Source organism: Prionailurus viverrinus, chromosome C1 (assembly GCF_022837055.1).
Source record: "Prionailurus viverrinus isolate Anna chromosome C1, UM_Priviv_1.0, whole genome shotgun sequence".
NCBI lineage: Eukaryota > Metazoa > Chordata > Mammalia > Carnivora > Felidae > Prionailurus > Prionailurus viverrinus.
This window is the reverse complement of record NC_062568.1, coordinates 23,908,073-24,052,251: the sequence shown is the minus strand read 5'-3', so window position 1 is coordinate 24,052,251 and position 144,179 is coordinate 23,908,073. Positions and strand designations below refer to the sequence as shown.

General features: G+C 43.8%; 1 protein-coding gene across 1 annotated transcript; it reads right to left on the bottom strand.

Annotated features, from left to right (window-relative positions):
• Positions 1 to 37,593: 37,593 nt before the first annotated feature.
• KLF7 (KLF transcription factor 7) lies at positions 37,594 to 129,043 on the bottom strand. The gene is made up of 4 exons (XM_047870729.1): positions 128,490 to 129,043; positions 84,734 to 85,364; positions 50,756 to 50,879; positions 37,594 to 43,606 (listed from the first exon to the last, which is right to left on the bottom strand). The coding sequence occupies exons 1-4, from the start codon at positions 128,589 to 128,591 to the stop codon at positions 43,555 to 43,557; spliced, it is 909 nt and encodes a 302-aa protein (XP_047726685.1). The 5' UTR covers positions 128,592 to 129,043; the 3' UTR covers positions 37,594 to 43,554.
• Positions 129,044 to 144,179: the final 15,136 nt, after the last annotated feature.

Below are 144,179 nucleotides of genomic sequence, written 5' to 3'. Positions count from 1 at the left end.
AAAGTTGAATGCGATCTAACTATCCACTTGAGAATCTACGTATCCGTGAAATGTCCACTAGGGAAATGAATAAGTGAAATATGCTGCATGCAAGAGTCAGAAATGGTATATGCATGTATTGGCATAATCTGCAAGACTGAGAAGAAACACCCTGGATTCATATAGAGAAAAATAGATGTCAGAAACACCAAGTTACAAGACAAGTAAGAAAGAGAATGAGATTCATAGCACACTACATCCACATAACTAAAAAGCATACACAAGTGACACAACACAATCTTCTAAATAAACACCAATAACCTAAATAAACATATGGAAGGTGGATTGGAAGAATCCATGTGAAACACTTGAGAAGGTGCTTATGGGAGTGCAGGGTGGATGGGGAGAGAGACCAAGGCAGAAACAAAATAAAATAAGATGAAATAAAATAATAAAATAAAATAGGAGTCTTGCAAGGTTATTTCGTGAATTGTCTCGATTCTGCAGACCTAAGATAATAAACAGAAAATGGAGTCCCTCTAACAATTCTCTCTACTTCTTAAAAAAGGGCTATGATTAGAAAATATATTTTCAAGTTCTTGAAGAAGTCCAGCAACAGACAGCAAACTAGAATTAAAGCAAGCAATGTCATTTATAGATTCTCTTGGCTAATCATTCATTTATATGCAGCAGTGGGATAGTGCTGATCTAGAGAGATATTCTATTGGTTTTGAACAAGTGTGCTGCAGATGAGTGATTGAACAATGACATTTGTGTACGTTAAATTGTTTTCTCTTTGCTTGCATGCAGTGACCAGCATTTGAGGGCTAAACACTATCGAATAACTACATGTCTGACCAAAGAGCTGATATCCAGGAAATGTGCAGGCTGGAAACATTCCTGCACAAGTCAGACAGCTCCAAATCTATATTTAAAAAAAAAAACAACAAACAGAGACACTGAGAGGGGCATGAACCCTAAGCACCCAAAGGTGACACTTCAAATAATTTTAATTAAATCTTATTACTCACAGGGAATGGTTAGTGTAATAGGATTACATTGTCTTCTTTATTTGGAACCTATGAACAGGCTGGTTATTAATAAAGATAAATGGGGCCCAGGCTGCAGAATACTGCTATGATGCCATTCTCTTCCAAGCAGGTTTTCAAGGCAAGAGTCTTTACAGCTCTGGATCTCTAATACAAGTGAAATGAGACCCTTTTACATCTGGCTCCACTCTATTCTGGGCTGCTTAATGTACCAGTGCCAGCTCTTTGCCACTAGACGTATATTTAGCATATTGGAAGGAAAACCAAAAGCAAGGATTTTACATAGGAGCTAATCTGATAATTACATGGGTATCCAAAAACCAGACAGTAAGGGATAGTGAAAACAATATAATTAAATAATTTGAGTGAGTCAGGAAGACTAGAGGAGAGGAGCTTGCCTCTGAGGCTGAATGCCGAATACATTTTATCTAAGGAGGAAATCGAAGGAAGAATTTGATGCAGAAACACATTCACTCTCAGAAGATGGATGGTAGTTAATAATCCCAAACCTCCCCTTTGACCCAGTGTTCAATTTTCAGCAAGAACTCAAAGTATGATTCTAACTGAAAACAGAATGGCAAGGAAGGATTGGGGAGGAGTTAATTTTAACAACATTCCAGGTTAATTCTTCCAATTCCTGAGGCTTGAGGATGGGGATCGGCCATGAGAAATGTAGGATCCTTAAGAATGGCATTCTATCAATATCAATTATTTTCAGCTAACATTTTTGCTGTCAATATAGCATTTCCATTTGCCAAAGTCTTCCAGGCTTTTCTGAAGCTGCTCAAGTGATGCCTCCGAGGAGCTGGCCATCATTACCTCCAGGTCCCAGGTGGTGAGGCTGAGAGGTTAAGTGAGTTGCCCCAGGCCACACACTTTATTTCAAGGCATCAGGTGCCAATATGGGATTATGTCTCCAGGTTTCTGACTCTTTGTACAGCAAATAAATCTTTCCAGGGTAAAACATATCATATAACATTTGCTGTTCAGGCAGTGTGAAGAACTCTCCTGAGCAGTGCAGACCTTTTGGGATGAAACATCTACCTTTAGAGGCACTCAGCACATGTTTTTCTGTTAATCCCCTTGATAACATAGGGTGTACATCATGTGTATTCGGCAGCAAGAAGAGGAGGCTTAGTCAAAGAGCCAGCATTGAGTAGGCACCAGAACTTCCAGGTCACTAGCAACATTGAGCCATGTCATAAACAAACACTTTGGTTCTTAAAAAGTATCTAAACGGTATCTTGTGTCACTTAGGGAGCCAAACAAGCGACTTGCCGTCTTCCTATAGGGAGGAAGAGTGTAGACCTTGGATTCAGATTGGGTGTGCTACTTGTTCTCCACCAATTGGTAGCTGAGTGACCTTGATCTTCATTTTCCTCATCTGCAATAAGGAAAAAGGGGGTGCTAGCTGATTAGGGTTGTTGTATGCATCCCTCACCACGACCACACACCTAACCCCCAGAATCTCAGAATGTGGTTTTATTTGGAAATAGGGTCTTTGCAGTTGTAGTCAAGTTATGATGAGGTCATTAGGATGGGCTCTGACTTAATATGACTGGTGTCCTTATTAAAGGCGGGAAATTTGGACACAGACAACATACACAGAGGGAAGACAGTAGGAAGAGACAGAGAGAATGCCATGTGAAGACAGACAGATTGGAGTGACGAATCCACGCACCAAGGAGGGCGAAGGATTGTTGACAAATCACCAGAAGGTACAAAGAAGTAAGGAGGGATCATTTCCCTACAGGTGTCAGAGGGAGCACAGCCCTGCTGTCATCTAGATTTAGATCTCCAGACTCCAGCGCCAGAGGAGACTCTGACTCTGGAGATTTCTACTGTTCTAAGCCACCCACTTTGTTGTTATGGCAGCCTTGGGAAATGAATTAATTGCCAATATTAAAAGTAATCATTTATGTAAAGCACATAGTAGGCCCAGGTCTCTTCTTTAAAGTAAAGAATTTATACATTGAAAATGCAACTACTGCTCACTTTCTCTCTTGAATTTCACCATGGGCTGACCCCAGGGAGGATGGATCTTTGCATCTGCTAGAACGGCCTTAAATTCTACAGGTCAGTGTCAGAAATTATCCAGTTTCCTAGGGGAATCTCTGGGTTAGGAAGAACTGAGGACTGAGCCAAAATCTCTAGGTCTAAACTGGAAAAGAGAAAATTCCTGACTGGAACATGCACTGCCACTTATTGAGAAGAGCTGGGATGTTTTTCTCCAAGGAACGCTAGGACATAGCGACAGGCCAAGCCTACTTCTTACACCCTGTTTGCAACCCACCCCATAGCTAGTGCTTCTCAGTACTCACCTACAGGCTCAACCCCGGCCAAGGTTCTCAAACACGAGGGCTTTTCAAAGGAGCCACTGGATGCAGTGATTGAGTCTGCACCCTGGAGCCAGAAAACCTTGGTTTAATCTCAACTCTGGTATTTGCTGTGTGGCCTTGGGCAAGTCATGCTTTATGCCCGACTTTCCTACTTTGAAAAATGGGCACGATGGTAATAAATACCCAACCCAGAGGCATAGAGGATTGTGAGGATTAGCTAACACAACTAAAGCGTATGGATGGGTGGCGGGTACTTAGTTCTACATGAGTGTGTGCTATTATTGCTGCTACTGCTGTCATTAAGAAGACCTAGTCCCTGCCTGCTCCCCAATCCTGGCAGCTGATTCCTAACCTCGGGCCTGAAGCTCTTGTCCTCATATCTTGCCTACTATTTGGTTTCTCTAGAACTAGGACCCGGACCAGACCCTCTCTAGAATCTCAACCCATTGTTGTTAAAAGAAACGCAGCGTCTATGGCCCCTCCGTCTCTCCAAAGACATCCCCCATATCTCCACCTGCCAGGATGCCCAAATGCTTTGAACTCTCTGACTCTGGGCTCCACTAGCTCACCTAACCATCCCCTAACGTGTTAACCCCGCCAGTGACGGCGAATGACTGGGCTACACCTGCCACCTGCCAGCCAGAATGGACTTGCTCCCTATCTCAGTACCTGCACTGTCCGCGAGAAATCTGCCCAGATACCAACAAGCAGGCTGGATGACTCCTGTTTGCTCTAATTTCCTGCAGAAAATGGAGTCATATCCAAACATGAGACTGAATGATTCCACATCCCACCAAAATGGAGTCTGTTCCTTTGACTACAAAGCTGCTAAAACATTAAAACTATGTGGGGGCTCTATGGACACTTGACAATGTCTATTTAATAATGACAAACCCATCAGTCACAAGGCATTCCATGTGAATGCACCAAATCATAAGATTAAGCAGAATGGGAAAGTCGACATTTGTAAGACTTGAAAGAATTTCTCCTATTCTGCAACATTCTCTGTAACTGCTTCAATGGGAGGTATTTAGAAAAAACATCCACAACAACAAAATACAAAATACAAAATACAAAAGTCAAAAGTTAAATCCTTTTCTGCTTGTCATCGTCTTCTCTTCAACATGACTACCTTCCTATAAGGTATTAGTTAAGTTCTACATGAGGAGCTGAAGGGCAGACAGCTGAGACCCAGGGGCCACGTAGGGAGGAAGGCCTGTTTGTCAACTGCTGATCGTGTTCCTGACCTGGTGCTAACTGCTTCACACAAATAATATAACTGAATCCTCATAATAAACTTGTAAATTAGGCACTAATCTTGTGTTTGGTTCGTTTTGGTATACAGATCGGGAAACTGAAGCACAAAAGAGGTGAAATAATTTGACCCAGAATCAAAGTCTGCTTTACCTGAGGTTTGAATGGACGTCCTAGTCCAGACCCTGGGCACTAACGCTGAAGAAATAACACCCTTCTGCCCTTTTTCCTCCTTGTCTCACTGGTTTTGGTTCCTACAGCACGACAGTGTCCAAGTAGCATGCTCCTTCCAAATGGATTCAGTGACATTTGCTCGTGAGAGTCACAGCCAGCAAACACTACCTTCATTGTCCCCAGCATAATGCAAAGTCACCATGGCCAGGGCAGCAGAGGCAGCCACCTCCCTGTCGGTTTCATTAACCAACCTTGGTGGAGGCTGGGCTGGGAAAGCACTAGAACTACCCTTCCAGCCGGCAGCCGGCCTGGCCCGAGGACAGAGGTGGGATGTGATTGGGACCTGTCTCGGACGACGGTCCACCTCTGGATGAAGTGGCCCCTGAAAGCCCATCTTGGGTGATTTGGAGTGTGTTGACGGGAAAGGGAGTGGAGGTGGGAGCTTGGTGAAAAGTTTTTAGGAACAAAGGTCGAAACTGGTGGCAAAGCTTCCCCGTCAAATCAAAGAAAATGGCTTGAGGAAGTTGAATCGCTAGCCCTGTTCCTGCTTCCTCCTTATAAATCTACCCCTAAGTAATCTTGAGGGAACTGAAGTGGTTGCTTTCTCCCTGGCAATAATGGGAATTCCAACTATAGTCCAATTAGAATACACCCAGAACTGCCAGTAAAATGTTTCACTGACTTGATTTTATTGGTTTCATAAAACAAGTGAAAAAAAGGATCAGACAGTCTAGAACCTTGCCAAGGCACAAGTCTCTGTATGAAGCAGATCGAAGCCTACCTCGTGGGCTCCTGATCTCTGGTCCTTCCTCCAACACGATGCTCTCAGCCACTGCCACCTGCTCAGGGTGTCGCGAACCCCAGCTCAGCACACACACCTGAGGTGTAGTTGTCACGTCCCTGAATATTTGATCCGTGCCCTCAGAGGGCTCACTTTGCTTTTCTGAGCCTCAGTTTCCCCATTGGTCAGTTTCAGGTGATACCCCTCGTGTACCTATCTCAGGCACAGGTATAATTGCAAAGCCTAGAGAATGGCAGGACACTTAGAAATGCTAGAGATTGTCTTTATTCTTTCTCCCCTCCCCACATTACACTTCTGCCTTGGCTTCCTCTCAGTGTTTCCAGCCTAGACATAAATTATCTTTGCTCCTATTAACTCCCTGTTGCAAGTGCTGCGTGTGTGCGTGTGTGCGTGTGTGTGCGTGTGTATGTTTGTGAGTGCGCGTGCCCTGCATGCCTGTATCCTTGTCAGTCTTTCTTTGTTCTTTCCCAAGGCTTCCCTGAAAGTAGCGAAGGGAATGGAATGTCCTTGATCAGCCTCCTCCCCCGAGCAGGACGAGGATGGACCACCTACTATCACCCCCTCTCCATCCCTCCCCCTCCCCCATCTTCATCTGTGCAGTCGATGAACTGAAAGCCGAGGAAGAGTAATTTGATTATTTGCCTGACCTTTGCCGGTGCCGGAAAATGTGTAGATCCACATGCTTTCCTCCAATACCCCTTTGGGGCTTTTCTGACCGAGTCCCCAAAGGAGCCCTTCTGCGGCTCCGCCTAAATCAGCCTCGGAGGGCTGGCTGTGGTTCAAAGCCTAGCGGACCCTCCCCCCAGCACCCCCACCCATCCCGCCTTTATCCGGCATCTTGTTCATCACAAACAACAATTACTGACAGTAATTAGCTGCCCAGAATAACAAGGACGTTATCTTTGCTCTGCCCTACTCAGAAGGCGCATGAGCAAACCTTACTGTGCTTAAGCACAGTAAAATACATTTAACAATACCCTTTTAGAATCCTGGGAAACACGACCCTTGCCACTCCCTTATAACCTGTGGAACCAATTCCCCTCTTCATTAAGTTGGATTTTCCTTTTTGGGTAGAGTACAAAGAGGGGGAGAGAAAATTGTGGCTAAGAAAACTGTCACTTTGTCCATAATTTTGATAATCCCATTGCTTGGTGAAATTTATTTCACCGTACACCCACTCTTTAATATGCATTTCTTGGGTTATAGGGCTTTAGGTCGCCTTTAAGGTGTCAATATTAAAGCAGAAGCCACAATCCAACGTGAAGTTACAGAAGAGAAAGGGGAGAAGTTAAGACTCTATTTAAACTACTGGAGAGGTCGGGAAGCCAACTTACCAAAATAGCAGAATCAAAAAAAAAAAAAAAATCTGAAAAACAAATTCACCACCAAACAGTTTCTCCTGCTCCATTTATTTCAACTAGTGTGGTATTAATAGAACGCCTAACAGCAGGGAGTTGGAAAATAAATGTATTCTCACTCACAAGGGAATGTCTAAATGACTCACAAATGCAAAAATAAATAAATGGTTCCCTATGAAAATCTGAAACTATATTACCCTGACTGAAACAACTAAGCTTCTTCACTGTAACCTAACATGTTAAATTCAATCAGTTTTATTTGAGGCCATAGATAGATCGAGCGATCAATCTCCATTATCCCGGGCTTTTTTTCATCTTCATAGTGCTATTTTTCTTCCTATGAGACATTTCAGTTCATTTCCTTGAGCCTTCCTCAGTTTAATGGCTGATTTTCAGACCAAAAAAAAAAAAAAAAAAAAAAAATTCCCCCTTTCTCTAGAGGGAATGGGAAAAATAGAGCAAGGAAAAAATATTTAAGAAGGGCATGTCTTAATTCTATGTAGTAAAGAGAAGGAAAGAGGACACAGTGTGAGAAAAAGAGAACAGGTAGATAAATAATGTGTGTTATAGCTTGTTTCAAATGTTAAATGTTAACAGGTGCTGCCTCCTGACACTATAAAAAGATCAACTTTTTGTCTCCTTTGTAATTTGTGAACAGGTAGGCCCTGAGGACTTGAATGAGGTCATGCCAATTAACTCACGATTCCTGCAATCAGAGTGATAATGACATCCTTAGCAACCATCCTATCACTATGGCACCAGCTTGCTGCTATAAAAACCCTTTTTATCGACACTAGTTTTAGGTTAGGTGGCCAAAGCTGTGATCCTGAAATCCACAGACTGAGAATGTATGTTAACACTACCCCCCACCCTGCTCCGCCCCCCCGGGCGCCACCTCACCCAGGAGCATGAATCTTTCTCTTTCCAAAGAGGAACATTGAGAACAACATTTTCACTGGCTCCAAAAGCTAAGGATTGGGGCTTTTCCCAAACATCATATAAATCATCGGTCGGATCTTTGGAAGCATCTCCTGTTAAAGGAAGCTAATGAACTTTATCTTTCAACTTCGTCCAGCCTGATTGCCCTATACATACGTCGTATATACCTGCTACCTAAAAACTGCTCATTACTGTATTACCTTTATCAATAAAGACTTCATCAGTTACTTTACAGGATGAGAATTGATAATTCCAAACACAGCTAAATGAAAACCATCAGCAACCTCTTAAGGGTTTCTTTCCCAGATTATGTTGAAAATTTTTCGCTTTCTGGAGATCAACTGAATACATATAACAAACAGAAGGGAGGAGATCAGGGAGACAGAGTCAAAAAAAATGTATTGGGTGGCCAAATTTATCTCCATAACCTTCTCCAGCTAGAAGCCTTTTAGTTTAGGCTAGCATTCATTATACTGGGCCTCTCCTATATGCCCCTTGTTAAATTGGGTACTTTGGGAAATCCACAAAACTCTAAGACACTTGAGTGTGTCCTTATTTCAAATAACTTGAAGTCTATTTGAAAAGAGAGAGAGAGGCATCTGAAAAACAACAAGTTTCTGTGTGGGAAAGAAGTCTTTATGATATAAGACTTTCATAGTCATAAGACTCCTTTAAAAGACCTCTGGGAGTGTAAGTAATAGATAAATAATAAAATGAAAGAAGGAAGGAAGGAAGGTAGGGACAAAGAAAAGAGAGAAGGAAGAAGCAACCAGTCTGATAAATAATCAGAAACTAAAGAACAACTAAACATACCGGGAGAATAAAGAGAAGGCAGATGAATACACCCAGGGCCTTTGCGTCGTTGTCCCCTAGGTGGAACACTCTTACTATTTTCTCAAATTTTCATGTGACCCGTCCATTTTCACTTTTATGTGAAAATGTCTCACTTTGTACTTTTCCATTGTTTCCATCTGCCCCTCTCCCCAAACTCCTGGAACCAGGGACTCTGTCCAATCTAAAATAGTGCTAGCACAAGGTGGGTTCTCAACAAACCCGTTAAATGAATGAGTGAATGCATAGGAAGAGTTAGGTGCAGGGGATGGAAATTGCACCTCAGGGAAGACCGTGTCTAATACGAGCAGTGGGCAACATAACTGAAGTAACAGCTATGTTCTCAGACAGATTCCTTCCGCATCAATGACAGTGTCGGGTAGGCCTGTGACTTCAGAGATGATTTGCAGAGCCAACGTTATCTGCAATGTCAGCAGTTACCATACATTTCTCATTGGAGGATATCAATTCTCCGTTTTCCTAATTGATTCCCGTAACATAGATACCCCGAGTGCTGTGTACAGCTCACTGATTGCTGGGCAAACATTATTGAAGTGTCAATATTTGCTCTTTTTCCTAGAGCATCATTTTCAAAAAGACTGCAATTCATTTGGGGACACTTCTCTTATATTTAATGCAAGGAAGTGCCGATACAAACTAAATCTTCCTTTTATTATTCTTTACCCTTGCTCTGTCACAGGGATGGTTTGACTTACCAGCCGCCATGACTGTCCTTAGGCGGCTCTAGACATGTTCCCATTGGATGCTGCTATTGGCAACTGCTACACAATGCTATTTCCATCTCTTCCGATGAGCTTTGCAGTTTAGAAAAAGACAATCTGGAGTGGCGTGGGCCACTGATGGTCAGGGATCTTGATCCTCTCTTCCACATATGGCAGCTGACTTTCCCGTGTGACTTCTTGGTTCTCAGCCTTTTGGGTTGACCTGAACCACACTTTGGCCCAAAGCTCAGACTTGGATCAGTAAGGAATCATTCTGCTGTTTGCAAGGCCAAACACATGCAACGTACTTTGGAACATTCTCTCCATGGTGGCAAACAAATGTGTAGTCCCTTTTCAGTTTGTTTGTTTTGCCTCAGGAGAGACTTGGCCTTGGCAGAGTCAGTGACCTTAGGCTAGGTGCCTGTAACTCATAGGGAGGTGATTTTTTCCTACACTTATTTCCAGATGCGAATAGAGCCATATTCCAGCACTTTCTGTCTCCTGGGAAATTCCTGTAGCACGTCTCTTCTGGAGCACGTGCCCTGCTATCTCATTGGGTGTGCTCTCTAGCCTTGAGCAGTCCAATTTTTCAGGGTGACTTTCTTCCCACTCTTCCTGGGGGAGACTTCCAGACTTGGAGACTTGGAACCACACCTGACAAAATCATCACTATGTACCTGGGAGTTTAGACAATGTTTTGACCAAGGCCTTTGATCCTGATGTCCCTGGACCTTTGTGAGCTTCAATCCCTAGATACCTAAGTCGACGATATTAATAACTGCTCTATTCCTTCCAGCCACATTGGTGGTAATTGAGGTGCTTCTGAGAATGAACACAACCTGTGATCATCCTGAGATATGATCTGATGTGATGTGCCAGCCAGTAATATTTCTGATTAGTCATCACTGGGCCACCTAGACTTTCGGTTTACTTCTAATTGTGTTTCAGAGGCTGCTATTCCCAGTTAGGCAGATGATCATTGTCATTTCTGGTAATGAAATGGCTAGGGAGCCCGTCCGGTGCTGGGAAGTGAGCCAGAGGCTGGCACTTTGTAAGAAACAAGTGTTATGGTCTAGGATGGAGAGATGAAGCCAGGGTACTAGTGGAACATTACAGCACGTATGAGATCGAATCTTTTATCTAGTGCCCTCTTTCATACTTAAGACTAATATGTTTTCAAAGGGACATCCCTCAGATAGAAAGCAACTCTGCAGAAAGCAAAGACACTGACAATTTTTCTTTCCCCTTTGCACCCTTTAATACGCCAAATAATCATCATTGGCCTTCCATGATGGCAAAGTCATTTTCTCACCACGGTCAATAGTGGTTTGACCAATAACATCTACAGACGGCATCGATAAATAATAATGGGAATTTTTATTTTATTTTTTTGGTGAAAGTTATCGAAAGGACTGTGGTTAAGAGCTCTCCTGATGAAAAAGTAAAATGAAGCGTCTCGAAAGGTGTGGGGCTGTCACTCCCCTCTTTTTCTGTGTGTCTAACGTCTTACGCCTCAGGTATGCTCATAACAAAATAATCACCTGGCTTCAAGCTTCGGAGTCTTTAGGCATGCCAACTGAAGGCTGACATCCAGAATCTAAATGGCTTCTTTTCAATCTATCAAGCGGTTCCTCAAGCAATACCTCATCGGCACGAAGATTTCCTTCTCCTTCCAGGTTGGAATTCGTCTCTGTTGAGTCTGTAACTGTGGACGCGTCTGCAAACCACGTTTCCCACACTGTCTCCTCAACAGGCTTCTGGCCGAGTTCAGTCAGTGGGAGGGTGCAGGAGGGCAGGAGGAAGGGAAGACTCAGGGCGGTTCTTTCAGCTCCAGGTGATGGTTGACAACAGGCTTGAACCCTGCGGTTCAAGCCGTCCTTCTGATAACCCCTCTCTCTGGAGTCCCAGCTTCTACCAAACAGTCCCCGGCTTCTGGCCTAACATCACCTTTTCCCTGTATTTCTCCGGTCATAGGGGCGGCAGCCTCTTCCTGCTGCTGTTGATTTCTGGGCGGCTTCATCGTCTCCTGTTTGGTTTCTTGTCCCTTCCGCCACCTTCATAATCATTCTTGTATTAAATTCCCTCCATTGAAAATACTTAGAAACGGGTTCTGTTTTCCTGACTTGACTCTGCCTATGGCAACCCATTCTATCCTTTTCTGAGACTCTTCACTGGATACAGATTGCACCCCTATGCAGACTTCAGATTATCTCGTCAATGCTGAAAATGGATAATACAGTCACAACAATAATCGTAGCAGCTCCTACTACTCAAGCGGAGTTTGCGGTGTCCCCGCAGTCAATCAGTCCTATGTGCTAAGCTCGTTATTCACAGAGGCTCATCTAATTATCTCAAAGCATCCTGAGTGAGTAGTATGATTATCATCCCCATTTCCTAGAGGAGAAGACTGAGGCTGAGAGACTACAAAGTAACTCGATCAAAGTCACACGGATAGCAAGTATCAAACACTGATTCGAGAGTAAGTTCATTTCAAGCCCCTAATTTTACGCCCCATGATGATTTTGATAACCACCAACACCGCACTGCGAAGTCACCGTGACTCCAGAGCATGGTCATTAAGCCTTGCGAGCAGCGTGTCTTTGAATAACGCTGTTCGCTCCCTACTTTAAACTTTCAGGGCTATTCCTTCTGCTTAGAGGCATTAAAATGGATATTTTCTACATGTCAAGGACACAGGGGAAAGAACAAATGCCCAACGCTGAGCACAGCTATTAAAGTCCCTCAGGGTGCTTGTGGGGGATGAGAAGACTGTCTTCTTCTCAGGGAGGGCAGCCCGGGCACCTGCTGGATGCCTGCTGCTCTCCGCTCTCTGAGCTCCCTGCAGGCTTGGCCGCCCAGAGCTCTCAGGCTCTGATCTTTCCCTACCTAAAGGCTAAGAGATATGCTACAGAGAAAAATTAATAAGAGCGAAGGAAGAAATAGTCCTAAGAGGAGAAGGGGAGACTTGGAAAACAAAGGGGGATCGTCCAGACACATGTTACATCCTTTCCGCTGGCTTTTTTCCTCCCTGTCTCCATTTTCTCCTCCTAAGCTTTGTTTCCAGACTGATTTGCCTAAGCATTCCTTCCCCTTCAATGTCTAAATATGGGGGCTGAGGGTTAGGCATAAGAGCCAAATTAGCCAAACATTTTACCTTTGGGACTGAGTGATAAAAATAACAGCTCCGTTTCAGCTCTGAATCATTTCAATAGCACTGGAAGCATGTGGAGGAGTGCCGCAGGAGGGGGGCTGGGAGGATAGGGGTTAAGGCTCTCACCCTGTATTAGAACTTGATTTATTGCAGGGATCAAGTTCATGTTCCTCTCAGGGTCTGGTTTTGAGTAAAAGCAATGACAACCTGCCAAGTCTGAAGTCCAAGATGGTCACGCAGCTTGTGGACATACTACCTTGGCCTCTGGGAAATAGGCATCGGTGAGACCCTGCAAGCCCACAGCTTCCTGTGGAGTGTTTAAACGTCTCTGGGCCTTCAGTCCAGGGGTGTGACAAGCAATGAGGACAGTCGGGGCCCCTGGGGGGGGGTGGTCAGTCAGTTAAACGTCTGATTCTTGATTTTGGCTCAGATCATGATCTTGTCGTTTGTGAGTTCGGGCCCACCATGGGGCTCTGTGTTGACAGTGTGGAGCCTGCTTCGGATGCTTTCTCTCCCTCTCTCTCTCTGCCCCTCTTCCCCCCAACAAATAAATAAACTTTAAAGAAAAAGAAATAAGAACAGTCAATTTTCTATTATTTGGGGTCACTTACCCAATTTGTGGTTGGTGAAAATCTCATTTTCCTGTTCTTTCCCTCCAGCTACTTGCCTTCAACGCTCCTTCCAAAGAGGTGGGTAATGGCAGAGAATTGAGACTACGAGCAGATCGGTCAACTCTCACTGTGTGCTTCTAAGCAACACTGGTATTGCTTGTTAAGCTGTCCCCTTCCTTCCTTCCATCCTTTCTTCTATTTTTTTTTGAATGCAAAAAACGTTTTTTGACTATCAAAAAGTCAGAGATACAGGTGACCCTTCTGACCCTTCTAAAATCCTGTTTAGATCACACTAACAGACACCATATTTTTTTTTTAATTTTTTTTTTCAACGTTTATTTATTTTTGGGACAGAGAGAGACAGAGCATGAACGGGGGTGGAGCAGAGAGAGAGGGAGACACAGAATCGGAAACAGGCTCCAGGCTCTGAGCCATCAGCCCAGAGCCCGACGCGGGGCTCGAACTCACGGACCGCGAGATCGTGACCTGGCTGAAGTCGGACGCTTAACTGACTGCGCCACCCAGGCGCCCCCAGACACCATATTTTTAATTTGACTGTGTGAAGGGGGTGGGGGGAGATATCCTTGTTCACCTCCTTGCCCCAATTGGTGAATGGTACCTGGCTGCATATACACAACATCTTTTTACACCCAAAGCCAACAGCTGCCACGATGATTTAATACTGCAGTCATAAGAGCTATTGAAAATGCAATTTTTATGAAAAGGGGACATTTTTATATAAATACAAGGATGATAGAAAATGAAAAAAGCAAAACAAATCTGAAGATGCACCCTATGCATAAGTGTCTGCTATTTTAATTATTATTAAAAAGAAGCAAAAAAATAGCAGATGGAGAAAGCTGAAGGAACGTACGTGCGGACTGAAAGACAAAGGAAAGGGGAATAAATGATATCTTAACACTGAGATGTGCGCCTCAGCAGCAATGATCACTGGCATATTCTGCCCTGACAGGGGGAGGCAGGAGCTGTATAAAAGGACTTTTTCATTTCTATGTCTTACAGTTTGTGGATTCCCGGGTGACAATTACTCTGCCTCCTCCGAAGGCTTCCCTACTCGCTTCGACCACTCACAGCCCAAGCCCTTCAGAAATAAAACCCCACTGGCTCCTCCCACGGTCTTCTTTCTCTGAATTGCAAGCCTGACCTTGATGGACCTAGAGTTTGGGGGATAAAAATAGGAAAAGAAAGGCTACCTTAGGACAAAAACCACCTTTCCAGGATTGATTCCCCTGCTCTGTGAGCCTGTCAACAAAGACCCAGACAAAGGGCCATGTGCTATCTTGAGCCACTTCAGACCTGCTGGGGAGTCTGATGGTCAGCGTCTGAATGTTCCTGAGGCAAGAAGGAACCTAGGAGAGTGCTGGCGTACTGGCTTCAGGCTCCCCTTGGAGGTACTGTCTGTAAAGTGGCTTCACCTAAACGTATCTCCCCAAGAGTGCCAGAAATTCCATGAAGATTGATTTGTAGCGCTGGGGTAAATCAATGGGCCGCATTTGCAATTTGGAACACCCTAGGAAGATGTGATTTCAGAAAGACTGGGCTAAATATTTCTCCTTCCCCAAAGAACTCTTTTTTCCCTTTTAGGATTCCAGTATCATAGGGGTAGTTGTCATTAGTCACAAACACCCTAGTGAGGATTAGTTTGTCCAAATTACATTCCTATAAGCACATTTTTTATGAAATAGTGGACAAAGCTCACTTGTCAAAGATGCTAGCAATCTCTTGGGGAAAAATTGGAGATGAATATAAGGCTTAGAAAAAGTATGGAGGAGCGCATTCATGCCGACTGAATTACACAAATAGGAAATGTTACAACTCAGGGCAGGGGTACATCGAAAGCTTCAGGGAGGAGGTAGGACTCGAGTTGGAAGGAAGATAAAACAGAAGTGGAAAAATGTAGTAATCATCCCACTTTTTGCAATGTTCACCAGTTGGAGACTTCTTTGAGAGAATGACATTTACTGAACTCAGACTTTCGAAAAATTAACATGAAATGCACTGGTACTCTTTTGGCTTATGCCACCAAGGTCTCTCCCTTAGGTTCTCATGTGCCATCCTGCCTTCTGTCCTGCCCTCCTGCTGTCCATCCTACAAAGAGCAGCAGCGGGATATAAAACTCTAATTGGACCTTAATGTGGCTATGCTAGTGAAAAATCTTCATGGCTCCCCGTTGGTTTCAGGAGAAAATCCACACCCACACACACAGTTTACAAGACCAAGCTCACACCTCCATCCCTAGCTGTCCCCTTTCCCAGCATTGAATTTCAACCATGCTCTCTCTCTCCTCTTGGTTCAGAACCATAACTCCTACTCCAACTTCCTCCCTACCCACAGGAAACCTGGTTAACTCCCGCACACCCTTGAGGCCTCAACCTAGAGATCATCTCTCCCCAAACTAGATCCCTTCCCTTCTACATGTACTACGTGGCAGCACTCTTCCGGATCCTGTCGCCACATGGATGACAAATGGTCCCTGTTCTTGGTGGAGCACCTATTCTGGTGGGAGAAGGCACAAGAGCAAAAAATAAGCACGCAAATATACACGATCATTTGAGATGGTGTTTAGGCCTGTGATGAAAAGCAAACAAGACGGTGGGCCAGAGATCAATAAGAACAATGATGGAGTCAGTGATTAGGGTATACTTATATCCTACTTCAGTGGAGTGGTCACAAGAGTTGGGGCCCCTCCAACTGTTTGCCTTGCACCTCGCACTTCCCCATAGCAGGTGCTAACCACCCAGTGTGGCAAGAGTCATTTATTTGTCTGTATTCCCCACGAGTTTATAAATGCAGGGGCAAGTCTTATCTATTTCCTCACCTTCCCCTAGTCACTTAATGGGGCCCATAATACGGGGCCTAAGAAATATTTGTTGAACGAATGAGAGATTAGTAGGGGAAAGACTTTGAGTTAGATCATTATAACCTCCCACTTAGTTTATGAAGGCCCGAGGTCAGATGACAGCAAGAATAAAAAAGAGAAACTGGATATGCTCAGTGATGTTGTGGAGGAAATATGAACAGGACCTGGGGGTTAACTGGTAAAAGGAAGGCAGTCTGAAAAAGACCTAAGGGATACTACCTTCAGGCTTTGGACTCAGGGAGAATAACAGACAGCTGACTGCTCACTAAAACCCATTTCCACGTGGGCACAGGGCTAGATAATATTACCCAGTGTCCTTTGCAAGTAGGTCACGTGACCAAGTTCTAGCCAATGGAATGTGAACAAAATGCCGCCTGCTACTTCCCGACTTGGACTATGTAAACCTCCTCCGCCGATGCTCAAGGGCCTTTCTCCTCTTGACCTCTGGGTGTCAGCCCCTGAGACTTCCTTGGAAGCCATGCATTGAAGGCGGCAGAATCCCTATCTGCCTGAGTCGTGAATGACCAAGCAGAGCCCACTCTTTTTCCACCTCTGCCCATCTTGGGATGGGAGGGATGTTTCTGCCTTGACCTCTTGCTAGATCAAGAAATGGCTTCAGATCAAGAAATGAACCGAAATAAGTAAGTTAGGGGAAAATGATGGTATGGGTTTGGTGTGGAGAACACGGATGAATTTGACTTTAGGAAGTGGAGTGTAGGGGTGCCTAGGTGGCTTACTGGGTTACACATCAAACTCTTGGTTTCAGCCGAGGTCATGACCAGGTCATGATCTCAGGTTTGGTGAGTTCAGTCCCCACATTGGGCTCTGTGCTGACAGTGTGGAGCCTGCTTGGGATCTTCCCTCTCCCTCTCTCTCGGTTCCACCCCTGCTCTCTCTCTTTCTCTCTCAAAATAAATGGACTTTAAAAAAATTATGAATAAATAAATAAATAAGGGGGAGTATAAAGTTTCAGAAAAGTATTCAGTTGAAAATGTCCCAAAGGATGTTGGAAAGAGATGTGACTCCATGAGGACCAGATTGACCCTGTGGGCTGCATACCTGTGAGGCCTCTGCCATCACTCTCTTATTCTCATTTCATTTGGAGGCTCCTGTTCACGTATCTAGTCTTGCCTCATCAGCTCAATGTATTGCTTAATCGCTAAATCACAGGATTGCGTCCAATGTCAACGACTTGGACCCAGAATGGTACTCGAGCCTCCGAAACAGAGATGATAATTATGTGAAAGCCAATACACTGGCTGAAAGAGTAGAAAAGAACCATATCTCACACTTGTAACGGTAATACGATTAAGGAGCCTGTTCTGGAAAACAGTCTGCTTCTCTTGAATTGTATAAACTCTCAGGGACCTAGATTCCTGGGATAGAAAAGAAAATCTATTTTCTGCCCCTAGCATAGAGCCCGAAACATAGTAAGAGCTCAGCAGATGTTAGCTGCTCTTATTAATATCATCATTAACCACTCTCCCCTGGGGGGTAAAGTAGTCAGCCTAGAGCGTTATGACCAACATTAGACCAAGGGGTCGTTGATCATTATAGCTGAAGCCTAGGGTTTTCATGGCAGGACTTTCATTGGTGGGGGAGGGAGGAAGTGGAGGCAAGACAACTGTGGGCCTGGGCTTCCCACTAATGAAGAGGGTCAAATTTATACTTTAATCATTTCACCAAATGAGGTGGTGTCTTCAGTCTCAGAGTTACTCTGACAGGACTGAAAGAAGCTATTCATCATCCAACCTTAAACTTGTGTTCCATTTTTGGATCAGACTGCCTATGGTTCCCTAAGAATAACTATTTTTCATAAATCTTTAATTATCTTGCAAGATTAAATTGCATTGCAGTCTTATATTAAATGATATTAGTTTAAATGTAAACATAAATTATGCGTTCAAAACATGCTATTCAAATATTTTTTAAGCTTCATTTTGATTTTTTGATTACATAGAAACGCCCAAAAGTCAGATATGAGTTCGGATAATTCCTGGCTAGAGATGACCTAACTTAGTGATTTTTAACCAGAGGAGCACATCTGAGTCCCGGATGGTACTTCTTGAAAGACAATGCCCCACCCAGCCCAAGAGTCTGCTTCAGGTGGGTCCGGATGTGTCCAGACTCGCATCTATTCTGAAACAGTCTTGGGTATTCTGTCCTACGGTTCTGATTAAGATCCACTGATGGGGCCCAGTTGCCTCTCCCGACTCCCCATCCGGGGCTCCTCCCACCAGTTCACAGCCTGCATGTCATTTATAAACATATGTCCTGACCTGGAGGGCCTGGGGCAGGTGCATTTTGCCCTCTTTTGAATATTAGCAAGTGAGTCCGTTTGAGTCGTTTGTTTCTTGCCATTCTTGTTAAATCAGCGCCCCGAAGCAGGACACGATGTGGTGCCTCTTAAAAGTCATGTGTATCTGGCTTCAGAAACAATGAAAGAAGAGAGCCCTCCTCCCCCTTTTACCCTCATGAAATTTGGTTTGGGAGGCATATGTCCCTCAACTGGAATTACTGATTAACTAAGAAGCTTGCTTTATGAATGGGACTTTAGTCCCTGTGCCCCTGGGCATGGAAATGCGATTGGTGCATTTTCCCTTTCTAGCATAGCAGCCTGAGTCTTACGCTCTTAGGATCCTGGAACTCTGTGTCTTGCCCTTGGGGCACTCCTCCTGAAGAGGGGCTGAAGTCAAAAGGTTCAGCTCCTCCCCTCCAGGACACACAGGACACTGGGACAGCTGGCCTCTGGTGCTCCAGGAAAAGACTGAGCATTTGTTGATGTGCCTTAGACTCCTGGGGGACGGTACAGGACACAGATGCTGCCTAGAAAAGGATCGACCATGTGTCATCTCTGTGCTTCCAGAGGGTCACGGCACATTAGCATTGGTCTTGGCGCCTCGCAGAGGGACAGAGCATTGTCTCCCGATTTCATTCAAATTCTGGACTTAACGTCTGCACATTTGACGCGAAATCGTAGCCTGGCTCATAAAATGGATGATCTTGTCTTCTGTTGTTCTATAACTTTATGTGAGTGTGTCCTATGTCCCCCATTAGACGGTAGGTTCTTTGGGCAGGAACTGTAAGCTGTTCATCTTTGTGTCGCCACTGCCTAGGGCACAGTGTGGGTTCACGGATTTCAGATCAAATGAACAAAAGAATTCAGGAAAGTAGCCCCAGTATAATTCCTAGTTACTGGTGCTATTAATACAAAGTCATATCCAAAGCTAGGAGCCTTAGGCCTTGTCCCTAACTGGCAGAAAGATGAAAAGCAATCAAATTGATCATTGAATACACTCCTGTTGTTACGGGTGGCTCTTCGCAGCGAAGTAGATCCGGGCTTTGTCCCTTATTGGGGAATCATCGACGGACATCGCCATTTCAAGTTCCTGAAGTTTTTAAAATACTGGAAACACCAAGAAGAAAGATCAGAGTGACAGCGGATGGCAAATGAAGTGTATAGTTTGGATTTTTTTTACCTGAAGTCCAGGCTAGGTTTTAGTAGATGATATATCAATTACAGAAGTGAGCATTCTGGGAGACACAATTGCGAAGAGTACGGATCCATATCACGTGGTGTAAACAGGTTCAGCACTCTTTTTTTTTTTTTTAACACTCTTATTTAATCCACCAATCCTACTTCTAAGAATTCACCTTGACTTAAGCAATACGACGAGTGTGCAGAGATATACATTAAGGAAGTTCACAGAAATTTGAAAATATTGGTAACCACACACGTCTACTCATGAAGGATTTGTTAAGTAATTTATGATATGGCTGCACAGTGCAATACTCTGCAGCCGTCAAAAAGTTAAGGTGATTTTTAAATCTCTGTTTCATCATTTATAAGATGCCTTTTAAATATTTTAACGTGTCTGAAATTACAATATGTCTTAGCATCTGCGGGACCTGACGGTTATAATCTGCAGCATTTTTTTTTTCTTACAGATACTAACCTTACAATCAGAAGTGCCTTTCACTCATTGAAGCATGGCATATTGACATGGAAATATGGCCATCATACGTGAAGCTAAAAAAAGCTCCTACAGAACACTGCATAGAGAAGATTCCGAGATGCTATATATGTGTTGATTTCTGGAAACATGCATCAAATTCTTGACGGTGATTATCTGGGTAGGGTTATAAGATTATCTGGATAGGCTTTAACTTTTTTTTTTTTTTTTTAATAATTTACACTTCTTTATTATTAAGAAAAAATAGGGGCGCCTGGGTGGCTCAGTCGGTTAAGCGTCCGACTTCGGCTCAGGTCCTGATCTTGCAGTCCATGAGTTCGAGCCCCGTGTCAGGCTCTGTGCTGACAGCTCAGAGCCTGGAGCCTGTTTCAGATTCTGTGTCTCCCTCTCTCTCTGACCCTCCCCCGTTCATGCTGTCTCTCCCTGTCTCAAAAATAAATAAACGTTAAAAAAAAAATTAAAGAAAAAAAGAAAAAAAGAAAAAAGAAAGATTATTTTCAAATGAATCAGTTGCTTTGATTTCTCCTTTCTACCCACTATGAGGCTATTACTCGGAGTGAGAAGTTCTGGACTCGTTCCCCTAAAGGAGCCAGGTAAGTCAATGTGGTCTTTCCCTCCTCCAGCCTCGGTCAACCACATGGTCATGGCCACGAGTCTACAGTTCTCGGCCCCAATTATGCGATCCAGACAGTGGTTTTTTTTCTTTTGTGGAGTGAACTTGTGTGACAGAACTCCTACTGGGCCGGGATTACATTGATCCCAACGGCACTGATGCCATATTTTCTTCTGATGAAGGCAGGGAGGTGTTGTCAGGGAACCTGCCTAGCAAGGGGAGGGAGGAGAAAGAAAAAGTAGTTGTTTCAGGAGAGAAGCTATGTTGATAATGGAAAAAGTAAGGGACAGAGGAGGAAAAAAATAATAAGGCATTTAGAACCTATTTGCCATCTGTCTTCTTCTGCCCCAACAACTACCTACATTTGGCAGAAGTGTGGCCATCAGGATAATATTCCCTCCACCAGGACTGCAGGGTGGAACAGAAACTGCCTAAATGGAGGACTCAGAATACAAGCATGCTCACTTAAAATTATTAGGGCTTTTTAATTTTTTTAACAGTTAATTGTATTACATTATTTAAACAACCATAATTAGATGATAACCAGAATCATTTAAATTTATTTGATGTGTGATTTGTAAATTCTTAAGCACTGTGCTAAGTGTGTTATTATCAACTAAATTAGCATCGTCCCCACTTTTGCTCTCAATAACTTTCAGCTGCTATTATCTGGAATTTTAGTAGCATCTCATCAGTAAAGGCTCAGTGTGGTTGTCCCGTCTGTTCCATTAATAATTTCTTAATTAAATGAGATGACAGCTGTCCCTCCTTGTCCTCACTACCTTGTCACTCTCTTTCTTTCCAAAGTAATTTTTTTTTTTTGGTCTTCCTCATTTTTGCTCCTTATTTTTCTCCCCCCACAGACAGCTCCTGGTGTCGTTCACAAATGGATCTGGAATTTCTTCTCTGATCCTCACCCCGCCTACCCCCATCTGTTCCCTCTCTGTCTTCTTGATTTCAGTTCCATATTCATTTCTCTGCTTCAAAAGCTTTTCTCACTTCTTGCCATCCCCTGTCTCTAGTCCTTTCTCTTGTCTTGGGTTTCTTTTCTGCTGAGCTCTCACTTTTGCCTGAAACACCTCAGTCACGTCACCTACCTGTCCTGTCCATTTCTCCCGATATTTCACCTCATGTTCTAAATATTCAGTATTGGAAACACAGTCCTTGTGTGTAGAGACAGAATTAGTGCCAGCTTCATCATGGAAACCCCTGATGACCTCACAACTGTCAGCTTCACATAAACAATCTCGACTGCAGCCATCCGTTTATTTATTCAATTCCAAATATATTTTTTTTTCCTAGTGACTTTTCTTAATGAGAAATGGGGAACGCTAACTTTGGAACAAGTAGTCTACTTCATACCAAAATACAACTCCCGGGAGAACGTGTTTCTAAAGTAGTTCATCTTCCAGGATTGCGTTTCACTCGGCAATCAATTGACGGCACTGGCTTAGAACTATACAAGGCAGAGGTTGAAGAATCCGGGACTCGGTCTTGTTCTAAGCTGAAGACCCCAGTGCCCTATAATAAAATTTATTTTGTAATGCTGCCTTACAATATAGGAACCCGAGAGGTCGCATACAAAGGGAAACTAAATTAAATATAATTTCATATAGTTGATCGCTCATGAAGAGAGGCGCTTCAGCTTACAAAGCGCGTTCACATCCGTCATCACGTTTGAAGCTCACAGCAGTCCTGTGTGACGGAAAAGACAGGTGTTTACACCTTCACTTCCGAGAAGGGGAAACAGCAGTTCAGAGACATGAGACCTTGTCCAGAGCCACACTCCTGGAAAACCAGGATGTAAACCCAAGCCCCCTGCTCCAAATCCCTTGAACTTTTCGTCATGTTGAAAAGCACAAGGAGGATAGATGCTACTACAAAAAAAAAAAAAAATCATGTGTATTAAGAACATTCAAGAAGCCAGGTGCTCTGTCAAGTGTTTATGTGCATTATCTCATGTAACCCCAGCCTGACCTTTAGTCTTAAAGGTCCAACCACCTACTTGACGTCTCCCCTTGAAAATCCACTAAGTTCTCTGACAGTGTCTAAAATGGCGTTGCAATAGCCTAGACAAGACAAGAGAACTAAGCCCGAGGTAGTTTTAGTGGAAGTGGAGAGACACTGAGATGCTTGGGATATATTTCAGGGAGCAAGTTCACTGAATTCGTTGATGGAGCAGGAGAGGGAAACTGAGCAACCAAGGACCTAGGTTCTTCACATGAGCGATTAGATAAATGCTGGTGCTCTTTACTGAGGCAGACTGCTCGTTAAAAAATGTAAATCAGGTAAGGACACCCCTCTGTTTAAATTCCTCAGTTGAATCCCCACTGCTTTTATTTTTTTTTTTTAATTTTTTTTTTCAACGTTTATTTATTTTTGGGACAGAGAGAGACAGAGCATGAACGGGGGAGGGGCAGAGAGAGAGGGAGACACAGAATCGGAAACAGGCTCCAGGCTCCGAGCCAGCAGCCCAGAGCCCGACGCGGGGCTCGAACTCCCGGACCGCGAGATCGTGACCTGGCTGAAGTCGGACGCTTAACCGACTGCGCCACCCAGGCGCCCCAAATCCCCACTGCTTTTAGAGCAAAGCCCCAGTTCCTGACCTTGCCCCACAGAGCACTTCATGACTTTGCCAATGTCCAGTCTCTCTCCTGCCTCGTACTTAGTTTGCTTCCTAAGCTCTGGCCCCAGGGCCTTTTTTCTGTTCTTTCAGCCCTGCAATCCTGGCCTCTCCCTGGGCTTTGGCCTTGCTTCCTCTGCCCAGAAAGCTCTTCCTTAGCTCTACACAAGGATGCTCACACTCTCCCCTTCCAAGCTCTTAGCTCAAATGTCGCCTCCTTAGAGAAGCCTCTTCCTTTCTTTTTTTAAACGTTTTTTTAAGTTTATTTATTTATGTTCAGAGAGACAGAGATAGTGTGAGAGAGGGTGGGGCAGAGGGAGGGAGGGGGAGAGAGAGAGAGAGAGAGAGAGTGTCCCAAGCAGGCTCTGCACTGCCAGCACAGAGCCCGATGTGGGGCTTGAACTCATGAACCATGAGATCATGACCTGAGCTGAAATCAAGAGTCGGATGCTTAGCCAACTGAGCCACCCAGGCACCCCATAGAGAAGCCTCTTCTTACCACATTGTCTAAAGTCACCCGCATGGTCATGATTGAGTCCACATTACTCTGTTTACTTCCTTCGTAGCGCTGCATCACGTTTTTAATTAATTCATTTACTTATTTATTTTCGTGTTTATTGCCTAGGGACCCTGTCACCTGTGTTTTCTGAAATACCTTCCTGAACCTCGAGCAGTGCCTGGCTCCTAGTGGATCCTCAATAAATTTTTATGCAGTAAATAAACAACCTTGGGAGTAAGTTCCATTATTATTTTCATTTTACAACTAAGGAGGTGAAGGCTTAGATAATAATTCACTGATTGTTTCACATTTAGTAGGCGGTTCAGCCCACAACTGATCCCAAAGACATCTGACACCAAGGCTCTTAATCAAAGGTCGGTGTTGTGCCTTTATTTTTGAAGTTCCCTGTGTTGGTTGATTCATTCATCATTCATCAAACATTTATTGAGCATTTACAAAGTATCACAGCAGGATACTCTGAGCAAATTCTGGCTCTTCAAAAATGTGTCTTCATGTAGCTTAAAATCTAGCAGGCAATTCTTTTGTGAGGTGAAAAGTAATCACCAGTTTATTTTACATATTTACCTGATGTGCTTAAATCTGCATGTATTGATTATAACAAAAGAATCGTAGAAATAAGCCAGTTCCTGAGAGGTTATTTCTTTGTCCCTCTCACCTCCCCTTCCAGGTGGGAAGAATCTTTTCTTTCAGGTAATTTTCTGGAATGAAGATTTTGCAAGATAGGTTTTTTAATTAAAAAATTTTAAATATTTATTTATTTATTGAGAGAGAGAGAGACAGAGACAGAGACAGAGCATGAGCAGGGGAGGGGCAGAGAGAGAGGGAGACACAGAATCTGAAGCAGGCTCCAGGCTCTGAGTTGTCAGCACAGAGCCTGATGCGGGGCTCGAACTCACAAGCTGTGAGATCATGACCTGAGTTGAAGTCAGACACTTAACCGACTGAGCCACCCAGGCAGCCCTACAAGATATTTCTTTTTTAAGTGTATTTATTTATTGTGAGAGAGAGAGAGGGGGGACAGGAGAATCCCAAGCAGCCACCATGCTGCCAGCACAGAGCCCGATGTGGGGCTTGAACTCATGAACCGTGAGATCATGACCTGAGCTGAAATCAAGAGTTGGATGCTTCACCAACTGAGCCACCCAGGCACCCCACAAGATATTTTAATAACTGACCGAAACAAAATATACAGAGCTCATTTGGCACCATCCAAGTGGCTTGTCACAATAGACTGAATTATTAGTGACACAGATGTGATCCCTTATGTTGACATTAAAGTAAAACCCAAGGAGGGGCAGAAAGAACACTCCGTTGGGAACTGAAAACCCAAGTTCTATTCGCACTTCTTCCCCTAAACTAACCTTAGCCAAATCACAGTCCACTAAATATTTCTCTCTTCATCAATAAAATGGGGAGGCGGGGGATAGGCCTGTCCTGTTTATATCACGCCAAAATTGTGTGAATCCAATGAAAGAGTTTATGTAAAAGTGCCCTGAGGGGCCGCCTGAGTGGCTCAGTCGGCTGAGCGTCTGATTCTTGATTTTGGCTCGGGTCATGATCTCACGGTTTGTGAGATGGAGCCTCTCTGAGCTGACAGTCTGAATGGAGCCTCCTTGGGATTCTCTCTCCCTCTCTCTCTGCCCCGCCCGCACTCGTGCTCGCTCTCTCCCTCTCTCTCTCAAAATAAATTAATGAGCTTACAAAAAAAGTTCTCAGAGAAGCCAGTAGTGCTATACGATGTGCTTCCTATCATTTCAGGACCTTATCTGCTCCTCAGAGGATGGGGAAGGTGGATGGGTCATACATCTACGCACAAAGGGACATAGAGTGCCACTCCCCTCTCCAGCCTCATTTTTCACTCCTATACGTTATGGTTCTATGCTGCTTCCCTCTGCCTGGAACGTCCTTTCCTCACTGATCATTCTTTTGTGTCATATTTCGAAACCCATCTGGAGTCTTACTTTCTTTGTTCCTGATTTCCTCTTTGGCAGAGTCATTCCTCCTTGTGTGTTTTTAGAGTGATCTGATAGATTTCTTTTCTTGAGTTCATGTAATTATAGTGCCATTATTTGTTTATATGTCATGACATTGGGAGTTTCATGAGAGTTGGGATTGTCCATTCTTCAGAGGATTGTCTTCTTCACACCCCTCCTCTAGTGGCAGCTCATTTTCACCTTCACCCACGTGGTTATCATATGACCCATCCTGCTGGTCCAGTGTAATATCATCCCTACCCCCAACCAATTGGTTAGGAGTGAGTACCTGACCAAAGCAGAGTATCCTACTCTAAGGGGCAAAGTCATATGACCTAGGGTGAGCTTCTGGTCCAATTTGGGGATTGGAACTAAGGAAAGGAGCCCAGTCTCTTGGTTTGAAAGCAATAAACTCCAGAGTTATCAGCAGCCATGTTATCTGACATGAGGGCAAAAGAAGGAGAATGTTTAGAAAGACAAGAATGAAATAAATGGGCCGAGAGGAATAGAGCTGAGACAGAGGGTCCTGAGTGTTGGAATTACCATTTCTAGTTGTTTTAGAAGCCATATTCTACACCTAGGGTTTCCACAAATATACTCTAAGATCCCTATAGTGAATTATACCCCAATCCTTATAATGTATTCCCTTTTGGGCATAGACCATTTCAGGTTGAATTTCTGTCACTACCTAACATAAATAAGTAAACATAAAAACACAATTCTAAAATATTTGCCTGGGCACGGTGGAATCTTCAGTGTTGAACACAGTCTTTAGCTTATTGTACCCATCAGATGAGCTAGTCAATAATTAATCCTTGTTTGAATTCCTGTGTCATACCATTTTCACAATCCTAAGTAAAAATGCCCAATCTTATAAATAACCAAATGTAATAATGCAGCTGTGTTTTTAATCTTTAAATATGGACCAGTTACTTAATAAAAATATAGCAAAACTCATTTTTGAATAAACTTCCAAAATATTAGGATAACTTAATTATAAGCATAAGTATCTATTAAATGAACCAAATCTTTGGGTAACATTTGCTTCATGAAGTGCTGATGGGCCCATGGTAGATGAGAGAGAGAATTAAGAGAAGAGAGATGTTATCATGTCAGCTCTAGAGCTTAGCACTTTTGTGACTTCGGACAAGCCACCCAACCCCCCCGGGCTTTACATTCCTCATTCGAAAGCGAAGAAGGGGCAGGGAGTTAGGCTTACATAATATCTACCCTCTTGACTGCACAACTGGTGTTGTGAATATTAAGTGATTAGTATATTCAAGCTATGGGCAAGCTATTTAAATAATAGCTGCAGTGGAAGATAACTTTTGCTCTTATCCTAGTATGTCACTAGCGAATACTTGGATAAGTCGTTTTCCTTCTTTCTGTGCTTATGGAGAGCTGACATCAAAAATCTAAATAATCAAGTCAAATCAATCAATCCCACAATCCTCTGACTGCTGTAGTATAAGCACTGTGACCTGTGATTAGCTGGTGAGAACCTCTACAAAGTTATTTTTAAAGAGAGGCGGTGGGGGGCGGGGCATGTAGAGAATATCTCAACGTATTTTTCTGTAACTCTCTTTGGTGCCTTTCCCTTTTGAAGATGTCCTTTCTTCACCTCTCACTGAGGGCTACCTCCCAAGACAGAAGCCTTTTACAACAATAATATTAAGCTAGACTTGCCTGCCATCTTATCTGGAGGGAAATCCAAATCATTTATCAAGCACATATTGTCTCTGTTTAGGGGCTGAAGAAACTGGCCCAATGAGACACGGCTCTTGGAAAGCCACTGCTGGTGAGTGACAAAACTGAAGGGAAAATGCTGAATCTTCTGCTCATATCATCTGGGGTCCGTTAAACAAAGGCCCTGTTCTTTCTGTACAAAAATAACCAATACAAGAACATCTCAAAACCCTTTCCTGCCGTCGTGAAGGAAAAGGATGGAAATGAGTGGGCACTTAATCACTGCTCCCCTCTGTGCTGAGTTTCCTGACCCCTCTTCCTCCTGGTACTCTCCAAGAATTGCAGGAAATCGGACCTCTAATATGGAAAAAATAACACTTAGCGAAGAAAATGGCAAACATTTCCACCGGGGTAGTGTTTTGTGAGAACACACCGATTGGCTTTTCGGGGCTGAAGTCTCTGGAGAAACAGAAGGATTGAACTTGGAAAACACTCAACCTTCCCCACCACCCCCCCGCCCCACCCCCCGCCTGCCATTCCCCCTAGCTTCTTCTCTGGCGATTTCAAAGTCAAGGAGAATCTGAGACGGGTGAGGAGAGGTGGGGGCCGGGGGGTGGGCACAGCAGTTGGGGTGGCTGCAGGAGAGGAGGGAAAAGAGAGGCTGTGTGCTATGAATGGAGATCCTCTTGTGGTCTCTCCTTCTCTGAGCCCAAAGCAGAGGTTGCCAGTCTAAGACTTGGGGTGCATGTGAGCAGCACGTCCAATTTCTCAAGGACAAAGATTCAGATCCAGGAAACTCTTCTCTGAAATGTTTAAGCTTGCTATTAGTAATAATAATGACAGCCAGAACTTACTGAGCATGTGACATACGCCAGTCCCATCATTTCCATGTATTAATGTGTAACATGTAGCACGCAACACGTAAGTACTTGGCTGAGCATGTGACATGCGCCAGTCTCATCATTTCCATGTAGTAACTCATGATTCTTTTTTTAGTTAAAAAAAAATTCTTTTTTACAATTGTTTACCTCTGAGAGACAGAGTGGGACAAAGTGAAAGTGGGGGAGGGGCAGAGAGAGAGGGGGGACACAGAATCCGAAGCTGGCTCCAGGCTCTAAGCTGTCAGCCCAGAGCCGGGTGTGGGGCTCGAATCCATGAACCATGAGATCATGACCTGAGCTGAAGCCAAACCCTCAACCGACCCAGCCACCCCAGTGCCCCTTAACTCATAATTCTTAAGGCCACCTTCAAGTTGCTAACAGAGGCTCAGCCAGTCAACGAGGGGGGGCAATTCATAATCAACGTGTGATCGTGTTTCACAGTCCTTTTACATTTGTCTTTGGATATAAAGGCTTCTGGTGTTTTCAGAACTTATTCCAAACCTGAAAATGAAGCTTCGTTAGGAAGACAGAGATGGGACAGAGATGAGCTAGCACTCAAACGCTCTCGATAAAGTTTTGTTTAAGGAATGAAAAGAGTGGATGAAAAGAGAAACCATTCTTGGCGACCACTCTACACCTGCTGTCCTATAAATTTTGTATCGTACATTTCTCGAAATTGTATTATCACAGAACTTAAGAATAAGGAAGGACTTGCTGATACATCTAATCTGTTCTCTACTGAGGAAGAGAAAACGAGGCCCAGAAAGGCTCAGTGCTTTGCCTCAGGTCCCACAGCTCACCAGAGGCATCGTTAGAGCTAGGAAAGTAGTTCCCAACTCCTTACCCACTGTTTTGGGGTTTTTGGTTTTTGTTTTTTTTTTTCCCTGCCTTCACTGACTCACACGTGAAGTGATAGGGAAACTCGTCTTTGTCCTTAATAGAATTCTATGTTTTTCCCCATTGTTGCAGTGTCTCTCTTGGTTCTCCTGATGCTCTGATTTTTTTTTTTCCCTCCTCACTCAATCTCTTGAAAGGAGATGTAGCAGAAATGTGAATGGGGAGGAGCTGGAGGTTCTGGCAGAGTGAGTGTATCAGTGCAAGTGTTGGAGTAGACGATAAATGAGGAACCGGAAAGAAAACCAAAACTATTTGCAAGGCCGTGTTGGATATTCTAAGACGCCTGACAGAGGACAAGGCCTTTTACATTGTCCCAAGGAAGATCATCAGAGCTGCTGGTGTTTTGACATCTGGGGCCCAGAGACTGTGTCCGTTCTGAGGGTAACCAGGCGACAGGCCCTGCAGAGGCTGGAACTAGAGGAGTTATTTGGGGGCCGCTGAAGGGAAGGTATCCGGACTGCGAGTAGTGAGAACGCGAAGAAGCTTATTTGTGGGAGGAAGGGCAGAGCAACAGGTCAGGGAAAATGGAAATCAATATGGCGGTGGGAGTGGGGGACCCGATGACTCTCAAATTCCCTCAGGGACAGCTGACCCAAATTCCCTTGAAATTCATCTTGAGACAGAAGTTGTGTCCTTTGCAAAGAGAGGGTGACTTCTGAGAAGAGCCAGGAGAGGAGAGGGGCAGGTGAGCCGGTGCTGGAAGGGGAATAGCACTCAGAGAATGAGGCCGAAGGGCAGAGAGCAGACGGACACAGGGACGGGGACGGGCAAGACCAAGGCCTGGCGGAGCCGAGGGGAGAGGGGTGACGATGGCTGCCTTCCAGATCCCCCACGGACTCGGTGCCCAGCCAGACTCACTTTGCATCCCCAAGAGCCAATCAGCTGCTCCTCGCCGCTGCGCAGGGAGAGCATCAAAGGGATTTAATAATGGTTGGCAAATGTCAAATTACATTGAATCGAAACCAAATTCCAGACATTTCGGGCTGCCTAGTCATTAGCCACCAATTAGTGAACTCGCTTTTCAGTCAAAGCGTTTTTTTATGCCCTCTCCTTTCCATGACAAGGAAGCACGTGCTGGGGCGGACCGGGGCCCGCGCATCACTCCTCAAAGCTTAGCCAAGGAACAATCTAGTCCCTGTTCTCTCGCGGCTCTGTTTCCTTGCTTGCTCTCCCAACAGCACTTTCAGGAGTGGAAGGGAACATGGAGTGGCGTGTGTACCTCCGGTCCCGCAAACGTGAGGAACTCAGAGAAAGGGAGAAATGGGTCATTTTCCCCTTTTCCTGGGAATCGTGAAGTCATAAAACGTAGAGAGGACGTGGAGAATCATCTAAAACCTTTTCTCTAGGTGGAAGCAAGGGACTTTGGCTCCTGTACATGGAAGAGCGATGCGTACCAATTACACAGGGGGGCATTAGGTGAACTCATTTCACCTCTAATGGCCCATGTTCTGATGCAGCGGCATTACATTCCAGCAACAGAGCCGTAAACATTTACCACAAAACAAGACGACGCTCTATTGATTGCTGAGTATCTGCTTCATCCTTCCCTTTCCAAATTAGCTCAGATTTATGGCGATTCCCTTCCTGTTCCCTGAGCCAATCACCTCATCTCTGGGGCAGTACGGGTCAGAGGAAGGAGATAAGCAGGAAGCTGTGTCCACATTTTCAAGGAGAGCTTTTGCAATCATTTTGAAAATTCCCCTTTCCTCCTAGTTTTCCCTGTTCGGTCTTCCACGGGCCTATTTTGGGAATGGCTTTCGCAGAATATAGAAAAACCCACATTCTCCAACTGTGGCATGGATTTCGTCCTCTAGTTTAGTTGGTAAAACCTGGAGGTAAAACCAGGCTTAGCTCAAGGGCTGCTTGACAGACAGCGGACTCCTCTGGGGTCCTCAAGCTCTTAGGGCCGGGGGACTTCTGCTTAAAAGATGAACTTCAGGGGAATCAGGGGGCAGTGATGAAGGAGGCAAAGGTATAAAAAACAAATAGGACTTGACACAGAGACGTTGTTGTTGGCATCTCAGAAGCCAAGGACAGGGTCCAGACTTTGGTCTTATGCCCAGAGGGGATGGGTCATTAAGGCCGGGTAATAGGCTGGCATTTCTATGCCCAGGTTAGGGCTCTGCCAGAGATCATCTCTGCACAGGGCATGAGCCATATAAGAAGATTGAATCAAAACCAACAAAGATGAACCTTACTATCCCCAAGGAGTTACCACCAGAGTTCTTTTCTAAGAAAAGACCCAGAGGCCATCTGTTTCAGCATACATTCAGGGGAAGGTCCCCGGGACTTCACCTGATCAACTGCCCTGTTGGAGGTCCCCCAGTAGTCACTGGTGGAAAGGCAACTCTCATAGTGCCAGATCCTAAACAATACGGTCTGATGAACAGACACACTGTCCTCTCAGCAAATCACAGGTGCACGTGAAAATCCATATTTCCACCGAATAAAAACTAGAAAACACTTACATGAAATTTTAAAATGTTGCTTTGCTTTACATGTGAGTGTTTCTCAGGCTCTGAGATGCTCTGAAAATGACCCCGAGAGAACATGCTTGGTCCTAGGACCTAGGTGGGTCTAGGTCCCACCCCCAAAGAATCTGATTCAGATTTGGGATGAGACTCAGGAAACTGCATTTTTGAAAAGAACCTTTGATGATTCTGATGTACGTGGTCATTGGTCTGCCCTCTGTAAAACACTGCACACACCTGGCCTTTGTATGCGTTGAAACCGAAATCAATTGCTATGTGGGGGTCAAATATGTCACACAAATCAAAACCCACCTATGTTGTAATGGACAGGACGGTGAGCTAAGAGAGAAAATTGCCATTGGGCATTTTACAATCCTGACTCTCTAAGATTCATTTTATTGTTATTACTTTATGACTGCTTATGTGTCTTGAGAAACGTTCAAACAGGTATGCGTGTAGCTGACAAATCTTCTACAACACACATATCCAGACGGCCCTCCTGCCTGGAGATCGGTGTTTAGCAAACAAAGATGCGTTCGAATCCTCTGTGTCGTCCCGCAGATTTCTAACTGTGCCTAGGGAAACCAGGAGAACAACTCAAAGCATTGTCTTAGTGGCATCTTTTTAAGTTATGCTGAAAAGCGCACACACCCTCCCACAGGGAAATAGGGATGCTATAACGAGACAGAAGAGGAAGAAAAGGCACCTGGGAAGATGAGGCCAGCTCACTGGGACAATACCAGAGAAGGGAGCCCAATGTGGGCTTTGGGGCGAATTCCTCACAGTGATTTTCTGAAGACACCAGGAGGCAGAGAGCAGGGAGGGAGAAAAGAGGAAAAGAGAATAAATGGGACCACAAGTGGGAAAAAAAAAAATCAAGATTGGGAACAGAAAGGTGTTAAGAGTCCCCAGGGCCAAAGAGAAGATTCAAATTATAGTCGTTCATTAATATTGTCATTGCACACTATATACATTAGGGTGGGATTAGCCATTTCCAAGCAGGGATGGAAAATGATTTTGTGACAAATTCGACACTGAATCCATTCAGGTAAGGTTTCAAGTGACAAGTCTTTCTGTTTTCGTTTCCGTGAGTCCTCCAGAGCATGTAAATAAGATCAGGGTGTTTATTTCTTACAGCCTGGGTTCTTTGACTGGCAATCCCATGATCCTGGGTCATGTGCTTCTGAGAACAGTCTGCAAACTTAACCCCCCAGTGATGCTGCAGGAAATATATCCTCTTGCTTTGGTTTTGATATTATTTAGAGTCTTTCGGTGATGACCCTTTAAATATTCCCCCAAACACTCAAGCACATTCCCATTTTTACCGAGGGAACCTGACCTTCCTCCCATAAGACCAGGACCCAGGAAGTTGTTGCTTCAAGGAACAGAACCCAGCCTGGCAACTGAGGGTCTGTCATTGCCATTATTATCTAACTAGAAGCCACCCATTTGCTGGTAGCTGTTTCCTGTGATAAGCTCCGCGGGCCAGCTTCCTGGAAACTCTTATTTTGATCATGTAGCAGACTTTGCCAGCAACAAAATATTGTTTAAGTCCCTTTATGAACTCGTTTGACTCTCCCGTGGTTCTGTAGTGATGGGCAAAGAAGTGCCTGCCTGAGTGCTAACCTCTCTCTATCTCCCGAGTCCCAAAGTTAGTCACCTGTATCTGTGATTTTTTTTTTCTATCCATGATCCCCATATCTCCCATCCACCTTGCACTTGAAGCCTTTCCTTTGAAAGGATAGAATAAACTTGGGCACATTAAGGTACACATGATGGATAAGGCATAAAGAGTCACCTCTTTCTGCCTAGCTGTAGTTTAAATACAGGAAAGCCACTAGGCAAAAAATAAATATTTAGGAGTAGACTATCAAGTGCCTGGAAACTGGTTGGAAAAATATTTGGAGGGTCACATTGTGTATATGTGTACACGTACAGATGGTGGTCTGAGAATTTCAGAAAACATGCCGCGGAGGTGAGCACATTTTTTTGCAGTTGTATCTTACAGCATACACATTTATTTCTAGGCATTGACTATTGACGGGGGACACAAGGAAAAGGTGATTTCCTGGATTCAGTCAATGCCTAATGTCCAGGGCACCATTTCCAAGATAATGGTATGACCTGGCCATGAGCCCATCCACTGAGAGCGCTTCTCCCTGAGGGAAGATGGGTGTTCCAAGGATGGGAAAACAAGGCAGAGAATGCATGCACACTTCACTCACGGTCACATTATCTGCTTCCTCCTAAGAGACCTCTGGGTCCTTAAGTAACTTCCCAGTCATCAAATCAGTCTTTATTAAATTTTCACATGCACTTAGTTTTAGATTCAATTTGAAATGTGCTCCAAGGAGCATCATATGGACTAAATAATTAGCTAAAGAGAAATGGAACAGAATAGATCTCAGACTATGGCACAGAACAGTGTCTCTAAAAAAATACATATTAAGGAAATAATAGCGCAAGGATATCGCAAGAATCTTGAAGTTCGTACGCAAGTGACTAAATCTGGAGAAACACTGCCGATCTTAGTTGAGCATTACTGCATGTCAACAACCCTGGGTTGACTCCTGTTCTGCAAAAGGATGTGCCGTATCGCCGTGGGCAAGCTGCAACCTCTCTGAGCCACAGTTTACTCAAGTACAACGGTGGCCTTGAAAGAGATCTCCAACTTCCGTTTCAATTCTAGCATGTGATGACTTACTCATATTCAAAAGTACCTTTTGTAACGAATCGGGGAGGAAATGGAAATAAAGTCAGCGTTGTCAGCGGTGATGCCGTGGCTAAGCCACACACACAAGCATCAAGTTAGCTCCTGGATTATCCAGAAGCAGTACATTCTAGAGTTACCTCTTTCTGGCTAATTGTCCACTGGATTGAGAATCAGGGGACGTAGGAGCCAGCTCTGTCACTTACTCTGCCCCCTGGGCCTTCACAATTCACTTGCCCTCTTTGAGCCCCGGGTTCTCTATTTGTGAGGGCAAAGGGTCATGGCAATGAATGATACCTATTCCATTACCATGCAGTCTTGCTGGACGGCTTAAATGCAGCGCTTGTTGAGGAGAAAATTCTATACAGACATACGTCTTGTTCTACCACCCTTTTGTACCTGTCTGTTTCTTTCTGTCACTTTTAAACAGTATGGTGGTATGTATAACTATATTATAAGACAGAATTTCTTAAAAAGAACTAGGTCAAGTTCAAGCAGGCAAAATATTGATTGTCTTTGATAGCGCAGATAAAACGTTTAATGTTGGAGAAGGAATCACGAATTGGCTCCTCGTGGATAACCCCGCAAACCGTCATGTAGCCGTCACCTCGAAATCTTGTTTCAGTTAAAAGTTTTAACCATCTCCTCTTTTAAGCCTCTACTCGTAAGCGGAAGACGAGCTACATTATTTGATAATTGACTAAATTATTTATCAATTGCCCTGAGCTCTGCTTTTTATGAGGCTCCTTTCCATTAGCACAGAGTACCCCACTGGGTAGGCAACCTCAGATTACAACTGTCCCGAGGCTTATGCACTTCTCTCCCCTAGGAGAGCCAGGTTACGCTAGTTACCTTTTGCACTCGCTAGTTACCAAGCTTGCTTCTCCAGTCTGCTAGTGGACGAGGAGAGAAATATTGCTGGAAGCTGACACAAAGATGGCGTAATAGGGAGGACACAGCAGAGAAGGGAGAGTCACCCAGTATAAAGTCAGGAGTCATTTAGGGTGAGCTCGGGAATCCCAAAGTCTGGAGTCCTCCCTGAACTTGTATTATATTGCAAAAATGGATGCTCAAAAAGGTTGTAAAGTGGGTAATGTATTTTTAGCCATGTTTTAAGCAGAAGTTAAGTCTCTAAATGTGGAAGCTTCAGTTGTCTAGAATATCCCCTTATGTAAACCATCTCGTCTCCTTATGTGAAACGATCAGACTTACTACCCGCTCCTCCTCTCAGCACAATGCTGGTCGTCCCCCACCTAAAAGATCCAATTCGATCTCTTTTTTATCAGTCAGCTTCTTGGTACAGAAAAATACCCTTTGTTCTCAGTCATACTGCAAAGCTATCTTATCCTTCCTCCTGCAAATGACTTTGGTTATGAGAATTAAATCACTCATCTGGTTACAGAGCTACTGAAGGACCGGGAACCAGGAGACAGGTCCGTGGCCTCTGGGCCAGTGATTCCCCGCCCCCCCCCCCCCCCCCCCCCGCCAGATCTCGAGGTTTCTCCCCAGTCAACATTGGGTTGCCCTGTTGCCCAGCTCATTTGTCTGCTCCGGAGATGTGGCAGCTGAGACAATTTTCAAGACCCTTTTCTGGCCCCCGCAGCTCCTCCTTTTCCTGGTAGCCTAAATTTTATCAGGGTGAGGACACAATCACTCAGCTTCCCTTCCCAACCCACCGCCATCATCCTTTCTCCTGCTCTCCTCTTCAGAGACTGGAACATGTCTGTGCCAATGGACTAAGTTCGGTCACCGCACCACAGTTTTTCTCTTTTTCCTCTGTGCAAATTTGAAGAGTTTCTTGCTGGATTCATTTGATGAGGAACTGAGGTTACTCACCGCTCTAGCCGGTTCCAAATCCAAAGCGTGAAAAGAAAGCTTGAGTAGTGACACGTCCCCCGTAAGTGAGAAAGGTGCTTACTGTCGGTTCCAGTTAACGATACCACTTCTCTGGGGGAAACGCCCTGCAGGGGATGCTGGGATAACAACACGGGTTCGATTCCCTACCTTCCTCCTCACTCGGTTGTTCTTTCCTGGAGGTCGGGCGTGGGAGACAAGATTTTAGTGAGTGTTCTTTTCAGCTCTGAAGAATTTCCCGAGGCCTTTCACCCCCACCCCCCACCCCCCCTCTCCTCCATGTTTGAGGCTGCTTATATTTGCATCTCCCTCCCCGCCCTATGTCTGGCCACCTGAAGGTCTCCACCTCTGGCTAGCCACCTGTTCCCCACTTTGTTCCCAACTCTCTCCTGGGCGTCGACTCCCCCCAACCCTCACCTCAGTTATTCCCTCCGACCTCTGCCTCTTTTCCCTCCTCCACAAACTGCTTCCGGGTAGCCTTTCCAAATAGGCTCCTATTTCACGCTGTCCCGGAATAAACTCTCGCCTTCTCTCACCAAACAAACTGCTTTCAATAAGCCTCTCCCACCCGCCCCCCCCCCAAACAAATAACATCCCGTAACCCACCTCGTTCTGAGATATTGTTTTTCATAACCTCCAACCGTGTGTTCCCCTCCTCTCAGAGAAACAGTTTTCAGAGTTCCTTCTTATTGGGCACTGAGCTACCTCGGTGAAACCATAAAACACACACACACACGCGCGCACACACACACACACACACACACACGACCAACAGCCTCCCAAACAAAGACAAATGACCTAATATAATCTCGCCTTCCCTTTCTCTCTCTGAGAAAGAAAACTCTCGTGAGGTGTATAAGGGCCCATTTGGGTCCCTTTGAGGATTTCCTTCTTCCCGACGAAATGAGCTAAGGAGAACTACAGTAAGGCATTCCAAGGCCAAACACATTCTACTGTTTATTACACATATTACATTCTTAAATAAAAATGCGTCACATAACATTTTTTGCATAGATATCTTACAATATACCAATTTAAAAAAGAATTATGAAACAGACCAGTAACAAAAATAAATTTTTTCTTCATTAATAATTTTGTAACATTAACATACCACCATCATATAATACAAATAATAGTTTTAAATCTTAAGACTTTTGTACAGCAAAAAAACTTGACAAAGTAATATATTTATATATATATATAAAAAGCTTAAAAAAAATAAAATGTCAAAAAAAGGCATAACCGAGGGCTATAAGACTGGGTACTTCTGTGATATATTATAAATACCAGAGAAGGCCTGAGAGAATGTGACCTGGGGGGAGGCGGGGGAGGGGAGGGGGCTGGGAGTAGGTCTCTCCTAACACACTTGTTAGACACATCTGGCAAAAAGAAAATGTATAGTGCAAAAATAAATTTCTTCAAGCAACTGTTAAGAGGATAATAGAGATTTGAAAGAAAAGTGGTGGTGGTCGGGAAGTTGTGTGCTGGGTCTGGGGACAGGGTGATGAGAGAGAAGGAGTTTGGGGCGATTCATGGAAAGGAAGGGCAGGCTGCAAAAACATTCAACATTTATTTTTGCCTCTGTGTTAGCAAGGAGATCTTGGCCATAATAGGTGTATTTTTCCTCCCTGGAATGAAGCAGAAGTGAAAGATAAGGAAATTAAATCAGGTCTGGGTTTAGATAGGAAATGCATGCTGGAAAAAAAAGAAAGCAAGAAAGCAAGAAAGCAAGAAAGAAAGAAAGAAAGAAAAAAGAAAAGGAAAGGAAAGAAAACGGTTGAGAACCAGCCAATGAGCCCCAAAGCCTTTCGGAACCTGGATTTGCAGAAATCATTCTGCCTCCGGTCCCAAGGCCTAGGATTAAAATGTCCCCTCTCCCCACCCGCCGCCCCTCCCCTCCACGTGGAGCTCCCAGTGTGGTTTCAATATACTGGCATTATAAGCATCCGTCCCCCCCAAAAGATATTAGGCACTGGTGGCTACTCCTCTTAAACGTCAGTAGCCTGTTTTCCTTCTGCGAAGGTACAATAGGTACATCTGCACGCCTGTCTAGGCGTGGGCACACATACCACCCTCATTATTCTGACGTGGGGTCCGTTTTATGGCAGTAGACAGAAGCTGGAGTCAAAGCAGTTTACGATTCCAAAGCTTACAGTTGAAAAAAATTGTATAAACAGTCCCCAACAAAGAACGTATCACCCTTCCCTCATGACCGCTGAGAGGGGGAGCCCTGTTTGAAAAGAGTATCTGGTTGGGGATATTAGTGAAGTGACCGCCTAGGATTTCGCTCTCCATTTTTGATACCTGTTTCCCGAGGACTTAAAAACGTAAATGCAAAACACCTGAAGAATACAGTACTATATTGGAAGGGCGCACAGAAGAAAAGTGAATTGCAGCTTTATTCTTCCCCCCTTTTCCGGGATCTATTTATCAGGAACCAACAGAGGGGGGGTTAAGAGTGTTAAAAGCAAGAGAAAACCCTGAAGCCTCAGGCCATTAGTCAGGGGATCTCATGGTTACAAGCAGTTTTTGTTTCCTTGGACGCATTTTTGTTATTCCGTCTCAAGTATTCCCGAAGATCCTCACTGAGGAAAGGAGGCCGTCAAAGAGGCATTGGTGTATGCTCAGGCCAGCCCCTCTAGTTTCCAAACTGAGAGATCACCATGTTTACCGAAATTTAACCCAAACTCAGAATTCGAATTCTCTCCTCCAGCCCCTACCCTCCCACGACCACCCCCCGCCCCCAACACTTGGCAGGTGGCCACTTCCGGAAGATGCCAGGGAAAGCTTCCACATGTACATTTCAAACAGGCTCTGCTTGACGAATTTTCACTTTGGCAAAGATCTGGGTGCAAAATTATGGCCAGAAACGCTGGCCCTCATGAGATCTTTTAAAAAGAAAGAAACGACAAACCTGATTTTTGCAGTTAAATACGTCGCATCTCTCTGCCTTTCCCTACCTTCTTCCTTCTCCTAAAACCAACTTGTGCAAAAGAGAAGACAAAAGTACTCTGCACTGTAGTTTATATTTTATGAAGCGACTTCCATGGCGGAAATCATTTTGAACCAATGAAACTGATCACTAGAGGTGGTTGTTCTTGCCATTTGAGTTCATTCCTTTTGACTTTGCCATACAATTCAGGCATGGGGGCTATGGGCGGAATGTTCTGAATGCACTAGGTGAGCTGCCCTGAAAGTCCCATTTATTTCCCCTTTTGATGCAAATAGACATGGCTAATCTGGAAGCTTATCCCAAAGGAAAGTCCTTAAAAAAATCTTCTCGGGCTTCTGGATTCAAAGAAGATTTTTTTTTTTTTTTTTTTAAGATAGGAATCAGTTCTGCTAATCATGCGTGAGGTTGGCTGTCTTTTTACCCTGTTATAATCAGGCAATCGAAGATGTAAAAAGGGCACAAGAGGTGCAGGAAGGGAGGAGATGGGGTGTCTGAAGGGCTTTGCAAGGGAAAGCACACAGAGAGGAGGAGGAAATGGCCAGCATGAGTTCATTTTGGGGCTTCCGATATTTTTATAAAATGCAGCTTTGTCATGGAATCTGAACATTTCTTTTTCTGGACATAGGACTCATCACCACCAGGCTTTAGGCTGGGCCAATTAACTGTTAGTGGGGCAGGAGGCCAGTAGCTAGGAGAAGCATGGTAATTTCACGTTTCCACATCTTTGACTCACAGCCATGCGGCAGGAGGATTCAGAAGCACAACTTGAAAGAAAGGAAATGGTCAATGGCTTAGAAACACTCTTCCTCTGAACATCAAGCTCTGAACCCTGGATAAAATGTGCTCGAGAGGACAACCGCAGGAAACACCATGCCAGGTTTTTCCTTCCAAATTTGGGATCCCCGGGAATGTCAGGAGGTAACGATTTAAATGAGAAAGCGGTGTAATGTGTTTTAAATGTCCATTAAAGCACGGTTTTAAATAACCTGTCCTCTTGGGGGGCAAAGCATCTTCAGATGGTTATTTCCTGGAAAGCCTGCTCCCGCTCACAGGCTCTTACCAACCATCTCTGCCATTTCAGAGACGATGGACATTTTATCACGAAGCCGTTTCCAAAATGATGGGGTGTTACCCTCGCTTTTGTGGCTAGGTCACCGATCACAGGTGTCAACCAGGCTAGAGAAGAACAGTGTCAAAGCCATACACTTAGCACCCACCGAATTTCAGGCCAATTCTCACAGCCCACAAAGGACTCTGAAGCAAGTAAGCCTCACCATCGTGGTTCAGCGCGCCCTGCTCCGACCAAGGTCAGGAGCAGATTACAAAGGACCTCACTGATACAAAAGAGAGAGGAATTACTGAACATTTCAGACACTGATGAGGACCAAAAGGGCCTTTGTTCCGCCACATTCAAATGAGAACTTTTCAAGACCACAGATGACACCAGGGAGCAAACAAGCAATGATTACTCTTTTGCGTTCTTTTTTTTTTAAACTTTCTTTTTAATAGAGCCTTGCATTGGTCAGTTCAAAAATTAAATTCAGTATTATAAACCCTTAATAATAGCATTTCGAGAGGCAAGAGCAGCTCCAGCAGGGGAGAGAACATTTGTAAATCGTGGCAGCCACGGCTAATGCCATCACTGGTCTGTGCGTGCATTCATGCTGGAGGCTGCTATAGAAAGGGAAATCAACGAACCAACAAAATCTGGGGTGTCTAAAGTTTCATCTAGTGCACTGACTGGAGGCGCTACAGTTTAATACAGCTGAGGTTTAAGGGTCCCTCACACATCCTTCATCCAGAAAGGATGCACCACACATTCAAATAGAATCCCATGATACGCCCTGATGGACTGGCCACAAAATGCACTCAAATGCAGTAGAGAACTAGAAGATTGTCAGCAAGCAGTGCTCCAGAAAATGTTTCTAAGTCATGTCTAGTTTTAAATCTTTGGAATAAAACTGATTTTTTTTTTTTAAATACCCTCCAACTAACATATACAGAATTGCCTCCGGCAAATGGGCAGATTTTATTTTATGTGTGTGTGTGTGTGTGTGTTTTAGGGTGGTTTTTCTTTTTCTTTTCTTTGTTGTTGTTGTTGTTGTTGCTGTTGTTGGTTTTTGTTGTTGTTGCTGTTGTTGCTGTTGTTTTGTTTTTGGTCTACATCGGAAAAAAATGAAAAAGAGAAAGAAAACTTTAAGGGCCAGACCTCAGAACGCCCAAGTGTCCAACTGGCAGTTATAGCATTTGTGATAAGGAGGCTCCTTTACCCTTAGACGAATAGTTTCAACATCTCAGTGAAATCAAAGGTTGCAGAAAGCTGAGAAACCAAATGCCAAGGATCTTGAAGGTTGCTGTCAGAAATGTATTTGTGTTGCTTAGATTATTATTTCCTTTTAAAGACTTCAGTGTTGCATCCCAAATAGATATGGGGCGGCATTTTAACAGTCAATGAGTCAAACAGTCAAAGGAGGGCAGAAGGGGAGCCAGCTGGTATGAGGGAGCAGCAACCATGTGCGGACCAAACGCCATTTTTGTTTTTTTTTTTTTAGACGTGTCTTGAAGGGATGGTCCCAGAATATACAAAATATACAATCTGTCCTAATAACCACCCCGCTTGCTTGCATAGGCCATTTAATGGTCCTAAAGGCAGTCTTTGGAGTTGAGGCCAGGGCCAGCTAGCTAAGAATGCGGGTAGATAGAGACCGATATTGGATGTGTGTGGGCTGAAAATGAGGAATGTATGCCCCCTTGGAGTCAGCTTGCAGAGTACGTGTGAGGCCTCTGTTGATCCTGGGTGCTCTAGGTCACGAGTCATGGGGGGGTCTAGCCAAAAAGAATTAGAAATATGTCTCTCCTTTCAGACAGACCATGAGAGAAACTTCTCAACCCTTTCCTTAAATGTCCACCCTTCGTTCCCACAATGGCATTTCGAATTGTGTGTTTTAACAAGTGGGGGAATATGAGCTCAGTGGGTATGAGAGAGGAAGATAGGATGATGTTTTCTGAAGCCACTAGACTCGGGAGGCATCCTCAGTTCTCCCCACTCCTGGAAAGAGTGATATTTTTGGCTTTTTGTCAGGTCAGAACCCAGAGTTAGGTTAAATATGCAGCTGCCCTTTGAGACTAGCGACATCTATGCTGAAAGTGGTTCTAAGGTGGCAATGACACACAGCACGGGCTTGGTCACTATGAGCTGAGGTCATGATGCCTCAAGGGGGATGAGAGAACTGTGATGTCCCATCTGATTGGCTGCTTCGAGAGCTGGACATCCAGGTGCCGAGAGAGTCCTGGAGAGGTTTAGTCCATGGAGAAAAGATAAAACATTTAAGCTTCCAAATAAGCTTTTTCAAGTTTTCGTTAGCAAAAACAGAGAGATTAAAAAGAAAAAATCTAGCACTGGCAATAAGGTGAGGCTCAAGGGATATACTGTGATTTATCATCAAGGACTTTATTCTCTTGGCCACTTTGCAGTCATGCTAGAAGTTTCCAGAATCCCTAGTGCATATGGTGTGCAAGAGTCAAAAAGTAAGAAAAGAAAACTCCTCCCTTGAGAGTGAAGTCTAGAGAAATGCAGGCCAGAAAGGTGTAAGGTGTTATTCCAGAGTCTGCCGCCGCTAAGGCCGTTGGTATTGACTCGAAAGATCTCAATAGTACTAAGAAGAACCAAAACCGATCAACAGTTCTGTGAGGAAGTCGGACGCACGGAATAGTAGGACTTTTCACACACAAAGGACAAATAAACCAAGAGTTAATTTTGGCTACCAAACTGCAATTTGGTTTTCTAGGTCATTTTCCCCCAACTATTTAAAAAGAAACATCAGTGCTACACATATGCAACTTTAAGACGTTGTGTTCTCCTATCAAGTTGCACTGAGAAGCAAGTTAAATAAGCCCCTCTTACTGCCGTCCACCTGCAGAGACGTCACATCCATTTTCTTTGATTTCCATTGGCAACAGCGGGAAGTAATTCCAATAGTGCTGAAGTAAGCAGCCAGTCTGCCTTGCTGAGTTCACCTGGTTTCCTTCTTCTTCGTCTTCCACCATCTGGCAAGGGCAAGGCATAAAGAATAGACGTATATATTTTAAATATAGCTGAGTGCATGACAGTGCGTGTGTGTGGGTCTATGTGAGTGCGTGTCTGTGTGTGTGTGTGTGTGTGTGTGTGTGTGCGTGTGTACACAGAGGTTTATACGTGAGAACTTTCTTCTGCGAGGCAATGGCTCCCCGCCTGAAGTCCAGCCCCCTGCCTCACGGCATTTCCTTTAGACGACGGCCGACGCCATGGCAACTCTGGCCTTTAGGGTTTTTAGATATGTCTCTTCATATGGAGGGCAAGATGGTCAGACCTGGAAAAACACCTAGGAAATACAAACAACAACAAGGATATAAGAGGGGTCCAGGTAACAAACCCAACTTCCAGCACCCCTTAGAAAACGATTAGCCCTACCTTAAAGGGACGCGGTACATACGTATCGAGAAATAAGGCAGTGTGTAGGGAAGGTGAGCTCGAGGTCAGACTGCGTGGGTTCAAATCCCAGCTCTTCTACTCTTTGTGTGAGTGACTCTGAGCATGTTAACCTCTCTGGGCCTTAATTCTTCCTCAGTAAAATGGCGATAATTATAGTACTTACCTCACAGGTTGGTTTGGGGGATTAAATGAGATGATCTATGTAAAGTGCTTAGAATATTAACTGGCACATAGGAAGATGTCAATGAATGTTAACTATTATCATAGTTGTCATTATTAAAGAAGAAACTAACGAGAAAGTGCTTCGGAAACATGGGACATGCCCGTATGCTGCCCGTAGTACAGCAGAAAGTGATTAGCTTGTGTCATTGAATGGTGGAACTCTAACAGTTCGACGCCCAGATTTTAGTCTTGAGCTTTACAGCGAAAGCACAGAAATGCTGCCTGTGATACCTACGGGTCTGTACAGACACTCTATTACATAGTAAGTCAAGAACAAGAACGGAGAAGTGAGCTCACATTTATTGAGAATGAGAAAACACGCAGGCATGTGCTTGGTATTTCCCCAGTATTATCCAGTAACATTCTCAGCAACCTTCCATGGTAAGTGTTCACACCTCTTGTGTGTGTGTGTGTGTGGTAAGGAAACTGAGGCAAGGGTCCTGTAGCTAGCGAGCGGCAGACTTGGGATTAGAACCTAGGTAGATCGGCAAGCCCACTCTTTCAAATGCCCACTCTTTCGAATGCCCGGTTTCTTGTTGCCTGAGGTCCACCACTGAGTGCCCTCCTCAGGCTCAGATCCGGCACCGTGGTCATCTTCACTCCTCCCCCTTTCCTCTGGTCCCAGCAACTTTATCTTCTCTTGGCTAGCCACGCTTCTGCACTCCCAGGAGTACGGGGCTGACCCTCCTCCTAAGGCTAAAGCTACAGCCACAGTGGGCCGACAGTCACGTGACCCACGAAGAGTCATGAGAGCCAGTCCTGGAACGCTTGCTGAAACAATTGGAAGACAGAAGCTCTTTTCCCACTCGGGCTGCTGAGCTACTAAGATTGAAGCTGGAGCTGCTGGTGTCCATTTGGCCACGTGGGAAACAGCCTGCTTAAGAATGAAGTCAACGGGGAAAAATGGGCAGGAGAAGAGAAAGAGAGAGAAAGAGTCCTGATGACCACATCTGAGACCCTGGATCCAGCCAAACCTAAAGACCAATCTAACTTTTGTCTTCTTAGTCAGTTGAGCTACAAAATCCCCTTAGAAGCTAACACCAGTCTGAGTCAGGTTTCTGTATCATCTACCTAACAGAGTGGGCATTTCCATATGCCTGCAGCCTACGATCAATCTAAGGTTCTGGCTAGAATCTCAGTACAGTCAGCACCCAAGACAGCAATCATTCTGAGTTCTGAGTGTGTGCTCTCCCTCTGGATTCTTCTCTTGAAACTGGCCACTCTCTTACCTGTGAGAATATTCCCAGGCTCTCCTGAGGCCCAAAACATGCTCACAGTCCAACATTCTTGTTAGGATGTTAGCAAGCTGCCCTGATCAGGTTAGCAAGATTTCCTGTTTGGGGCAGGATTTCCCAGTGTTTGTTCATTCTTCGAACAAACAAACAAACAAACAAACAAACAAACAAAAAACCCACCCTACCTCCTGTGTTGAGTGAACCCACTCTACCCACTCTGTGTTGATTTCTTAAATAGGTACACATGCAGGATATAACCCCAAGGAAATGAAGCAAAACAGAACAAAGGCTAAAATGGAAAACATGTAAAAATGGGAAAAGTGCAGTAGAAAATAATCGAATCCGATAATGTATTGAATAATAATAATTCTAATTCTAATCCTAATCACACCCACATATGTCAAGCCCTAATTTAATATGAGCGAGATATTTGGATAATCCCTTAGAGTGCCATCTAAAGGGGATTTAACTTACTATAAAATAGGGATAAATATTCTTTAAAAGTAAGTGCTTGATGTTACTGGTATACAGATTAGCAATACAGCCTACAGGGAATTCAGCAGTTAACTTCCATGACTTTGTCTTATCCTGAGGGCATACTCAGTGTTGACCACTGCCTGCCTGTTCTCTTTCTTCCCTCCCTCCCTCCCTCCCTCCCTCCCTCCCGTCCTCCCTTCTTCCCTCCCTCCTTCCTTCCTTCTTTCATCCCAACAGCCTAGGGAAAGAGGATCTAAGTTGGGAAGTTCTTTTTGTAGGCATTTTTTAAAAAGTTAACATCCTCAATAAGGACTCTATAAAGAAGACGCCATTCTTATCTCCTCCACCAGCTGAGACAGTCATCAGAAGGAGGCAAAGCCAAAATTTGAACCCAAGTAGTGTGACTCCAGAGCCCGTGCTCTAGCCACACCTGCTGTTTAGACTGAGAAGAAGGAAAAGCTGAGCTGTCAATTTGAGGAGTTTGTAGCAAGAAGAGGAATGGGTTTGCCCCCCACCAAATGTCTACACTGAATCCCTAGAAACTGTAAACATGGTAGGTTATGTGGCAAAGGGGAATTGAGATTGTGGATGGAATTAATTTGCTGATCAGCTGATTCTAAAATAGGGAGATTATTCCGGATTATCTGGGTAGGGCCAATGCCATCCCGGATATCTTCAAAAATGCAAGAGGGAATTGAAAGAGAAGACAGAGAGATGGCAGCGGACAAGAACTCAACAGCTTGGATGAGGAGGGGACGAGTGAGTAGGGAAGAAATATGGGCCACCCCCAGAAGCTGGAAAAGATGAGGAGATGAAGTCTCCCCAGAGCTTCTAGCAAAAAAATGCAGCCCTGCTGACAGCTTGGTTGTAGCCCAGTGTCACCTTCTAACCCACGGAAGGTTACCCATAAGAGGGTGCCTATAAGAAAATGCACTTATAAAGTTAAATAAAGATGATACTAAATTTGTGGCAATTGGCAATGGCAGCAACTAGAAAATGAATCCAGAAGCGCATGCGGTCAGGCCTGAGTGGTGAGCACCTGTGAGAAAGCAGTAAAGCAGGCACCAGGAAAACGCTGGCTGTCTGAAAGAGGAACACGGGGATTGGAGATGGTGGCGGTAAAAGACAGGTCTTGGCCTGTGGACGGAACCTCTTTCCTTTCTATATCCTGAGAACCTAAGGGAAAATGGTAATCTTGATACAGAGCTTCATCTGAAGAAACCCCTTGGTGATGCACACGTTCAGATTTTTATTCTGCCTTTACCAACTGCCTACCACTATGTGCTGGGCATCCAGCGATATATGCGCAAGCATCTATCTTTACGCTTCGAGATCTTTCAGGGAAAAAGAAAAGTGAAAAAACAAACCAAGTCTTTCACATGATATGAAATGTAACTGCACTCTTCCTGAATCGAACCAGCCTCATTATTTGTGCAAATTCTTGTAAGTGTATGGTGCTTAGAATTCAGACGAGGTCCCTCACCATTGGGGTTGTATTTAAATTCAATATACCAGCAAGATACTTAGTCGTGATTAATTTATATTTATTAATTTATACTTACGGAGAGCCACATAGGAATAGAAAAAGGTAATGCATAAACTCACCATCTAGAAATGCAGAATCAAATGATTCTAAGGGTAATATACCCCCAGAGGGTATTTATGACTATACAGCAGTCAGATGACCTTAAATAAGAAGGTCCTTAATGATTGAAATTTGTTCATTACAGAGGATTAGTCAAACCACTATTGTCATTTTGCCTGCTTATGAAAAAGGCACAGTAAAGTCATGAGGGCATGAAGTCAACGGCAACCCTCTAAGGCACCAAAGGGGCTAGAGATGGGTTGGTATTTGTTACCACCTATAAGTGGGCTGACGCAAAGATCACAATGTTTCCTCTCCACTGCCCAGGATCTCGAAGGTACTGTCCTGATAGCAGTCTCCCCGAGTTATAACTATGCTGACTTGGCAGAACAATGGCCTATATATCACGGCTCATGGAAACAGAGCCCTGTTTACCAGCACCAGCGGCCTCATGCCGCATGGACTGAGACACAAGACTCATCCCTCTAGCAAGTGGTCACTCCACGGGCTATCCTGTTCAGTCTGATGGCAAGGAAGTGGCAGAGGCTCACGGCTTTCTCCCCCAACCCACACCTAAAGCCAGAGGTCACAAAACCCAAAGTCTTCAGGGGCCTGGCAGATAAAGTGAACAGGTGCAATGGAACAAGGACTGACTATCTGATTGTACTTGTGATAAGGCATGGCTATGAAGCAATCCCGCTCTCCTCTAAGAGGAGACAACGGAGCAAGCGAGAATGCATGGCAACTGGTGGTCTGGCTTCACACTGGGAGACACGGGGTGTGGTGGGAACGGTGAGAGAGTAGTGAGCACGTGGCCACCAAGAATGCGTAGTGACGACTGTTTAGCTCCAGAGAATTCTGGCCACACGGGAATGCGAGCCCAGCGTGACCGGATCTTCTGATTTTTCCGGACAAAGCCAGAGATGCAGACATTTTTGTGGCATCTGGTAATTTTAAATGTAAGCAAAGCAAATACACAAAGAAAAACTCATTTATTTTTTCAACTTCCCCAATCGGCAAAATAAAAGTCTAAATTAGACTTGGTACACGCTTTGCAGACAGGAAGCCCCATTCCAAGCTTAGCCTATGGAGTGGTCTGCTTTCTCAAATTACAAGAAGCAAGAGGGAGGTTTCTTACATTTATCCACGCTGTGGTACCAGCGGGACTCACAGTCCTGCTAAGGGCTACAGATGCCCTCTTTTCTGAAGGTAAAAGTCCTTTAGGAATGCCTGCTCCCCAGTCATACCAGGCTTGCCTTTCATCTGCTTTGGGACCACTCCAATCCCCCAATGCCACCTCCCAGACCTGCTCTATTCTTAGCACAATCGCCACCATTGACACATAAGGTGCTGCCTGTCGTGAGACACTAAATGAGAATCCAACCCCTTATTCCGGACATTGTTGAGAATGCACTATTGGCCAATGCCACGGGACTTTGACCCAGACCTCTCCCAAATCGCAATCTCCCCCAAATACTGTGTCACAGAACTTGTACCATCTGCCCAGTGAATTTCTAGCTCCAGAAAGCATATATTTTGGAGAAGAAAATAAAGCAAAAGACTAACCAAATTACCCATCTCTGACATCTCCTTCACTGAAATACCCAGTGGGCTTGAAGTTATCTCTCCACAGAAATCATACAAACGGTCAGAGTTAGTCCTAGCATGTCGACTGCTGGACAGTTGTAAATTTCTTAAGAAGTCAGTTGATCTGAAGAGAGGAATACTAACTCTGGCCATTTCCCAATAAGAATTGTTCATCCATTTCTAAGGATGAATGCAGTCCACAGTGCACAATCTGAGCCACGGCCACACCACTCTTCAGGGATGGGCGTCTTTTGTGTATGCCTGCTACCACCACACTTGGACAGCTCACAGAGGATTCATCTTCATCCCAGTTGATATAATCCTCTCCCTCAGAGAACTGTGGGCAAAGAGCCACACGCTATGCAGCTTCTTTATTAGCAGCCAGGACTAGAGAGAAATGAACTCGAGATGGCAGTTGAGGGAAGATGTCAAGTGAGAAACATTACTGAAGTATAATCTGTAGAAAAGCAGCCGATGCACATAAATTCAGGAGGCCTTGGCGGTAAGGGATAGAAATTAAAAATCAGGTTCTGTTCTTGGGGAGCAGAAAAGAACTCCAAGGGAATGAAGGACAATAGCTTCGTAAAGTGGACTTCCTCGGCCGGCCGTGGGGTGGGAGGTTATCTCTGGGCTCCAGGAGGCATGGGGGCTTTAGTTAGTGCTTAAAGAATGAAGATAAGAGGAAAATAGCCTCTTCAGGAAGAAGGAAAAAAAGGAGGAAAAACATGAATGCTCCTTTACAAGCATCTTAAAGGAGCACCAAGCCAACCGGCCACCCATGAGACCTGGCTGCTACTGCTCTGCTCTCCAAAAACACGCGCGCGCGCGCACACACACAAACACACACATACACACACACACACACACACACACACACACACGACTCCAGAGGAAGGCCTGGTGCGGGGAGGTGCCAGCACAGGCGCGGGGAGGCAGGATGTGAAAGCGATCGCATTTCCTCCCACGGAGAGCCAGGCCTCTACGGACATCCTGCGGGCTGGGGAACCCTGAGGCTTTCAGGGCTTTTATCGTATTAGGAGCATTTTTCTCATCATAACTGAGACCTTTAGTATTGCATTAAAAAGATGGTTAATTTTCTTAAGCTTCCTTTTAAACACAGAAATAGGATTAGAAGGATAACATGCTCAGATGCAAGCCCATTATTTGATTATGTCTAAACCTAATCCTGCCTTCACCTTGGCCTGCAGAGTCTCCATTTTGGGGTTTATTGGTTGATAATGCCAAGGCTGTCAGATACTATTACTTGTGAAGTATCTGTTGCTACGTGCTCTTTCTTCCACTATCAAATGCTGAAGGTTTGAAACTGAATTATAGGATAAGTTCTCAAAGCCTCGCCATCTTTTAGACTTTAGTCCCTATTTTCAAAGGAGAATGAGTGATTCAGGCCCCCAAAGAATGGGGACTCTCTCCGGTAAATTCATGTCTACTAACGCTTCAGAGGAGAGCCTTATGAGTAGCCTTCCTTCCGTTCAGCAGGCTTTCTATTCTTTCATGTTATTAAGCATGAGGAAAACTGGTATTGATGCTAATAAAAAGATCAGAAGGAGCAGCTACAGGTGACCATTCTCTAGCTTATTACTTTTCATATTACAGTAAAATCATCTGCCACATCATCTCCTTGAGGGTAGGAACTGTGTCTTATTGCCATTCAGTGACGAACATGATTCCTGGCCCAAAGCTGGCATTCGCTAATTACCCATGTTACCGGACCACGAGTCCATATCATCGCTTGATTTTACCCTGAAAGGCACCCTTATCTCCTCGGTTTTCTCAGTGGCCAAGTAAAAGGCATTCCCAGGCCTGAGTCTCTGGGACAGAGGCTTGGGATAACCCCAGAAGCATATGGGCAGTCCACCCCGAACCCGCCTCACCTTCTCCCCTCCCCATCCCGGAAGCTTCCTCGTTTCTTTACCTGTCGCAGTGGTTGCATTTAAAGGGCTTTGCACCTGTGTGTTTCCTGTAGTGCCTCGTGAGCTCATCGCTTCGTGCAAAACGCCATTCACACCCTTCCCATGAGCACTTATAAGGCTTCTCACCTGCAAGAAGAGACGGAACGACCATGGTCAACAACGGGAACAAAATGGCCACATACCTGATCAGGTTCTGCTCTCTAGCCACCATCTTGAGGAAGGACCGTAGAAATCATTCTCGAAAGACTACATTGCCTAATGCGCTGTGTCACGTTTTCTTTAGTCTCCTGGTGTGGTGTTGTTGCTGTTGCTGTTGTTGTTTTTAACCTTCAAAAGTGGTCTCACAGGATCCTCTAATCTGGAGCTGTCATTTCAGTTCACAGAGTCAGAGCATTTCCTTCAACTGGTGAGGGATCAATTTTTATTTATTTTCTATTCCCTGGAGCACTTTGACCCCCACTGTCCAAGCAGAAAGGAAATGCGCTATTTTCGTCCGAACCGCAAATGCTTCTAATTCTATTTTTCTCCAGTACCTACAGTAATTTACCATTTCAGCCTTTTTAGCTTTCTCCCTCCTCTTCCCTCCTACCACAAACTGGAGCCAGGGACCTGACTGACAAGGCAAACAGCTCAGGTCTCCCAGAACCACTGTGCCTTCCAGTAAATGGGAGTGGATGGACAGTCAGGAGAAAGGGCTACAGTTTGAGAGTAAAACAGAAATCCCTTGACGATTCCTGCCATTTATGTAAAATACAGTCACAAAGTCCTATTTAAGAAGGCCATAACTTAATGGTTCCAGAGCTTTCATAGTAGAGAGAGATACAGAGTATTACAAAATATTTTTAAAGCCAATTTGTAGAGCAAGGTTTTAGCCACAGTGAAGCTGCTTATAAGTACGAAATTCGAGCTCTTGTGCTCAAGTGACCTTTCCGCACAGTAAATACAGATGGAGGGATATGCAAGAGAAAGACACGATTTTTCCCTAGACCTTTTCTTTTAACCCATCAACGTCTGTCACCAAACATGGCAAATATTTACCCTTCCAACTGTATGGTGGGCTGGTTCTGATTACGAAGAAAAATAATCTTGGGGACCTGGGTGGCTCAGTCGGTGAAGCGTCTGACTTCGGCTCAGGTCATGATCTCACGGTCCGTGGGTTCGAGCCCTGCATCGGGCTCTGTGCTGACAGCTCAGAGCCTGGAGCCTGCTTTGGATTCTGTGTCTCCCTCTCCCTCTCCCTCTCCCTCTCCCTCTCCCTCTCCCTCTCCCTCTCTCTTTCTCTCTCTGCCCCTCCCCTGCTCATGCTCTCTCTCTCTCTCTCTCTCTCAAAAATAAATAAAACATTAAAAAAGAAGAAGAAGAAGAAGAAGAAGAAGAAGAAGAAGAAGAAGAAATAATCTTTACCACACGATGAAATCATGAGAGTTACCGAGCCCTCATAACTGACAGGTAGGTTAGCACAGTGGTCATGAGCTCTGAGGTCAACCTTCCAGGGTTCAGCTTTCAATGCTGCCCCTAACTGTCTAACTTGGGGCAAGTTAAGAAACTTGCCTGCGCCTCTGTCTTTCTAGAGATAATAACAGCACGGACCTCAAAGTGTTTGAAGAGCATAACTTAATACACATATGTATTATATGTTAATTAGAACAGCGCCCAGCACACTCGATGTTGACGTCACTGGTAAATATTACAAATTGCCAAACCCACAACTTCAGGATACACACACGGGTGCCCAAGTAGTCCTATGGCTGCTCCATTATATCTCTATTTTTAACAGCTAGACCTTCACTAGGCAGCGCTTAAGGAGACATTGCCCAGGTACTATACTTGACCCACTTTTCTTCTTTCACCTTTCTCCTTCCCTTTATACCGGACTACAAAGTGTTCACGATTCTTTATTTGTATCACCTAGAATTGAACCAAACATGATTGAAAATTTTATTTCATTAAATCGATGCCCCAGTGAGCCACTGCTCTATAAGACCCATAGAGAAGAGGAATGAGAAACACAGGCATTTCTTTTAAAGGGAACCAAGAGGACATGAAGGAGGGCTAGAAGCACAGGAGGAAACCCATTCGGTTTTGGAAACCAGAAAAAAAAAAAAAAAGAATCACTGAGCAGTGTTAAAAGTTCACCTTCTGAATCCTTAAAGCCGAAATTTTAGAAAATTGCACCTGCTGAAGAGAAGGTAGCAGAATGGGGCTATCAAGTCAACTTTGGGGTTAACACACCTGGAAGCTGAGTTAATTACAGACCCTATGCCTCAGTGTCCTTCTCTGTCAAATGGGGCTGAGCTTCCCATGTTTGTTGTGAGGTTTAAATATGTTGTCAAATATAAGACACATATCCTGAAGCCTGACACGAGGTAAGTATTCAATCAATTTCAACTTCTCTTCCTCCCACGTTTACCTGTGTTCTCAGAAGCTGTCTAACGGCTGTCACCCAAAACTTTCAGAGCTCAGGCTCCAGACAGCTGAGCCTGGAATCACTCTGGGCAACCTAAATATTGGAAAGAAATATTGGAAAGTGTGTATTTCAGTTCTAAATATTTTCTCTGTATATCGATGGAAAATTCACCAGAAAAGTGGCGTGTTCTCTAGATCTACCCTGAACGAGTGAAATGCTGAAGGGGAAATTGGAGACCTTAGTTGGGGAGAGGTGTGCCCTCTTTGAGAGGTGTGTTGGCATCATTCACTTAATGTGATTGATTACCAACCAGGCTCTGTTACTTCAAGGAAATCTGGCAGAAACAAACAAACAGAACGAGGCACCAAAGGTGTTAGAGATTCACAATGCCCTCCACCCCCAAGACCCTCAAATGCAAGTAAAATTGGGGTTTCCTGGCACCCAGGGGAAACAAACACACCCCAAATGCAACAAGGCATCTGGAAATCCCATGACATTCTACAGCACCAAGCAGAGACTTCCAGTCCCCAAAATCAATCCCACAATCGAACTGACCCATCCATCATAAGCAACCACATTTTGAAGGACACAGGAAGGACAGAGAGAAAAGGAGGTTCAAATGGATGTCTTTGGGTATTTTTTTTTTTAAAAATTATTATTTCAAACTGTTTGGTTTTCCTCTTGGTGAATTTTTAAAAATAGTTTGGTTTCCTTTTATTTTGACAAATGATATGAAGGATCTATTCACTTCCTAGAAAATAATGTCGACTTTTAATTAATTCTGGCACAAACCAACTATCCTATCCAGTAGCTTTTCAGTGTCCCTTTTGCCCGTGTTCAGACAGAAACTGCAGATAGTTTGACTTGGCTTTGAATTGTATCACCTAACACAGTTTCCTGCTTGCACCCAGAACAAGTCCCTTTGTGCCCTGATAGTTTACCCAAGTTATTTTATTGTGTCTCATCAAGCTATTTTTCCAGCGTCTGATTCATTTACCTACAAGCTGCCATTTCTGCAAATGCTCAATAATGCGAAATTTAAAAATAACCAAGAAAGAACTCAACCAAGTGAAGGAGCAGTGCCTGATACAGGGCAGAGTTCAGAAATCAGAGGAGCAAAAAAACGTTTCAAGAATCGGGAATAAGACTTCTTTATTTAGGGCTCAGAAATAGCGGGGTTAGGCTGGCCTCATTTCTGGGTTCCATATCGGCTTCTGTAAACCAATGTCTACTTGAAAGACAGCCGTGAAAACCCTCTGTCAGTACTTGGCATGGTCAAGATTACACCTCCCTGCACACCAGCACCCACTGCTTGATCTCGGGGTTGGGGCGGCGGGGCAGGGAGCAAACCATCTATATAATCCACGATGCATTAGTTTTCATCCGAACAGCCTACCTAAAGATTTCTGTGCATTTCATAAAAAGCTTGGCTTTCTTTCTTTGTAAAAGAATAGCTTTCTTTCTAAAAGACAGGCAGAAAGGAAGAGAAAGGGGCCAGAGGGAAGGAGGAAAGGAGAAAGAAAGTAAGGAGGGAAGGAAAAAAGAAAAAAGGGTCGTTCAGTTGTAACTGGAGCAGACCTCATGCAAAATCAGCTTATCTCCTTCATCCTGCCCTCTCTTTCACTCTCTTTCTCCCCCTGCTCCACTCCAGGTACTAGTTCGGGGCAGAAAGCAGAAAATGGCACGCCCTTGCCAACGCTATCTGGTATGGCACCTGCACTAATGCCCACCACTCAGCTCACTGCAACTCAATAGCGATCACAAATGTTCGGGAGGGGTCTCTATGAGACAGGAAGATGGAGAGAGGCTTAAAACACGAGGACCCAGGTCTGAAGGAGTATGTGGATGAAGGCGGCCTACAAACCGGATGGACGAGGGAGCGTGCCAGGGCCTGCACAGCTCACGGGGCCACAAGTGAGGACTCGGTCAGAACCCCCTGAATTGCAGGGGGAATATCAAGATCTACTTTTCCTATCTGGAAATTAGCCCCAGGAGACGTGCTTCCCTCAGAGGTGATAGTAGGTCTAATCAGGTGTAAATGGATTTATAGCCATCCAAGGGCTCTTAAGGAGAGCTAAGGATGCTTGAGAAACAGGACTTGACATTTAGCAAGGTTGAATCATGGCAAGAATTCATGCTCTCCCACAGAATGGCCTCTGAGATGGAATGTGGGCTAAACCAGTATGGCTTTTTTTTTTTTTCTTTTAGTTTCTTACAGAGTAACTCTCTCTACATCACGATCATCAAATGTGATTGGTCCAATGCACGTAAATACTTTTGAACATGCATCTCCGATATAAGTAGGTTTATTCATGAATTATATAAGTTTACTGATGTCCTAATACATTAGGATATTATAAAATATGCATTCACTATAGAAACTAAAAAGAATGAGAGGAGATTAAATATAAATGGGAGGTACGCATTTTTCTTCCCGTGCTCAAAAAGACTATGTTGCACACCCTACTTTAGAGACCAGTGCCCCATAGAATAAATGGAAGCAGCTTGGCTCCCAGCCCATTGGTCCTGGTGCTTCCATACTCGGTCTCTGCAGTCCACTCTCCCTACAACATTCAGACAAACCCTTTGAAAATATAAATCAGAGCAGGTGGGTTGTTTATAGGGGATTTTGGTCTTTATATTGCCATAAATTGGTTTCTCTGACATCCCCTGGATTTTCCTTTGTGCATTTGAAAACATTCTATGAAACCTTCTACAGATTTCACCAGACTGCCAAAGAAGTTCCTGACCCAAACAAGGTTAAGAAGAAATTAAAGTATAAATGCTGCACTGGCTTCCTGTCATTCTCAGAATCCAAGTCAAAAGCCTGTGCAGCCCGGCCGTATAGACGCCACGTGATCTGGCCCCTTTTTAATCTCATCTCCTACTCCCATCTCAGGGCCTTTGCACTTACTAAACCCTCTGCCTGGAATACATGCTCCCTCATGCCATTCAGGTCCCTGCTCCAATGTCTCCTCCTCAGAGAGACCTACCCTCATTGTCCTCCATAAAACAACAGGTTCTGTCACCTTCTCCACTCAATCGCTTTGAAATTAGATTGCATATTGTTTGTGTGTTTTACTGCCTGCTTCCCCTCCTGGAACGTAAGTTTGGGGCGGGCACCTATTTCGTTCACTGTGACACCGACAGCACTAAGGCAGGGCCTGGCTCAATCCTGTAGAATACAGTGAATATTCGAATACGACATCCTGATCTACAACAAAGAACCGAGTGCACCCAGAGGAGCAGGGCAGCCCGTGTGATTTCAGTCCCTGTCTTTCTATACATTGAGCTGGCCTAAGAGTAGAAGATGTTTGTTTGCTGGCTAATCCTCTACCCCAGGGACTAAAGTATGGAGCTACAATAGAATAAGTATTCCTTCACCATCAAAGGTCACTCTTCTTCTCTATCTGCCTGAGCCTAAAGAAAGGCCTATCCTGAAAATCTCCCTGTAATATTCAGCTCACACCTGGGACCACAGTCTCCTGGGCAACATCCCCTCTGGGAAGCCAAGTGCGTCATTTTATGGAACTCATTTGTAAAGGTTCTCACTGAATATGTGTTTGGGAGAGCATAAGTGATATGTCAAATGTATTGCGCCATAAATTTGCCTTTAAGATATAGATTGTAGAATAAAATATGAACATGTCAGAATCTTGCATACCAGGTTAAAAGTCCCTTGAAAATAAACATCGTTAATGCAAATTTTCTGCATTCATTTCCCGATCGGCAAATTTTCAAGTCCCTAATCCAATTCCTAGAGGGACTAAGACCTTGACACGCCCAGATTTCTGTTAAAACTAATTTTATCTACCGCTTTTTACTTTTTAAAAAGTGTTACTAGATTTCTGTTATCTGGGCATGTCAAGGTCCTAGGCTCCTTAGAATTTGGATTAGGAACTTGAAATTTTGCAGATCGGGAAATGAAAAAGTAAAATGGAAAGGAGGAAGAATACTTCGTAATGGGTTTGTATTGCCACTGAGTACATGAAGAGGAAATCAGCAAAGACCCATCGATTGCTTTCACATCACACTCGGCGGCACCAGAGAATTTAAGCCACCTGGGGAATAAAGACACCGAGAGAGAAAATGTCACTAAGCTTTCTTAACACTGGAAAAAGAGTAAGCAGTAAACATCACTCCCCAGCTTGGCAATCCCTTCTCAGGGTATATGAGCAGCAAGTAGAAAAACCCCGTTATTAACTCGGCTTTGGAGAACGGGCTCAGAGTTCCTCTTAGATTCCAGCTGAATCTTCAATATTTTCTTTTTCCAAGGAATTTTAGTCAGGTGATTGTTGGAAAATGAGACCAAGGCTTTCTTTTGCAGAACTTGAAAAGCATTTGTAACCACACCATAAAAGAAAATGTGTACTCATTGTTCATGTTCCATGTTGGTTTTTTCATTCATCCATTACTTGCTCACCCAGGAGCTACAAGGCGCTAGGACCTGAGTGGTTCAATTTGCATAAAGCAGCGGTCACTGCACGGAGCACACGTTTCCTCTTTTTTTCTTTTGTTCATGAAACAACTAATAAAACAACAACTGGCTGAGGTCTGGATAAGTCCTTACAGCCTGGATCGCCACCTTAAAATGGCTGTTTAAAATGTATAACCTAAAATTTAAACCATACCCTCTGTAAGGCAGGGTTCCTACTTCAGCATGTGGAGAGGAGCAAGAAAGAATTCTGACATAACCCCACAAATACTGACGTCTTGGTGTCCAGCCACTAGCCCCATGTGGCTACGAGCCATTGAAATGTGGCTAAGGTGACTTAAAGAATCGGACTTCTAATTTAATTTTAATTAAAAGTTAAAGACTGAACCATGATAAAGCATAATTTATATACTCTTGTTTTGGTAGGGCTAACTACATTTAGCTTTAACCGTGGAAAATTTAGCATATGGATTTAAATATGCTGTAAGTATATATAATACACACTGGATTTCAAAGGCTTAGTTTTAGAAAAGAATGCAAAATATGTCTTATTAATTTTTCCCATATTGACTTTATGTTGAAATGATCATATTTTGGATCTATTGGCTTAGAGTAAAATATTATTATTAAAATTAATTTTACCTATTCCTTTTCACTTTTTAAAAAAGGTGGCTACTGGAAAAGTTTAAATTATATATATATGGCTTGCTTTCTATTTTAGACAGCACTGGTTTAAAATATATTTTCTATGTGGAAACTCCACCATCACCTCAAGCATAAGGATTCAGCCTTCCTAAACTTTTCCCCACGCTCAGTCCAAAAAAGCTTGTTACCACCTTGCCTTCCAGATCCGTGAACCCTAGCATGCGTTATCTCCAAAACACCTCATCTCTGTCCACAGCTGAGCAGGCAAGGTCAAATACCTAGACCAAAGCCTCATTCATGGATGATGAAAATACAGCCTCTTCCGTGTGACAAGTTGGATTCAAGCTACATTAATTGTTGGCTCAAATCTGTACTGAGCAATGACACTGCTGGAGATTAAAGAAAAGCACAGGGTCTCTGTAGTAGGTGACTCCCACGTGGGGAAGTCCCACGCATGCATACAAACAACACAAGGCCCATGTGTTTGATAAATGCGTGTGAATGACATGTGGAGGAGGGGATCCCTAAGGCTCTGTAGAAACATTAGGGTAGCCATGCCTTGATGCCTTGATGAGACTTGAATCATTGCTCTATTGGAGAAAAATGGACTTGTTATCAGAAACAAGGACTAGCCATCAAAACCACCTTTGCTGCCTAATAGCAGTGTGGCCTTGTAGAGTCAGTAAACTTCTTTGGGACTTGTTTTTAACTGTATAGGGAAGGAACAGAAAAAAAAAAAATCTGTCCTACTTCCCTTCTAGTTATCAAGATGCGATGGCATTTACCATATAAAAGTGACTGGTCGATTACAAAGTCCCAAACGCGTGAAAGATGTTCTCACGATGATGGGGATATCAGAAGGGAGTGTGCAGGTGCGTGGAGGCCAGAGAAGGCGATGGGCGCAAGGGCTTCTCCATGAGATTTAAACTAGAGCCCAAGCATCACTTCTCAGACCCACTTTACCTTGCGAAGCACAGCCAGGAAATACACAGTATTAAACAAATCTTTGGGGGCCAGCTTCCATTTTTAATGACTCAACTTTGACCAGAAAGTTTCTTTGGGAGGGATGTGTTAGGTTCTTGGTGAATTGGTTTGAAATGTTGGAGGAATGTTTGAGGAATGTTTGAAATGTTGGTCATGAAAACTGGCAACTATCCCAGAGGCTGGAATAACTATAGCTGTTGGCAATTGGAGTTTTTTCAATGTGCAACCCATGATTCCAATACGCGTGTTTCAGAAACCATAGTGTGTTTCTCCTAGGCCAAGGGGTATCATAATATTCTCAAAGTCAAACTGAATCTTTATTTAATTAGAAATGTATGCAGTGTTCTAATATTTTTAGTGGGCTAATACTCTTCCCCCCCAAAACAAAACAAAATCCCACAAGGCTTAAGATAGGAATTATTGTAATTCTCAAAAGACTGTAAACTCACTTAAAAATTTAGATTTCAACACTCATACCTAAAGTTATATGTTCTCAAGTCATGACACAGATAAGCATGACGATGTAGGTAAACTCCATGCTTTTCTGGCGTTGAGGTTAATTTCTTTTTTTTTTTTTTGCATTTTTTCTTATTTGGCTTTATTCTTTTTTGTCTTTGTTGCTTTAATTTTTTAAAATTATTTGTATCAGCTTTTTTAGAGATAAAGCCAAAGAAAGTTTAATGTCAATTTGGAAACTTAAGTATATTTTGGTGATTGCCAAAGTTACAAAAAGTTAAAAGCTAGACAGAAACTGAATTTGAAGACGAAAGTTAAAACATTTATCTTTTTTCCTGTGAAGATGATGACACTATGTAAATTTACTGAAAATGAATTTATAGGAGACTTCTTCCACTTAGTAGTAAAGGTACTATTCTGTAAGCCAATTTCCCACAATTCGATTTGATGTATTTAGATAGGAACATGATTGCCTAAAAATATGAATTTTAAGCTCATGGCCAATCTTTCGTTTTTGCATTCAAATGTGAAGATTGTGCATATCAAATGTCATATTGCAGAGGATGTATGCAGGCACAGCCTAAGACCACCACGTGACCAAACTACTAGTTTCTGAATCACTTCTAAAAAGGTAATTTTAAGAATGAAGAGAAAGAAATGTTACTTTAGCTCCACACATGTTCCAAGTTTAGTTAATATCCAAAGTTATCAACAAGCCACTCAGAAAGTGACATCTCCAAATGCAGACGGGCGCCCTCAGAAGCAAGCCAGTCCCAGGTGGGAACGCTTCCCCCAAAGGTACAGTTCATTGCAGAGGTGGGCAACTCAGGTGTACAACTCCCAGCGAGCACTGCAAGAAACTGATTCTTCTGCGCGGAGGGTAGTAGTAAGGAAAAGAACAAATGTGGCGCGCACAGCTTTGAGGAAAGGTAGGCTTACTGGACACTTCCTGGGGAGGATTTGAGGGGGCCTGAGGTCATTGTGAGAGGACTATACCTGGGAGTGATGGAAACAGGGGGTGCGTGGAGGTCCAGTATAGGTGGGGGGGGGGGGGGAAGGCTGAAACAAGTCTCATCAGACCCAGGACCCATGGTAGCCATCAATGGCACATACACAGTAGTTGAAGATACCTCATCTATTATCCCTGAGCACACTGAATTTTTTACTAAATAAAAATTGGAAAATACAAGCCCAAAGCGTTTACTATCAGGATGAAAGTTAACTTTCTGCTACATATTTGATAAATATGAAAAGAAATACATCGGGGTGCCTGGGTGGCTCAGTCAGTTAAGCGTCCGACTTCGGCTCAGGTCATGATCCCACAGTCCGTGAGTCCGAGCCCCGCGTCAGGCTCTGTGCTGACTGCTCAGAGCCTGGAGCCTGCTTCGGATTCTGTGTCTCCCTCTCTCTCTGCCCCTCCCCCGTTCATGCTCTCTCTCTGTCTCAAAAATAAATAAAAACATTAAAAAAAAAAGAAATACATTGATGGTCTAGAAAACCCATGGGAGTAGACAATCCAAAACCCACCTCAGATATGATTTGAGAAGCTAGCAAATGATTGGTTTCAGCATCCTGAATTTGTTCTGATTAAGATAAAGTTAATATTAATTGTTATCCCCTAATTATATAAATGCAGATGGTGGAGAAGTGACCCAAGCATATGATTATTTTATATGGCAATTTGCCCTAAAATTAAAAAGAAAAAAAAAAAAAACCAGGTAAGTTTATCAGTCCTCAAGAAGCACAAATCGGATAATTTACATAGAAATGATAAAGAGATGGGCCCTCCCCTGGACCAGCTACTATTCAAGCATGGATCTAATTCTCCAGAGATTTTTAGAAGTAAATATTAAAGCAGCCAAGCTTTAAAACATCCATTTGTCTGCGTAACTCTTTTCCAAGATGATCAAACACTGTTTTTCAGAGCCTGAATTTCCTCATTAGCTAAGGCAACCCAAATATGTACCTTACCTGAATATGAAATATAAGGAAAGGGTAACTCAAAAGGGAAAGCTCAGCGTCTTGTTTTGACAAATAACAACCTAAGACAGAGATGCTCTTCACATACCACTGCCTATGTACTCAAAAGAGACGTCCACAAAACCGTCTCACTTATTTTTCTACCCTAATCTACCCGTTGCTCCTTATATAAACCCCTCCCTCTCCATCATCCTTGAGTAGCCCTCCCCAGCCTGTCCCACTTACCAGAATGTCCTGTACTCAGAATTTAATCTGTCTTCCACATGTCACCGCAGCCTAATGGATTTCTCCCGCTTAGAGAGCTGAAATCTTGTCAGAGTTTTCACTCTTTGGCCACTTATTTATTTACTATGTCCTGTGAGATATTTAATTTCTTACGTCTTGATTCCTTGCCCTGCTTTCCCTCCCCACATTACATAGACAGTGTTTTTAACATTGGAATGCCTTACACCTCCAATTCAATACATGGGATTAAGAATCCAATGTGTGTCCAGGAAAGGGGCAAGGTGATTCTCACTTGCTTCTGTGTCATCATCCGCAGCGTCTAGCACAGGCTCAGGCACGTCATACGGAATCAATACAAGGCTTGCGAATTAACAGATTGGTGATCCGTCAAAAATTAACAGCCCCAAAAGTTGTTACCACCTTGCCTTCCAGATTCAAAACCCCTAACACACATTATCTCTGAAATACCTCATCTCTGTCCACGGGTGAGCAGGCAAAGTCAAATGTCTAGACTTCTGGTCTCATTCACTGAGGGTGAAAATACAGCCTCTTTAATGTGACAAGGTGGATTCAATCTGCATTAATTATTGGTCTCTTATGTACTGAGCCATGACAGTGCTGGAGATTAAAGGTAAAAGCAAAGGGTCCCTGCATTAGAGGAGTTCCCGGGTGGGGAGGCTCCGTGGATGCATACAACAACACGAGGCCTGATATATCTGGTAAGTGTGTGTGCATGGACATGTGGAGGGAAGCCCTAACACTCTGTAAGAACATTATGGCAGGCATCTCAGGGGGAAGGAACAGCATGTGCAAAGGCTAGAAATGAGAGACAGTGGTTTGTCATAGCTGAGGCCAAAGACGAGTTTATAAGGAGGAATTTCAAGAATGGCTGAAGAGATGGCAAGACCCTTGTGGGGTCTTGATGACATGCTATCCCCCCAGGAGACTGACTGCCTTGAGGTCAGAACCCATGCCTCTGCCTATCTGATGCCTCAGAGCCTCCCCCAACACGTGGCATTAGTACTTTAAAGAACATATCCTGTGCGAAGTGGTTCTAGACCAACTCTGATAGAGTTGGGTGCTCCTTCCTCTTTGGTCCCATAACTTCCTTTCAAAGAGCCTTATCATGTTGCTTGAATAATTTTTTACATGCTGTGGCCTCACAAAACCAAATGGTTCCGTCATGGACAGAGACCAGGTTTATTCACTTTAGCTAGTTTCCAACACTCAGAACGCTGAAGACAGGTCAAAGACCCTCGACTAACTTGACTGAATGAACATGCTCATAGATTATTAGTCCTTCTTCAAAACTACTTGAAACACCGCAACCTAGATTCTCCTACAACCTCTTTCTGCTGCTCTGTAATATGAATAATTAGGAAGAAAACACAATGATTGAAGCCACCCATGGAATCTATATTCACACATACACATACACACACACACACACACACGCACACACACACGACATTCCCCCCCCCCAAATCTGCAAACAATTCAGCACAAACATATTGACACCCACATATATAGAAACACCCCCACACAATCTGTCAGCCTACATACCTCTAACCTGAAACAGCCTTGATTTTGTCTGTGCTAAACTCACAGCCACAAAATACTTTCTCTTTATTCTTCTACTTAATTTTCATCCTGGGAAAATGTCAAGGCGATGTGACTTTCCCCTTTACCTTTTGGGGGGGGGGGATGCAAGAAATATTAAGACGTGGTTATTCTGACACTTTAAGCTTGCTCTCCCAAGTTATTAATTTCCCATTCACTTCATATTATTCCAGTAATGGACTATCCTCATAAAATGCAAAATGTAAATTAAGTTTCCATTCAAAACTTTTGGCATTCCACAGACACCTAGTTCTCATGAAGTTATTTTGATTTTGCAATGTGCCGTGAACTAGAATATACTAAAATTTTTCCCTTACTGTATTATACATTTAGACTTTCAGAACTCAAGTGTTTCATGTTCAAATGCCTGCATTACAAGCTAAAATGGAACTATTCTTAAGACAAAGAGCATAGCACAATGGCCAGGTGACTTTCCACATTCATTTTCCCTTTCTCTATAAGAGAACCCCCAAATTTTAGTTGGGCTCACTGCTACCCAGAATAAAGACTATTTCTCAGCTCCTTTGCAGTGACTTGTTGACATATGACTAAGTTCTGGCTGATGAGATGTGAGTGCAAGTGACAAGTGCAATTTCAAGCTGTACTTTCAAAGGTTGGGACATCCTCTCCCCTTCCCATTTTCAAAATAGCTGTATGAAAACTAGGTTCCTGGAAAGCAAGCCTGGTGGCAGCCATCTTGAATTGTGTGGACACAGGCAATTCCTGAAGGGCAGAAACCCTAGGGATGGGGGACAAACAGGACAGAAGGAGTTTGGGCTGCTGACAACTTCTCAGAGTACAGCCGTCTGAGATTCTGGATTTTTATGTGAAAGAGCAAAAAAATCTGATATCTTTTTAAGCCCCTGCTAGCCTGTGTCCCTATTACAAATAGCTTCATTTATGTTCTTAATAATTCAAAGGGTAACGGAAACTGATGAATGAAAACAATACATGCCTAAATGGCCCATACTTGCAGTGTAAACATTATTTCATATCTCAATCACTTCTTTTACTCAGAAAGGTTGCCTGAGCTCCTGTAAATGGTGTCTCATGTGTGCAAGTACAATTTAGTAGAACACACACACGTACACACGCACACACATGGCTCACAATCAGGGGACCTGGGTTCTAGTCCCCATTCTCACTACTTAGTATATGATCTTAGGAAAGTGACAAACTCTGAGTCTCACTTTCTTCCTCTGCAAAGTGGGGCTGACCGCTTCTTTGATGTTGGCCTTACAGGACCATTGTGAAGTATGACGAGAGATAATATCTGTGTTAATGCTTTGCATATTGTAAAGCAGTTATAGGCATGGTGATTATTAAAATATTCCAAACAAAAATCCTTCTTTATGCAAGGTGGCTCATAAAAACACCTAGTGCCTGAACATACTTTCCTAGTGAATAAAGGGCCTGCCGTCACTGTTTTCAGTCAGGATGAGTAGAGATCTGTGTGCCAGTCTTAGGAGCAGACGCCTCCTGGGGCTGGCCTTTTATTGAATTCAATGCTCCAGGCCTCAGTGCCTCAACCGGCAACATGTCATTGATTAGAAAGCCAAAGAATTTAGACCCAACTGCACAAACCCAACACCACATATAGAAAGGGAGCCCAAAGCCTGTGTACCAATAAAATATGGTATATATCTCACCATGCCTTATGTATCATGCACTAAAATATATTTGGCTTTTTCTAGTGGAGATATAGATGACAGAATCAAACCATGATGAGATGTCTATATTTTCCTTCCTCACAGATATATACATAGTGTAGAAAACTAAATGTGAGAGAAAGACACAAAATGTTATACACAAACTAGACAATGAATGTATCTGTTCAGAGAAAGCACCTTGAATGACCATCCTGAGCCAAGACTGTGGCCCAATCCAGCCATCCTCAAATAATGATAGTGTTTTACAAGTCCTGAGGCAATGGACTATTAGGCAATATTTAGCGAGCTCTCCTTATATGCTGGGCACTACAGGAAACTAAGGGCTTTATGTATATTCTCTCTTTTAATCCTCTCAATAGCCCTATGAGACACATCATTCCCATTCCACAGACGAGAAAACTGAGGGTCAGAGGATAAAACCACTCACCAAGTTCTCCAGCTTATAAGCGGTCCAGTCAAGATTTAAATTCAGGCAGCTGCGCCTTCAGTCCACAGGCTTAATTAACCACTACGTCACTCTGACTCTTACCGAAATGCCAGCAATTAAAATAGAATAAATGTTTACATTCCCCTTGAAAATATTTTCTGATAAAGTGAATCTTTCAACTGGAAAGAATGTCAAAAATATTTAGATGCACCCATATAAGAGCTGTTGTACCTTTTTAAAACCGAGTAAGTGAAGGAATGTAATCTGATATTCTGAAGCCAAGGGTGTGGACTACAATTCACTCCTCCTCCCCCTAGGTCCACCTTGAGCTCCCAGAACAGTGCTACCCACCAAAGGACCTCTGTGTGGGACAGGCAGTTGATTTTCCTCAGAAAGGAATACCACATATCAACTTTACCAGTGTTTTTCCATTTAATTCCCTTCACTTTCTCAAAAAACATCTGTTTAGCCTGACACCGCCTTAGATAAACCAAAAATGGAAACCCCCCCAAGGCCAAAAGCAAAGCCAAGGCTTCATCCTTAACCCACACCTCCAGCTGCCTGACAGCCCCGCAGAGTAGAACTGTAAAGTGAAGATGGCCCAGTACTGGGCTATGTCTTCTACTCCTTAGCAGGGGTGAGTTTCTCCGGTCCTCTGCCACATCCTGTCCCACACCGACCCCAGATGCCCAGATGTCCCACAGGGATAGAGAGTCTCAATGTGGCTGGAGAATCAGGCAGGGCTAGACCACAGGGCTTAAAGATGAGCTCTGTCTGATCTGGTGGCCACCAGCCACATGGGGTTCCTGAGCACTTGAAATGTGGGCGGTCTGCATTGACATGTGTTTTGAATGTAAAATATACACTGAATTTCAAAGACTTAGTATGGAAAAAAAAAAAAGGACGTAAAACTGCTCATTAACAATTGTTTATATTGATTACATGTTGAAATAAAGCTTGGCGATACTGAGTTAAAGTCTAGTATTAAAGTCATTAATTAGTACAACTAATTAATAAATGAATAATTAATAAAGTAAACAAACCAATGAAAATAAACAAAGCTGCCAGAAGATGTATATGTAAGTGTACACATGGCTCACATAATTTATTTATTTCTATGGGACAGTGATCTTAGCGGCCACATTTAAGAATCTGGACCTTAACACAATGGTGGCCATTGTGAACTTTTAAGCAGAGCCATAACATGATCAGATGTGAATTCTCACAGTATCATTCTGGCTATAAAATGGAGAACGGGCTGCTGAGGGAAATGAGCTGATGTGAGAGGACCTCCGAGAGACAGAAGATAGTGGCTGAAACACAGATGTCATCGCCCCTAGCAGCAGAGATGGAGAGAAGTGGACAAATACAAAACATGCTTAGAAAGTAGTGCCAGCCCGATGCGGATGTTGACTGAACAAGGGGAAAAGGCAAGGATGTGTATCCGGGATGCCCCCCGGGGGGGTTTGCTATGAAGACTGGGTGGCCATTCAGCTTCCACACCCTAGCAAGCATGCATCCGGGTAAAAATGGCCCATCAGGTTATCCCGGGATTGCAGCAGGCTGTCTACCTGAAGTTCCCCTGCAAGGGGTATGAATCATGGGTGTTCCCGGACTCTGGAACCAGCACATGCTGCCCCAAAGTGCTTTCCTTCTGAAGAGCTCCAGAACAAGTAACCCAAGATCCTGCTCAGACAAAAACACCCTGGAAAGCTGTCGGAAACGATGAGGGTGATTGCCGCTGAGACCAGGAAATGAGCCGAAAGCACAACACATGGGATGGGCTGTAGTGGAAGCGGGGTGGGGTCTTTGCTCCCAGGCCTCTTCCTGGCTTCTTTCCTAGGAAATTCCAGGAGAATGCTGCCGGAGAACGGGCTTTGGAGTCAGACCGGACTCATAAGTCAGGTCCGCCCCTTACTCTCTGGGTACCTCTGGGCCGCTTGCAGGGTTACATCTCCTCCTGCCTCCGTGGGCAAAGCCCCACCTGCAGGACTCAGGACAAGGACGCAAGCACAGCACCAGCGCGCTTCCTGCTAAGTGAGGGACTGCCCGGAACCCCGGGCTGGGACCACTAGGCCTTTCTCCTTCGCTGCAGTGCGCTCAGCACCCACCCCCCAGAAAGGGGCGGCAGGCGTGCCCGAACCCCCCAACCTTTAGCCGGCTCACCTGTCGCGGGCGACAGCACAACACAGCTCCCCGAAAAGCCGGGCACGCTGGTTGGGTGTTCACCGCACCGAGGACCGGACCGGACCGGACCGGACCGGACGCGGTGCCGAGGGAGGCACGCTCCTTGCAGGGCAGGCATTATCATGAATAATTAAAGCGAAGCTCTGCTTATCTAACTGAATGAACAAAGGGTGCCTCTGACACAGCAGCCACTTTTTGTTGTTGCTGTGGTTTTAGGAGATCTTCCCCCCCCCCCCCTCCTCAGTTACTGCTTCTTCAATTCTGATCATTTCAGAGGTCTCCCTATCAATTTGGGTAAATTAGCACGCTTCTCCTCCGTAGGGAGCTGCGGCCATAAATCACGGATATGAGCGTGTGTAAAATTATATAGCATGGGCCAGTGTAATAATAAACACATTTATATTTTATAACCGCTGTTTTCTCCGCATTCGAGCCGTCTCACTGCCTGGGCCCCAGGGGCTCGCAAGCGCTCCCCACCCGCCCGGTGCGCGCCCGCAGTCCTGCTTTGTGCGCAGATTGCCTGCCCCCTCGGCTCGGCCCGCTATCTGCCGAATGCCAGCCGGCTCCTCTTTGTGCTGCGGCGGCGGGCAAGGGAGCCCACCCGCTCACGGCACTCGGTGCAGCGCGGCAGAGACACAAATGAGCAGGTGACCTTTCCAACCGTGTCAAAACGGGCCCTTGACCCAGAGACCTCAAAACTTCGGCGGTTTCGCTGTCTGAATCAGCCCGCTGAAAGGACCTATGTTTGCACAATGTGATTGTGTTTACACAAAGATTTAACGCCTCAATAGAGCAAAAGCTGTTCAGTTAATTTTAATTATTGCTTTATTCTTCCCACAACAGAGTTAAAAAAAAAAAAAAAAAAGGTTAACAGGGAGCTCGTGGTAATTGATCCCATAAGCTTTGTGCCCAGGGTCCTTCTAGCTCCGGGAAGGGCAGTAGAGGGAAGGAGGTATGAAAGGATTGTTTCCAGTCTCTGCCTTTGCTTATTAAACATGCTTTGTGGAGAAGACGGATACCAAAGAAAACCACAGGAAAACTTCAAGACCTGACTGTGGTGAGGGGAAGACTCACAGGTGGGTGGGAAGCGTTCTACACGCTTGGCAGTGAACTCAGTCGCAAGCAAAAGGCGAGCATCAAAGCGGACGGGGGCCCTGCCGAATACAACGATTCATGAAGGTTATTTCTCTAGCAGGTAGAATAAATAAAAGGGGAAAGTAGATTTGAAAATACAAAAATAGACAGGAACGTAGGATCAGATAAAAAAATATATATATGTAGGCAAACAATCCTCAGGAACCCACACGGGTCATGCGCGCTGTTCCTAGCACCTTCCAGGGATTTGTCTCTTGGCGTGAAAACCTTTCCTTTATGCAGATCTCTGGAAGACAATGCAAGTGCCTGTCGCTTGGCGGTTCCCGTAGATCCTTTGGGCAGAATGTTAGACACCAGCTATTCTTCCTCACCGTGTGCTTTTGTGAATACGGAGGAGAGACTGCTGCACACAGCAGCAGAATCTTAACCTGAGCTTGGGATCGCTGCCCATTAGGGGATCGAGAATCCCTGTATCGCACGAGGATTCTTCTCCATAAGACATTGAATACATCCACAAATATCCTCCAAAAAGTGGGGGGAAAGGGGGCTAACGCAGGATTATCCTGAGTCGACATTTATCGTACAAATAAAAATAAAAGCGCAAATTGTTTGTTCGCACTCCCCTAGCAAAGCTCCGGTGTACCTAAGACAGCAATGTGCAACTTGGGCAGCAAGATCCATGCACCCCTAGCTTCTTCCGACTTCCCGAAGGCACCTCCGTTTGGATTTGCCCATTTAGTAATAAATGAGGGCTGTTAAGGTGCATTCTTGTAAGGGGTCAGGGAGAAGTGTCTCTGTTCACGATTTTCTCTCCACAAATTCTCTACAACGTGCAAATGCACCAGTACTGAGATAACGTTTTGAGAATCGATCCCTTGCATGTGTTTGCATCTTCGAAACCAGCTTTCTTAAAATGGAAAAAAAAAAAACAACCCCTAAGATCAAGGACTTTTAAATTCAATCAAACTAGACAGGATATAGGAACATACAATATTCCTATCCATTATATCATCCTGTCCTCTGAGCTCTTCTGAATTTGCTGTCCTGTTGGACAAGTACGATAATAACTCGTGTTACTTAGCGTACGTGTGAAAGAAGTAGAATGGCAAACAGTAGGCCGTTTATGTTGCTCAACTATAACAATATACCCTGCATTCATTTATATCCTGTTTTAGTTCAGGCACTCTTGCAAAACAAAAACAAAACAAACAAACAAACAGAAAAACCACGCCTGATTTCTACAGGAAAAACAGCATAAGGCAGGCTCTACAGCCCAGCAGGGAAACCTGTGACAAATCACCCTCTGAGCCTCAGTTTCCTCATCTATTAAGTGGGAACAATGAGAATATCTGCCCCGTCGGTAAGCGAAGGTGAAATGAAATGAGGTGTGTGAAAGCACTTGGTAAACTCCTCTAACGGCTAAGGCAAGTTATATTATTGCCTGTTTACTCGGAAAAAGCAATAATGTGGAGGCAGCCGTTCCCAGGCTCGGGACCCAATTGCCTTCTCCTGCCCAAAGCCAATCTGAGTAGGAATGCCTCAGCCTACCCTTTCTTTAGCCCATCTGCGCTGGGGAGCTGTCTAAATAACCACTGCCTCTTCAGGTCACGGAGCTAAATATTACTAATTCCCTATTGTGCCTAAAACTAAGGTCCGATAACAACTGTGATCCAAAACATGGCACTTGCCGTGACCCCAGGAGGCCGGCCCACTAATCGCAATCCCTCCAAGAGGCAAGGGATAAGCTAATCTGTGTGAAAGACACAGATGTCACGTATTCCCTACAGCCACATTCACATGTATGAGGGGAATAATGTCAGCGGTATTATCTCCAAACAGCAAGGACAATGCCATACAATTCTAATAGCATATTGTCCATTGTATCGGGGGACGACACTTCTGACAATGTTATTTTCTATGCGTGCGAGCGTAGCTGAAAGGGCCGATGCATGACTCACATCTCCCGACAAAAATGCAAGCATAAAGTGTGTGTCCGTTAGATACTGCCACTTAAATCTTTTTACCTTCGATGGCACCTTTCTCCCTGAGAACGCAAACTGCTTCACAGTACTTTCCACGCGGTGTTGGTGCAAAATGGAATCGTGAGGGACGGGAAAGGCGCTGCAGTGGCACATAGAAATGCAATACGGTTTTCCTAACAGAGGTTTCTATTTTCTGACTCAGACACCTCTTTCTGCACCAACAGTCGAACTTCTTTTTAAAATGTTTTTTTTTAAACGTTTATTTATTTTTGAGACAGAGAGAGACAGAGCATGAACAGGGGAGGGGCAGAGAGAGAGGGAGACACAGAATCGGAAGCAGGCTCCAGGCTCCGAGCCGTCAACCCAGAGCCCGACGCGGGGCTCGAACTCACGGACCGCGAGATCGTAACCTGAGCTGAAGTCGGACGCTTAACCGACTGAGCCACCCAGGGGCCCCTCGAACTTCTTTTTAATAACAAGAAAACAATTGTTATTATCCAGTGAGGCTGCCGGATACCAGAGGACAGGTAGAATATGATCGTCAGTGCCCAGTCGGCGAGGCCCACTTGGCTAAAAGCCTCCCTCCCACACACCAGCCTGGCAGCTCATGTGATTCAAATCCCTGCCTCAGCAAAACCTCAAATTATTACAGGTCAGGAGCCGTCAGCAAGCGGGGAGGGGATGTCACTTGCGAAGAGTCCCAATCACAAACGTTAAATCTAGAAAGCTGAGCGTCTCGCGGAGGTGGAGAGAGTTCTCTCATGTTATAAGGAAGGGCGGGGGGGGGGGGGGGACCAGCACATCTAAGTCCTGACAGAAATAATAAATCATACAATATTTATACTTAGTCGATTTTTTAAAGATCATAAAAGGGAACCAAGACCTGGGGCGTAGTCTTAAGAGGATGAGGAAATACTTTGCAAGTGGTGAAGAGTAACACAAAGAGAAGAAAAGGATAGCTGAGGTTGCACTGGGCCAGGGTTTCTCAACCTTGGCACCACGGACCTTCAGGGGGCGATGATTCTTTGTTGCAGGCCGTCCTACACACTACAGGATGCTTAGCAGCATCCCTGACCTCCCTTTACCAGATGCCAGGAGCAACACCCCCCCCTTCCAAGATGGACAACCAAAAATGTCTCCAGACATGGTCAAACGTCCCCTGAGGGGCAAAATCAGTCCAAGTTGAGAATCACCGCATTAGTCAACTAATGACCTCACATTTGGGAGAACGGCTGGGCTAAAAGGTTTGCTCTCATGTATAATGGCCTCTTTAGCCATTGAGAGCAGGCCCCAGAACCACCACCACCACCCCCCCCCCTCCGTCCCCACCCGCCTTCAACAGTCACGACTTTCCCGTTCCTGCTGGAACCTCATTAGCCTCACAAGTTCTTGAAGGGTCAGGGAAGGCCCACTGGAGTGGATCAGCACCTGTGGTGAGCAGGCGGCCATGTGACGTGAGCACAGAGCATGCAGCTGAAGGGCTGAGGACTGCCTCCAGCTCTTCTCCAGCACGGGGCTGCTATCTGCCCCCTAAAAGGGGCACTTTTTTTCTGATTCCCACACAGGCAGAATATGGGTTAGCAGCAGCCCTGCTGGGCAGCCCCGCCCCCTCAGATTCCTCTTTGCTAGGTTTGTCAACTGATTTACCTCATATAAGGAGCGGTAGTACTGCATGCAGATGAGAATGAGCAAAGCAGGTGACTGAGGAGAATGGAAAGGTTGAAGCAGTGAGGTTGAGGACTGCCTCCTTTCCTCAACCCCCCAAGCGTGCCTGCATGCCCCCGACTGCTTTCATCCAAAGAATAAAGATTGCCCACCCACAAGAGCATGAAGATAGGAAGCTCAGAATTGGGAACTGGTGTTCACTCGGGGCTGAGGCTACCCATGACTATGCCAGTTTTCGAAACCCCCTGTTTCACAGATCTTACCAGAGCCCGAGTGTAGACATGTAACTGCACCCAATGGACGGGTGAAGGAACGGTGGAAAAGACAGACACCAGGCCATCTTTGGGCGGTTCACTCCAGATCCTGCTTCGGTTGACTAGGGGCGATCCGTCATACACATGGAAAGTTGTTATTCTGACGATCTCCCTCAACAAAGACTAAACACTCAAGCAGTCAAAACCGCTCCCTCCCAAAGTCAGAATATAAAACCTGTCGAGCGATGAAGGAATGTTCCGACACCTGATGACTCCCCATAACCAAACGGCCAAGTCCTTCCATGGGGAAATACTCCTGAGTGATTAACAACCGGTCCTTTGAACAGAAAGGGCAGGAATAATATTTTGCCCGCTCTGTAGTTATCCTCTGATGATGAGGTTTTCTTTTGCAGTTTGAATGCTACTAATGGTTAGCGGGTTTAAGGCCTATGGAACATTATAATATTCTCTCCGTCATCCTAGACTAGTTTGAGGTCTCCCACCTATTTTAAGGATACTTTAAGCAGAAAAGATTCCACAGAGCCTGATCTGGTCTTATAAGTGGCTTGTTGCTTTGAATAGAACTTCTCCTTTTTCACTTTCGAGAGGGAGTGGTACATCTCATTAGTATGGAGAACCAGTGTCCGCTATTCACGTCAAATAAGAGTTGCCTTTGCTAACTATTTCTGAGCACGGTCACACAACGGTGGGCCGAGTCTTCTCACTAAAACAGCTCCTTTCTAGAGCAATGAAGCTGCCTCTTCAAGGGGCCTCAATTTGCATACACCTTCTCAACCATTTACAGTGGAACCCCCTTGAAACATCACTTCACTTCTGAAGAACCTTCGTCCCCATACTTCCAAGGAGGATTTCGATAATGAGGAAATGGAAACCTCTACTTCAATAGGAGATGCAACTATATGGAAAGCGATTAGACTTTTTTGTACATCACAGAACCAATTTTAGGTTTCTCTCGCACCCCATTTGTTCATTTGCTATAAGGAACGAAAATAAGGTGTGTGAAACATGCATTCCTTCTGTGGAAAGCAATGTCCCACCAAAAAGCATTTGAGACCTTCGCTATGCTTATCAGAGGAATGAAATCCATAACGTGAAGTCGTGTGTCTAGAAGTCTTCTTTTACTCCTTAATGAATAAAACAGTTGGGAAAATCCGATGATTGCCTTTAGTCCGTTTTATTTCTTACTTTATACTCTGTAGGATACCCAGAAGAACGGCTACAAAAGACTCTGGTCCATTTAAGGGATAAAGAGCCACTACCTTTAAGATGTTAAAGATCCTGCTTTGTTATTAAGTTAGTGATTTGAACGTTCGTGCAAATGCTCTTAGTGCCCATATCAAGTGTAAATGTGTAATAATCTGCCAGTTCTTTCTAAAGAAGACCAAATCCCCCATTTAAGTAGTCGTCGTCAAATGTCTTATTTCTTTCAAGTTCTAATCAAAAGGTATGCAGAGAAAAGAAAGACTCCAAGATTCGAATCTATTTTCACAGCTAAAGGATCTAGTTGAGAAAGCAGGATGAGGGGACGCAGGTGCCAGACATTGTGTAGAATTTGCACTTATGCTCCATTAATTGCCAGCATATCTTCCTTTTCCTTTTTCCTCCCCTCCCCCCCCCCCTTAAATCCCTTTGGAGAACAGCAGAGCAGCAGGCCCAGACTGGTACCCAGCAGCAACACCAGGAGCAGAAGTAGCCAATTAGCCTCCAGAATACAAAGAGGGGGGAAAAAAAAATGATGCAGTTACCTAGCAACCAGAAAGAGCAGAAACAGCTGTGTAGCAGGCCCAGGCTGGTACCCAGGCAGAAACAGGATAGCCAATTAGCACACTGTATTTAATGCTGATGTGGTTTCCTAGTAACAGGCTGTACAAGTCTGTCTGTTGCGTTTTCTCCCTCCCTTCCTCACATTTTCCTCAATCATGCACAGTATTACTATTTGCCCTAATTACTGTTTCTCCACTGCTTCGAGCGGCCATTATTTTGTCCCCAGAGAAATTGGAAGAACTCAGGAAAAAATCTTCTGTAATGACAGTATTTAGTTTCAAATTTAGATTAGCTGTAAGCCTTGAGACACCAAACAACAACAACAACAAAGAATGAAAAAAAAAAAAAAAGCCAGCAAATCGCCTTCTGCCTAAATTTGTAAGTAGCCTATGGTACCTTTTCTATATGCTAATATTTACATGTGGGTGAAGCAAAAAATATTTAATAATGCATAATGTCATTTTGCCATACGCTACACTTCCGAACAGGCTGAATCCTCTGTGTACTTGAATTTATTCATATTGATTTTCTGACACCCTCTCCTGAACACCAGGAACGTAAGATGTCTTATTACCTATATCAGAGAAGGGAGATGTATCTTTTGTTTTCTTCTTAAAATACCAATACTAGTTTCAACAAGCTCGTGACCAATGGAGAATTCAGTATGAACAGTCATTACTTCCTTTCTACAAGAGAACTCGAGTGTGGGTAAAGAGTGTGCGTTCCCCACGGCAAGGAGATACAGACACCGTAAGTTCCTAATCCCTGTAATGAATTCCAGTAAGGTGACATTCACCACGTGAACACGCAAAATGAAGACCGAAAACGTTTAAAAATGACAGCCGCACAGCTATCTGCTACTCCTACTGCATCGTGCTGCCCTCGGATACTAGAATATGTACCAGTCAAGCTTTTTCTTGGGTTCTATTCATCAGGGCATAGATTATATAATTTTACATTTTTTTAGGGCATCCATTAGATGCCTAGGACCTTCCTCACTTAACAGTGCCTTCGCTTTTGGAACAATTTATAGTCCCTTTTACAAAATTTCCCTGATATGAAAATAGCAAGGGCTCCAAAGGAAGACATTATATACCATAACACACTGAACTGGGCGATAATAATCTACCATGAAGGGAAAGTTTTTTCTCAACTGCAGATGGTTTCTGGCTTCCTTCCCTAAAGCAAAAGGATTGATTGCTTTTATCAACTTTAGCTTAACCTAGTGAAACAGCTGAGACTGTTCTGTCCCACCAAAGTTGGGATTTTGAACAATTGTGTTGTTTGCCTGAAAACAGTATGTGTAATACTGTTTTACTTTACTGAACTCCCTAAGTTAAGTGTCAATTATGGTAATGAATAGAGAAAGGATACATTCCAAAGGCAGAAACAACAAAAGAAGCCTAACTCTACGTTTTATGATACTGGATGAGTGGTTTGCAATATAAAATGGGTTTTAAATTATAAATGCATTTTATTTTGCAAACAAAATAAAAGGGGTCTAACCTGAATGCAGGTAACCTTTGAAGGGAAGAAGGCAAAAGACTCAGGGTCTAAAAAAAAGGGGCGGGGGCAGTCTGCCAACTAGGCCTAGTTCAGGGGGTCCAATCCCAGGTCAGTCCCTAACTCTCCACCTCAATAAGCACGGATGGTGAAGGAGAAAGAAAGGTGAACAGAAATATGGGACAAACCATGAAAAGCTTATTCTCACTGCAGACACTCTTAAATAATTTAAGTGGGTTGACCTCCATTATGTAAGCTAGTCAGATTCCAACATTGGCTACCAAACATAGAGACACTGCAGGAATGAGGAATAACTCTTGTCATTGGTTGGCCAAATAGCTAGCACATTAAAAAGTCACTAACTTTTGATTACCTTGAACAATCTTGCTTCTACTAACATTTAGCTCGATAACTGTCATGTCAGTAGGACTTTTAAAAACGGTTGAAAAGAAGTTACTTTTAGAAAATGTAGAACATCCAGGAGCAGAAGACGGAAGGTGGAAAATGCCGTCCCAGCTTCCAAAACGCCCCCATCTTGTCTCCCTGCTTGCTTGAAGATTCCTGAAATTCCACTAACTGCCTCCCGTAATCGAAGATTAGAAAAATAATAACAAGAAGAAATGTCATTCTGACGTAAAGAAAGGTAATAAAGGAAGGCTTCAAAGGCAGGAAGTGACTCAGTGCAAGAAAGCGTCAGGTGTAAGGTTCTTAGGTGGGGCCTGAAGAAGGAACTGAGATTTTAGGAAACAGGTTTGCCCACGGCCATCCAGTTCACCTCCATTAGGGTGGGGACAGACAGAAATCACCTGGCTGGAAAGAGCCAGACTCTCACCTTTACTACCTGAGTCACCTGGCAGAGCTCTCAGTCCCACTGCACGTATGCCCAGCATAGGCTCGGTCCCCAGAGACTTCCATTTGCTTACCAGAACTAACTTCCTTACACGAGAAGTTTGTTTTCTCTTGATCCATTTTCAAGGCTTCCACCATAATTTCTACTAAATTCAAGCCAGGTATCTTTCAAAGAAAGACAATCATTTTACAAATACATTTTCATCTATCCTTATATTCTAACTTTTTAAAAAAAGATATTCCAAAGTTTAAAAAAAAACAGTTTTGTTTTGCTTTTTTTATTACACACTACCTTCTTCAACTCGTTTTTTTTTTTGTCTGATTCAAACAGAATCACTCCATTTTTGTTTTAATTTCAGAAGACATAAGACATTAAGTATTGTCTACCCCCAGCTAATTCTTCAACGTTTATTTATTTTTGGGACAGAGAGAGACAGAGCATGAACGGGGGAGGGGCAGAGAGAGAGGGAGACACAGAATCGGAAACAGGCTCCAGGCTCTGAGCCATCAGCCCAGAGCCCGACGCGGGGCTCGAACTCACGGACCGCGAGATCGTGACCTTGCCGAAGTCGGACGCTTAACCGACTGCGCCACCCAGGTGCCCCAGCTAATTCTTATACTATCACTTAGCCTGTACTCTTTACAAAGCTTCATTTAATCTCCTCAAACCTCCCGATGTAATACGTATAGGACAACCACACTCCTCACAGTCATTAACATTCTTATTATAATACAAACAGCTCTGTACATTATCTATTTATTAAACAGAACAGTTACTTTTTTTTTGAAGTTCACATTTGGCCTTCCCAGTGTCATTCCTTCATTTGCACAGACTTCTCATGACCTTCTTTTCCTCTTCTCTATCAAACAGAGCTGGCCCAACCTTTAAGTCTGAGAATTTATAAAATTCTATTACTTCAACTGCCTTTTCTGAAATGAGATTCCTCTTTTCTCTTCCCTCATTCCTACCTCCCACCCCCAATCCATGCCATCTTCTCTTTTGAGATCAGGTTCCAAATATAGTGACTTTGTAAAACCACATTTCAGGCTTTTGCATCAAAAAGCAAAGTCCCCAGGGCTGGGGGAAGGAACAGAGTCTAGTATAATGGGTGTTCAAGAAATATCGTTTATGATGAAATACTTACTAATTTCATACTTTTTTCTTTTCCTTCCATTCTTGTTTTAACATGCTTATTTACTTTGCGACTACCAATTATCCATTAAAAGGACATCTGGAATAGGCATCCCGTGAAGCCTACATTTATCACCATATTAAAATAATAAAATAAACGTGCTTGCTGTGTATATGCCGAGGTTTATGCCATTTCAGCCAGTATATGTTTACCTAAATTTATCTTCATAAATGTTAACAGCCAGCATATTGCTAAATTACCATGTGGTGAAGCTCCAAGAATTTCTTGAATCATAAAATTCTCCCATCAATTGTTTTCCATCATCTCATTCACACCCGTTCTTTTCAAACACTTTCTCTCAAGCTCTTGAATATGCTAAACCCAAACTATCACACCCTCCTATTAAACTCTCTCCACCTTGTGAACTGAACAGTTAACCCTTATTCCAGTTTCCATCCCATAATAGGGGTTTAATGAGTTTCTGCCTCAACACATGGATAAACTTCATTAGCAGCCATGTGTCTCAGCATATTAAAGGCCCTTTAATGTCTTAAAATTGCCCCATTTCAGTTGCTATTGTATAAATTCAAAGAATTCTTATCTATGGGGCTGAGGAGGTTGAAAGTGGTCGATGGGCCCCCTACAGTTCCAGACTGAGGTATTTAATTTTATCCTGCTGATACGCCTGACCTTGAATTAGGGCTTCTATTTATACAAATGGGTGTATTATCACATTGGCATCATTTGAAACGATGAACAGCATTAATAAACACCCTGTTCAGAAAGAGCAAGGCGACTTTTTCTGAATCATGCTCGCTACTTCTGACCTCTGATAGGCACCCCTACTCTCATGCCATGCTATGTCTCCCTTTGCACTCTTTCTTGGAAGGGCTGCCCCCAACACTGCTTACTCAGTGGCACAGAGCCCGACATCTCTGGGCACTTACTACCCCATTCGAGGAATGACTGGTAGAACAAACAAAGTGACTAAGAGGATGATCCATTAAATAGCACGTAAGCCCAAGGGACAGGAGGCCTGGGTCAAGTTTTTTTTTGTTTTTTTTTTTTTAATTTTTTTTTTTTTCAACGTTTATTTATTTTTAGGACAGAGAGAGACAGAGCATGAACGGGGGAGGGGCAGAGAGAGAGGGAGACACAGAATCGGAAACAGGCTCCAGGCTCTGAGCCATCAGTCCAGAGCCCGACGCGGGACTCGAACTCCCGGACCGCGAGATCGTGACCTGGCTGAAGTCGGACGCTTAACCGACTGCGCCACCCAGGCGCCCCCTGGGTCAAGTTTTAATTCTGCCAATGACAGGTCATAGAACCCCGGGCTGGGGCATTTTTACACTGTCGGTGCTCAGTTTCCCCCAACATGTGATAATGCTTGCCTGATTTCATAGGGATAGAGTATTAACATTTGTCATTTTAATGAGTGCATTGGGACTGTTAGAAGAAGTCTCTCTTTAATCCTAAGGTAAAAAAAAAATGGTTTAATAGTAATGACCATAATAATAGTAACTATAACAGTAACAATAATGGGCCTAGAAACAGAAGACCATTCTTTTGTAATTTCCTTGTTCTGGTACTTAGTCACTTGATGAGGCAATATGTTTAAGGACCCTCCCAACTTTATTCTATTTAGAAGACACTGAAAGTAGTTTTCATTGTCAATTTGTATTTAAACTATGTCTCTCATTTCCTCTTAATAATGAGTTATTAAGAAAAAATATCTACTTGATTCCTTTTCCTCTTGTTAGTTAGCATAGAAGTTAAGAGCTCAGATTTGAGCAATACTGTTTGGTTTGAATCCTGGCCCAACCACCTAGGAGCTGTGTGACATTGGGCAAGTTACCTGACCTCTCTGGGCCTCATTCCCTCTGTATTATAAGAATAGCACCTATGTCATTAGATTAATACGAGGACTAAACGGATTAAATGTGTAAAACACTTAGAACAATGCCTAGGATGTAACAGCCGCTTTATCTTTGTTGAATAAACAAAATAAATCATATTTCAAACTTTGAAGAACTTTCATTATATAAATTAAGCACTTTTATTCGCCTGTTAAACACAACGCTCGTCTTTTCGCTTATAATATTTTTAGCTACCTTTTCATTTGAAAACAAACTATTTCCCCAGATCCAAGTTCAGCTTAGAAATGGTGCCACCCCGTGATCCAGTGAGACCTGTCCCAAAGCAGACATAAACAGTTAAGTAAATTGCACACTTGTGTTATCTTTCCACCTTTTAAAAAGCACCCCTTTACGTTCTTTGGCACAAAATCCAGAATGTCCTTATCAACACCCGTTGATTAGTCTAAAGCAACCCCCTGTCCATAGAAAGAATCCTCCAAGTAGAACATGTGAGAACATGGCCTTCTTTTTTACCCTCCTCTGTGACCAGCAATCAAAGATTTCATTCCTGGCCTTTGTCCTGACTTTGTCAACATGACTCACTCTGCATAGTGTACGTGAATCTCCATATTAGAAAATTTTATTTGAATTTCCATATTAGGCAAGTCTGATCAATTACCACAAAGTGCCATTTCAATCCCAGGCTTTTTTTTTTTTTCCTTCTTCTCAGAAGTGACCAAGAAGAAATGTGGAAAACAATTCTTTCTCTTTTTGCATAGAAACTACTAACATTTTAACAAACTGACTTGTGCGGAACATGCGCATAATAAAGTGATTTTTTTCAACTGAAAGTGAAGATTTCCTTTGCATCAAAATATAAGGACAATTTAGCTGACTCCAAGAAAATGAATAAAACTATGATCATAATTGAATTATTGAGCAAGAAAAATCCGTTACACAAAGACCAGAAGACAGAGTGGGAGAGAAAGGTCTGTAATGGTTGGCTGCTAAAGGACATTTTTACGCACATGCCAGCACTAAGTGCTCTTCGTGATGAATAAACCATATGTCCATTTTTATATGCTTCCTTTCACTAAGATCCTGAGACTTCACAATATTCCCTTTGTCCCAGTCCCTGCCTTGTCTTCCCCCTCCCTCGGTTCCCCCATCCCTAACTTCACCTCCTTGGGCAAACAATATTTGTGCCCTAGCTACCAACTTGAACATCTGCTACCTTAAAAAAAAAAAAAAAAAAAAAATCACCTCATTGCCTAACATGCTCCAGGGCAAAAAGTTTGAAGGATTCAGCATCCTCAAAAGAACAGCCACAGAAGGGGGGGCTGGGGGGGGAGGGGGGCGGGGAGGCATATCTTTTCCAGCTCAGTACATTCTATCTATATAAAGATTAAATGAATAACATTTTAAAAATTCTTCAGTGCAAGCAAATCCATGTTACCAACAATGTATTGTCTTTCTTATGCATACAGGGAGACCCACACACTTTATTTTATTTCATTTTTCCAACTGTGTCTCCTTTTCAACATATTACCGTATAGAAGAGATACAGCATATACAGAACTCTAGAGAAAAGGAGGCCAATGGTTTCCCTCTCTTTACCAATTGTTTTCTCATCTTCTTTTTTTTTTTTTTTCTGTCCCCAAACACTTACCCATCTGAAAGATAAAGAAATGTTTCCACTGGATTAAAGTGAGCCCTGTGTTAAAAGAGCTTGCCCGAATCCAACCAGAGCCCGTTTCTTTTAAACTCCATTTCAACATTGGGTCGGCAATTCTGCCCTTTCACTCGCTTATATTGGCGACTCCTCCAACCAGAATTCCCATCGCCATATACCTTTGCCCTCAAGCTTGTACTAGTCCATTGCTTTTATATGTTTGCACTTAATTTGATTCCATCCTTCATGCTTTTTTCATTATTCTTAGTTCATCCACACCACATAAATTATCACCTCTGTGTTCAGTTCCCCATGTGCCCCATTCACACCAATTCCAAATAAATACTTCTGATTCTCATCCATTTGATCCAAATTAATTCACACTCTCTCTCCCCATCCTCCACCTCCACCTCCCCTCCTATTTCTCTTGTGGCACCTACTTTTCCTTCCACGCTTATCTAGGAGGGAGGTTTTACAGGCAAAAGGCTTCCGGAGGATGCAAGGTGATTTGCTTTCTGCATTGTCTTAGGAAAGCCGAGCTCTACGGTGCTTCCACCTTCAATGAGCCGACGGCTGCACATCCAGATGCACTTTCCTCAACTGGTGTCCACGAGCATCGTCACCCCCTACACAGGGTGACGAAAAAGGCTTCTTGCTTTTCGATGGTATTTAACTTTGGCAACGGCCTTATTTCCAGTATACATAGAGCTGTTTTTTCACACGATCATCACTAATCAATGGCAACAGCAATCCTACTAACTACAACCAACTCCACTACCATCTTTCATGAGCTCTCACGGCCTGCCAAGTCTTTTACATACGTTTATTCATTGAGCCTTCAAAACAATCCAGAATGTAGACAAAATCATCCCTGTACTTTACAGACGGCGACACTGAGACTTAGGGAAGACAAAGCACTTAACCAGGTCACAGATCTAAGAAGCGCAGAGGAGCTAGAATTCAGACCGAAGTGCACCAAACCACAAAGCCCGGCTCTTCACCACTCTGCAGTGCTGCCTTTCAGTAATGCATGGTGCCTCCTTGGATAAATCCCCCGCGGAGAGGAGTCTTTCCACTAAAGTCCACCCTACGGCAAGTGGTTGGTTGCAGGTGCTGGGGAACATAATGAGCTCCACCTTAGTAATCGTTCCGAGTAGACGATGCCCAAAAAACAAAGCACCGAATAAGGGATCACTCCTAAGAGGTCTCCTTCTGACACGTCCGTTGGGCAAAGGGGATAGGAAAAAGGAGGAAATGCTCTGGACTCCCCCTTGGAAAAAAGAATCCTGCTTCCCCAGAGCCTTCCGGCCTCTATACTAGGCAGGATGTAGCCCATCTCAAAGTCAATAATTCAACAATGTGTCCATACTCATGAATTCCACGCCCCCAACGAAGCTCAGCATTCTTGCCTCATCCTGCTTTCTTGGGTTTCCTGAGGAGAACAGGAAGTGAGTCACCAATGAAAGCCCGGGAGCACTGCAAGGTCTTGCCATTACTTTCCTCGTTGACTTGAGAAGAAAGAAATATAAATAATGATGACCTTCAGGACACTCTCAGGGAGGGAAAGAAAGCTGACTCTCGCAGGGGATGTTAGCCTTGGTGTCTGTGGAATGGACAACTCAGACCCAAACCCTCACGGGGAACCCTAAGTGGGCCTGAGCTGTGGGGTTCAAGAGTCACGTTGGGAGTCACGTCCCATGAACCGAGCAGGAGCTACATAGGCAGTTAAGTGCAGAACTGGAGGAGTACGTGCCTCAGTCCTGTATAGCAAGGAAGCAATGTATTCTCATGCTCCCATGGGAATGGTTTTGAGGTTCAAAATGGTGATTTCTTCTGGACATGTATGCTGCATCTTACTTCAGGGAAGTACTCCTGTCCTGCACAAAAGCATTTCACGCCCCCCCCACCCCAGCGCACCGGAGCCGCAAGGGGCCTTAGACCAGTCTGCGTGACAGACGTGGCAAACGGGTCCCGGTGAGGTAAAGGGACACTCTCAAGGTCACAGAGCTAGTTAGTGGCAGGGTTAGAACCAAAACTAGCTAGTTCGTTTTTCTGATTTTCCAGCCAATGAACTCTTCACTGCACACGTCCTTGGTGGCACAGACCAAAACCCACCGCAGAGCACCAGGAAGACGAGCTACAAGACCAAAAAGAACTCCCGCCAGCCACTTCTCCTGGCTCAAATCCAATCACGCATTTCTCTCTGGCTACACTCTCACTCTGCTGCTTCTGCTTCTGGAGCTCTTCCCTACTCAGTTGCAATGTACAAGCAGTATGCACAACCACACAGGCGATACAGCCGGGACTCATTTAAAAGCCACCAATGACAGTAATTGCTCCTAGGATGCTAACGCCAAGAAGAAACACCATCCCTAAGCGTGCGTCTCAAAGCACACGACGAAGACCAGGTGTCAAGGAAAATGCCAATCTCACTCTTTTCGCTATAAACCCCACTCTTCCAAATTATCCCATTGCTCCAAAGATCACTACGATTGCTGGGAATCACGCAGATAGTCCTGAGAAAAATATACAGTCCCCGCCAGTCCCCGCCCTCCCCTACCACACACATAGCGATGTAATCACTTTAGCAACTTCTCGGTAACAAGCTCATTAAAAAGCAATTCTGCCATCTCCCCATAAAGCACGCGCCAGAGAACAATGCAAAAGAGGAGATGCCAATTAATTATAGAATGATCACATCTAATGAACTCTGAAACCCTCCTGCTGTTGGTGACTTTGACGAAAAATCAGGGACGCCCCGACTACCTTGCGTAACTGTGAATTCTTTCAAATGGGCCTCCTCAGATTCCACGGATGATCAAGGCTGCAGAACTACACTCCTGAAACACCGACGAGTGTCGGGAGGTGCCAAGTGCCCGGACGGCCGGAGCCCCCCCCATTGGGGCATCCTTGGAACCGCCTGGTTCCATGCCGGGGTTGGCACGGCCAGCCCGGGGCCTGCACCCGGGGCCTCTGCGGGGGCTCAAGGTCACGCGTGTGTCCCTCAGCTGCCCCGCCCCCCGGCCCTCAGGCCTGGCTCCCACCCCCTGAGGCAGCACGAGGCCGCTCCTCGGAGCCCCGACGCCCTTCCCCCCGCGAGGCTAGAGGAGGAGGAAGAAGAAACCACGTGCGGCCAACTTGTACCACTACCTGTGTGAGTCCTCTGGTGGGCCTTTAGGTGGGAGCTTTTTGTATAAACTTTCCGGCACCCGTTAAACTGACAGCGGTGAACCCTCTTCTTGTTTTCGGGGCACGCCTCGGCCCCCACCCCTCCTTGCTCGCTGTCGCTCTGTCCGCTCTTAACTGTCCCCGCTGCCGCCACGGCCGCCGCCGCCGTCGCCACCCCTCCCACCTTTACTGAGCCGAGCGCAGCCTTCTTGGCCACCAGTTTCAACGTCACCGTGCCATCCACGGCTGAGAGAGTCTGTGAGGTTTTGACCAGATGGCGGCTGAGCTCAGGGGACGAGGGGGGCGTTAATGAGGTCACTGCGTTGAGCTGGGCCTGGTTGACGGCCGTGTAGCTGTCGAGAGAAGAGCTGGTTGGCTGGAGGCTGAGGCAGGTCTCAGAGAGCAACTTGTCCCGAGAGAGCAGAATGTCCACGGCCGAGCTCTTCTCGCAGATGGTGGCTTCCACGGGGAGCAGCAGCGGGTCCAAGCGCCGGAAGCTCTCCTCAATGCACGGGGGAGGAGAAGCATGGAGGAAACAGTCCAAGTCCTCACCGAAGGTCTCCGAGATCCTCCTGGGCTCCGTCTGTAGGTAGCGTTCCAATTCAAGGCATGTCTGCAGGGGGGGAAGGCGGGAGGGAGAGAAACAGCCATCAGAGGCAAAGAACACCATGAGGCCACATGTTGACAGGCAGAGCAGGGAGACACAGAGAATGGTTTTGCGGCCGGAGTCTGAAATTCTCTTGGTGGAAGGTCTGACCCTGTTATTTACTCCCTGAAGGCTTCTGAAGGGTTCCTAAGGGCCACATCATGCGAGTTTAATGAAGGGGAGCTAGAGGCCCAGAAGGGCTGTCTCACCCGGTCGGGATCCCAGAGAATATTCGGGGTTAAAGTCATCTCCTGCCCTACCACCCAAGTCGGCAGGTGAGATGCTCCAAGCAGCCCCAGGAGTTCCCGCGTAAGCAAGAGGCAAATAGAATCACACAAAGTTTTTCATACCAAAACAAGACTTCCCGTACTCCACGTTCGTTTTTCAAATAGACGGGGGCAAGCCACAAAAATAAGTCAATTTTCCAACCTGCCCTGAAGAACAAACCATACCCACCCAAACTAACAGGTGACCTCGGCCACGATGCGCCAACAGCAAGCTCTGTCCCGGATTCCCTAGCTGGCAGGAACAGACACTGTTCTCAAGAATGCCTCTCACAGAATCTTTGATATATAAGACAAAACTCCCATTGTGTACAGCAAGTTATTCAAAATACGATTGCTACCTATTTTGTGGCAAGAAGCATGAGTCCCATTACAATGGTTTAGTACCTCTGACTATGTGATAAGAATAGGTTCAAACACAGCTATTTGACTTGCTAAAAGATAGGACCCAATAGATTTCAACGTAAAGCTTTCACCTGGTAAAGAAATAGAGCAAACTGAAGAGTTCAGAGTTGCAACAAATCTTCACCCATGGTGCTCCTCAGACTTTGTAAGGTGGTGGAAATGCTGTTGTGGCAACAGTGTGGATATTTAAGTTTGTACTAGAAAGCTCTCCTCACTTTCAAATCCCACTAACTTGCACCATCAGCTCAATTTGCTCTGGTTTCTGGGCTCCGACAAAGAAACACTGATGACCAATTTAAAATGAGACTAGCTCCTAATTTACTGCCTCCGTAGAGCATCTTCGATTTCAACCAGTGTTCAGAATCTAGGCTTTTATTCTGTTAAGAATAGATTTTAATGATATGCCTCATGGTGCTGTGTATGTTAAGGATTTTATTTTGGTGACACTTCAAAAGGTTGTTTTTGTTTTTGTCTTTGTTTTTCTCTTATCCCATTTATTCTCCCATATATTTGTAACAGAGATGCACTATCAGTGGCGTTTACCTTTCCCCGGATATAGAATCATAGAACCATGCAGTTTCAGAGCTCTTTGTCTGGATTTTATATAGACTGTGCTTCTTTACCATGTGCATATGTCAGCATTTTACCTGTTTTTTCTTAGACTGCATGCAATAGCCATTGCCATTGCTTCCCTATTTTGACAAGGTTCTAGCTGCATTTGCACTAGGCTTAGTACTTAACCTCTAAATCAGAATCCATTGATGGTCACTGCCTTTGGTATATTCTCTGCCAGCCTGCCCTTCAGGGCTTCCAGTCCCCATCTGTATCCTCATGACATCTCATGCCCGACTTCTCCTCCTTGCTCGTCTCACTCCACTCCTCCTCTCTGAATAACCCAAGCTCTACCTGTGAAGTTTTCTTTCCTATTTGCCAAAGTATCTAATACCACTGTATAAACTTTAAACTTCAAAATCTTTGAATCACTACTTATGGTCTCTCACTGGTTATACACTTATTTGTCTTGTGTCTTCTGTTTATTTTTTGTTAGTGTTTTTTATTGCGGTATAGTTGACCTATAACATTGTATCATTTTCAGGTGTATAACATAATGATTCCATACTTGTATACACTGCAAAATGATCACCACAGTAAGTCTGGTTACCAAAAAGATTGGTTTTTAATCAGCCTTATGGTAAAACTCTGCATTAGCGAATAAGACAAAATAAGATTGTTAACTATGAATTAACTTTGGCTTTCACTGTTGACTTTTAATAGTATAAACTAATGAACGAGTCTAATCTTCATTCAACACTCATGTCACAAGTTTTCACTCAACTACTGTGTTCACAGCAAGGTACAAGGCTTTCTGTGTGTTGGAAGCAGATATTATTAGAGCCACGTGAGGTAGGTGCGGAATAAGAAATTACAAGCTAGGGGCGCCTGGGTGGCGCAGTCAGTTAAACGTCTGACTTCAGTCAGGTCACGATTTCGCGGTCCGTGAGTTCCAGCCCCGCGTCAGGCTCTGGGCTGATGGCTCAGAGCCTGGAGCCTGTTTCCGATTCTGTGTCTCCCTCTCTCTCTGCCCCTCCCCCGTTCATGCTCTGTCTCTCTCTGTCCCAAAAATAAATAAACGTTGAAAAAAAAATTAAAAAAAAAAAGAAATTACAAGCTAAAAATGACATGAATTTACAAAGCAAAGTGATACCAAATAACATAACATAAAGTATATTGATGAGTTCTTAGGGGATGAGTGGACAATGAATTCTACATTCTATAATATAATGGTATTAATCAAGAAAAGCTTGTGGGAAAAGTAAGTTTTGATTCTGTTTTACTTATTGATTAAATAATAGCTCTGGTTGAGTAGCTAGCTTCCCATCACTTCATATTTGAAACCAACACTGCCACCTTCTCAGGTCTAGAAATCTGCATATCTTCAGTTGCCCCTTTTCTGAATTCCAGGTCTCGAAAATTTCTTTTCCCTTTTTCCATCTCATTGCTAGAAATTGCCATTTATCTCTCTCCAATAATGAAACCCTCAGGCTTAGATGCAATGAATTCACTTCTGAATCTTACTCCTAAAACCTCCCTTTAAGCTCCTTTTCTCTTTTAAAACCCTCACCTACCAAGCACAGTGCCTGGCACCCAGAAGGTATATAATATCTATCAAACAAGGACAAAATCAACTTTATACTCTTACTTTGATTATTCTATCTCCTCCACTCCACAGAAGTCATCTCCTGACACCCTATCCTGGACCATGCTGAGGCCAGCAATCTTAGAAATGAACACTGATACATGTCTTCTGGAACGTAACTGTAATGCTTCTTCAGCTTTGCCCAAAACTGATGAACCAGATCTTTGAGACACAGATATGTTCTGGGTAAAAATCAGCTGAATCATGGATGATAAGTTGTCTGTCCTTGAGGCAGTTTTTTGCTTCACACACAAAGATTATTTCACAACATAGTCACCTCTGTCTTTTGATAGAGTTTCTGTATGTCATGTCTTCTTACATACTTTCTAGCTCGAAGATTTGAAAGCCACTAAGAAATTGTTGTGATCGTTAGGAAGCTCAGATGTCTTCATATTCAGAGTTGTGGGCAACTGAGAGATTCTAAACACATTTACATACTTTTCTGGGAAGTTAAAAAAAAAAATCTACCCAGTATGCCCTAGTTTAAATCCCAGGGGCACACAGGTCACACTAATGATCTAAAGATAGAGATACATCTACTAAAATGTGGGAAATGCTGGACCACTTAAGAGCAGCTATCTTCTGCAACTCTAATGCAGGGCATTCTTATTCCATCTGAGAATCAGAAAAGCAGGAGTACCCATCAGGATGTGCTGGATAACCCTATGAAATCATTTTGTAATGGTTTTTGTCTTGAGAAATCCACTTCTTATAATATTCTACTTTGAGAGAAGAGAAGATTTTGTTAATCAGAAACTCATCAGAAGTGCTGGGAAATAAAATGTCAAGAACGAGAATTTTAATGTTAGATTATTTATAAGCCAAAGAGAAAGTTTATCTCCAATGTTTTTCTTTAATGATTACAAGGACTCCCTTAAGAAATGACTCTGATGTTTAATTGGAATTTACTCATAGATGTTAATACATATATACAGAGAGATACATATATACAGAGAGAGAGGTTTATATAGAAATAAACATGTATATGTGTGTGGGGGTTTACATACATATTTCCTAGCTCTGTCTATAGGAAGAGTCTACAAGCAAAGACACCTTGGTAGCAGTGAGCACACCTACTATACAGATCTTGGTTTCTAAATATCATCATCCAATAAAGGGAACCAGGGCATATTGGAGAAACAGTTGATTCAAAGTGTGGGGCAAAGTAAATACAAGATGAGCCTAGACTATCTTGTGGTACTGGAAGGTAAGGAAGTGTTCATAAAGTGGTAGAGATATGTCAGAAAGACTCAGGAGCCAATTTGAAGGAGCTCTCAGCGGCCAAATCTGGACAATATGAGCAATAGCAATGAATCGTGATAATGTATTTTTAACACATGGAATAAAATTAATATCTATGAATCCATAGTGATAGAAATAAATAGTTGAATCAATAAACAAATGGAAAGGGTTAGCTTCTCCTTTTAATAAAACTATAATTAATAAACATAGAAGTGATGATGGAAATAGAAAATCACCATTAAGCAAACAAAAAAGTAACAATGACTACAGGCAAGAATCACCAAAGGATGAAAAAATTAGTACATGAAACTATAATGAGAAGCAAGATATTTGCCTATCTCAAAGTATCCCCCCCCCACAACAAGGTGGATATATTTTAACTACATAAACAAAAATAATAATTTAACAGTAAGGAAGCCTGGCATGCACCACTTTAAATATACGATCAAAGTCAGCAGCACCAGTAATAAAACATAATCATATTTTGTACCCTGGTATGACAGGCTGCAAAGGGCACAAAATTATTCTATTCCATTCCTGCCAAAAACATATAACCTCGGTGTAATCATGAGAAAACATCAGAACAACCCAAACAGAGGGCCATGCTACAAAATAACTGGCTAGTATTCTTTAAACCATATCAAGATCAGGGGTGCCTGGGTGGCTTAGTCAGTTAAGCATCTGACTCTTGGTTTCTGCTCTGATCATGGTCTCATGGTTTTGTGAGTTTGAGCCCCCATCTGACAATGGAGAGCCTGCCTGGGATTCTCTCTCTCCCTCTCTCTCGGCCCCTCCCCCACTTGCACTGTCTTTGTCTCTCTCAAAATAAATAAATAAAAACTTTAAAAAATATATCAAGATCATGAAGAACAAAGGAGACTGAGAAGCTGTCCCTGATGAGGGGACTAAGAAGATATGATAACTAAATGCAATGGACTTTGGATAGGAAAAAGACATGGATGGGAAAAATCATTTAATTCAAATAAAGTAAACAGATTAGTTAATGGCATTGTATCAATGTTAATTTCCTGGTTCTGATCATTGTACTACGGTCATGAAACATTAGGGGAAGCTGGGCAAATGTATACAGGAACTCATGCACAATTTTTGCAACTTTTCTGTACGTTCAAATAATTTCAAAAGAGAAAGAGAAAAAAAAAGAAATGACCATTAGCAAACTAGGAGTGTCTCCAGATTGCAAATTTGGATGTAAAGTTCAAATATTTGTTTATCTACCAGAACCAGAGATTTACTCTGTCCCAATGACACTGTAGCTAGCAAACCCCAACTCTGAGACAGCAGATGTCAATTGAATTACATAAATTACGCCTTTCCAATACTTCATGTGGGAGATATGAGACTTCCCTCAACCTGACCTAACAATACAACTTAAGACTTGAGCCGCTGGATCAACTTCCACTCCTTCAAAAATCCATTACAGTCAGCAACGGGAAGGAAATGTACCCAAGTACCAAGTGATTTTCTTATTATTTATGAGGTCCAAATGAGCTTTGTGAAGACACTCCAACATCTCAACTTCAAAATGTGTGGTTTCTTCTCCTAGTTTCATAAGATCAACTGAAATTGGTTTTGAAGTCATCTTAAAATTTGATCATCCTGAAATCTTTTTTAATACTCTCTCCATTTTGTTCATAGTACTTACTGAAACATGCTTATTAAAAGTGATAACCCAAGCCTTAGTTTAAAAAGAAAAAAATTCAAACCTATTACTGCCATGCCTACAACTTCTGTGACAGGTTCTGGAGGCAGAAATTGACAGAGAACAGAATAACCCAAGTCTTGTAGCACAAATTAAGTTCCCCCAAATCTCCCAATGTTGGCAAGAGGTAGTTACTTTAATGGGATCAAGAAATATGTAAGAAACTTGGCCATATATGGGCATGATGATGCCAAGGTTACCAAATGGTTTTCATTAAACCTGTCCTTCTCTCATCATCAATTGTATGAAATTTGTCATTCAGGACTGCAAACATCTCCAGTCACTTTTGCCATTTCCCCTACGACCCTCCCCTAAAGATTCTCTTTACCTATTTTTCCACTCTTTACTTTCCCTCGTATTCATATGCTTGACATAATCTTTCAACTTCCCTCCCACTAATCATTCTTTCATTCAAAGTTCAACATAGTCTATCTTCTTCAGGAACCTTGGTCTAGAAAAAAAAAATAGAGTTAAGAAAATATGCTGACTGCCAAGTGTTGAAATACACACCTCCTCAATCCTGGACAAATAAACAGTATCTCCAAAATGAATCTATGAGTCCATAGACTGATGGTATGCCTGGTTTATTAAGATCATAATCTCCTTGTGATTTTAGTTTGCATTTTCCTAATGACTAGTGATGTTGAGCATCTTTTCATGTACCTGTTCACCTATTTGTTTTCACACTATTGAGTTGTACGAGTTCTTCATATATTTTGGGTATTAACTCCTTGAGTACAAGGTTTGCGAGTATTTTTCCCCCACTCCACAGGTTTTATTTTTACTTTATGGATGATTTCTTTTGCTGTGCAGGAGGCTTTTAGTTTGAGGTAGTCCCACTTCTTCATTTTTCATTTTGTTGCTTCTGCTTTAGGTGTCATATCCAAAAAATCATTACCAAAGCCCACGTCAAAGAGCTTTATTCCTATGCTTCCTTCTTGAATGTTTTCTTTACACCCATGCCAGCATGACATGGGTGCAAAGGAAAGGGAACCCTTGTACACTGTCGGTGGATCATAAATTGGTGCAGCCACTATAAAAAACCAGTATGGAGGAGCCTCAAAAGAATTAAAAATAGAACTACCATATGATCCAGCAATTCCACTTCTGGGACTATATCCAAAGGAAACAAAAGCACTAAGTCAAAAAGATATCTGCACCCCCGTGTTGATAGCAGCATTATTTTTAATAGCTGAGATAAGGAAACAACCTAAGTGTCCATTACTGGATGAATGGATAAAGGAGTTGTAGAGTATATATACAACGGAATATTATTCAGCTGTTAAAAAACAAGGAAATACGGGGTGCCTGGGTGGCTCAGTTGGTCAGGTGTCTGACTCTTAGTTTGGTTCAGGATATGATCTCACGGTATGTGCTAATGAGTCGTGTGTTGGACTCTGGGCTTACAGCGCAGAGCCTGCTTGGGATTCTCTCTCTCTCTCTCTCTCTCTCTCTCTCTCTCTCTCTCTCTCTCTCAAAATAAATAGGTAAACATTAACTAAAAACAAGGAAATCCTACCATTTGTGGCAAATGGGTGGCCCTTGCAAAAATTATGCTAAGTGAAATAAGTCAGACAGAGAAAGAAATATGCTGTATGATCTCATATATGGAATCTGAAAACAAACAAAACAACAACAAAACTCATAGAAAAAGAGATCAGACTTGTGGTTACTGAAGGCAGAGGGTCGGGGGAGAGGATACTAGAAAAGGTGGTCAAAAGGTATATGAGATATATAAGAACTAGAGATGTAATGTAAAACATGATGACTACAGCTAACGCTGGTGTGTGATATACAGAAAAGTTTTTAAGAGAGTAAATCCTAAGTGTTCTCATCACAAGTGTTCTCCTTCTCATTTCTTTCTTTTTATTGTATCTATATGAGAAGATGGATAATGGGTGAACCTACTGTGGTAATAATATATGTAGGTCAAACCATCATGCTGTGCACCTTGAACTTCCACAGTAATGCATGTCGATCATTTCTCAATAAGAAAGAAAATTTAATAAATTAATTTTTAAAAATTACAACCTTCTTAAAAGCAATGATCATACTCCTTAAGTTACATGAGTACTCAAACAATAACAGTAATATTTCAGAAATAAACTTCTCCCTTATTATCTCAGGTGGCAAAGATATCTAAGTGTTCGAAGTGGTGTAAAGTTGTAAGAGTTAGAACTTTCTAAAAGAATGAGCTAAGATCTCCTTACAACCCCCATCCATAACCACCACCATAACTACATCCATAGTCAGTTGGGCACACTCTAGTCCAGTCTCCTCAATGTCATCCCTTTACAAACCAAGTGTTTAGAACATAAAAAGTTCTTGTTTTCATTTCTGTGTCTTTTAATGTGAACATAAGATAAAGCCATTGGTCCAATATTTTTGCCATCACTCATTACTGTGTCCTTATGATTAATTATTTGGAGTCTTTGTATCCATGAATACTCAAGTTGGTGAATCAAACACAAGATAGAAAAGAAAAGAAATCGCATTTTGTGAATTATTTTTTTCTGGAATAGTATAGAGTCAATTAAATAAAATGCCACCTACGACTACCTATGTTTATAATTAATTGTCAGTCATTTGTGGTCCCTTTAGCCAGCTACCCTTAATCCCAATCATTCTACCTATTTCATTCACCTAAAAGATCCAAGAGTTAAAAGGGCAAAGAGATAAGCAAACTGGGGAAAGAATATAGATGCAAAAATATAAGGATATATCGTTTTCTATTTCATGGAAACTTGCAAAGTCATGTTCTTCTGAGATCAGACCTGGACCTGATGATGATGATATTGATGATGACGATGATGATGGTGATGGTGATGATATAAATGGTGACGATGCTTCTAGCAAGGAAGAGGTGAACTCTGTTCCCAGAAAGAATGCTCACCCAGGTAATTGCACATGCAAGTAACTGCATCCGGCTACCCATGGGAGCCCCTTCCGATATTTATTATGTGTGGTTTTGTCACGTGCTATTAACCATGGTACCACCATCCCCAAAGAGCGTGAAGTGCAGAAACAGGGAGATGAATCCCTTACCTTTCTCCTGGGATTGTCCCAAAGCTTAATTACTTTTTTGCACTTTAAAATCTTCACACACATCCCAGGATGGAAATAAAAGTGACACAAGATAAGCCAGTGATAGTGGGGTAATTTGAGCTTCTTTTTAAAAATTATCTTCTAAAATACTTTTTTTTTCCTAATTCCTTCTTAGATATACTTTATGCTTTATGTATACTTTATACTTTTTATACTTTATACTTTTTAGCAAAATCTGTATTCCTCTGACTCCTGAAACCAACTCTGTAGGACTGCAAAGCTTGATATGCATGGGAATTTTGTGATTTTTTTTTCCCCTTTAAAGGATGATATGATGTAATGGTTCTGACATGTTTCAAGTTTTTAAAAATTAAGTCAGAGTTGACAGATGGGAAAGGAAGTGGACAGCACCGTCAGAGAGTTCTGGTACCATTTTTCTTGGGAGTGAGTGGAGAGATAAGAAGCACCATGATTATGATTAATAAGTTCATTTAAGCCCACTGGAGAACCTCAGACACCAAATAGTTGGACTTTATTGCACATCTTCCTGGGTTTCAACATTTTAAAGCGGGTTTGAGGAGGAGAATGTAATATTAAGTTTAACCCATGGTAGAGACTGTGTATGAGCCAGTGACAAGAATCAACCACATAAGACCCCAAAAATGATTCCTTTTAAACAAATATTCACTCTTTTGTTGACTTTCATTGCCAGGAAATATTAAGGTGGAAGGCTAGGAGAGAACGATTTTGTCTAGAAAATAAAGGTAAGTAAATATATAGTATAAGTAAAAATCTCCTCCTGAATTTTTTAGCTATTAGGCTAAAAAAAAAACAACCACCCCAAAACCACATCAATAGCACACCCCAGAGGTGCAACAGCATTGCACATCACTGTCAGAACTGCTGAATTCCACGAAACAACCATGGGACTACAATGTCAGATCGCATTCCTTCCCTCTGTTTCTTACATCAACCGGTTGCTGGAGATGAAACCAAATTAAGTATTTCCCTCTGGTAATGTGTAAATTCGGACAGACAATGCAGTGAAAATTAATTGAATTCTAAACCAACATGAAAGTTAGGAAATGTGTACCAAAACTTCTTCAGCATCTCTCCTCTCCCAAACTATTTTCCACATACAGGGCTGCCTGGGTGGCTCAGTGGGTGAAGCGGCTGACTCTTGATTTCAGCTCCGGTCATGATCACATCGTTCATGAGTTCTAGCCCCACATCGGGCTCCACACTGACAGTGTAGAGCTTGCTTCAGAATCTGTCTCTCCCTCTCTTTCTTCCCCACTTGCTCTCTCTCTCTCTCTCTCTCTCTTCCTCTCTCTCTCTCTCTCTCTCAAAATAAATAACCAAAAAAAATTATTTTAAACATACAAAGAAAATATTTGTTTCTATATTCTTCCTTGGGGAGGTGGGGGAGGAAAGAGAGAAGATTAAAGGCCTGGGGAGAGGGTGCTGTCTTTGAAATAGGCCGCCGCCAATACCCCTTTCATCTTCCAAGGATTCCTTAGTTGCAGCGCATAAAAGAAATCCCCAAAACAACTCAAAGCCAAATTAAATGTTAAGGTGAGTTGTAAAATCACATAACCTGCGCAGAGCGGGGGCCCAGGTCTTACGCTCCTTGAAGGAAGGCACTGGAGTCCCCCACACCTCCAACAACTTGGAAAAGGACTCCCTCCTTCAGAATGTCTATGATCCTCAGAAATAAGTGTCCACAAGGGACAGGATGGCCCATGCCCTGAAAAGGCTTCCTACCTTGGTTCAGAGTTGTTTCTCCAGACGTCACCTGTTTCAACATACTGATCCAAAGTCCGTCACACTGGCCTCTACCCACAATTGCTGCACCTACCCTCCACCAGCCCTTAAGAAGAGTCACTTGCTATTACTTGGCTGCTGGGCTAGAACTAAATTCAAACTCATGAGTGGTCAAGAGACACCATGGCTCACGTACAGCTGGATCCCATGAGATGTGTGCATATGCTACCAAACCAAGCCCGTACTCAGTTCGACATACACGGGAGGAAACCCCATGTGTTCATTTACAGCTTGAAAACAAGTTTCATTAGACGCCCCTGCTTTGGTCATTACACTTTCATGGACGAAATGAAATTCGTGCTTTAACAGTCAATGAAGAATCATCCTACACTGGGCCAAAGATCTAGATTTGGGCTGACAGTGAGGTTTAAGAAAGAAGAAAAATGCAGAGGAGGCACTCCTAAAGGAAAAACCCATCACTGTACAGAAGAGTGCCAGCCAGGCCTTGCTCAGGAAGGGAGGCCCACCATCCCCACCGCTGATGACAGCCCAAGGCCTTGGGAGAAGGCTTCCCCTCTGAGGAGTGATGGCTTCCCAAGAACAACAATGGCCCTGACAGTTTTTCAGCTTCACCATTAATTTTCCATAAAGAGCAGTTTTCTCGATGAGCGCTTGTGTCAGGCAGGGCCTGATGCTTCAGAAACCTGTAATTATTCTTGGCTCCCCACCCCCCACAGCCTCTGCACCTGTGTCAGTTCAAGGCACCAGCTGGTCGTGTCTTGCCTCCTGCCTCTTAAGGGGGTGGGGTGGAGGGGTAGGGGAGCCTTCATTGAAAACCCAAACTCACATTACTTGCCTCTTCTTCCAAAACACAAAAACAAACAAAAAAAAATTTTTAACTCACCAATCTCATCCCTTCCCCCAACGGGTCTTGCCAAAGGAAACAAATAAACATTAATTGGCTAGAGAGCCTTCATTCAAACCAAAATTACTGAAAAACACAGTAACAGGGAAAGGTCTGACAAGGGGTTATTAATCCTGTTTTACAACCCACTCTTACCCAACCCCCGCCCGCTCCCGTTAACTTTGCACTCACATGCACACACCCTCCCCAAACTCCCGGGGCCCCTTTGCACTGAGTGGCCAAGATGGGAACATGCCGAACCCATTACATCATCTCCCCTGCCTCTCCCAAATCACTCGCACAGGCTGACTCAGGCTACTGGGATTTTTTTTGTTAAAGCAAACTCATTTCATTGACTCCCTTCTGGAACACTGCTTTATCCTTTTCATTTGGATTAATTAAATATACCTTACCCCTAATCCCCCTTGAAAATCCATGTATGAGTGTTTCTTTTACCCAAAAAGCACAGTTGCACACATGTACAATGTACAAAAACATGGGTGTGTACACACATTCTCTCTCTCTCTCTCTCTCTCTCTCTCTCTCTCACACACACACACACACACACACACACACACACACACACACACAAAGCTTGAATCCCAAAAACAACAGGTTCAAATCCCATAGGGCCCCCTTATGGCAGACGCGATTTAGTGGCTGGTGATCATGGAGGATATTTTCAAATCCAAGAGAGTTTTCAGGAACTTCCATTGTGGAATGACCTGGGAGCACTAGGAGGGGTATTTACTCTACTCCTCAGATGGTGTAAAATGGCAGCCAAAAATATAACAAAAACAAACCCTAAGTCACTTTTCCTGACATGGATGGTTGTACGTTTACTTAAGTTGAGGTACACAGAATCAACTCCCCAAAATATTTAAGGTGACTGCATATATGTGCCGCTGTACTGCCCACCCCAGTTAAGGAAATAGACAGCCCTGTGCACACTGAGGGGCAGAAGACAAGGGACTAAGAATGTTGGCCCTGGAGCTAGACTGCCTGGGTCAAAAATCAGGTTAAACTACTTACTGGCTTGCATCATTGTTGGGCAAGTTACTTAACCCCTCTGTGCCTCAGTTTCCTCATCTGTAAAATATCTAACAGTAGCAACCACCACACAGGAGTATGTGAAAGTCCCAATCACTTGACATATGTCAAGTGCTTAGAACAGGGCCTGAAACATACACTATGTATGTTGTAGCTATTCTCTGACTAGTGTTATTTTCACTACACTTCCAAGAAGATGGTAAATATAAACAAATATAACAATGGCAGAGAAAGGGAAAATAAAAAACACCAAATAATTATCAAAGTAAAATAAACCTGTGGCGTATAAAAGGTTAAGCAAAGCAGGGGACTCTAGCTGGGCAACTTGCCTCCCTGGAGGCTCAGTTTTCTCTTCTACCAAGTGAATGGGTTGGACTTATAAGGAACCTACCATACTAGTCTGGAGTTCTATGATGCTGTGAAATCATAGTGGAAGGGTAGAGGGTGAAACGTGAGAATGGCTCCTTCAGAGCAGGTTCGAAGGAACTGACCCATGGCTCTGCTGCCCCGCGGGGGGGGGGGGGGGGGGGAGAGGAAGGAGGTTGGAGACTCTGGAAGAAAATGGTCCTTGGACTCTGTTCTGCAAAGGATGCCGTGAAACTAATTCTCTGCTTCACCATGGATATCAGCCTCACATCTAAATGTAAACTTCACTAGAATGGAGGCTCCTCAAAGACACCTGGAGCAGTCCCTGAATCATCATGGCCTATCTCGAGCATTTGTCAGATGAATGAATGAATGAATGAAGCAACTCCCAAACAAGCCAGTCAAAAGTCAATGGTGATCACAATCCTGAGCAGGCAGGAGTACAACAGTATGATGAAAGCCAAAAATTCTTCCTTCTTAGAACAAAGAACATCAGAAACACTGTGTATGCATTTACTACCAACATTTCCTACAGGATATGTCAGTATTTTAGGATCTAGCTATAGGTGATATTTACTTGTCTCTACAGTGTTTTTTATTTGAAAAAGAAATAGTTCAATGTTTCCTGTCTGAGCTACATCCAGTATTCTCAACTGTGAGGCACATTTAGGTTCACAAAAGGCCACAGGACAACCCTGGGAATATGTACCTGGGTAGGAAGTAAAAACCATTTTCTCACCTGGGACAGTGTCTCCCTCTTCTGCCACTTGCTTTTTTTTCTCCTCTGACCTCTAGAAGCCACCAGAAAGAGAAGCAATAAAGACAAGTGGATAAGATGCTATTTTCAACTCTTGTTCTTTACTGATGAGAAGAACCTGACCTAGGAATCAGATTCAATCCCCTGCTTTCCCCACACTCTCTCTCCCCTCCCCACTCACTAAGCTACTGAACCTGAGCAGGCATTCCACTTCCTTCTCCATAAAAATGAGTGAACCACACTCTCATAAGCCCCTTCCAGCTCAAAATACTTGCTGCCAATCCTTCCGTGGCCTGCCATCACGTGGACCTCCTTGCCGCAACACATCAGCTCCTCTAGGATCTAGCCTTGCTTCCCTCCTCTCTTACCCCTGTCCCATTCACACAAACACACCAGGCTCGTACCTTGTCTCAGAGCTACAGCGCCACTGTTCCCACACCCCAGATGCAGACTGCACACCTGCTCTCTTTTAAATCTATTGGGCTTAATTGTCACCTATTCAGTGTCCTTTGATCTGCTTAGATAAACTAGCCCAAACACCCTATTTGTTCTTCATCAGGATACCTCATTTTATTTGCTTTTTAGTATTTACCAAGTCCTGGAAAGATCTAAATTATTGGTGTTCATGCTTATGGTCTATCTTTCTCTACCAGGCTGGAAGTTCCAAGAGAGTAGGACTTAGTCTCATAAGTCAATGAATCTCCGGGACCTAGCGCAGCACCTGGAAAAGGCATCCAAAACATACGAGTTGAATGAATAAACAAATGAATCAGCAAAGCCATTCATCAGTCCTGGAATTCTAGGGAAGAATAACTGGTCTATCCTAAAGCTGGCCTACAATGTCTACCTTATCAGGTCTAAGGCTTCATTGTCATTCCTCCTCGATGCACACTCGATGCACATTCATCAAACAGAAGTAAAATGGAGCCTCTTCTCAAGACAGATCAGTCTTGGCTCCTCAGATCTGCCCAGTTCACACAGATGCCAAAAGGGCATTTCTTCTCAGCAGTGTATATTGCATCATATGCTCTGAGTGTCGCTCAGATGAACAAAACCCACCCCTCTCCAGGCCTCTGCACCAGGTGCTTATTAACTGGTGCCTTGAGGGAATAGATTAAAGGTAGAGGCTCAACCCACATCATATCATTTATTCCCATTTCTTTCACCTTGAAAGACCTCCCTGAGAAAAGTAATTCTAGCCACTGGTCTTCAAAGCTCTTGAGGGTCACATCAGTTGGGTCCCCAACATTGGCATCCTTACTATCATCAGTCCTTAAATGAAAGGCTCTTAAATGAAAAAGTTCATTCAACTTTAGCAGTCATCAAGGGCTTGTGTTTTTTGTCACCCTAAACAGTGCCACACTCCATTTACATAGGCGAGGCCCCCAGAAATCCCTATTTGGGCCCATTCTGGTGACTTTCCCATAAATTCCTAAACACAGAAGCATTTCGTTTCTCTCCATTCCCTTTAAGAATTTTACATAAAAAGATATCTCTACTGAGAGGTGCTATTTATTTCGGGATCATTATTTCACAGATACAGAGCCCTCAAACACTGAACCTGGAAGTAAGCCAAAATCCAATTAAGAGGGTATGGCGTTTGAACTAGGCAAGAGCTAAGGGTGAAAATGTTGAATATAGCTGTACCGGGTTTGTGTGTGTGTGTGTGTGTGTGTGTGTGTGTGCGCGCGCGCGCGCGTGTGTCACCGACAATGAAATGTAGATTCTTTTTCATGTATTTCCGATGCCTTTCTCTAAACCTATCGTTGTTCCAGAGCCACAAAGCTGTTCCCTTTCTTGTTCATTAGGTCAGGCAGTAGGAATCTTTCACATGCTGGCTGCACAAAGACGAGGGAGAAATGAAGAGAAGGTTTTCCATCATGTAAAGAGAAGTAAAATTGTGCTTGGCCCATTTCTGAGCCACATTACGACGTACAGATTTCAAATTAACAATTCAACCAAACTTGACAGGGAAGAATCTAGTGCTGGGGCCCTGAAGTTTGGATTCCAGTAGCTCGGGGACCTCGCTTAACCTCAGGTGGCTCAGCTGATATCGGACGACATGCACTCGCAGGCACACCAGACTCTCACTGAAGAAGAGACACTAATTTGAATCATCACTGCCATCCCCTCTCCCCTTTGTTCCTGTCTGAACCAATTTCCATACAGTTTCAAAGAAATCATCAGCCCATGCAAAGGGGAAATCCCAATGGAACAAGAACTACATTAGCAGCATAAGGGGGAAAATCTAATTTCCAATCCGGTTGCTTTGTTGTTTCAACCTCTAAGGAAGGTTCCTACATATGCACAACGTAAATTAAGTTTTAAAACACCACCGCGATTCACGATTAATAAAAACTCTCATGGGAAAAAGGTGGTTCTTGGTACAAATCTCCTTACACGATGAGGGTCAGCTCTACCCGGAGCTTGTGGGTGGTCTGTGTCTTTGAGGTCTCAATCATCTCAGCCAACAAAATATTTTAGAACGGTATGTATTCATTGAAACCAATGGACTTGCTACTTAGTAGATTATGGAGAATGAATTCTCAGTGTGAGGCAGTACCCACCTTAAGAATTCTTAAACTACTTTGCTGACAGAGCTTCCTAAGACATATTCTCAACACTGAGATGGTCCAAATTAAGGATTCCTTTTTGGCATGACAGGCTATGCCAATACAATTTCCTAGTGCCCTACTTGCTGGAATAAACTCATGCAAGACAGCAGTGTGACTACATCATTAATTAACCTGAACCACATACCGGAACATTGCTGCTAATAAAACTCCCCTATAAAGAAAACATGTTTTTTCTACTCAGAATCCTGGAATGTGGGCCCCAGCAGTGCCACTGCCTTAATGAAGGAGATATTTTGATGTCGTGTCTCTATCTGCGATTGCCATGAAATTTGGTCATATTTGGCTTGATCTTCAGTAACATGAGTTCTTGAATGTGCTTTCCGGAAGAAGAAAATGGAAATGTCATCCACACTATCAGGGTGTGCAAACAACTATGGGAATGAAAGGATCACTTTTGCTAAGGTAGGAGTGCTTTATCTGTGCTGTTCTTAAAAGCAGTCTGAGCTCTCAACCTATGATCCACTAAATCAGAGATCTAGAGAAACCTGCCATTATCTCTAAAACACACACACACACACACACACACACACACACACAAAAACAGGCTAACAGCATCAGGAACAGAGTCATAACTACAGCAGCCAGATGAAACTGGGACTTTTTAAATGCAATCCACACGAAATGATGTATACTTTTTTACAGAGAATTCCTTTGTGTACAGCTTCTGAAAATGCTTATCAATATTGATCATGTGACTTTGGAGTTCCCCCATGAGACTATCTAGGCAGCAAAGGATTAAAATCCCCATCCTATTTATGGGGAGCCCAACCTAGTAAAGAAAACTGGGCTTTCCATAGTTCTGTAGCCATACAGAAACAGAGCTAAAAGTTTCTTGGCTATTAGGCTTTTTTTGGTCCGACTCTAAATCTTTCTACCAGGATCTCAAACATTCTAAAAATTCAACAGGGGTTCCTGGGTGGCTCAGTAGGTTCAGCATCCAACTCTTGGTTTTGGCTCAGGTCACGATCTCACAGTTTTGTGGGTTCGAGCCCCGTTGTCGGGCTCCTCCGTGCTGATGGTGCAGAGCCTGCTTGGGATTTCTGACTCTTTCTTTCTTTGTCCCTCCCCCACTTGCAGTCTCTGTCTCTCTCAAAATAAACAAATAAACTTAAATTAAAAGACTTCTAAAAATTCAACAAGTCATCATCCCTCAGGATGAAGGAATAGGATTCCGAACAAAAGTTCAGGATCTTCCCAAACTGGAAACGCCACACCTTATCTCAAACTTCACAAGCTTTTCAACTACATATCTCTGTGTAATTTCTCCTGGTGAGACTGGAAGAGTCTTGGTTTTGACACCACCCTTTACTGAGAGATTCCTGGGGTTTCTCTGATTGCTCCATATCTTGCTTGGACTGTTAAAAGTAAATAGGATTTCAATCATTCCAACATGTCCATATCAAGAGTCACTGTTGAGATAGGAAGATATGAAGCTAGTATCATTTTTTAAGATCTGCATTAGGAAAACTTATCATAACTGTTACTGAGAACCTAATTTTACTTGTTTATTGGATTAATGTCAAATATATGAAAACTAGAAATAATACAGTTTTAAAGGGAAACTTGAACCTGCTATCCAACATTAAAAAAAATTTCCCGGTTGTAATAAATATTAAAATTCATATTTAAGTAAACCAGATTCAACATTTCCCCCAACCAATGCTGTTGAGAATCGTGGCTATTGGCTCATTTCAACACCAGTGTTATCAATCACTCTTTTCTTTTGTTCAAGAGTCAAATAGAAAATGCAGCTTTAAAAAGGACATGGAAGGAAGAGAAGCAGCAAAAAGAAGAGGGGGGAAATACAGCAGCAATGGAAAATAGATGAACAGTGAGCATCTCATTCCTGTGTATGAATCCTGGATGCCAACAGCTCTTATCAGATTATGCACCTCTAACCAAGGGAATCCATCAGACTCTGGGCAGCAGAGCAGCTCGAGGGCATAACTGACACTTGGCCCTGCTCCCTACATGAAGCCTAAACATTAATTTTAAAGTGGTTTTGTTTATAATCATCTGGTAGCAACAAACTAGAGAGGAAGATGGTCAGTGGGTGAATAACATTACTGTGATTAAGAAATGTGTGGTAGAAAACCTTCTTTGTTTAAAAACCAGGTGTTGCACTGGGATATTGTGCCTAACCAATCTTAGATATCAAAATCCTTCAACTTTGGGACTTTTTGTGGATATATAAAGTCAAAGGCAATGCAGTGGCATGGAAAGACTACAGACCAAAGTCGGGAGGCCTTCTACCAGCTCTTCCTCTGTAATTAGCTTTGGCCTTCCTCAAGTCAGTTCCCCTCTGGTCTTTGGCTTCTCATGATCAAATCTTGCTTGCCTAAGGGAAGCAAGGCATGAGGAAGATAGAATATACTATCCTGATCCCCCTGCCTAAAGAAGTACCATGCCTCCAAGTATCTCAATTTCAGACTCTGGACTGCAGTTTCTATCCTATCTCTTAGATGAGGACCCATCATACAAGGCCACATGGCCGTCCTTGAGGCGCTGGAGTAGACAAGTATTGTTTCTACCGATGCTTTACTCCAGAAGTTAACAACGCCATTCCTGATAAATCTACGTGGGGATTCACAAACTCAAATACCTACAGGGACCCGGAGGATCACATACATTAGTAAAATAGTCAAGGAGTGTGACTGTAGGGCCTGGTGGAGACCATGATAAACGGTTCCCACAATTTTCCATGAAACTCCTTATTTAAGGAGAGACTCAGCTTTTGATAGTCTTCTGCTCAGCTACTCTTGCCCAGCACCACTCAGCCTAAACCCCTGCTCTCAACAAGAATCTCGTCACCAGAATGGAAAGCTGCAGAGGCGGCACCATGAAATGTCAAACAGAAGACAGTGAGAACTGTGACAAATCTACAAAAGCTTGGAGGTCTGGCACCAAGTTTTAAACTTCCCTTGGGCTAAAGCACAGTGTTTGGCATAATCAACTGCTCAATAAATACTTCTTAAATGATTTTTTAAAAATCTTAATTAAGAGCCACTATTACTTCTCATTGCATGCTCTTCCCTGGGGTGACTGGGTCAGACTGATAGATTTATCCAACAGGATAATGACCAGAGAGCAAGAACTCTGCTAGGATAAGCAGGTTACACCCATTTGAATTTTGCTGGCCTTTCAGGGGAAGGTACTATATCTTATATCTCTTTTAAATTACTTAAACAGTATTTACTGAGCTTCTACCTTCTACCTGATGCTTTGCTAGAGACTTCAGGGAATCCTAGGGTTCAATATTCTCCTACAAGTTGCCCATGGCATAGAGTAGGGAAAGAGGGACTGAAATGCATACAACTTAAAGATAACAAGGTGTACGTGCGACTAATAAACAGAATGAACAAAATGTTATGGCAACAAAAAAGAAGGAACAATTCACTCTCTTGGAGAGGTCAGTGAAGGCCACGTGAAGAAATCACATTTGAGCTAGACCTTGCAAAATCAGTGAGAGAAAAGGAGCAATGACATTCTAGAAAAAGCATATGACATGAGAGATAGTGTAGACACATGAAAGCCACCCCCCGCCCCGTGTATTTGGAAAGGGAGGAACAGCCTCGGGGTTCTGAGCATGGGGTCCATGTTATAGGGTAGCAAGAAATGCATCCCTGGGTCCTAGAAAATGCCAAATATTTTTGTCTGACAATGCTCTGGCCTCAGGCCTCCCTCCTCAACACCCCCATTTGCTCTGGCCTCAGCCTTTATACTTATGAATAGCAGTGGCTGTTTCTCTAGCTGCTCAGTGGTAGCTCAGGGAAAAACTAAGAGCTGAAAAGACAGTAGTGAGGCCCAGTGGTCATATTAATGTTGCCAACTAATATTCCTGAATGTAAATGTTTTAGACAATCATCTCAGGAATTTCCTTTACAGATTTATACTCCTAATTTAAAGCACACATGTAACACTTCTTCAAATGAGAATAAAAGAAGACAGGAATAAATATTACCAAAAAAATCTTAGCTTAAAAAAGAAAGCTACTGAGTCAAGCGCAGAATTAAATTTAGCCCTGAGTAGCCTGGTAGGCAAGGCAAAAAGATCAAGAATGAGTTAAGAAATTCTCAGCATCAAATAAAAGAAGCATCAGTTCCTTAGAGATAGTTGATCTGTGCACACCAGGTTTACCAAGAGGAGAAGAGGAAAAGAAAATGTGGAAGAGACGAAAGAACAAAGGAGGAAAAGAGAGGATTTAAAAACATATCTCCCCCTCTTTAAAAAAAAAAAATAAAGGCAAAATTCCCTCATTAAAAACCATCAAATGTTTTGTTGGTGAGGGGACCAAAGGTTTAGTGCCTGGATATGTTTTTCTCCTTTGTAGTCTCTCTCTGTTGATGTTTTTCTGGCTTTCTAAGCAAAGAGGAAACCTCGCCCATTCCTGTAGACATGCATTTATGACCACATTCTCCTGGCCAATAACCCTCCGTGGCTCCTTGAGGCACTTCTCAAGGGTGGAGTGTCAGCAGTTGGATCTGGTTATGAAGCGACTGCTCCTACTGCTCAGGTTGAACGCTGGCGAGTTCAGTGAGGGCTTCAGGGCAGAGCTAAGTCATTAAGGACAAAATGTGCAGGCACATTTGACCTTTGGAAATGCAGCCCTCGTTGGAAGCTTCCAGATTCAAAACAAAAGCTCCAGGGCTGGAAAAAGAGTTGGAGGAAGCACGCTGTGAGTGCTGGGCCCATCCCCCACGCATTCCCCAGTGACTGAAAGGCTCACAAAATCAATAGAGCAGCATTATTAACTTTGCAATATCATAAGAGAAGGCTTCACTCTCCGCCTGGGTGGAGGGGAAAGACTGGGAGAAGCAGGCTGGCTCCAAGGGAAAGGATGCTTCATTAAAGTCTTAACTCTAGGGAGGCAGCTGCCACGTAAGCTCAACAGATGAACCTGGTGTTGATAGCCTCCCAGAAAAGTCTTGCCCTCGATCCAGGAGTTACGTGGAAGAAAGTAAAGCTGGAGCAAAGTCTGAATGGCCAAGAGTTTTTGTACGGTACAGACTTCCAGAAGGTCATGCCAGGGGGCTAGCCAAAAACAAAATTTTAAACACATCATTCAAATGTAACACTCGTTCAATGGCAGTGTCGAATTTTAAAGCATCCCACTGTTGCTAATTTTTCACTCACTTTTCCTGGGTTACCTGCAAGTATCAAAATAAATACTTTGTTTTCACCAGAAGAAAGTGCAGAGCTATCGTTATACCTGAATGGAAAGGAAACCACCAACTCTATCCTTATGCCCTCTCCGATTTGCCTAGAACTCCCATCGGGCTGGCTCACCACTTCCCATTCTCAGATCCAAGGAGCCAATCCCACTGTCTCTAGGACCAAGTCAGTGTCACCAACAAATCTTGTGCACACCTAATGACCAAAGAGGGGTTCATTTCATCTTTCCTTTCATATGAAGTATGCTTTGGTCTCTCCTTTATCCTGCTCCCAACCCTCAATAGTGACAGTAACTGGCATTGCAGGGCTGCAAACTGGCAGACATTAAAGGTAAGCAAAGTAAATTTTCAGATACGTCTTAATCCCCAAATCCTTCCTCCAACCCTGCAGATTAAGCAAATGTCTTATCTTTGTAAAGTCATTAATGCCTTCAGCTTCTCCAACTCTAGACAATAGCTTAAGCATCCCCCGTCGCAAATCATACCTACATCAATTCAATCCATTTGCTGTTAAAGAAGTGTCACACTTCCCAGAAACGTTTTTCCCTTTAACTACATACCAAGGCAGAATCTGGAGAAATATAGCTTGATACACTCATTGTCACTGTTCACATCACTCAACAGGGGACAATGGCAACTTGCCAATCAGTTCTGGAGCAGAACTTAAGGAAAGGAATACTCATCATAGCTATATTTTTAAAAACCGGCACCATTAATGACCATAAAACACCTCCTGCTTTTACATGCACAGACTTTGTTACAAAGGAAGGCCTTCAAGGAGACGCAGAGGCAAAATCTCTCACCTGCTCTGCGTTGCTACGTAACACGGAAAGACCTTTAACTTTTCCTCTCCTTCACTTCCCTCATTTTCTTTTCTATGTGAGGAATACTATGCATCTATTAGAAAATAAGTTAAGGTTAAAACCAAAATCTTTAAACAGTAATACATGTACTCAATGCCAGCAATATCTACGGAATATGGGATGTGATGACTTCTTTGCTTAGCAAGACTAAAACTCCGGCCACAAGCATAGCAGGGAAGTTATAAACCCAAGAGGCTAGTCATACATGAAATAAAAGTATCTAAAGGCTCTAAGTTTTGTCAACCCCCAGTATCTGTTCCATTTTAGATTCCTTTTGAGTGGTAACTGTAAACTTTCAGGAAAAAGTTCTGGGAACATGTTGGGGAAGTATACCAAAGAGCTGTCAGATGAACAGGAAAATTCCTTGACTATTTCAGATGGGACTGGGCAAGTCACTGAAGAAATATTCTGTCTTGGCACCCTGTCCTTTTCCTTATATCTCAGTCATGATGTAAACTTCTGTGTGTATTTATTTATCTTCGGGTTCTACTTCTAGACTCTAAACTCCATAAGAGCAGGGACGATGCCCACCTGGGTCACTACTGCATCCTTAGCAGCTAGCTCAGTGCTTAGCATATTGAAAACCCTCAACAAAAGGAAGAAAGGAGGAAGGGAAGGACAAAGAGAGGGAGGACTTAAATGAGTGAATGAAAGAGAGAACCAGGAGAGTGATGTCACCAAGGTGGCGACACGGTTCATTCTTGACTCCACTTCCTCTCATAAGATGAGCCACTAACAACGATTCATAAACAAGGCACCACTGAGAAACTCAAGAAAGAGAACCCTCCCCCAACAAATCACAGAAGAGAAATGAAGCACAGCTACAAAATTAAGCACTCTCTGCTTCCCTTTCGATAATCTCAATGGTTTATTACGGACCAGTCTTCATCCCTTGTCCTAATGTCTTCGTCCCTTGTTAATGAATGACATACTCTGATGAGCAAGGGCCAGTTGACTTCAGAGACTAGGAGTGAGTTCTGCTCTGAAGTGGCCAAGAAGAAGTAGGTGGACGAGTGGACAGGTAAAGGACAAAGCAGTCCCCACAGCCAGAGAGTTAATAGAGACATGGGATTCTTCTGTTCTCTTCTCTCCACCTATACCACTCTTACATTAAGGCTGCTGGTCCAAAGTCCTCAAATTTTTTCCATTTTTACTTGCAGGTGAGGTTGGGGAATTCAAGATCCACTGGAACCAAACACACCTTGCATCATTCCCCTTCCCTGCCTACTCCCTGAACATTCTCTCTCTGGCCAGTGTTCCTTAAGTACCAGGGCCAAGGATAGTGTACCCTTGACCCCTTCCCCCAAGTCAGACAGACCAATGTAAAACCATCACTGCTGACTCCTGTCTTCTTTCCTGCCACCCTGAGGCCTCCCACTTGCTTTGTTGGGCTCCCCCTCCCCTCCTCTGGAGGCAAGGTATTCCTTCTTCCTCAGACTTCATTCTGGGTAGAGGGAAGCCTTTCCCTTGTTCTTTGTTTCCCTGAGGGCCCTCCTCCCCCAGAAATAAATACCTCCCAGAAGATCCTGAAAGTAAAGCTTCCAAACTTCCTTTTACTTACTTCACTCATGCCTGCTCAGCAAAGAAAGTAATTGGTGATAACAGAGGGAAAAGTGGATAGGGGAAGGGAGGGGAGGGGAGGGGAGGGGAGAGAAGAGGAGAGGACAGGAGAGGACAGGAGAGGAGAGGAAAGAAAAACAGTGTAGTGCTCACATCATCTCTCTTTACCCTGACCCCTCCCTAGAGGGCTTGACTCTACCCCCTGCCATGAGGGAAGCACCCTGGGGACAGGTTGGCCTGGTGAATCCCTGGTGAGCTGCTTTTTAGTGGATCAGATACTTACCTAGATGGGCCAGCCCAGAAGCTTAGCAGGAGATGGGGACAGGTAAACACTGGGAAGCCAGAATGAAACAGTACTTCCCAACTGCATCCAACTCCAGCTTTATCAATGATAAACCTGATACTCAACCTCTGTCTCGCTGATTCTTGACTCTATTTTCTCAAATACGTTAAGGGCAGGAGAAGTGGGCTTAATTTACTGACTGCACTAAAAGAACAGCAATTGTGCTATAATTATAGACCACTATTAACAGTCCAAATTATTGATCCTCTCAAGAAGCTTGGTAATTTTTAAACTAACATATAAGACTTAAAAAAAAAACAACATATAATGAGGAAAACACAAGTGGCCCATTATTCCATCACCTGGATTGCTCTTTAAAAAAAATTAAAGTAATGAACATATGTGAAAGTAAAAAACATTTATTTTTTTAATTTGTTTTTTTTTTTACGTGTATTTATTTTTGAGAAACAGACTGAGACAAAGCGTAAGCGGGGGAGGGGCAGAGAGAGACGGAGACACAGAATCCGAAGCAGGCTCCAGGCTCTGAGCTGTCAGAACACAGCCTGAGGCGGGGCTCAAACTCATGGGCCCTTGAGATCGTGACCTGAGCCGAAGTCGGACGCTCAACCGACTGAGCCACCCAGGTGCCCCAAGTAAAAAACATTTAAATGGAACAGAAAGGGTATAGAAAGTAAAAATTTCCTTTTCCTCACCCCCCATCATTCTCTCCTCCTTCTCCCCCAAATTGTCGACAAGTACTTACACGTATCCTTCTATTTGAAATGGTAGGCATATCAGCATATATAATAGACATTTGTATTTACTCTTTTTTCTCATTTACACAGAAGACAATTGGCTTTTCGTTTTAACAGCCAAGAGAACCCCGTTGCAAAGAGGCTGGGGTTGGGAGGCCTGATTCCTTCTAGCTCACTGCTCTATCCCTGCCCACAACAGGGATTTGCCCCTCCTTTCTAGGTGTTTTGCCCCTCCTTTTCTAGGTGTTTCTTTCTGCCACACCTACCCCACTAACTCCGAGCAAGTGCCTCAGAAGGAACTAAGCCATCTGATACCTATATAATAAGACGTCTCCTTTGGGGGAAGCTGGGTGGAGGGCGCAAGGGACTCTGTTAGATTTGCAACTCATTGCGGAGTCTACAATTATTTCAAAAAGAAAAAAATGTTTTTAAAAGGGAAACTAAGTCAGTGCCTGATGGGGAAAGTTACTGTGGAGGAACCCTCAAGGGGGAGGCAGAGGAGGAAGCGACAATGGCCAAGCTCTCTGCTAACAGAATGTGCTGAAGGCCAACACCAGCCCTTAGCCCCTGCTGCCCACGTGGTGCCTGCTGGCCGGGCCTGCAGATGAGCCAGCTCTTTAAATGTCTTAGGACTGGTTTGATTTTCTTTAAAAAAACAAAACAATGTTTTCCAATAAAGCTATTTGTCGTGAACTTAGAAATGTTACCACTAGATCTGGAGCATGTTGTGGGTTTTTTTTTTTTTTAATAGTTGAGCGTGTTTCTATCCTCTTTTAAAAACTCAAAACTAAACCCTAAAAGTATATAAATATTTAATTTTGTAGAGAAAGGTATGGTTCTCCAGATGGGGAGCCCGTCCAATTCATGATCTCAAGCATTTTATGGCCCCACTTCCCTGCAAATCACACTGATGGCTAAAACCCAGCTGCATAGTCAAGTGTTTTGCCACATTCCTGACCCCGGAATCAGATTTCTCATGCGGGAGGTTGAGCCAAAGGGGTGTCCTGACAAATACCTACAGAGGTGGATTGAGAAGCTGACATTCTGGCCCTCTTCATCTCCACTTTACGTTGAAGGTCTGGAGCTACAGCAAACTGGAAGCTGCGAGCTTCAGGGGCCCCATCCCAGTCTACCTACACCGAGGGAGGAACCAGATCTGCCATCGGACCCAGCAGACAAAGCAAGAGCGGCCCGTGCCAAGCCACCACACAGGCTGGTCCCCAGGGCCATCCCAGGTGCAAACTTCCATCCGCTTCTAATGGATATAGAAAGACAGAGCCACTCAACCCCGAAAGAGAGAGAGGCTAAAACCCTGGTGGCTCCTCATCGACAGAGGAGGTGTGCTCCCATTTCCACCAGTGCTCCAGGTGAGGCAGTCTGCGACTGGACCTTTGGGCCTGACACTGGCCTCCTAAGTCCTCATCAGTATGGCACCTGTCTTAAGTAGCATGGAGATCTGAGCATCCTTAGTGGAGTCGGTGTGGCCCTCACGTCGTAGAGATCAACCTCCCTTTTTATCTATAGTTACCTCCTATGAGGAGCATACTGTCACTCCAATCCCTATGTAACGTAAGCTGGGTTTCCCTGGAAGTCAAGCTAAGAGGTCACGGTAAGTCTAGGACTTCCTACCCAGGTAAGTCCCCATCCTCTTATCATCTATCAACATGTGACAGTACATTGTTAATGAGTCACACAGACTTCCACTTTCAGAAGCAAATTGTCCCCAGAATTCTTACTTCTACACAAACCCCAGACTTCCTTCATCTCTGGGTACAAACGCACATACACACACACACACACGCACACAACTGTTTTGTGAATGGTAAAATACTTTAATCTTTAAAAATTTATCTTAAAAATTAAGTCAAATGTGTCATCTTTATCCAGAAGTTTTGACATACTATCGACTATAAACCAAGTTTACTTTTTCAAAATTTATGTGAAAAGCCAACACACACACACACACACACACACACACACACAGTACAAAGTTTTGTGTCCCTGCTTTTAGACAGCCAGTAGGAAAATTCTTTCAAAGTGCCATGAGTAAGGCACAAATAACAGCCCTATTTGAGCCAATAAGAAGCAACTATAGCCCTGCTCAGAAAACTGAACAGAAATCCTAAGGAGGAAGAAAGCGAACAAGAAGTGCTAGTCCAAGGCTTGAAACAAAAGCCTTCCCTGCCGAAGAAGAGAAAATAATAACACCGTATGGCATGTGACAGTTTACAAGTCACTTTCACATCCATGTATCATTTGATTATAACAATCCTATTATTATAATCCCCATATTGCAGATGGGAAAATGCAACTTTGCGATTTGCCCTGGTTTATACTTACAAAGTCAGGACAAAATTCCAGGTTTTCTGACTCCAAATCCCTTGACTTTCCTACCACACTAGGATTTCTCAAACTCCATTTGCATTCTACCTTTCTGTTTTTTTACCAAAACAGCTTTCCATCTGCACAACCATCTCCCTATCGTTTTCTTTTTTCATTGCCTCACTAAGGCATTATGCATGCATTAAGGCTACATGTATTTTTAAATTTTTTTTTTCAAAGTTTATTTATTTTCGGGACAGAGAGAGACAGAGCATGAACGGGGGAGGGGCAGAGAGAGAGGGAGACACAGAATCGGAAACAGGCTCCAGGCTCCGAGCCATCAGCCCAGAGCCTGACGCGGGGCTCGAACTCACGGACCGAGAGATGACCGCGAGATCGTGACCTGGCTGAAGTCGGACGCTTAACCGACTGCGCCGCCCAGGAGCCCCAAGGCTACATGTATTTTTAAATACTTGTCCTGTAAATGTCCGTCCATAAAAGCTAACCATAAAATTAAAAACAAGAGAACCAAAATGATAGTAACTTTTAGCTAGGTGTTCGCCTACCAATAGTTCTGGGTCTGAGATCTGTTCTCTTTTTTGTGAGAAGAAGAAGAAGGAGAAGGAGATGGGAAGGAGAAGGAGAAGAAAAGGAGGAGGAGAAGGAGGGAGACGGAGGAGGGAGGGGAGGGCAGGAAAGAGAGAAAGAGAAAGTGAGAATGCAAGAAAAGGAAAAGAGAAGATGGAGGAGGAAAAAAAGGAAAGATTATCAAGCCTTTGTTGTTAAAAACATACCAGTACAAAGCTGAGTCTTTCTCCTTGAGTTGGTCATGGGACTGGAAGGGGAAAAAAAAAAAACTGAAAAGGGGAAAAGATTACCTTCCGTGGTGATTCCTTGTTATTTAACAGTGTTCTTGAAGCTCAAGAAGTGCAGCCAGCCCTTTAAGAGGCATGGCCTTCAGCTGTGCTGCACCATGCATTGTGTTAGCATGGGAATGCACTTAAAATATTGAAAAGGGGCTCACAATTCTTGAAGGCCCAATACTGGCTTGGACTTAACTAATGATCTCTAAGGCTCGGACAGGTTATCTGCAAATTGAGGAGGAGGGAGAGGAATTGCAATAAGGTGTCCCATGGTCCTCAAATTCTAATATTTGTAAAATCCTAGTCTCTATGAATAAGGAGCATAAAAAGGAGATCATGGGGGCAAAAGCAGGAGGAGAAGTAGGCAGACACATCTTGGGTAGAAAGACAAAGGTTTTTCTGCATTCTGCTTCTCTTTCATGGAAAGCTGTGTCAGAACATTTTAAGTTCACATAACGTCTACATTTTTCTTTCTTCCCTTCTTTCTTTCTTTCTTTCTCTCTCTCTTTCTTTCTTTCTTTCCTTCCTCCCTTCCTTGCTTCCTTCCTTCCTTCCTTCTTTCCTTCCTTCCTCCTTCCTTCCTCTCTCTCTTTCCTTCCTTCCTAGAAATATTTTTTCAGAAATGTTTTAATGGTAGCTAATTCGCACAGGAAGGTAAAGAGTTATTAGGTTAAAAGTAATGAATATATATAGGAACAAGATAATGACCCTCGACCTTTACTTAGCACTCAGAAATTTTTAAAAAGGAAAAGGAACTGGAGATTGGAGAAAAGGAGGAGAAACCCCCAGCATCAAGTGATTGAAAGGAATGGCTTTTTTAAACAGGAAAAGAATGACCCTGAAAATCACCATCTGGTCAACCTAAGTGATATCCTTACTAATATAAGGGAACCACTATAACATAATATATTTTTTTAAATACCTTTAATGTAGAACAGCATCCTGAAAGCATTAGAAGATGAAGGCCAAGTGCCTTGCTGGCAGTATTTGCGTGCCAAAGGTAGGAAGAAAGCAAATTACTGGATTCTCAGGAAAGTACTTTATTATAATGCCCTGGGGTTCTTCACACAAAAAGCATCACTTCCTCAGTGAAACAAGTCATCTAAAATCCACCTCAACAACAACAACAACAAATCAGCCGTTAAAGCAGTCAATAGGATTCTGTACAACATGTCTCTATGTCAGACTAAGAAACCTCAGAACTGGCTATATGTTTTTCTTCCACAAAAGGAGTTTTTCCCACCACTGACCCATCGGGTCTCTGGGAGTGACAAAAGAAACCCTGACAAATAGCAGTCATTTGGTAAGGAGGGCTGTCTGACCAAAAAATACGTTTAGTTCGGATTGTCCCTTTTGCTCTCACTGAGACCAAGGGGAGGCGGCACGCTCAGGAAGCTCCATTTCCAAATTGGAAAATGTTGCAAATACCAATAAGGAATGAACATGCTCTGGAGCAACTGCTCGGTGCAGGCAGGGAGAGGGGTAAACCAGATGGTCTTCTCCATCCCAGATTTTGAAGATCTACAACAGAACCTGGATGACTCGGAGAAATTCAGATGCAATTTGGAAGCTGCTTTATAAGACAGAATCCTAAACAAAGGCACTCAACAAGGCAAAGAAGTCTAAGATGCAATGAAAATGGCTTCTGGGCAAGAGCAGAAAGCCAACCGGTTTGACACTGGGCGGAGCAGGGGAATAAAGGTTGTCCTCCAGTCATAGCATTTTGGAGGGGAAGGTGCCTTCAAGAGCTGCCAGTCTAAGGGTCACAAATCCAGACGCATGCTCACCAGGTCAGAGATCAGAAAGGAAGCTAGGTAGAAATAATCGGTACAAGGTTAATTGAAGAGTGCCTGATCTGTCTGATTCAAACTAAAAAGAAAATTGAAATAGGTGTGCTGGTCAAATAAAACACCTCTTCAAGCCAGTTCAACCTAGAAGCTTCCTGCTTGTATCACTGATAATCTAACTTTCCCTAGCTCTACCCCATGGTGTAACGCACAAAGAAACATACTAACACCTAAGGACCAGAGAGGTCACAACATTTGATGACAAGCGCAAAACACTGGGTATATGTGAGCCAAAATGGCAGGATTATGTTGCAGACTAAAATGACATTAAATAGAAAAAAACTAAATGATATTAAAGCAAAAATCTTCTGCATGTCTTGGGTTTGGATATACTAAGTTCACATGAAAACAAATTACCATCCAGTTAAACACAAAGCTACTGAGAAGCGGGGGAGGATGTATATAGAGAGAGGCTGTACGAAACAACACCTAAGTAACCAGAGACTCAGGTAGTTAAATCTGTAGTTAGATTTGTCACAATGGACCTGGATTAGTGGCAAATGGAGCTCTGACTTCCATGTTCCAGGCAGAAAAAGTGGGGTACTTAGAATCCTTACATCTTGTTTTTAAAACTATTTTTCTAAGTTACATGTTCAAGGTTCCTTCGAAATACATCTCAAAGAGCAATATAAGAAAATTCCTATCCATTCCTGGTATTGGCTAATGTATATTTTTACAAGATTGGATAAATGTGGGACTTTTAAAAATGTTCATTTATTTTGAGAGAGAGAGAGAGAGAGAGAGAGAGAGAGAGAGAGAGAGAGAGAAAGGAGAGGGGCAGAGAGAGGGAGAGAGAGAATCCCAAAGCAGGCTCCACGCTGTCAGCACAGAGCCCCACGTGGAGCTGAACCTTACAACCATGAGATCATGACTTGAACCAAAATCAAGAGTCAGACGCTTAACCAACTGAGCCACCCAGGCGATCCACTTGAGAACTTTTTTAAAAGTGAAATGCCAGGAAAAAGATCTCATGGATATAGTAAGTCGTATGAAGCCTTCCCAGGAAATCTATGAAGTGGGGAGAAGGATGAGAACATTTTCTCTCGAGACAGCCGGAAGCAGACTAGACAAAGAACTGGAAATGTTCTTTCAAGGAGCCCCCCTCCTGCCAACCAACGGGACCTTCCTTCTCTGGCTTCTACGTATCTGAGAAAACACAAATGTACACACTCCACAGAAGGAGAGAAGGCAGTCTGCACACAGAGCTGGCATCCCTGAAATGAATCTCTCCATAGGTGCTGGGCTAAACCTTCAGTATGAGGAAATAATCTTGGCGTTTTATAGCAGCATGTGCGTGATTCTTCCCCCTCCCCCATAAAACTCCCAACACGAACAACCACATCAAATTATTGCTTTTCAGAGGCCAATTCAAAAACGCCCTACTTTATCACAGAAAGAATATTCCTTGTGTATGTGAGTGCTTCCATTATGTCTTATTTGAAGGAGGAAAATGAAATAAAAATCCTATCTGAGATATTTATAGATCTCATAAAACCTGATTCACTCTCGTAAGCTGCTGTAAGCTCAGTCATCAGGTAAGGCAGAAATGGCAGGTGTAGTAACCAGCACTGTATTATGTTATATATGCCTAATTCTGGCTCTTAAAACATAACCACACGCTGGAAAAACTTAAGAGAAGTAAGTCCTAAGTCAGACTGGAGAGAAAGAAAGGGGAATGGCTTCGACACATGCATGAGCGGGCCAGCCCGTCATGTAGGCTCCCGGTCAGGCCAGTCCTGCCCCAGGTCTAAGTATAAGAGACTTCACAAGAGCTTCCCCTGTGGGATGGATGAAGGAATGCTATGCCCGATGCCCAGCCCTCACTCTCGCCCTGCCTTCCACCATTCACCTTTCCCTAGCCATTCCGGTGATACCATTTAGAGAAAAGAGCATCGTGTTGCTTTGCACTGTAACTGGGGAGAGGGAGGATGGTTGAAAATGGAGAAGGAACGGGAATTTGTTAAGTGGATGCTACATGCCAGACCGTGGGCCAGAGAGCCAACGTGCCTGCCCTTACATGGGCATTATTAACTCCATTCCACAGACGCCAGAATGAGGCTCAGAGACGCTGTCTCAAGGTTTCAGCTCTGCCTTATTCCAACACCTCAGTGTAATTTGGCTACCACCAAACACTGTGACCTCAAGGAGATGTAGCACAATCCAGTCCTCTTAGAGATGACAAAACCAAGCCCCAGAAAGAAGCCATACCAGAGAACGGTTCAAATCCATACAGGTCCATTGGTTGCCAGGCCATCGTCTTTAGCTTCTGCCCTTGTGTCTCCTATCTAATCAAGAGTCTGCATAAATGTTAAAAATTCAGAGTGTCGAGCAGACTGCCTGAGTTTGGATCCTGGCTCAATCGCTTCCAAGCCACTTAATACCTCCAACCTCGAGGTCTCCCTCCGTAAAATGGAGATACACAGACTCTGTATCTCACAGGGTTGGAAGGACTAAATGAAATGCTGCAGATAAGGTGCTCCAGTGAGATCATCCGCAGGAATGAAGATGTTAGACATATATTACATATTATTATAATGCTTACTTGGCGATAGGAAGAGTCACCAAGTGGAAAGAGGGAGGAGGAAAACGTGTTCCACCACTGGTCTTGCAACTCATTTACTTCGCAGCCACAAGAAGACAACTTGCTCAATCTTCCTCTGCTTCCATTTTCCCACCTCTGAACGGGAAATTCTGTAATATCTGCCCGCTCCTTGGCCACAGGAGGAACATGCTAACGCCAAGAGACCATGAGCAAAACACCCTGATACCTTCTGAACAAAAGCTTAATACAGATGTTTGTTAGACACTCAAAAGCAGTGAGAAAACCCCCATCACAGAGGAAATTATCTCCTGGTCCATACTGAACACTGAGTGAGAGAGGCAAATGCACAGGTGGGGGCTGAACAATCTTAAGAACACAGAAGTGAACCCAACGACTCAATTTGACACGGAGCAGCATCCCCGGGGGCTTACGGGAGAATCAGCTCCGCACGGGGCCTCTTCCCAGAAGACATCTTCTATCACCATACACAGGACTGTGTTCTGTTATTGGGATCTATGGTGGCCATATGAACAAACATCAAAAGCTCAAAAGGTATGGGACGGGGGCAATCTATTTCCACTCCTTTGCGCGCTGACAAATGTGCCGCCTCTCCAAAAATAAGAGCCAGCACCGTGAGCACTCTGTTGCATTCCTGCTACCCGAGCTCCGGAAGATGAGCCCATGGAGCGGGGTCAGGAACAGGCAGGCACTCCCTTGCACAGCAACTGCTCCACAGCTAATTGCCGTTTTCACAGCTGGGTTGAGCTTTCCAAAAGGCATCCTTCAACCCTAAGCTCTGAGCTCCTCTCATGATGTTCTTTCTCCCCAACCCGTACCCCCATCAAAGGCAGTTTATAGATAAAAGGATGTAGCTACAGTACATACATTTTTGCAAACATCACAGTGTGAAATGGAGGCACTTCTAAGGCTTCTTTGTGAAGATCACCACATGCCACGGTCATTACCACAAGAGCTAAGCCTTCCACGGACAAGGAGGCAGCCTCCTTGCCTGGATGGCCTCCGTGGCAATTTTTCCACAGTTTATTTTTGCTCCTCTTACTAGAGACATGGGCCCTTTGAAATCCTTTATAAACAGAATCTACTTCCAAACAGTGAGGTCAGTAAGAAATATGGGGAGCTGCTTCCTAACGTCTATCTGGCATCATCCAACAGATGTTCATGCATGCATCTATCCCTGTGAAACCACAGAGCAGGCTGAGGTAAGTGGAAAATCATGGTCAAGGGCCTGCCGCGAATGAATTATTTGAAGCACGGCATGGCGGCAGTTGAACGCCCAACACCACAAAGGTACCAGAAACGGAGTTTGACCAGGTTAAGTAAACCTGTAGAGGGTCACAGGAATGTGAGCCAAATGGGACCACACTTGACACTTTAAGGTGAGGGAAAGCAAAACAAGAAGGATGAAACAACGCTTGGGCAGTCGCTATTAACCAGTGAGCTGGATGAAGTGCATCCACCGGCACTGTCCTGCTTTATTCTATACCTCTGTTACACTTGGACTCCAAGTTACACAAGAAATCACGTATTTCCATATAAGCAGCAGGCACCGACGACTCTGATACACCTGATATTAACTCTCTGAAGCTTAATGGCTCAAAGCCTTGGCTACCTATTGGAATCACCTGGAAGCTTAAAAACCAGCAACAACAACAACAAAAACAACGATGCCTGGCTTCCGCTCAAAGGGATACTGACTTAATTCATCTGGGGTGTACCCATGATTGAGAACTATTTGCTGCAGACATAGTCAAATGTTAACTCCTGTCATATCATAATCGCTACATATGTATTGAATGCCTACTGTGTGCAAAGCTCTCTATGAACCTGAAGGGTTACATATTAAAAGTTTATTAGCAGTGCACCTGGGTGACTCAGTCAGTTAAGCATCTGACTTTTGGTTTTGGCTCAGGTCATGATCTCCTTTTTCATGAGTTCGAGCTCCACATCAGGCTCTGCCCTGACAGTCAGTGGGGAGCCTGCTTGGGATTCTCTCTCTCTCTCTCTCTCTCTCTCTCTCTCTCTCTCTCTCTCTCCCTCTCTCTTTCTCTCTCTCTCAAAATAAATAAATAAACCTTAAAAAAAGTTTACTATCAAAATTATAACCAAGGCATCAACTCTGCTCTAAAATATACCACCTCACTGGAAAACTAAGTCAGCGGGAAAAAAGAAAAGAAAAAGAAAGGAAAATTGTACTATAAGACAAAACTAAAAAGCATCATGAAAAATTAAAAAGCTCTACACAAGAGCGTACAAATAGTAGCAATTACTATCGGCCAAGGGAAGGGAAAGGAGTGTCCTGGAAGATGTGGCAACCATCTGAAACTTAAAGGATGGTAGAATTTGGACAAACAGAATCAGAAGGGAAGAGGGAGGAAGAAGGAAAAGGCTAAAGGAAATGGCAGAAATAACGACAGAAGCAGGAAAGGCACAGTCATCCAGTTTGGATGGCATTTACTGCACTCAAGAGGGGGAAATGTGACTATTACCCAGGCCGGGAACTGGAACATCTTAGAATATCCTAAGTCCTTAAAGTTTGGCCTCATCCTATGTGCAAGAGAGAAAGAGCCATCGACAGCTTGAAAACATGGTGATGGAGGTAGAAAGTCAGTCCAGGGGAAGTGCAAGGGGCTGCTCTGGGGCAAAGGCAGAGGGAGCAGGAAGTTGAAGAGCACGGTGTAGTATGTCAGGGGCCAAATCAGTGGGATTTTCCACCTGATTGGATTCAAGGGAAGAGAGGAGCCAAAGATGACTAGAGCTTTCAAACCTAGACCACAAAAAGAAGGTCATCTCAAAAAAGAAACTGGGCAGCCAGGAAGAGGGGAAAAGAAGTTGCTGAGTTCAAGCTTTGGAACACATTCAACCGGGATGATCCTGGGACAACCCCTAAGGGCTTTATTGTCAGTCCCATGTTTTCAATCCAAAAGTGGGGCCTGAAATTCAAGAGCATATCTGGAGTTGGAGATGGAGGTCACAGCTTTGAGGAAATAAAGAAGTCCCCTTTAGAGGGGAAACTGTGACTTCTAACATCAGTGAGATGCGTTCCCACAGAGAGGATCCCAAGATTGGGTTGAGAAGGGAAAAAATCATCAGGCACAGGGGCAAAGAGCACCCTTCATTTGCTTCCTTTGCTCAGGATGGCCATGTGGAATCAAGCCTGCTTCATCCACCAGCCCCAAGAGGACATTCTGAAAGGTTACAGAAGTTGACTTTCTTCCCAACTGCTTATCCCAAGATGGAGTATTTTGCTGTTGTTGTTGTTCAAATTTGTAGAACATTACAACCTCACTGCCCATCCAACCTGCTCTAGAAACTTAGAAACACTTCATATTTTTTTTTCCTGAATTGGCACATGATCGCTGTTACAGTTTTGTTCAGTCCCTTTGTTGGCCTGGTGTCAGCGACAAAGCCATTGAACATTCGATGCTTTTGACATAAAACCCCAGTTCTATGGTCCACCCAAACCCCCTACTGCCTACATCCTACACCCTCCTTACTCCCACTCTACGTGTTATCATTTAAGTGACAGTCCTTTTGTAAACAAACCTACACATATAATTGGGGGCTTTTGTTCGTTTTCTTCAGGACAGTGTACATTTTCCAGGTTAGCACACATTATTAAAAGTGGAAAAGGGATTAAATCATACACATAAGCCTTAGCCAAGAAAACCAAGAGCTTGGTTTAGGCCCCAGATAATTCCAAAATTCCATGTACTAGTACTGTTCTAAGTAAAAAGGGCATTTTCTTGTTCCCTTAAAGGGGAGAGAGGACAAGAGAGAGGAAGAAAAAAATGAGAAGTGACTCAAATTATATTCAGACAGTGTAACAAAAAGCAAGCAAACTGATGTGGGCATCCAAAAGGGTCCTGAGCCCTGGAACCACCAGCGCTGTTAACCACAGGTGTATGACCTTGGAGGGTTCAATGCCTCATCTGCTTTAACAACCACTTGGTCCAACACTACAGTCTTTGAACTGAAGAAACCAAGACCCTTTTCAGGATTTGAAATTCCAAGATTCTATGTTCCTAGGTTTGGTACGAGGCCTGGGGCCTGACTTTCAATATGGACCCTCAGGGAATGTCAATAAACCCAAATTCAGAAATAGATATCGCATGTGGCTCTACATTAATTATTTTAATTACCTCTAATCATTTCCGAATGACACAGACATGGATGCTGTTTCCTGGCCATTATGGACATGTGTATTCACACTGTATACTCATCTGCCCTACAAGGGCCACCAGCCCCGACAGGCCATTAGCTAAAAGAGCAACAGGAAGTAGTAAATCTAAGGCACATGCTATGAACAAGGTTGTAGCAAAGTGGGGAAACACAGATAGGCATAGGGCAGTACTCAAAAACTCACAAGACTTACAATTTCTTTTTCTGGCAGTTATGTTCTGATTCTGTACTACCGAATTTTGAACATGTTGACTTTCCCCTACTGGGAGTCCAGCTTAGAGGGCAGATATGTAGTAAAAAGTACCTGCAGTGTAACCTTCACTCACAAGCTTATATCCAAGTCAACTCTGCATCACCCCAAGAGTCTCTTTGCACCTAACCAGCATTAAGAAAGGACTAAGTCTTTACTGTGACATATTTTCCATATTTTAATATAAATAAACAAAGAGAATCTCACAAGGTGTGACCGACTGCATTCACCAGCTCAATCAGGAACGGTATCGCCATGAAGTCAGAAGTCACCCACACCTCAAGCAGGCTGATACTGGACCCCTAACCAAGACTGCTGCGGACTCTTGGCTGTGATACCAACGTTACGACGCATGTGATGGCGAGGACAGCTAGAAGCTGCTCTATTGCAGGGAGAAATGGACACAACACCCTTAGCACGACGCTTAGCAAGTTCTCCGGCACGCCAAAGTACCAAGGGAGGAAAACAAAAAGGAGTCAAGATGGTAGAAATGACCCTCCAAATGAGCGGCAACAGATAAAGGCAAGGAAGGGGAAGGAACACGATCGTGACCGTGTTTAAGTGAAAGCATATCCTGGTAAAGGCAATGCTTCATTTATTTGGGGAACTCTTACACTAAATTGGGAAAGGACAGCTTCTCAGGTGGATGCTCTAGGGCGAGCACACGATGTAACAGGGTAGAGGGGTGTTTCTTAAGTTGCCCACGTTACATGAAATGCTCATGATTAGGTACTGCAAATCGTTCCACGGATTTTAAGCTATTAGTAGTTGTAGAGCTTCCTAATCTCTGTACTTGTTAAGATTCAGCAGTTTGGGTTAAAATGTTTCTACTTGTTTATGCTAAGTAAGCATTCAGATGATTCAGGAAAACAAAGGGATTTCTTTGCAGAGACCAAATCTCCACCCCTCACTCTCCTGGCACCACTCAGGTTAAATCGGGGAGCTGTCCTAAACTTTCAGCAAATCCTAATTCCAACATACATGCTAACTGACGTACTGAGTGAACAGAATCACAGAGTAGTCTGCGTTCACCAGTCACAGGGTCCAGCATAGGAGATAAAGAACTCCTTGCCCACTACTACAAACTGCAGAGATAGGGGGCGTCAGCCATTCGATCAACACGAGCCAGTTGGGGCTGGCCAGAGTAAACTGTATTTTCCTTTGCCCAACGGGCACAGAGTGATTAAAGAAGACTGCAATGCCTTCTTGGACTCAAAAAGTTAAAATACAGGAATTCTCTGAAGGGACAAGAATCTGAAGATTTATAAGAGTGGCTACTAAAAGCCCCATTAGGACCCTCTCTAAACTAGTCCCATTTAAGTGGAGAGGCAAAGAGCCCCCACTGGCATTTATATTTAAAATGGGCTGGAAGAGAGGAAGAACCCACATCTGAACACTGAAGGTCTCTGACATACCCACACATAAATCATTTCAGGGTGAGGCTGTCACAGTGCATCTTCTGCTCTGCCCTTTAAATGGATTGGACCCCAACATCCCATTCTCCTCAGGGTAGGGGGGGGGGGTGGTGGGAGTTGCATGGAGAACAAAGAAGTCACCATTTCCTTTATCCCCCCACGGAAGACAGATGTAATGAGAATATCTGCGGTGTAGCATCCACTCCCTTTAACATACTAAACTACAAACAGGTAGATGGAAGGATCGTGTCCGTGACCCCTAAATCGACACAAAGATGTCTCCATTAAAAAGAACATGGAAAGAATCTATTAAAGAAAGGCTAAGTGTGTGATTGATTGCATACACATGTGCTTTCATTTGTAAAGCTACATTTATTTAGTGACTGCATCCTTATGAAGAACATCTGAATTACAGGACAGTTTTCTTTTCCTTTTTTTTTTTTTCATCTCCCAAGTCATTATTTCAAATTAAAAAAAAAAATAGATTGATGTAACTAAAGAGCACCCACATAACATACAAAAAGGCAAAAAAGCCAGCTAGTTTATCCTTTCAGTGTGGTTAGCTAGGCTCCTTTGTGTCTACAAATTTCCCTGGGTGGTGCTGTTGCCAAGAAATTCTAATTCATGACAAGGTTTTCTGCAAATTGGGGACAGAGGCAAACCTACAGATGCAGGGACCCTACAGTTTGCTTTGTCTTTCCGGCTGAGACAGCACCTGGCCGCTCAGGCCTGTAGAAGGCAGTGCACAGGCCAGGGCACCAAAAAGAGGAAGAAGCAATGTAGCTCAGAGAACAAATCCCATCCCTGGTATCATGAGGCTGTTCTTGGAAGGCAACCATTTTTGTAGGTTGTCCCCTAGAGATGCCTCGTATCAAAAGCCCTTGTAACAAGCGTTACAGGGTGCCTGAAACCAAGATGAAATTGCAGTGTTATGGGGACACTTTAGTTCTCACTAAAGTGCCATTAGTTTAAAACAATGGGGGAATGGGGGGAGGAGGGAGGAATGTTCTATGATTTATTTATTTGTTTCCAGTAGCAGTGGAAAATTTTCTCTGAGCAAAAAGGAGGCCTGAAACTGACCCCATCTGCCAATTATGAATCAGCATTAATGACAAGCATAATTCCATAAGATTTTTCAAGCAAACATACCATGCTCCTCAATGACATGAAGCAAAGCTAAGTGCAAATAACAACTTAGAACTTCGTTGCTTGACCCGCACTCCTGAAAGAGCAGGCGAGGTATGGAAAATATATCCAGATTCTAAAAGTCTTTGTAGCTTCTCGGAGAAAAATAACCAAGTGTATCATATCAAATCCTTTTTATTTTCCAAGGCAACAGCGGGTCCAGAAAAATCATGATTTCTATTGGCAACAAGACTCATGAATGTGTTTCCCTGTATCCATCAGCAAGTGGTACCCTATACGCTACTCCAGCTTCTGTCCTACCTTTGACTTTTTCCTACTTTTGCTCAGACAGCTCTTGGAAAATTTCCTGCAAGTTTCCAAAGAACTTAAGGCTAGTAGCCTTAAGAGTTGTGCGTCAGCTGAATTCCATAAAATAATAGACCACAGAAGCACAGTGTAATTTACAGTTATATGACAGGCAGAAATGATGTTACTTGGGCCAAGTGCTTAAGTATGCAGTCAGAGCCGGGGAATGGAGAGCTGTTAATGTAGGATGTCCATCTGGATTTTAAAATTACACCGGCAATGATTTTCAGAGTTGGAGCTGTATGTTGCTATAGACATCACTGCCTGAAAGCCCAATGTCAAAATGACGACCCCTGTGACAGCAGGACCATCCCAAGCTCACTGACGGTTAAGCAGGACGATGATCCCAGACCCCAGTTTAAAATAACATCCCCAAATAGTCCATCTCTAATTTTCAAAGGCACAGATGTTCTTGGGTTTATCATCCAAGCCACTCTTTCTCTACAAACCAAATCAGATTATTAGAATCTCTGTATTTCGTTCATCTCAAGGCCAGGTACACTGTTCACTTGCAGAGAACATCTAATAATTGCTCCCCATTTGACCTCCAAAATCTGATTACCCCAGAGCATCAGGAAACTTCCTCCTGCCTGGGGTTCTTTGCAACAACCTTCTTAAGCCATTTTGAGCAAAGGAGTCTCAAAATTTCACCATCTGATGGTTGATTTGGCCCCAGCAGTTGCATATAACCATTCCCCTCTCCTTACACACAGAAGCAGCAAAGGGTGGGGGAGGGGAGGGCCAAGGAGAGGGAGGAAGGAAGAGATGGAGGTTGGAGGTTTTGTCATCAGCATGAACTTAAGAGTCATAGTCACCTTTAAAGAGAGCAGTTGTGACTATAGAGAGCAGGGCAGAAAGGTCCTTGGAGTGATATCTTATTTAGTAGTGCTTCCCCACAAGTTATGTTTCGGCATAGACCAGGAGCATGCTTCTCAAACAGCTTGGCAAAGGGTCTGAAGGTAAGAGTAGTTGCCAGTTGGAGAGGGTTAAGGCAAGAAGTAAGGAGGGAGGTGTGGGGGGGGGGGGGGAGGGGGTTGATATTCCTTGGCCTGCGGTAGAAACTAAGCTAGAGGTTCCTTGAAGGAGGTGAGTGGAGACGGGTAGAGAGAGGAGGGGGAAGGAAAGCAGAGAAGGCTTCTGAGGAAACAATAGATCTAACACATCCCCGAATTATCAAACCAGTGCTGCTTCTTTACATATCCAGACTTTCTCCTGGACGCTCTAAACCAGATCTAGAAAAGCAGGTTTCCTCTGGAGCGGCCTTCCCCCGAAGCAGGCTTTACTACTGTGAAAACTTGAACCAAAACAAAGTTGTGTGATTCATCAGGAGGGAACGCCGTAACAAATAAAGCCAACTTTCTTCCCTCCAACACTGCTTAACAGTTAGTCACAAACAAGGGCTGCCTTGGGCAGGCTGACTAAGTCAACAGATTCCCTACCCTAACCTGTCTAGACAGTCGTTAATACGCAACCGGTTTGACACCAGTGGGCTGACAATGTGAAATGGAGGCTATTTCGGAAAATGAAATTCTGGCCACATTTTGGCTTAATTAGCATGTGAAATAAAAGGAGGAAAAGATCTAGCGAGACCCTTCATGAGACAGTCTCATTAAGGATGGGGGGGGGCGGAGGAAGGATGCACTGAAGAAATGCCTTGCACTAAAAACGTATGAACTATGTGCACACTGAGAGACAAAGTCGAGTGTATCTGCCAGCATCCTTGGGCAGCAACATACATGTGGACACAGGGGCCGGTACCTGGAGGAAAACTCACAGCCTCTAACCAGGGGAGAACAGTAACTAGTAACAAAGGTACAGTCAGAGGATGGGCTTTGCCCCTCTTCACCCTACACCAAAAGCCAAACCTCACCCGCGACAGCGGCAACTGTTACTTCCCAGCCTCGAGCTGGCAAATCCCGCTTTGGATCCTGGCAGGAGAAATTCAGCCGTTCATTAGCCTTAACAAGCTGCTGTCATGGAGCGAAGTTACATGAGCAGCCACACACCGAGCCTCTCTCGGTCTTCCCCAAGGGCAGGCTGGTTTCTCCAGGACGGACTGTGCAAGTTCACACTTCCGATGTGCAAACCCAGCCTGTGTTCTTGGACGTTCCATGGGGCACAGTGTAGTATTTTTAAAGGATACCCCAACCCCCCGCCCCCCACCCACCATCTTTCCTGCAGAGTGTCCCTTCAGCAGCTCCTAATCCATGCTGAGAAAACCACTGTTTCCGCAGCAGATCTAGCACTTTCCACTGACCAGCACTTTCTTTATTCCACTTCACAAAGCCCGGTGAACTTGTCACCAGACCCGCTTTGCCCTCAGTGGGACGCCTAGCCAACTTGGCATCGGTGCCCTTCAGCATCATAGGAGTTTCTTAACTAGTCCTCTAAGACAAAGTCAGAGGCACGGAAGCACATACCACCCTTTGTCAGAGGTTGTGCTGTCTAACTAGGGAGGGAGCCCAAACAAAAAAAGAGAAACAGGGACACATACAGAGGCATCGCACTGGGGAAACCTACAATGCATGGTCAGCGTTAGGTAGATACGTCTCCCCGTGCTCCTCCTAGATATCCTGGAATATCTTTTGTCACTGGGCTCTCTCCCTTCTGCCCACCTCCTCAATCTCAAAATCAAGTTTCTCTCTTGTCTTGACACTGGTTAATTACTGGGAAAACACTCCGCTATGCTCCTACCTCCTGACCCCCATCTGACGGTCGTCAGCACCAGTTGAAAGAACTGAACCCGATTTAAGGTACCAAGCAGGTAGAGCTCGAGCATGTAGGGACGCGGTATCCTGGCATTAATGGCTCATCGAGCCCCAAACCACCTTTCCACCCGGTTCCTCCGAACCCCAGAAGTTACGCAGGTCTGTGCTGGGGACAGTGAGCCCGACAACGTGTGCGCAAGGATGTGTGTTGGTGACTGAAACGCAGGCAGCTCAGACCGGCTGCTCAGCTCAGCACGCTAAGGGGTTAGAGGGTGGGTGGAGAGGTAAGCGCAGATGACTGTTTCCGAAAACATTTTAACCAACAAACAGCCAAAAAAGGGTGGGGGGAATAAAACAAACAAACAAAAAATTCAACCCCGAGCCCACACCAACGCAGCCCCTGCGCCTCCGCCGCCACCACACGATTTACACAAGTAATTTAAATCATTCACCTGCTGCCAGGTCTCCTCCAGGGATGGCAAAGCTGAGAAGTAGCCGGTGTCGTGGACAAGTTGTAGCTCCTGGAATATACTATAACTAGCCAACACGTCCATGCTGCTGCTGCCGGGCAAAACGGGAGGAGAAACCCTCCCCCGAACACAGTTGGGTCTGTTTGTTTGTCAGTCTGTCTGGCTCACCCCCCAAGAAGGCAGACATCCAGTGGCCCTTTTGTTTTGTTTTGTTTCAGTCAACTAAAAAGGAAAAAAAAATCAATGCAGGAGAGAGGAAGAGAGGAGGTGAGAGAGGAGAGAGTGAGTGGGGTGGATGGAGAGAGGCATCCAGCGTGTACAAGTGCAGACCGCTGCCAGGAAAAGGGGACTTCTCCACGGGAGTAACAATTCCCTTCCAGGGCTCTAATCACTCCAGCTCGTGGATCAGGAAGGGGGATGCAAACTCACTGACACGAAGCTGCCATCTATTTCTGCAGCGCTGTTCGCTCCTAATGCAATCTTTGCTCTTTATTTTGGGAGGTTGCATTTTTTTTTTCTCGCGATCGCTTCTCTCCCCCCCGTCCCTTCCCTCCCCACCCCCCACCCCATCCTTGCTAGTTTGTAGTCTCTCCCCCCTCCTTTTCTCCTCCTCCTGCTCTTCCCCCTCCCCAAACTCCCCCCCTCCGCCTGGCTCTCCGCGCAGCCGTGGGATCTCGGAGGAGGGCGTCCATTAGGCCGCGTGTGACCATGTAAGGTAAACAGGGGGCTCATGAAGTCACTGAGGACCAATGGGGAGCGCGGAGCGGGGTCCGGGGCGGGGCTCGGCTCTGGCGGCGAGCGCGGATTGGCGGGCTGCGGATCTCCCTGCTGCCTTACAAGGCGGTGCGAGGCGAGCTATTTTTAGAGGGCTATATAAGGGGGCTGAGGCGGCCGCGCGGCGGCCGGGGAGCGCGAGCGCGAGGGACGGGGAGGGCCGCGGCGACACTCGCGCCGGCTCCCGGGACGCCGAGGCGGCCGGGCTTGGGCCGCGCGCCGGCCTCCGACCTTCGCTTCGGTGCCTGGCGGAGCCCCGGGCGCCGGGAGCCTGCGCCCCTCGGAGGGGCGGGGTCGTGTGTCGCCTTCCTGGCGGTGACGCGGCCGGTCAGGAGGTGAAAGTCCAGAATGCGGGGTTAGGATGCCTCCTGGAGGAGGAGCGGGGCGGGAGCCCGGCGGAGCTGCCGTCGGGGGGTGGGGGAGGAGGCAGTGACACTTCCCACTCCGCCCGGCTCCGGGACCCGGGGGCGGAGAGCCGCGAGGGAGAGGCGTGCAAAGGGGGGGAGGGGGGGCTCACTAAAAAATAAACCGAGAAAGAAAGAAAAAGGTCCCCAAAGCCCTTTCACAAATTGCCCACAGGCTGCCAGGGCGCAGGAAGAAGCGCCCGAGGAGGAAGTGGCACACAATGGAACCGAACAAAGGGGAGCGGCGCGGAGACAACGACCGGCGCCCGCCCCCCGCACGCAGTCCCCGCCCCGGTGCGCGCCGCCAGCCGTCCTCCCCTCGCGGGCTCCGCGTCGGGAGGCAGACGCCCAGTTAGCGTTGATCGAAAGGGGACATTTCGCGGGAGTGGGAGTCAGAATGGAAGGCGCCCGGACCGACGCGGGGCGCAGGCAGCTTCCGTGTCTCCCCATGTGGCTTAAGGAGAGAGGTGTCTAGCGAGCTGCGGTGGTGAAGAGTCGGAACCGGATCCGGCTCTGGAACTGGCACGTAGGAATATCCAGAGATACTCCTCTCTTAGATGCAAACCCTGCACACGCACGTTTCTAGGGTCGACCAGTTGTTTGCTTGACCTTCCGTGGTCAGTGTGATTCACGTTTCCCTGAAATGTACCATGAGCCAAGCCTACACCTTTGGAACGACTGCAGAATTCGGTACTTCTTCAGATGAGAAACTTAATTTTACTCCTAAGAAAAGAAACCCATCCACCTTAGTCGCCCTTCTCAGCCTTCTCTCCTTCTTACTCTGTGGGACTCCATATCATAATATTTGTAAGATTCTGCTTTACAGAACGAGCATAATTTGAAATATAGTTCTTGCCAGGGGAAATGAAACAAATTACTGGGCTTGAGGAAAGTCTAATTTCTTTGCTTTGTGATGTCTGGAGTTCTGTTGGTTAGACCTACAGCATCCATTGTAGGAGAATAATTGGCAGAGTTACTGGAGTGTGTATAAGACGTGCAAAGATCTTAGTGCATTTAGTATTAGGTATGTACACATTAGTAGCGCTAGGGGAATGATGGTACAGAAAGGTTAAACGGCTACATGAATAAAATGATGTCATGATAGCACACATATGTGTTAGCACAGGGCATACTTCTCATGAAGGCCTCTCTTTGAAAGGCCAGATGGGCCTTTCCCAGAAGTAGAAAACCACTTAGAGCCATCACATCCCAGTTAATGCGTTAACTTGATCCTTATGGTCACTGGTGCTGCTGCTTACTGGCCCTGTGACTGAGCTTCCTAGCTCAGACCCTCTGATTACCCATCTCAGAAATAGAAATAATGGTATCTGCCTCGCCTGGATGTTGGGAAGAATCAAAGTAAGGTTTGCAACTCACCTAGCATAGTATCTGGTGCTATTAGGTAGATGCTAAATGTTAACCGTCATTATCTCCTGGCTTTGGCTAAGTAGACCAAATAAGATATCTGAACTAATGAGACCCATGGAGGGGTGGTGGGAAGGGACATACCAAAGTCTTAGAGACTAAGAGGAGCGGTGTAAGCCCCTTGCCAATTTGTAATAAGTATTACGAATGTAATGTTCCTATTGTGTGGGGGGATGGGGAAGAGACCATTGAAAAGCCCTGAGGCAGAAAACAAGTTCTCCAGTAAATAGGGGAAGAAAAAGAACTTAGACCCAGGGAAACTCAAGAAGCCAAAGGCAAGGCAAGGCCAAAGCATGTAATTTGATGTCTGAACTCAAGTGAACTTCATTTCTGTTTTGTGCATTACCCTCTTGCCATTTTTGAACAAAATATGACATTCTTGTTAACCTGTGAGTTCAAAGATTATACAGATAATAGTTAACTAGTTAAACGCTTTCAGTATGCCAGGCTGTATGGGCACACAAACGATTTTTATATGCAATTCTTCATTTCATCCTCACGACAACCTGACGGAAGTATTTTTGTATCTCCAACTTTATAGACGAAAATACACAGGCTTAGAAATAGTTGGTCAAATTAGGGGCGCCTGGGTGGCGCAGTCGGTTAAGCGTCCGACTTCAGCCAGGTCACGATCTCGCGGTCCGTGGGTTCGAGCCCCGCGTCAGGCTCTGGGCTGATGGCTCAGAGCCTGGAGCCTGTTTCCGATTCTGTGTCTCCCTCTCTCTCTGCCCCTCCCCCGTTCATGCTCTGTCTCTCTCTGTCCCAAAAATAAATAAACATTGAAAAAAAAATTAAAAAAAAAGAAATAGTTGGTCAAGTTCACACAACTGAGAAGGAACTGAGCAGAGGTTCAAATCCAGGAGCATCTGACTTTCAAGACTGCTTTGCCTGGGAGTCTGTGTGCTGTGAAAGACTTAAGTTTCTTGTTTTAAGTCAAGATTTGTTACAAAAATGCTTCAGTGTGGAGAAGGGGGGCTTCCTTTGAGGTTTTTCTCCTTGTAAATATCAACCGTCCAACTTACAGAACTCAACCAAAATCTCACAGTGTCAATCTGAAAGACCTCATTATGACTCTCTTCAAAGCTTTATGGAATATTTTAGAATTCATTCTAAGAGATTTATGCCACAAGGCACTCCTAAAGTCACATTTCAAAAAGCTACTTTTTATCGCCTAGAGACCCTAGTTTCACATTGCAAAACGCATACAAAGAATCTGAATGTACAGAATAATCAACAAATTAAGATCACAAGGGAACTTTGGCGGTCAAACAAACCAAAAATAAACATCACCACTCTAAGCACCATATATCGAATGCCCTCTCTGGATCAGGCATTTTACACATGTTCTCATCCGATCTTCACCACGATCTTGTGAGGGAGCTGTCCCTGCTCCATTTTCACAGATGAAGGTATGCAAGTTCAGAGAGGGTACGTAATTTGCCCATCACCATATGTCTGTTAGGTGGTACAAGCCAATTCAAATATAGGTCTGATTCCGAGATGACTCCAGAGTCTGTGACCTCTACACATGTTGCCTTAGGAGACACTGATACTACTCTGAATAATATCACCCTTTGGAAGTTATCCCGTAGGAAACACCTGAGAGTAAATAATGTTTGCCTCCCCCGCCCCACAAAACTAAGAATTGAGGACGTTTTGTGAACAGCATAGTAAAAATTTGATATGTAAATAGACGCAACCAAGACATCAGACTGTTTCTACTAGAAAAGTCTCGTTCGTTAGTATAGGAAGTCCTTATTAGCCATGTGTGATTAGCGCTGGTAAAGCCTCCTAAAAATAAATCTACTTAAAGCAGGGGCCAAATCTCAGAGCAGTTGGTGAAAAGTAGACTTCACCTGAAAATAAAACTCGACGTTATTAGAATACGTTTACTCTATCTTTAAAATTTTTTTTCAACGTTTTTTATTTATTTTTGGGACAGAGAGAGACAGAGCATGAACGGGGGAGGGGCAGAAAGAGAGGGAGACACAGAATAGGAAACAGGCTCCAGGCTCCGAGCCATCAGCCCGGAGCCTGACGCGGGGCTCGAACTCACGGACCGCGAGATCGTGACCTGGCTGATGTCAGACGCTTAACCGATTGCGCCACCCAGGCGCCCCGACTCTTATCTTTTATTGAACAAAATTTATGTTGTAAGTACCACTATGCTAATTTTAGAATGAATAAACAATAAATCAAGATTACCGTTGGCTTCATTTGTTTTGACCAAACGTGAAGAGCTTTACAACATGCTTTAGTTCATTTTTGACTTTTATGCCATAATCAAAAGGAGGGTCATTTTATTAAAATGTTCGAGGTCTTCATCAGTTTTCCCCGCGATCTCAATTAATTTTGTGATATTCGAAGTATCGTCTTCTCTTCTTTCAAAGCATCAACATAGTCATCATCCCTGTTGATTTTACCTTCAGTTGTCTGTTTAACTTTACAGACCCTCACTTGCTACTTGCTTTCCCAATTTCACTTTCACTGACATCACGAAACCTTATACCTTTCGCAAGATTTGCAATTTCACTTCGCAATAGAACTAAATTTATTTGCATTGGATTACAAATGTTTACCACCATGGGGAGCAGAGGAGGGGAGCCTTGTGTTCAAAAGATGTTCGAATGGGGAACTCATTTATAGGTGGCCATGTCATTAATAAATATTTCCACATACCTAGGATTTTTGCTTCCCTTCACAGTCTCACTACAATGAAAGAATGTGTGAACTTAGGGAGCATGTTTTGATGATATCACAGAAAATAAGCATGTCAGAGGAGGTGGAGGTTAGTGAACAAGACTGAGAGACACGGTTTGAATCTGGAAGAAAAAGTATGATCATATGTGTCATAGAGTGAATGACATAGGTATATACATATAACCAAAGAGTTGTTTCATCCTTGAAAAAAATGGCACCTTAATCAGGCTCTCATGTCCTGGAAAAAATACTCCTCAAGGATAGACATCACCTTCTGTTTTCATTCTGTACTTGCTATCTGCTCATAATTTGGTTTCCCCCTTGTTCTGCCTGCAGGGAAAGAATGTACTGGCTACAACCACAGGAGCCCGGTGCTCATCGTGACAGTTTTGGTTGTTTTGTCAATACGAAGACATTTTAGTTATAATTGTGTTTTCTGGGAGTATAGTTAGCATGGGCTTGGCTCCCTGGATGTGTTCAGTTTTGACACTCTGACATGTTGAGGTTTCTGGACAGGATGAGCTAAAAAAAGGAAGGAAGGAAGGAAGGAAGGAAGGAAGGAAGGAAGGAAGGAAGGAAGGGGGAGAGAGAGAGGGAGGGAAAGGAGAGAGGGAGGAAGGGAGGGAGGAAGGAAGGAAAGAAATCTTGGTCTTAACGAATTAACCAAAAACTCTTGGCAGATAGTTTGCTGATCTCCAGAAAACATGCCAATATTGCTATTGCTTGTCAGAATTCTTCGGGTATGTTATAGTTTAATAAAAAACAAAATGGTTTTTTTTTTTTCACGAAATGTTAAAGCCAACCCTGAATGTTGAATTCTTCATTGTATTGGGTCATACAAACAGGATAAAGGCGCATTGCTGGTGATGGGCATGTTGCTCTGACTCAAGTAGTCTTTTGCTTAACAAAAATTGACCTACCGGAGTGATAAAGGTAAGGCATTCAAAAATTTCTTTAAAAGTTTACTGTCAGGAATGTCCTACCCAGACCTTAGAATTGAACATTTAATGTTATTATGACCTGTAGTGCATTATTCCTGTGATGATTAATATCTGCAGTCACTTTTTTTTAATGTTTATTTTTTTTTCAACGTTTATTTATTTTTGGGACAGAGAGAGACAGAGCATGAACGGGGGAGGGGCAGAGAGAGAGGGAGACACAGAATCGGAAACAGGCTCCAGGCTCCGAGCCATCAGCCCAGAGCCCGACGTGGGGCTCGAACTCCCGGACCGCGAGATCGTGACCTGGCTGAAGTCGGACGCTTAACCGACTGTGCCACCCAGGCGCCCCTAATGTTTATTTTTGAGAGAGACAGAGAGACAGAGTGCAAGTGGGGGAGGGGCAGAGGGAGCCAGAGACACAGAATCTGAAGCGGGCTCCAGGCTCTGGCTCGAACTCAGGGACCGCGAGATCATGACCCGAGCCAAAGTCAAATGCTTAACTGACTGAGCCACCCAGGCACCCTTGTAGTCACTTTTCCAGCTTAAGCTACCAGCACTTACAAGCGTCAGTATCCTCTAATGCAGAACAAAACCATCACATAAATTCAATTAGTTATTCAACAAATATGATGCGTGGCGCCTGAGTGGCTCAGTGGGTCAAGTGACCGACTTCGGCTCAGGTCACGATCTCACGGTGTGTGAGTTCAAGCTCCGCGTTGGGCTCTGTGCTGACAGCTCAGAGCCTGGAGCCTGTTTCAGATTGTGTTTCCCTCTCTGCCCCTCCCCTACTCATGCTCTGTCTGTCTGTCTGTCTCTCTCTCTCTCTCTCAAAAATAAATAAACATTAAAAAATTTAAAAAAATATATGATGCAAAACATTCAGTCATTTGTCGTACAGTAGGCAAAGCGTTTCATCATTTAACATATATTAAGCAGAGTGCATAGGTTGAAAATAGAATTGCAAACAGACACATTACCAATGTTGGTAGTATTATATCTTAGAAGTTTGAAAAGGCATTGAAGTGTCTGGTCCAACCTTCACAGACCCACTGCTTCCTTCTGCAACATTCCTTCCAGGAGAGGCCCAGTTGCTTCAGTGATGGGGAAACCCCAGCAGGCAGTGGGATAAACCACTGTGATGGAACCTAGCAGGCTCATTTTCCCTTCCCCACCTAAGAATAGCATCAGAAGCTATTCTGGGGGTTCTGGACAAAGATTTTGGGAAAGAGGCCAGCAGAAAACGAGGAAAGATTTTTCAATAATAAAAGAATTCCTTTGGCTATGTAATGATAGGAATGCCAAGACAGTTTGAAGCCTGTGTGAAATCAAGTTGCTGATGTTTTAGGGATTATTACCCCTTACAGCCTGTGAGGCACAGTTTGGAAAATTGTGTTATGTTTCATCCTGAGTATTTGTTTGCAGTGACATGTTGAATGTAGCCCAGCATTGCTATTAATATATTAAACATCACTGTCAATGTTTTATGCGAATATTATCATTTTTCTTTTAAACATGCCATTTGCAAAGCGTTTGGTACATGCTTCATGGGATTTAACAGCAGAATGCATCTCAGATTTTGTAATGGAAATCAATGGGAGAACAGATTGATTTGATAGAAAGTCTCTGTGCTGCAAACTTTGCTGACAGTGACCATTCCTTTAAGTGAGGGATACCTATTCCACAAGTGCCCAATGATGAGTTTTTCTGTGTATGATAGATCTGGGTAGTTTGGAAGATTAATAATGTCAGCAGCAGTTTTTTGCTGACTGGTTGCTCATTTGAATTTCACTGAATTCTCTTTCCCGGAAGCATGCTCTTTTGCATGGTTAGAAGACTCAGCTGAGTCAGTTTCGAATCTTGGTTACCGCTCTCCTCCGGAGTAAGCAAGGCAATGCCCTAGCCTTCCATTTATGCCTTCTAAATGGGTGTGCGGGGAGGATGCCTCAGGGTCCACCACAGCCTCACAACCCTCTCTCCACTCTCCCCACTGTTTTGCAATGCTCGTAGACCATTCTATGCCAATGTGGTCAGGCTTTACAGAGAGCCGTTTCATTTGGGCCTCTCCCAGACTGGGTCCCACATACAACACACTCTTCTGTTTTGCTTCAGTGCTGGTCATTATTTGGGAAGGTAGGGAAATGCCACTGACGAAGGCCAAAAGGGGGCGGAATGAAAGGGGCTCACTCCCTCCCCGCGACATGTCCAAACGTGAAGTTCTAACCCAGTTCTCTTGGCCTCCCCCATTAATCTACCCTTTGCTTTTCTGCAATATCGATCCTTGAGTTTCGAGGGATGTCGATGTTAAATCGATCCCGAGTATTTTTGTCCTTTCCACGTGTTCGATGTGCATCGTTGCCCTTTTGAGATGATAAATCTCTGGGGAACGTTTGTCTGATCACCCTATAGAGAATCCAAGATCTGTTATAGTATACATAAAGTTTTTTAAACCCAAATTAGGAGAGATCAGACAAAATATTTTTAGTAAAATTTAAAAAGAGTATTCTCCAGTACTGTTTGGACACTGTATTATTTGTGCAGGTTTCTGTGAGACTGGCCTAAATAGGAGGAAATGGCACTACCTCAAATGATGTCAAATGTGGTTAAAAGAAAATGAAGATCTAAGGCACTTAGCAAAAATGTCTGTAATTAAAATTACCAACATCTACGTAAAGTACATGAGATGCGTTGTCAAGGAACCCACTTCCCAGACTGATTTGGAGATCATAAAAATATTTTAAAATAAGGTACTTCCCAGTCTATCAGGAAACAGAGGCTGTTACATTTGTTACATTGTAAGAGAGACTGTAATCCTGAATATTGTAATATTTCACAGAGTGGTGTAATAACAGACTTTTCTGGGAACTAGTAACAACTTTAGCAAAAGGAAAGCTGGAGAACAAGAATTTGTTAAATTTAAGTTTCTTTCACACCGACCTGGACGAAAGGATGTCCTGATGCTAAAAGGGCTTTAAAGATCACTTAGACAGAATAGAGATCTATGTTAGCAACTTGAAAGTAAGTGTTCAGTAACCTTGAATTTCCTCTTTCTGTCTTACCTTTACCATAGCAACTTTCTCACCTGTAATTTGGTCTTCTGAGTGGACTCACTTATATTGCCTTTTGTAAACATGTAGTGTCTCTTTTTATTTATTTGCATCCTTTATTATTTCATCTAGGTTCAGAGAGGAAGTATGAATAAAGACAATAAAATATGAGAACGACAATACAGAAAACTATTAGCATTAACTGAAAGACAGAAGTCAAGTGCTCAAGGGTGAGGGAAGAAGAAATGTAATAAGGATCCATTATCATTCCAGCTGTGTCTCCTAGTCAACACTGATCCAGCTATGTTGTTACTTAGATATTATTTCCTTGTAAACTTGCCTTGTGTGAACCAATTCCCCCAGAGCACGAGTTATTTGGTTTATGAACTGGCAACACTGAGCTTCATATTTTTCAGTTCTGGTGGCTCCACTAAGATGCACAGGTAGTCTTATTTAAAGCCACTTAATTTCGTTTACTTAACATTTATTGAGCACCTATTCTGTCAAACAGGAGGCTGGGGGCTGGGACTATAAGGATAATGAGATGATTCTTACACTTCTACATCTGATATGTTAAATGAGGAGAGATACAAATAAAAATAATATGGATAATATGGCATACTAGATTATTGAGACATACTTCCTCCTTGTAAAAAATGGCCAAAATTCTGGGACCTAAGCACTGATGAGCGGACAAGATAATAAGGAATCATTGGGCTAAAATCTAAGTGACAGTGAGATTCAACATCACTTCTGGCACAGAGCACTCTTAGACTCAATATTCCAAGCACTGGCTGTATATTAGAAAGAGTTTAAAAAATACCATCGAGTGATATGGCTTCCAGCAAGTGTAGACTAGCTGTATTGGATGAGTGCCCCCCATCCCCAGAACAACTAGGAAATCTAGAAAAAATATTAAAATTACATGATGAAGGTATTGGAGAAGTAGCAATGCAACAAAAACTCACCAAGCCTGGATAAGACATAGTGCTTCATTCTTATCAGAAACATTGGAAGCAAAAGACAATGGAATGACATATTCAAAGTGCCATAAGAAAATAAGTGCCAATTTAGATTTCTATACCCAGTGAAAATATCCTCCAAAAATTGTTGGGGGCAGATCTACTCTAAAGTAATACTAAGCACGGATGTTCACCAGAAAGATAATGGTACCAGAAGAAGGTATGGTGATGGGTGGGAGAAAGGAATATAAATCTTGATTGTATAAGACAATAATAAGAAGATCTATGAGGTCTTAAATGATGTGAAATATAAAATAACACAAAAATAGGGAAATAGAGCTAAAATAGTCTAATACCCTTGCCTTGTCCCAAAACATGGAAAAGTAGTAATATGTATTAGCCTTTAACAAATCAGAAAAATGTTGTCATTTCTAAGGCAACCTAAAGAAAATAATTTAAGAATCTTAAATAACAAGCTAGTAAAAGGGGAGAAATAAAATTATTAATCTAGGAAAGGATAGCAAAAGAAATAAGATGTAAAAATAGAGAATAAATAGTAAGATGGCATATTTAAACCCAAAATTTTCCGTTATTTCAGTTTTGCAAACGGACTAAAATATCCAATTAAAAGACAGTGTATAACTAAATAAAAAACAAAACTCAAGTATCATGAAATTCCCATTTTTATAGATTGGAAATGGTCTAATACTGGCAGCTTGAAGTACTTTTATCAGAAATGAATGCTATTTAGAAAAGATACTTATTAAACATAGAGAGAATGAAAGGAAGAAAAAAGATAAATTATGCAAATATAACTAAAACAAAGTTGGCTTAGCTCTAAGAATGCTCAACAAATGAGATTTGGGTTAGTAAACGCAGTACAGATAGTGAGGTATTTTATAATACAATAGAGTACACGAAAAGATACAGCACTTCTAGATCTATTGATATAGACTCAAAATGGTGAAGTAAGCTGGAAGAAGTAGGAGAGAACTAGAAAAATCTACCATCATACTGGTAGAGTTTAACTTTTTTTTTTGTAACTGACAGAACAAACAGACAAAAATCAGTAATGATATAAAAGATTTGAGCACAAAGATGTCTACCTAATTATCAAATATAGAACCTGACACAATGCTCATAGAAAACGCATTTTCAACTTCATGCAGAAAATTGACCCAAACGGATCATATATTGTGCCATACGCAAGTCTCAGCAAATTCTAAAGAGTGAAAACTAGACAAAACAGATGATTTCACTGTCGTGGGAATTAAGCCAGAAATCACTAACAAAAAGATAAGTGTAAAGTTCCCATGCATTCAGAAATGAAGAAATATACTACTACATAGCCTGTAAGTTAAAGAGAATATCACAGGAAAAAATTGAATATATTTTGAACTACTTAAACATGGTATGTAGACAGATATGTAAGCAAGCATAGTAAAATGCTAATGGTGGAATACAGACAGTGAGTATACGGTTATTCACTGGAAAATTTTGTTACTTTCAGCTCAGATTTCCTTTGTGTCAAAAATCTTTTTAGGCTCCTGATTTTGCCGTGTAACACGCTTCCTTCCCTCTCAATTACATGTCACCTACAAATTGGATAGGCCTAATAATAACCGCTTATGTGTGTAAACCTTCCTATATACCGGGCCCCATTCTGAGTGTCTGCATGCATTATTTCATACTCATGACCACCCTCTGAGTGAGGGACTAATCATATACCCATTATACATACTTAAAAACTGAGGCATAGAGAGGTGAAGCTGTGGGCTGCACAGCTTCTAGGTGACGGGCCAAGTAATCAAATACAAAGCCTGCATGCTTAACTTTCAGCTTAACTTTCATGCTTTGTCCTTTCAGATTTCTAAGGGCAATTTATATAGATGAGACTAAAATGCCGAACCCTTCTAAAGACTACCTTCCAAGTTGAGTCTTTATTGGGGGGAGGGGACCATGAAGTCAATGGACTACTTGTCGCACATTCTACACATTCTATATCTTGTCAGCTTGTCCACGAGGATACCATGAAAGTTCTCACTGGCTGCTTTGCTTAGATGAACCATGTCCACGAGCCCTTTGCCTCTGGCCAGGTCATCCCCCAAACAGGGATATTGTTTGGTCTGGCTTGGCCTGACTCCATCTTGTGGCATGGATGCTGGATCCTGGGGACGGTGGCTTCCCTTTTGGGGACCGTGGAAGTCATCAGTTTAATAATTAAGTCTGGGATTTGACTAAGAAATGATGTCAAGAATCAAAATACAACCTGACCCAGGAGGGGATTTTGGTGGGCCCCCAAATAGATTGTTATAAGGAGAACAAGATGTTACTATAAGAAAAATAGGATTCTTAGCCACAGGCCCACCTCCTGGGCATCCCTCCCATTGCTTTATAAATTTAAGTAATTTCGGGGCGCCTGGGTGGCGCAGTCGGTTAGGCGTCCGACTTCAGCCAGGTCACGATCTCGCGGTCCGTGAGTTCGAGCCCCGCGTCGGGCTCTGGGCTGATGGCTCGGAGCCTGGAGCCTGTTTCCGATTCTGTGTCTCCCTCTCTCTCTGCCCCTCCCCCGTTCATGCTCTGTCTCTCTCTGTCCCAAAAATAAATAAACGTTGAAAAAAAAATTAAAAAAAAAAATATATATATATATATAAATTTAAGTAATTTATAGATAACATAGCTTACTTTGTTCTAATACCTTCTAGACAAGTCTACACTGTTTGTAATTGCCCCTGGTCTTATGTCTCTGCTTCCAACTTTTATACGTTCTTCTAGAAGCTAAGTTTATTGAAGATACCCCCAAACAGGGCAGAGTTTTTAGATACTTTACATATTTTCCTCAGTAGAGTCATTCACCAATGCATTGTGAGAGTTTCAGTTCTGAAAGGTTCCTACTCTTGGGTTCAGTTTCTCTTTCAGTGATACAGACCTTGCTATTAAAAGTGTGCTCCTTGGACCAGCTATCTTGATATAGCTGAGGCTTGTTAGAATTGCACATTGGCGAACCACACCCCAGACCTGCTGAACTCCAATATGCATTTTAACAAAATGCCCATGGGATCTATGTGCATACAAAGCTTGAGAAGCATTGTCATAGGCCAAGGGCTCGTGACCTCTCTGTTTCCGAACTTGTTGTAAATGGCTTCCTACACTTATATTTATATAAATTTGTATTCCTATCAGAGCATAGCTTATTATTCCCATTTGTCGGGTGAGAGAGCTGAGGCTTACAGCTTAAAGCAACCTTGGTGAAATCGTATAGTAACTAGTGGCAATATCCGTGGTAGCATCCAGACCCTTTGCTTTCTTTCCACCGCACAACTCTATCTCCAATGTATTGCTCCAAATTTCTGAGCAGTGCTGGAGGGAGAGCGACCCATCCTAGCACCATTTACCAAGCGCAAACACTTGCTCCTCTGTGGAAAATGCTCTTAGTTGCCCAGCCAACTCCTTTTTAAATTTGCTACCAGAAACCTCATGTTTCCGTTAGAATATGTTCAGCTCTATACATACTTGCTCCTTGTAGCTAGGGGTGGCCCATGGCAATTCTGGTCAGTGAGCTGTAAATGGAAGTGTGTGGGAGGTATGAGCTTGCTGGGGCTGTGGTAACAAAGTGCCACAAGCGATAGCTTGTAAACAACAGAAACGTATTGTCTCACAGCTCTGGTGGCTGAAGTCTGAGATCAAGGTGGATGCAAGGTCAGTTCCTTTCCCGAAGGAAAGGTCTGTTCCCCGCATCTCTCCTTGACTTGTTGATGGCTGTGCCCCGTTCACGTGGCATTCCCCCTGTGTGCACGTTTCTGTATCCAAATTTCACCTTCTTATAAAGACACCAGTCATATTGGACTAGGGCCCACACCAGTGACCCCGTTTGCACTTGACTACCTCTGTAAAGCCCCTATCTCCAAATAAGATCACACTCTGAGGTGCTAGGGGGTTAATATTCCAACATATTCTTGGGGGGGTTGGGAGGAAAAACACAATTCAACCCCAGCACACGGGAGGAGTATGGTGTTCTTGGGGCACTTTGGCTTCTCTCACAAAAGGGGACAGCCACGGGGTGCTCTCTTTCCACTGGCCTTTCTGCTTTATATTCTGCCTCCATAGCTGGAGCTGCTCTGCCTTATTGGGATTAGGAGAGAAAGACCAAGAGAACTAAGCAGTTGCCTGACTCTTCATATCTGTTACAGGAGGAAAATTAACCCCTTTGCTAAAAGTCCTTGTAGTGGGGCTTTCCCTGGCTTATAGCCAAACACGTTCTTAATATACTTTACCACTCTCCAATAACTGGCGTTACATGATTTTATCAAATTATACAATAAGCCATAGTAAAAGAGCTAATTATTACAGGCTATGCTTATAAATGATTTACATGGAGAAGGAGGTTGAAGGAATTGAATAGTGGAAGTTATCGTGCCTTTTTAGATATTTTGCAAACAACGTCTAAGAAGAATATGTGTGTTGGAGGCTGTCCACCAACGTCCTTCAAGCTCCCCTCTGTCTCTAGTTCTCGAAGGAGACGGGCGTCTCCCACCCTCCAATGCTGTTCTGGACAAGCCAATAAAAAAGATCCTGCTTGCTATTCCTAGCATTTATAGCAAGGTCCTGGCGTGAGGGAATGAGGTCATGACTTGTTGCCCTCAACAGTGGAAATTTTAGTAAGTCCCTCCATGTACTTCTTTGACGACTGAACGTGGGATCCTCTCTGCAGTTAAAATTTATAGTCTTAAATGCACCTAGGTTCCCTTTCACGTGCTGTGCCTTGTAATGATCTCTTTGGGGCTCTTTGGGGAGCCAAAGGAGTCTGACAACAAGTGGCTATTGTGACTCCAGATATTGTAAGTAGGAAGGAAAGTGCCGGGGAGGAAAGTAAGGCAGTTGCCGATGAACCAGGGAGGATGTCCTCTGAACAGGACGGGGACTCGGGGAAAGCAGGAGAGTCTCCTCGGGAGTGAAACTGAAGGAGGCGCTCACTCTCTGTGCGGTGCAGTACAGGGCCAGCACCTCGTAAGTTTCACCCTGGGCATTTCTCCTGTGTTCGCCCTGCCTTTGGCTAAGAATGATCTTCAATCGACACTATGATCTGTTATTACTTTCAGTTGAATAGCTATACTCCTAATAAGAACACATTCACAGAAAACGAGATTTTCTCCCCCTCATAGCCAGGCATTTCATTTCTTACAGTGATACCTCAAACAAGCAAGTACCTATGTACTCAAACTGTATAGGTATTGTGCATGTACTATCTGTAATACTAAGAAATTCTGCAACGCAGGCACCATCCGGGTCCCACTCTGCAGCTGAGACCAAGACAGATGAAATGACCGACGCCTGGCCCCCCACCTTGTTCCACTCCTACGTTCACTGCCTACATCCTGCCCTCCCTTCAGGCCTAAAAAATCTCCCCTCTCTGTTTCTCTTA

Bases quoted from the DNA above. Each gene is read 5' to 3' on its own strand.
- KLF7 (XM_047870729.1), bottom strand. From the start codon at position 128,591: ATGGACGTGTTGGCTAGTTATAGTATATTCCAGGAGCTACAACTTGTC. The intron at 50,880-84,733 runs GTAGTGGTACAA...CTCTTCTTGCAG, and splicing joins CCACCAGAGGACTCACACAG to GTGAGAAGCCTTATAAGTGC. The intron at 43,607-50,755 runs GTAAAGAAACGA...TGTATTTCCTAG, and splicing joins AAATGCAACCACTGCGACAG to GTGTTTTTCCAGGTCTGACC.